This window comes from Anomaloglossus baeobatrachus, chromosome 3 (genome assembly GCF_048569485.1).
Source record: "Anomaloglossus baeobatrachus isolate aAnoBae1 chromosome 3, aAnoBae1.hap1, whole genome shotgun sequence".
NCBI classification, from domain to species: domain Eukaryota; kingdom Metazoa; phylum Chordata; class Amphibia; order Anura; family Aromobatidae; genus Anomaloglossus; species Anomaloglossus baeobatrachus.
The window spans coordinates 581,035,099-581,179,277 of NC_134355.1; the positions used below are offsets into that span (position 1 = coordinate 581,035,099).

The following is a 144,179-nucleotide window of genomic DNA, read 5'->3' on the forward strand; positions in this document are numbered from 1 at the left end:
TCTGGCACTCTTCGTGCGGTTCTCCCCTCGTAGGCCTGAACCGCCGCAGCCATCTCCAGAAGCTCCGCACGTCCCTCTCGGATCTGTTGCACGAGTCTCGCCTCCAGCCGGTCACTGAACTGGGCAAGCTCCCGATACCACCAGGCAGCGGAGCCTGGCTCTGGGTCTCTGCGTCCAGACGCCATTTCCTCTGCGCCTCCTTCTTCTAGTAGCAGGCTTCTCTCTCCCTTTCTGTCCTGACGTCTCTGAACGCCTCCGCTCTCATCACTTGCGAGGTCAGAACTCTGCAGGGGATCTCTGGGTAGCCACACCTCTTCGTGGGCGGTAACTTCTCCCAGCGCGGGCTGCTGTTGTTTTTCAGCGCGCTTTTCATGGTGGCAATATGGCGGCGCTTCCAATTTTTCAAGCGGACCGCCCAGGCACATGGTCACCTGTCTGAACAGGTCTAGTCCTTATCCTGTTCGTGACGCCAGATGTGAAGCCCCACCAGTATTGTGTCGGTGCATTACCTTCAGGGACTCCACGCAGCCGGATCTTGTCACAGGTAGGAAACCTTCTTTTAGGATTGTCGTGACGCCACTCTCAGAATTGCGGTCAGTGAGGACCGCCACTGCAGGTTAAGGGATGCCTGGGGCTGATGGTGGGTGCAGTCAGTTGTAATAGCCTCCTGAGAGTGAGGCAAGCCCCAGGGCCCTGTGTAGGTGTGTAGAACCACAAGGCGCAGAATAACTCAACACAAGCAGAATGTCTTTCAGGGGTTTTACTCACAGAAGGTGGCAGAGTGAGTAACCCGGGCGTAGCTGGGATGAACCAGGCTGGAACCAGGTGTCCTTCAGGCTGACTGATGAGGGTGACTACCGACTCGCCTTCCTTAGCCCTTTACGTTTTGGGGTAACCCCGACTTTTAGTCCCTATGGGGGTCACCCAGGGAAGTTGCTGAAGCCTCTCTCCCCTTCGTTTTGGCCCGTTTGCTTGTAGCCTGGACCAGGACACTCCGGCTGCTTGCCTCCTGTGAACTATGGGCCCTAACTGTGGCGACGTGGCTGCGGACTCTGTAGTGTGGTCTTGGGGGTATGAAGTGCCCCCTCATGCAGGTTTGGCAAGGAAAGGTGGATCTATCCCTGCACTGGGACCTGCTACCCGTTTGGGCCTGGTAACTCCCTAGCAGTCTCCTTACTTCCCACTCCGTTGCTCTCTCTTTAGCTGAAGATGGATTTCGGGTAGCACTACTAGGTGACCGTTCTCCCCCGTCGGTAGTCACTGCGCGGACGCTGTTAGACTGTCACAGCCCCAGGGGTCTGCTCCTCACGTCTGCTCTCCCTGGACTGCACACTAAACCGGCTCACTGCTCCTCCTCTCCTGTTCTTGCCTACGCCACCTAGCAACCAGGCCCTCTACCACACCCCTTGAGTGGAGATGGAGGCTTCGCCCCCTCCACTCCTCAAGTGGAGGTGAAGGCTTTGCCCCCTCCTGGGATCCCCAGGGGTCCTCTCAAAGGTACATGTGTGAGACCTGATCACTATGCGCCTGTGTAGTCACACCTCGGTCAGCCTTCTGGATTACCTGTGTTGTACTATCCCCAGCATGGGTGCAGTACTCAGTGGTGCCTGACCAGGTCAGGGGCGCCACATTCCCCCTTAGTTATCACCAGCACGTCCTCGGGCTGCAAGACAACATTTTAAAATGCATAAAACAGTAAAACATGGTAAAACATTTTAAAACCACCAGGTACCATACATCACCACCCTCCACCCACAAGTCCGTTAACCCACCCAAAACCCTCTCACGTTGGCCGCGCCTTCAGCCACTTCTGGCAGGATGTAGAGGCGGCTTTCATGGGCTGGTGGTTTCAGGGTATACCTGGCCTGGTGGAGCCGCGCCTTCAGCCTCTTCTGGCAGGATGCAGAGGCGGCCTCCACAGTTGGTGCTGACCAGGTACCCTCTTTGTGGTGGAGAGCCAGGCCCCATAAACAGGCGTGCTCTCTGGTTGCAGGTGAGCCAGGCCCCATAAACAGGCGTGCTCCCTGGTTGCAGGTGAGCCAGGCCCCATAAACAGGCGTGCTCCCTGGTTGCAGGCGAGCCAGGCCCCATAAACAGGCGTGCTCCCTGGTGGTGGTACCTCTGGGGTAACCATTTACACTGCGAGAGTTTGTGGCTATAGCCAGTTCATAGCCTTAAGGTTCATGGGTTTCTCACACTAGTTTATGTGGGCACATTTCTTAAACATTAACGTTGCAAACTTTTCAAAACTTTAACTTGCTGTACTTCTTACTTTTCTCTACATAGATTCCTCCTTACCAGGGCTTGGGCCTGTAGGGCTGCGGCACCTGTTGTTTTCTCCATCCTTGTCTTTTCCTTCTTCTTCTGTATCTGTTTCTTTTTCTGTATCTGTTTCTTTTTCTGTTGAGACCGCAGGTTCACTGTAGGGATTTCTGGGACATGGTGTAACATCCAATGCATACCATCCCCTTTCTCCTTGGTGCATGGTGAATTCCACTGAATCTCCTGTCCGTAGGTTCCTTCCTGGATGTCCTCTGGGCAAATGGGCTCTAACGTCTCTTCTGTTAACAAAGATGCCTTCCTTCATACCAGGAGCTACTATGAAGCCATATCCTGATTTCAAGCTGAAGTCTTCTACTACACCACGACAGAGTGGACCTCTGACCTGGGATTTGGCCCTTCTCAAGAACCGTTTCTCCTCCAAGTCTCTGGCCGTCACTTCACCTTTCTTCTCTGGAGATTGTTGTGCAGGGGAAGGGGAAAACTTTGTTCTGCTGCGGCGCCGTGTCTTGCGGGCTGGATTCTGCTGGGTTGCTACTTCACTGCTTACAGGCTCCCAGGTGAGGTTTCTGGACAAATCTTCCTCTTCATCCCAGCGGGAGTATGGCAACATCTCTGGCTCTGGGCATGGATCCACTGCTGATGGCTCCGGGGTCAGCTTCTCAGCCTCCTGGCCTCCTCTCCCCCTTAGTTCTTCTGAGCACTCCTGTGGTGGCAGCGCTGGGGATGGGTGTTCATCAGCTGGCCAGGGCGGTTGACTTTTTGGCGTGGATGTTGCAGGAGTCTTCCTGTGGGTGTGCGGGGGGAGCAGATACCGGTCCACCATCTCCTGTGGGAACTGGGCCTCTAGGTCAGCCTTCAGCTTCCAGTATTCGGGGTCCTCTCCCAGCAGGGACTTCCTAGCAGGGACTTCCTTGGACTGGGGAGCGGTGTCTGCTCTGGCCTTGCAGGCCGGGGTAAATGATTGCGCAGTCTTGTCTTTGTGGGCCGTGCCCTGCATGGCGGCGGCCTGGTCTTGGCGGGCCGCGCCTGGCATGGCGGCGGCCTGGATCAGCGTCGCTGTTGCAGCCTCAATCAGGGTCGCAGCTGGAGTCTTAGCGGGCATCGCTACTGTGGCCGGTTCCTGGCGGGCCGGGCAGGGCATCGCTGCGGCGGCCTGGATTGGCGTCGCAGCTGCGATGGGATCTGTGCAGGCTGGGCTGGACGTCGCTGCAGCGATCTGGGCTTGGCGGGCCGCACCTGACGTGGCTGCGGCCTGGTTCAGCACCTCACTTGCGGCGCGGACGAGCGTCGCTGCTGCGGTGGGGTCTTGGCGGGCCGGGCCTAGCATGGCGGCGGCCTGGGTCAGCGTCACACCTGCGGCGTGGATGAGGGTCGCGGCGGCAGCCGGATCTTTGAGGGCCGGGCAGGGCATCGCTGCGGCGGCCTGGGCTTGGCGGGCCGCACCTGGCGTGGCTGCGGCCTGGTTCAGCGTCGCCGCGCCGGGCGCCTCTTCAGGGACCGCGGGCGTGGCAGCAGGGGTCGGGGCACTCGCGCTGGCAAGGGCAACACTGGACTCACCCATCGGTGGCACCATCGGGGTCTGAGTCGTCGTCGCTCGGTCTGGCACTCGTCGTGCGGTTCTCCCCTCGTAGGCCTGAACCGCCGCAGCCATCTCCAGAAGCTCCGCACGTCCCTCTCGGATCTGTTGCACGAGTCTCGCCTCCAGCCGGTCACTGAACTGGGCAAGCTCCCTATACCACCAGGCAGCGGAGCCTGGCTCTGGGTCTCTGCGTCCAGACGCCATTTCCTCTGCGCCTCCTTCTTCTAGTAGCAGGCTTCTGGCTCCCTTTCTGTCCCGACGTCTCTGAACGCCTCCGCTCTCATCACTTGCGAGGTCAGAACTCTGCAGGGGATCTCTGGGTAGCCACACCTCTTCGTGGGCGGTAACTTCTCCCAGCGCGGGCTGCTGTTGTTTTTCAGCGCGCTTTTCATGGTGGCAATATGGCGGCGCTTCCAATTTTTCAAGCGGACCGCCCAGGCACATGGTCACCTGTCTGAACAGGTCTAGTCCTTATCCTGTTAGTGACACCAGATGTGAAGCCCCACCAGTATTGTGTCGGTGCATTACCTTCAGGGACTCCACGCAGCCGGATCTTGTCACAGGTAGGAAACCTTCTTTTAGGATTGTCGTGACGCCACTCTCAGAATTGCGGTCAGTGAGGACCGCCACTGCAGGTTAAGGGATGCCTGGGGCTGATGGTGGGTGCAGTCAGTTGTAATAGCCTCCTGAGAGTGAGGCAAGCCCCAGGGCCCTGTGTAGGTGTGTAGAACCACAAGGCGCAGAATAACTCAACACAAGCAGAATGTCTTTCAGGGGTTTTACTCACAGAAGGTGGCAGAGTGAGTAACCCGGGCATAGCTGGGATGAACCAGGCTGGAACCAGGTGTCCTTCAGGCTGACTGATGAGGGTGACTACCGACTCGCCTTCCTTAGCCCTTTACGTTTTGGGGTAACCCCGACTTTTAGTCCCTATGGGGGTCACCCAGGGAAGTTGCTGAAGCCTCTCTCCCCTTCGTTTTGGCCCGTTTGCTTGTAGCCTGGACCAGGACACTCCGGCTGCTTGCCTCCTGTGAACTATGGGCCCTAACTGTGGCGACGTGGCTGCGGACTCTGTAGTGTGGTCTTGGGGGTATGAAGTGCCCCCTCATGCAGGTTTGGCAAGGAAAGGTGGATCTATCCCTGCACTGGGACCTGCTACCCGTTTGGGCCTGGTAACTCCCTAGCAGTCTCCTTACTTCCCACTCCGTTGCTCTCTCTTTAGCTGAAGATGGATTTCGGGTAGCACTACTAGGTGACCGTTCTCCCCCGTCGGTAGTCACTGCGCGGACGCTGTTAGACTGTCACAGCCCCAGGGGTCTGCTCCTCACGTCTGCTCTCCCTGGACTGCACACTAAACCGGCTCACTGCTCCTCCTCTCCTGTTCTTGCCTACGCCACCTAGCAACCAGGCCCTCTACCACACCCCTTGAGTGGAGATGGAGGCTTCGCCCCCTCCACTCCTCAAGTGGAGGTGAAGGCTTTGCCCCCTCCTGGGATCTCCAGGGGTCCTCTCAAAGGTACATGTGTGAGACCTGATCACTATGCGCCTGTGTAGTCACACCTCGGTCAGCCTTCTGGATTACCTGTGTTGTACTGTCCCCAGCATGGGTGCAGTACTCAGTGGTGCCTGACCAGGTCAGGGGCGCCACATTCCCCCTTAGTTATCACCAGCACGTCCTCGGGCTGCAAGACAACATTTTAAAATGCATAAAACAGTAAAACATGGTAAAACATTTTAAAACCACCAGGTACCATACATCACCACCCTCCACCCACAAGTCCGTTAACCCACCCAAAACCCTCTCACGTTGGCCGCGCCTTCAGCCACTTCTGGCAGGATGTAGAGGCGGCTTTCATGGGCTGGTGGTTTCAGGGTATACCTGGCCTGGTGGAGCCGCGCCTTCAGCCTCTTCTGGCAGGATGCAGAGGCGGCCTCCACAGTTGGTGCTGACCAGGTACCCTCTTTGTGGTGGAGAGCCAGGCCCCATAAACAGGCGTGCTCTCTGGTTGCAGGTGAGCCAGGCCCCATAAACAGGCGTGCTCCCTGGTTGCAGGTGAGCCAGGCCCCATAAACAGGCGTGCTCCCTGGTTGCAGGCGAGCCAGGCCCCATAAACAGGCGTGCTCCCTGGTGGTGGTACCTCTGGGGTAACCATTTACACTGCGAGAGTTTGTGGCTATAGCCAGTTCATAGCCTTAAGGTTCATGGGTTTCTCACACTAGTTTATGTGGGCACATTTCTTAAACATTAACGTTGCAAACTTTTCAAAACTTTAACTTGCTGTACTTCTTACTTTTCTCTACATAGATTCCTCCTCACCAGGGCTTGGGCCTGTAGGGCTGCGGCACCTGTTGTTTTCTCCATCCTTGTCTTTTCCTTCTTCTTCTGTATCTGTTTCTTTTTCTGTATCTGTTTCTTTTTCTGTTGAGACCGCAGGTTCACTGTAGGGATTTCTGGGACATGGTGTAACATCCAATGCATACCATCCCCTTTCTCCTTGGTGCATGGTGAATTCCACTGAATCTCCTGTCCGTAGGTTCCTTCCTGGATGTCCTCTGGGCAAATGGGCTCTAACGTCTCTTCTGTTAACAAAGATGCCTTCCTTCATACCAGGAGCTACTATGAAGCCATATCCTGATTTCAAGCTGAAGTCTTCTACTACACCACGACAGAGTGGACCTCTGACCTGGGATTTGGCCCTTCTCAAGAACCGTTTCTCCTCCAAGTCTCTGGCCGTCACTTCACCTTTCTTCTCTGGAGATTGTTGTGCAGGGGAAGGGGAAAACTTTGTTCTGCTGCGGCGCCGTGTCTTGCGGGCTGGATTCTGCTGGGTTGCTACTTCACTGCTTACAGGCTCCCAGGTGAGGTTTCTGGACAAATCTTCCTCTTCATCCCAGCGGGAGTATGGCAACATCTCTGGCTCTGGGCATGGATCCACTGCTGATGGCTCCGGGGTCAGCTTCTCAGCCTCCTGGCCTCCTCTCCCCCTTAGTTCTTCTGAGCACTCCTGTGGTGGCAGCGCTGGGGATGGGTGTTCATCAGCTGGCCAGGGCGGTTGACTTTTTGGCGTGGATGTTGCAGGAGTCTTCCTGTGGGTGTGCGGGGGGAGCAGATACCGGTCCACCATCTCCTGTGGGAACTGGGCCTCTAGGTCAGTCTTCAGCTTCCAGTATTCGGGGTCCTCTCCCAGCAGGGACTTCCTAGCAGGGACTTCCTTGGACTGGGGAGCGGTGTCTGCTCTGGCCTTGCAGGCCGGGGTAAATGATTGCGCAGTCTTGTCTTTGTGGGCCGTGCCCTGCATGGCGGCGGCCTGGTCTTGGCGGGCCGCGCCTGGCATGGCGGCGGCCTGGATCAGCGTCGCTGTTGCAGCCTCAATCAGGGTCGCAGCTGGAGTCTTAGCGGGCATCGCTACTGTGGCCGGTTCCTGGCGGGCCGGGCAGGGCATCGCTGCGGCGGCCTGGATTGGCGTCGCAGCTACGATGGGATCTGTGCAGGCTGGGCTGGACGTCGCTGCAGCGATCTGGGCTTGGCGGGCCGCACCTGACGTGGCTGCGGCCTGGTTCAGCACCTCACTTGCGGCGCGGACGAGCGTCGCTGCTGCGGTGGGGTCTTGGCGGGCCGGGCCTAGCATGGCGGCGGCCTGGGTCAGCGTCACACCTGCGGCGTGGATGAGGGTCGCGGCGGCAGCCGGATCTTTGAGGGCCGGGCAGGGCATCGCTGCGGCGGCCTGGGCTTGGCGGGCCGCACCTGGCGTGGCTGCGGCCTGGTTCAGCGTCGCCGCGCCGGGCGCCTCTTCAGGGACCGCGGGCGTGGCAGCAGGGGTCGGGGCACTCGCGCTGGCAAGGGCAACACTGGACTCACCCATCGGTGGCACCATCGGGGTCTGAGTCGTCGTCGCTCGGTCTGGCACTCGTCGTGCGGTTCTCCCCTCGTAGGCCTGAACCGCCGCAGCCATCTCCAGAAGCTCCGCACGTCCCTCTCGGATCTGTTGCACGAGTCTCGCCTCCAGCCGGTCACTGAACTGGGCAAGCTCCCGATACCACCAGGCAGCGGAGCCTGGCTCTGGGTCTCTGCGTCCAGACGCCATTTCCTCTGCGCCTCCTTCTTCTAGTAGCAGGCTTCTGGCTCCCTTTCTGTCCCGACGTCTCTGAACGCCTCCGCTCTCATCACTTGCGAGGTCAGAACTCTGCAGGGGATCTCTGGGTAGCCACACCTCTTCGTGGGCGGTAACTTCTCCCAGCGCGGGCTGCTGTTGTTTTTCAGCGCGCTTTTCATGGTGGCAATATGGCGGCGCTTCCAATTTTTCAAGCGGACCGCCCAGGCACATGGTCACCTGTCTGAACAGGTCTAGTCCTTATCCTGTTCGTGACGCCAGATGTGAAGCCCCACCAGTATTGTGTCGGTGCATTACCTTCAGGGACTCCACGCAGCCGGATCTTGTCACAGGTAGGAAACCTTCTTTTAGGATTGTCGTGACGCCACTCTCAGAATTGCGGTCAGTGAGGACCGCCACTGCAGGTTAAGGGATGCCTGGGGCTGATGGTGGGTGCAGTCAGTTGTAATAGCCTCCTGAGAGTGAGGCAAGCCCCAGGGCCCTGTGTAGGTGTGTAGAACCACAAGGCGCAGAATAACTCAACACAAGCAGAATGTCTTTCAGGGGTTTTACTCACAGAAGGTGGCAGAGTGAGTAACCCGGGCGTAGCTGGGATTTACCAGGCTGGAACCAGGTGTCCTTCAGGCTGACTGATGAGGGTGACTACCGACTCGCCTTCCTTAGCCCTTTACGTTTTGGGGTAACCCCGACTTTTAGTCCCTATGGGGGTCACCCAGGGAAGTTGCTGAAGCCTCTCTCCCCTTCGTTTTGGCCCGTTTGCTTGTAGCCTGGACCAGGACACTCCGGCTGCTTGCCTCCTGTGAACTATGGGCCCTAACTGTGGCGACGTGGCTGCGGACTCTGTAGTGTGGTCTTGGGGGTATGAAGTGCCCCCTCATGCAGGTTTGGCAAGGAAAGGTGGATCTATCCCTGCACTGGGACCTGCTACCCGTTTGGGCCTGGTAACTCCCTAGCAGTCTCCTTACTTCCCACTCCGTTGCTCTCTCTTTAGCTGAAGATGGATTTCGGGTAGCACTACTAGGTGACCGTTCTCCCCCGTCGGTAGTCACTGCGCGGACGCTGTTAGACTGTCACAGCCCCAGGGGTCTGCTCCTCACGTCTGCTCTCCCTGGACTGCACACTAAACCGGCTCACTGCTCCTCCTCTCCTGTTCTTGCCTACGCCACCTAGCAACCAGGCCCTCTACCACACCCCTTGAGTGGAGATGGAGGCTTCGCCCCCTCCACTCCTCAAGTGGAGGTGAAGGCTTTGCCCCCTCCTGGGATCCCCAGGGGTCCTCTCAAAGGTACATGTGTGAGACCTGATCACTATGCGCCTGTGTAGTCACACCTCGGTCAGCCTTCTGGATTACCTGTGTTGTACTGTCCCCAGCATGGGTGCAGTACTCAGTGGTGCCTGACCAGGTCAGGGGCGCCACATGAGCACCGAGCGTACCCAAGCACAGTAATGCTCTCGTGAGTGGTGTTGGTAGGTAAAGCCTCTGAACTCTTTTTTTGGCAAATTTTGTGTTTGAAACCTCAGATTCGCTCTTCTCTAATTATGACTAGAGGTGAGAGGACCTGAGCTTTAAAATTCGGAACTCGTACCAAACACAGACTTTACAAAAACATCAAAGTTCAATTTGGAGTTCGGATACCTTACGTATGCAAACCACTCATGCAAGCATCGGGTATGTTCGGTGCTCAGCCCAGCGCGAGGTACTTGCATTGTTTGAATGGCTCACACTGGAGGTAACAACATTGTGATCGGCTGTAGTGAGCTCAAAAAAAAAAAAAATGAAAAAACCCTACCCTCTCAACTCCCCCGGAAGGTCTTTGTGTATGGCTGGCTGTTGACAGAGAACCAAACTGCCCAATCAGTGACTTCCAAAGAGGTTCTAGTCAAATTCAGGTCTGGGACAGAACGTTATCTAAAGCCCAGCTGAACTCGCAGAACACTAAATTCCACGGGTCCACTGAACTCTCATTATGACCACAATACAAACCTGAACTTCAACGATTAAAATTGTACTGGAGAGTTTTTGGCTGACAGAACGAGGTGTGATAAACCATAGTCCATCAAAGTCCTTCTTAAAGAGATTGTTCATTCTATTTGTTAGGAAATGTTTTTGAAACATGATTTTTCTTGAAGAAGGAGAGAGTGAGGGAGAGATGGAGTGCAACTGGGAGGGGAAGGGGGCTCGGGAAGGGGAAAGAACTCAACTTTTAACTACAGTCTAGTTAAACCCGAATTTCCACGGCTCTACGCATGTCGACTTGTGACTGCTGTTTTCCTTACAGACCTTACATTTGTCCTGTACATAAAAACATAAGAAACTGATGAGAGTGTTAGCAGACCTGTCCAAAACCCTCCTTTTATTGAAATACATTGCACAGTCAAAGGTGTTCTTGGATTGGAGGAGGGTGATGGACAGTTCTGCTCACACGGTCCCTCACCAGTGGCTTTTTGTAAAAGGGTTGTCTCTATTACTCGGACAACCCCTTCTCAATTACTATACTTTTATATGGAAAATAATACCAGCCTCTGATGCCTGCACCATTCCAGCGATATTGGCACCGGGTTTCCCAAATATAGTTGTTAGAAAGTGAGAGGGAAGTGGCCAATTGTTGGCTGCTTATTGGCTGCAGAATCACATGACACAACAATGTCACACGAGACCGCGCACTGACATTGCCGGATCAGCACTGGCACTGGAGGGGAGTAGGGGCTTTTTTTTCCATGGGGAGAATAGTACCATAATTTAGAGGGGGTTATCCAAGTAGTGGACAATTCCTTTAAGTGCAGTCTGTCAGTAAAGCTGCACAAATAAATGCTGCATTCAACAACCGTTAAATGACAAAAAAAATGTAAATGTTAGAATTTGATCGCTGCATTCCCCAAAAATGTTACATTTCTCAATATAATATCATTTAAAACATCAATTAAGGGCACAAAAAAGAAACCTTCATACAGCTCCAGCAATGGAAAAATAACAAGAAAATGGAAACATAATAACAACACTTTTATAACTGAGTATGCCAGATTTCTAATGCATTTCGCTTGATAAATCTTCCCCATAGTGTGGCTGCACAGAAGGACTTTTCTCCTTTTCACAGATTTGTATCTATGCCAAATACAAGATTAAGATTGGGAATTTCCCTCCTTTTCCCCATACATAATCTCTTTAGTAATATAGACCAACCCAGAAAGCCATTCACATTGGGATGGACATAAGCCAAAGAGATCAGTAGGATGTAAAATAGGAGGAGGTCTGAAATGTTGAGAAACTCATCAGGTAAACATTGCAGAGCCCAAATCTGCCCAGTCAGCTCCCCTGTGCTGGTATAAAAGGGCAGAGATAATCCCCACATCTCTCCACAAACTGAGCCCTGGCAGTGTGTGAGGAGACACTGCGGAGACAATGGCGCCTACCTTCCTGCTCACTCTGTGCCTTGGCACGCTGGGTAAGTGGCAGATAATTCCCAGAGTAACTCTATATTATATACAGAAAGTAGGAGAACTGAGAGATAAATATACCACAATTCCTCCTATAGTCATAGATTATAGAACTGTATTCTGTTCAGAACATCATTTTCGACAATTTGATTTTCAGGTTGAGAAAGCATATCTATCTATTTATCAATCTATGTATTTATCTATTTATTTATCTATCTATCGATCTATCTATCCCTCTATCCATTATCTATCTATCTATCTATCTATCTATCCCTCTATCTATCTATCCCTCTATCTATCTATCTATCGATCTATCTATGTATCTATCCATTATCTATCTATCTATCTATCCATTATCTATCTATCCCTCTATCTATCCCTCTATCTATCTATCTATCTATCTACCTATCTATCCCTCTATCTATCTATCTATCTATCTATCTATCGATCTATCTATGTATCTATCCATTATCTATCTATCTATCCATTATCTATCTATCCCTCTATCTATCCCTCTATCTATCTATCTATCTATCTGTCTCAATAGCAGCATCCCAATAGTTACAGTGAAAAATTGAACTCTTGCTATTAGGGTTCGCTCACACTAGCATGTAGATACAATGAGTACAATGCGAGAAAAAAAAAGGATTACACTTACACCAATGTTATTCAATGAAGCAGCACACATCTGCAATTTTTCTCTCATCTGTTTTTGGTATGAAGGAAAAAAATTGCAGCATAATGCGATTGGCCATGTGTATCGGACGAAAACCGCCAATGTAAGTCTATGGGTGCGAGAAAAAAAACGTATGGCACAAGGATCATAGCACTCTCATGACTGGGACATTATCATAGTACAACATTTCTGGATGCAAATCGGACTAACTGTTATACATCGGTGTGAGTGAATCCATAGAGTGATGTTTTGCCTTTTATTATCTGTCTTTTTTAGGGCCTTCACATCTACCTGTTTCCGGTACATGTGGCATATAGTTATTTCACGGATACCACACGTACCCATTATAATCTATGGTGATTTTCACATGTCCAGATTCTCATGTTCGGCCGGGTGTCCATGTGAACCACACGGAGACTTGTCATTTTTTTTTTTTTCAGCATTTTGTTCTAGAAGCACAGATGGCAAGGATCAATTACTCTTGTGCATTGGGAATCGGGGTAATATTTTTGGGGGTTAATGTCAGCTGTGAATTGTCAGCTGACATCAAGCCCAGGGGGTAGTAATGGAGAGACATCTATCAGACAACTCCAGTAATAACTAGAGATGAGCCACCACGCTAGTGTTCGAGTTCGGTTCGTCGAACTTTGGGTGTGTTCGTCGTACGTTCGTCGACCACTTTTGAACACCTTCGAACACCATTGAAAACAATGGCAGGCAAACACAAACACATACAAACATGCACAAACACGAACGCACACACACATATTATGCTCACTTTACCTTCCGTTCCATCGCCGGCCTCTTGGGACTTGGAGTTCGCTGGTACAAGATGTGTATCCGGTAACCATCGCGACTGATGCCGGAACTTCCGCTGCCAGAGCACTGACGTCAAAGGCAGGAGCTGCTTGCTTCTGATTGGCCAGCGCGCTGCCTTTGAGTAGTGTGTGACAGAGGAACTTCCTCCCTTGTCGCGATGGTTACCCGATACACATCCTGTAGCAGCGAACTCCGTGTATCGGGTAACCATCGCGACGAGGGAGAAACTTCCTCTGTCAGACGCTACTGAAAGGCAGCGCGTTGGCCAATCAGAAGAAAGTGGCTCCTGCCTTTGATGGCAGTGCTCTGGCAGCGAAAGTTCCGGCATCGGTCGCGATGTTTACCCGATACACATCTTGTACCGGCGAACTGCAAGTCCCAGGAGGCCGGCGATGGAACGGAAGGTAAGGTGAGCATAATATGTGTGTGTGCGTGTATGTTTGTGTGTATTTGTGTGTGCGTGAGTGTTTGTGTGTGTGGGTGGAATGGCACAATAGGGGACTATGATAGGACATTTAACAAGTTGTGGAACGAATTGTCAGCATTGCAATTATTTCCTATGGGAAATCTTGTTTTGCTGAATGAGTAACTTAGTTAACAAGCACAGTCCCAGAACGGATTGTTCTCGTTAACCGAGATTCCACTGTATTAACATTGAAGGACAGTATTACTGAGAAAAGCCAGTTACGCTTTTGGTGATCGACCCATTATCAAACATAACCTCGAACTGTCGAACTTGAAGCTAATTGTTCGCGTTTGTCGAACGACTCGAACATCGCCTAAAACAGGTCAAATTTGAGATTGGCGAACAGTTCGATTTGAACATCGCTCATCTCTAGTAATAACCCGGTAAGTATAAAGGTAAAAAAAACCCTCACAGACAGGAAAAAAAATACTTTATTTGAATAAAGCCTCCCTTACAATACCCCTCTTCAATCAATTTATTTAAAACAAAACAAACAAAAAACATGTAGATCCAACGTAATCCACGGTGTAGTGGTCCCACTGCAAGTGACAAATTCCGGGTTGGTGCTGACCGAGAGTGACTTCTGAAGCCTCATTCTAAGAATGAGGCTCCATAGTTTGGAGTATTGATTTGGGAGATGTCGTGCGACCACTACACAGTGGATTACATCAGATCTTTGTTTTGTTTGTTTTCTTAAATTGGTGAACGAGTGATAGTTTTATTTATTATGTTAAACCAGGCTAAACACTATTTAGCCTGGTTTAACCTAATAAATAACTAAATAATTTAAAAAAAACGGCATTAGGTCTCTACTTATTTTTATTCACCAGCCAAGGTAAGCAGACAACTGGGGGGGGGGCTGATATCCTTAGGCTGGGAAGGCTTATGGTTATTTGGCCCTTCCCAGCCTATGAATGTCAGCCCACAGTCACCCCAGAATTGGCGCATCACATTAGATGTACAAATTCTAGCCCTTCACACCAGCTCTTCCTGATTATCTTGGTGCAGTGGCAATTGGGGTAATAGGTTAATGGGGTTGATGTCAGCTGTGTATTGTCAGCTGGCATCAAGTCCATGGGTTAATAATAGATAGGTATCTATCAGACAACCCCATCACTAACTCAGTAAGTGTAAAGTTAAAAACACACATGCAGGAAAAAATAGTTTATTTGAATTAAGACTACCCCACACTATCCCTCATTCCCAACTTTTCAAATATATTAAAAAAAAATTCCCATAAAGCTCCAACAAAATCCATGATCCAAGACAAACTTCAGCAACTGGGAATAACAGTAAAGTACAGCTATTTACAGATGCCTGGTATAACAACAATACTCATTAGAGCCGCCGACTCAATGCTGCGCTCAGTGAGACATAGCAGCTCTGATTAGCATTGTCGTCATACCCTGTGTCTGTAAATATGTGTACTATATAAGTGAATAAATATTATTATTATTATTATTACTTTACTGCTATCCACAGTCACTGGAATTGCAGTTGTGAACTGTGGATTAAGCCAGAGCTTCGTGGGAACATATTTTTTTTAATAAATTGGTGATTAAGTAAAAGTGTAGGGAAGTCTTTATTCAAGTAAACTAGTGTGTGTGTGTGTGTGTGTGTGTGTGTGTGTGTGTGTGTGTGTGTGTGTCTGTGTCTGTGTGTGTGTATGTGTGTGTGTGTGTGTGTGTGTGTGTGTGTTTTTTATCTTTACACTTACTGGGTTAGTATTGGTGGTGTTTGATAGATGCCTATAGATTACTAACCCCTGAGCTTGATGCCAGCTGACAATTCACAGCTGACATCAATCCAAATTAACCTATTACCCTGATTTCCACCACACCAGATCAATCGGGAAGAGCCAGACAAAGCAACAGAATATGCGCATCTAATGTGATGTGCCAATTCTAGGGCAGCGGTGGGCTGGTGTTTTTAGACTGAGAAGGGCCAAATAACCATGGGCTTTCCCAAGCTAAGGCCAGCCAGTAGCTATCTGCTTTACCTTGACTGATTATCAAAAATGGGTGGGACTCCATTCTGTTTTTTAAATTATTTATTTATAAATAATTCATTTAAAAAAAATGGTGTGGAGTTCCCTTTATTTTTGGTAACCAGCCAAGGTAAAGCAGATATTATTAAAAATGGGGGAATTGCACACTTTTTTTTTTTTTTACATTATTTAATTTTTTCCTTATCATCAGCGACTTGGGAGTCAGAGATGCATCTAGGCATCTTCTTTGGTTACAAAAACACCAATAAGAACAAAATTAGAAAATTACCAGGTTATGCAAATAAAATATTCGATATTAGGACTTTATAACATTTTTACGACATTTCTGAGTTACATCCGTTAGTGCCATATAATATTCTCTCCCACTGCAATATCTTATTTTCTCCTCCATGATATGTAATGATGCTACGGTGAGAGGACTATTAGACATGTGTTCTCCCTAACTGTATATATACTGTGATGTTAGCTCCCACAGTGCAAATTACTTGGCCACCTTACTAAACAATGAGAGGAGCTGTCCAGAATATGAACAACATGGCTGCTTTTATATATATATATATATATATATATATATATATATATAAACAGCACCTTCCCTGCCCATAGGTTGTGTGTAATTGCAGTTAGGCTCCATTCACTTCAATGGAACTCAGATGCAATATCAGACACAACCCATAGTCAGGGGTGGCACTGTTTCTGTAAATAACGCAGCCACATTTTTCTAGTCTTGGACAACCCGAATAGGCTGCACTTTGCTCAATCCTCCTACAACAACTAATATCTTGTTGCTGAAAAACATAACATTTCAATCAACTTTTTACACTGTTTCTCCATAGCCGTATGCCTTGCTGCTCCTACAAATAACATCCGCTGGTGTGTGAAGTCTGAGCAAGAATTAAGAAAATGCAAAGACTTAAGCCGAACCTGTGCTACCGACGAGATCTCTCTGTCCTGTGTCCAGAAAGCCCATACTGATGAATGTTTCAAGGCCATTGCTGTAAGATTACGTAAAGCAATAGTTGTGAAAATTGCCACTTTTACTACTATCTTTATATATCATACTTCGATTTTAATAGAAAAACTTAAAGGGTTTTCTCACAAACAAGGTTAATTGCAAAGTTCATTTTAATCAATAGATCTTGAAAAAATAATAATTTCCACAATTGGATGTATATATTGTAAAATGTTCCGGTGCTTAGATAATCTTATATATGTGTCCATGCTATGTACTGTGTAATGGCCGTGTTTGACCATACAGGGACATGGTCTGATCATATCACATTTTCTAGGCCTGGGAAAACACAAAAGCGTATACAGATTGCAGATAATTCTTTCTTTGAGGTAAAACATTTTTTTAAAAAACAGGCAGGGAAATGTTTTACCTCACAAAAAGAATCAGCTGTGTTCCTATGAAGTGCTGTCTGTATACTCTTTTACCTTCTTCCCTGCTGTGGTATGATCAGTCCAAGTCCCTGTATGGTCAGACACGGTCATTACACAGCACATACAGTATATAAGATTATCTCAGCACAGGAACATTTTTTTTAACACATCCAATTGTGAAACTTATTATTGATTAAAATTCACTTTAATTTTAACTTTGTTCATAGGAAAACCACTTTAAGATATTTTCCATGTCTAAATAAATAAGGTTTAGTTTTTTATTTCCTATTTTCCCTTAACTTTGGTGCACATTATTCAGTAGAACAAATGTACAATGAAAACACTGTTATTAATCTCTAAGAAAACTCCTTAATGTTTAAATCTGGTGTTTATGTGAAATCTTTTCCCCTTTTATTAACTTTCCATATCACTATCTCAAGCAAAAAACAAACAAGAAATACAAAGAAAACAGATATCTTGTTATTTTCACTTTGGCCACTATAGGGTGCTTTACACGCTTTGACATCGCTAGCGATTGCTAGCGATGTTGCGAGCGATAGCACCCGCCCCCGTTGTTCGTGCGATATGTGGTGATCGCTGCCGTAGCGAACAATATCGGTACGGCAGCGTTACACGCACATACCTGTTCAGCGACGTCGCTGTTGCTGCCGAACAACCCCTCCTTCAAGGCGGAGGTGCGTTCGGCGTCACAGCGACGTCACAGCGGCCGTCCAATAGAAGAGGGGGAGAGGAGATGCCCACCTCCTGCCTTTCTCCTTTCCGGTGGACGCAGGTAGAATGATGTTCGTCGTTCCTGCGGTGTCACACACGGCGATGTCTGCTGCCGCAGGAACGACGAACAACCAGCGGCATGCACCACCAACGATATTATGAAAAGGAGCGACGTGTCAACGATTTTTGACGTTTTTGCGATCGTTGATCGTCGCTCTTTTTAGTCACGCTGCGATGTCGCTAACGTTGCCGGATGTGCGTCACGTACGCCGTGACCCCCGACGATGTATCGTTAGCGATATCGTTGTGTGTAAAGTACCCATAAGTCTAATACTAGTCTTAGTTGCTGTCCTGCATAGAAGACTTTTCAGCATCCTCATTATCATTAGTCAAGATCACTATGACAATGAACAGAATAGTTAACACATGATCCACCATTCACAACAGGTGACGTCACAGCTCACCTCCTCTATTCAATTCAAAATGACTTTTGCTCAGATCAGTGTGTCCAAATTTATTTATATAGATATTAGAGCCAGTGTATTTCTGTATCCATGTGTCTGCTGAAAAGAAAATTTGGAAGAGTCCATGGACAGTGTGAAATCTTCAAGATTTTTATATACAGTATATATAATATATATATACACATATATTTATTTACATAGTAATATAAAAAAAAATATTAACATCTGACTGTCTAAGGGGGCGGGTCGTGCAGCATCACAGTGATGTCACACGGCAGGCGGCCAATAGAACCGGAGGGGCGAAGATGAGCGGGACGTAAACATCCCGCCCACCTCCTCCTTCCGCATTGCCGATGGAGGCAAGTAAGGGGATGTTCCTCGCTCCTGCGGTGTCACACACAGCAATGTGTGCTGCCGCAGGAACTAGGAACAACATCGCTAATGAGAGGTAAACGATTTTTTGTTTTAGGACGACCTCTCCGCGGCAAACAATTTTGGCCGCTTTTGCGATATCGTTAATGATGCCGGATGTGCGTCACTAACGACGTGACCCCGACGATAAAATATTAACGATATCGTAGCGTGTAAAGCCCCCTTTACTCTTTTCTATCAATAAATTTGGCCTTGGACAACTCCTAAAGTCCCATGGCTTCCAGTACCACCTATATGCTGATGACACTCAGATCTACCTCTCTGGCCCAGATGTCACATCTTTGCTGTGCAGAATCCCGGAGTGTCTATCTGCTATATCTTCGTTCTTCTCCTCTCGCTTCCTAAAGCTCAATGTGACCAAAACTGTACTAATCATCTTTCCTCCATCTCACCTACACTCTCTACCTGATCTATCTATTACAATAAATAACATCACGCTCTCCCCAGCACCCAAAGTTCGGTGCCTCGGAGTGACCTTTGACTCTGCCTTGTCCTTCATACCACACATCCAATCCCTCACCACTTCCTGTCGTCTTCAACTCAAAAATATTTCCAGAATCCGCCCTTTCCTCAATTCTCAATCTACAAAAATGCTAGTGCAAGCTCTCATAATCTCCCGCCTCGACTACTGTAACATCCTCCTCTGTGGCCTCCCTGCTAACACGCTCACCCCTCTCCAGTCCATCCTTAATTCTGCTGCCCGAATGATCCACCTCTCTCCTCAATACCACCCCACTTCTCCTCTTTGCAAGTCCCTCCACTGGCTCCCGCTCTTCTACCGTATCCAATTCAAACTACTAACTCTGACCTACAAAGCTGTGCATAATCTGTCTCCTCCATATATCTCTGAACTAATCTCTCGCTACACTACAAAATGTAATCTCTGGTCCTCCCAAGATCTTCTTCTCTCCTCCTCTCTCATTCGCTCCTCATGCAACCACCTCCAAGACTTCTCCCAAGCATCTCCAGTCTTCTGGAATTCGCTGCCTCAACACGTCAGACTATCTGCTACACTTGCAAGCTTCAAATGGAACTTGAAAACCCACCTGTTCAGAAATGCCTATAATCTACAATTATCTCACTGCTGCCTGACCTACGTGCGGAACTGCTACCTCACCACTGTTTGGACCTTCCGCCTGACCACCATGCAGAGCTGCCGCCCAACCTACACCCCACCTATTGTCTCCTCCCCAAAATCCTATAGAATGTAAGCTCGCAAAGGCAGGGCCCTCTTCCCTCTGTACTAGTCTGTCTACTGTAACTTGTATATGTATTCTGTATGTAACCCCTTCTCATGTACGGCACCATGGAATCAATGGTGCTCTATAAATAAATAATAATAATTTTAAATTTGTCCCTTAAGGATAACCATTGTCATTGTGCCCCAATTGCATATATGTTCATTGTATAATGAAAACTGTCAGCAGACACAGCCTGACACCTAACCTGTCACAGCCTGACATCCAACCTGACACAGCCTGGTATTTAACCTGACACAGACTGACACCCAACCTAACACAGCCTGACACCTAACCTGACACAGCCTGACACCTAATCTGACACAGCCTGTCACAGCTTGACATCCAACCTGACACAGCCTGACACCTAACCTGACACAGCCTGACACCTAATCTGACACAGCCTGTCACAGCCTGACATCCAACCTGACACAGCCTGGCACCCAATCTGACAAAGTCTGACACCCAACCTGACACAGCCTGACGCCTAACCTGACACAGCCTGACATCCAACCTGACACAGCCTGGCACCTAAACAGAGACTGCACTACTATAAAAACATGTTTGCGTGGCCATTCAGAGGGTAAGAGTATATCAGTTCACATTTTTTTTATAATTTCCCATTCAGCTCAATGAAAACTAAAACAAAAACAACTTTCTTTAGATGCACAAGAACATATTTCGATTTACATACATTTTAATAATAAATATTGTCTTGTGTGAACATATACTAACAATTGGTTTTTTTTCAGGATGGATTAGCAGATGCAATCACTTTGGATAGTGGAGATATTTACAGAGCTTCTCTACATCCATATAGACTGAAGCCGATCTTAGCAGAGAACTATGGCACTGACAAAGGTACAGACTCATGGATATTTGGCTTCGCCCGACCATTAGTTAAAAGTTTGGTTTGGTACCCGGAATTGACCCAAACTTGATCCAAGACCCCGAACCCCATATGGGTTACTGGGGACCTGAACTTTGGTGCTGTAAAATGGTTGTAGTAAGTATTTTTGAGAAGTCTGTGTTCAAGTTCAAGACCCAAGACACTAGGTATCCGGTGTGAACCCTGAACTTTACCATTGGGGTTCCCTCATCCCTAGTAATAAGGCAATACAATTCGATTGTATTAAATCGGAAATTGAAGTAATAATGTTATGAACATATTCTGAAAGTGGACAAACACTTTAGATATCTATTGTCTGAATATTTATTTGGCCTACAAGTGTTCCTTTCGACCCCCTCACTGATATGTACAATAAAGCCTGCTTTACACGTTGCAATTTCACATACGATTTCGTATGTGATTTGCAACGCCCCCATCGTATGTGTGGCACATTCAATTTGTTGAACGTGCCGCATATACGAGTAACCCCCCGTCACACGTACTTACCCGTCCATACGACCTCGATGTGGGTGGCAAACGTCCACTTCCTGGAGTGGGAGGGACGTTCGGCGTCACATCGATGTCACGCGGCAGCTGGCCAATAGAACCGGAGGGGCGGAGCTGAGCGGGACGTAAACATCCCGCCCACCGCCTTCCTCCCGCATTGTGGGCCGGGAGCCGCAGGACGCTGGTAAGATCTGTTCATCGTTCCCGGGGTGTCACACACTGCGATGTGTGCTACCCCGGGTACGATGAACAATCTGACGTGCAATTCTAGAGACAGGTACGATGTGTATGCGATGAACGTTTTAACGTTCAATCGCAATCGCACGTACCTGTCACACACTGCAATGTACCTTACAATGCCGGATGTGCGTCACTTACAACGTGACCCGCTGACACATTGTAAGATATATTGCAGCATGTAAAGCAGGCTTTAGGTGCATACATGTACTCAATCATACATGAGAGGGGAGACACCTATGGTATTAGCTTATCTTCCCTTAGACTAAAAGGAATGAGCATGTCAAAATCCTATAGCGTAATATTTTTCTCCCAACCCTTGCCGTTGCCATAAAAGGGGAGAAGTCGAGACACCACCATACACAACATATGGATTTCAATCCTACCAAAATTGGCGAGTTTGGAAATGTAAAAGTCTTAATATGTTAAAAATGTATAATGCCTTTATAAATTTGAACATATGTAATTGTAGTCTTGTAAATTTTACTTTTACAGATGTGGATACATGCTATTACGCTGTGGCTCTTGTGAAAAAATCCAGTAAATTTCTGTTTAGTGAGCTTAAGGGTAAGCGGTCTTGCCACACTGGCGTTGGAAGGACAGCCGGCTACGTTGTACCTTTTGGCATACTACGTTCATTAAAACAACTGGACTGGGACGGACCAGAAGAGCAATCAATGGAGAAAGGTAAAAATTCTTCCATTGTCCAAGTTAATGAATCTGACATATGACAACCACATAAAATACTGCATTGACATCAAAATGGAATCTGAATTCATCCCATGAGACATTGTAGTGGTGAAAATATGGGTTCACCAATAGAGATGAGCTTACCTTTGGAAGTTCGGTTTACAAGGTACATTTGAACCTTCGATAAGGATCGTTTTGTGACCCTGACTTGAACTGAACCTCCATGGAAGTCAGTAATTGGGCAAATCATGGCTCCACCCACATGCAGCCAGCCATAATCAGAACACTTCCAGGGGAGGATGGGCGGGGGATTTCAAAAAAACGTTTTTGTGTGTGTGCTTATTACATCTTATCACGCTGATTTTATCCCCAGTGTGAACCATTCACACACTGCAAGTGGCTCGCATACCCGGATACCCAGCACAGCGCTGCTCACTTGAGTGGTTTACACTCGTAACTCACTCGAACTTCGAACCCGAACTCAGGTTTCTTTGGAAGTCGGTTTCCGAACTCCGAACTTCAAACCTCAGGTTCACTCATCTGTTTTCACTAGCACTAAGCACAGTACAATTCCATATTAAATTCCTGGCCAAAGAGCCAGGTGTAAGCAAACTGATATTTGGCTTCCAACAGCCTGGGAACAACATGAAAGAGACATATTGCTACTGGTTTCTAGTGTCATTGGTGCAATGTTGAAAAAAGACACAAGTCCATCAAATTAAAGCTATAGTATAAATTATCATGTTAATCTAGAAGAAGGCAAAACCCACATGAGGAAGATATTACATTAATAGCGTTCATAGCAAAAACCCCATAAGGAAGATATTGAGTTTAGGGTTAATCGCAAAATCCCCATGGAAAGATAATGAGGGGCTAATAGCATTAAGAGCAAAAACCCAATGAGGAAGATATTGGGTTAAGAGCATTAATAGTAAAATCACCATGGGAAGATAATGGGTTAATAATAGCATTAAGAGCAAAAACCCCATGAGTAAGATACTGGGTTAATAACATTAATAGCAAAACCCCCATGAGAAAGATATACGGTTAATACAGAGAAGAGTGACCATAGTTATTAAAGGGAAATGTTATTCCTCCTGACACTCTCCAGTTCTCCAGTTTTCAATCATAGAAGCATGGCTGGTGCGGCATCCTTCACCATTCAGTACATAGTGATCGGCGGCTGTAACCACATCCCAGAACAAACTGGCAGCCGGATCAGCAGTCTGGAAGTGCGTCAGCTGTCAGTCACTGCCGGGACATTGGTTATAACTGCCGCTCAGTCCTGAGTGGTGACTGAAATTGCAGCTCTACAACTGAAAGGCGGAGTCTGCAGGGAAGAATATAATTTACTAGAAATAGGCCCGATGCTATCGCATCAGCAGTGAGGTGAAATGAAGATCTGTCTATGCTTAGTGGTGGTGACAGGAGCAGTGGACATGTGTCACACAGATTGCGCTTTCCAATATATCTGTTGTATGTCATTCCTCTGCATTTGTGTATTGTATGTGTTGCGTCATTTGACCTCTTTCACCCCTGTGCACTGTCTCTTTCTTGTTGTGTGCTGTATATTGGTATCTGGTGTTGTGTTTCTTGAGCTGTGTTCACTATGTGGTGTCTCCCCTGTGGGGTGTGTGTGTGTTTACACTAAGTGGTCCCTTGTAAGCTGATTATCCACAGAATTTTTTTTGGGGCCAATTAAATGTGTTAAAGGCTGTGTGTATTTCTATTGTAAATAAACATAATGTGTGTGTGTGTTGTGTAGAGTTGAGCGCGGTTCGTGGTTCGTGGTTCTCCAGTTCGCGGCTCGAGTGATTTTTGGGCTGTTCGAGATCGAACTAGAACTCGAGCTTTTTGCTAAAAGCTCGATAGTTCTAGATACGTTCGAGAACGGTTCTAGCAGCAAAAAGCAGGGCTTTTTACAGCTACAGTGAGCAGGAGCCATCGCTGGCAGCCTGCCACAAGCTGGTAACCAAGATAAACATCGGGTATCCAAGCAAAGCGCTTTGGTTAGTAACCCGATGTTTATCTTAGTTACGTGCAGGAAGCCCACACTTTCCCGCTCAGCTCGCTCCACCCCCTCCTGCCCGCGGCATGTACACATACATACACATACACAAACACACACACACACACATCCACCCGCCCGCCCGCCCGCTCGCTCGCTCGCTCGGCTTACCTGCGGTGATGAAGTCCCGCCATCCCGACCTCAGCGCTGTCACTGTCCTCCATGGCCGCCGCTTGTCACATCACCTCTCGCTTCCGACCCGAGACTGACACTGGCGGTGACGTCACGGACCTCTCGCGATACTTGATGTGAAGGCGCCGGTCATTGACCTCAGTGACAGGGGCTGTCAGTGTGCTGGAGATCAGCGCAGGTAATGTACCTCGCTGACAGCAGCACTTGTCATGCCCTGCAGTGACCTGGGCTGACCCATTGATGTTAGCTCAGGTCACTGCACTGCTCTCCCAGCCAATGGGGAACATCCTGCTCTTCATTGACTGGGACAGTGTGCATCGTCATGGCAACCCCTTGGATTTCACCAGACCTGGATTTGTTTTTCAATCTAATAAATTGGTTAAAGAGGGAATGTTTTGGGGAGTGTTTTTTCAAATAAAAATGTGTTTGTCGTGTATTTTTTTTTTATTACTGACTGGGTTGGTGATGTCGGGTATCTGATAGACGCCTGACCTCACCAACCCCAGGGCTTGATGCCAGGTGACATTACACATCTGGTATTAACCCCAAATATTACCCCGTTTGCCACCGCACCAGGGCGCGGGATGAGCTGGGGCGAAGCACCAGGATTGGCGCATCTAATGGATGCGCCACTTCTGGGGCGGCTGCGGCCTGCTATTTTTAGGCTGGGGAGATTCCAATAACCATGGACCTCCCTAGTCTGAGAATATCAGGCCCCAGCTGTCTGCTTTACCTTGGCTGGTGATCCAATTTTGGGGGACCCCTACGTGTTTTTTTTTTTTAATTATTTATTTAATTTAAAATAACAGCGTGGGGTGCCCTCAGTTTTGGATTACCAGCCAAGGTGAGGTTGCCAGCTGTGGTCTGCAGGCTGCAGCCGTCTGCTTTACCCTAGCTGGCTACAAAACTAGGGGGAACCCTATGTCATTTTTTTTTTCATTTTTTTGGCTAAATACAAAGCTAAGCACCCCTTAGTGCCACATGAAATGTACCAAAGGGTGTTCCACTTTTTCTCCATTTTTTTCTCCACTTTCTCTCCACTTTTTCTCCACTTTTTCTCCATTTTTTTCTCCACTTATTCTCCACTTTTTCTCCTCTTATTCTCCACTTTTTCTCCACTTTTTCTCCACTTTTTCTGCTCTTATTCTCCACTTTTTCTCCACTTTTTCTCCACTTTTTCTCCATTTTTTTCTCCACTTTTTCTCCACTTTTTTCTCCACTTTTTCTCCTCTTATGCTCCACTTTTTCTCCTCTTAATCTCCACTTTTTCTCCACTTTTTCTCCACTTTTTCTCCACTTTTTTCTCCACTTTTTCTCCTCTTATGCTCCACTTTTTCTCCACTTTTTCTCCACTTTTTCTCCACTTTCTCCACTTTTTCTCCACTTTTTCTCCACTTTTTCTCCTCTTATTCTCCACTTTTTCTCCACTTTTTCTCCACTTTTTCTCCATTTTTTTCTCCACTTTTTCTCCACTTTTTTCTCCACTTTTTCTCCTCTTATGCTCCACTTTTTCTCCTCTTAATCTCCACTTTTTCTCCACTTTTTCTCCACTTTTTCTCCACTTTTTTCTCCACTTTTTCTCCTCTTATGCTCCACTTTTTCTCCACTTTTTCTCCACTTTTTCTCCACTTTTTCTCCACTTTTTCTCCACTTTTTCTCCTCTTAATCTCCACTTTTTCTCCTCTTATGCTCCACTTTTTCTCCACTTTTTCTCCACTTTTTCTCCACGTTTTCTCCACTTTTTTCTCCACTTTTTCTCCTCTTATGCTCCACTTTTTCTCCACTTTTTCTCCACTTTTTCTCCACTTTTTCTCCACGTTTTCTCCACGTTTTCTCCACTTTTTTCTCCACTTTTTCTCCTCTTATGCTCCACTTTTTCTCCACTTTTTCTCCACTTTTTCTCCTCTTAATCTCCACTTTTTCTCCACTTTTTCTCCACTTTTTCTCCACTTTTTTCTCCACTTTTTCTCCACTTTTTCTCCTCTTATGCTCCACTTTTTCTCCACTTTTTCTCCACTTTTTCTCCACTTTTTCTCCTCTTATGCTCCACTTTTTCTCCACTTTTTCTCCACTTTTTCTCCTCTTATGCTCCACTTTTTCTCCACTTTTTCTCCACTTTTTTCTCCACTTTTTCTCCTCTTATGCTCCACTTTTTCTCCACTTTTTCTCCACTTTTTCTCCACTTTTTCTCCTCTTATGCTCCACTTTTTCTCCACTTTTTCTCCACTTTTTCTCCATTTTTTTCTCCACTTATTCTCCACCTTTTCTCCTCTTATTCTCCACTTTTTCTCCACTTTTTCTCCACTTTTTCTCCTCTTATTCTCCACTTTTTCTCCACTTTTTCTCCACTTTTTCTCCATTTTTTTCTCCACTTTCTCCACTTTTTCTCCACTTTTTTCTCCACTTTTTCTCCTCTTATGCTCCACTTTTTCTCCACTTTTTCTCCACTTTTTCTCCTCTTAATCTCCACTTTTTCTCCACTTTTTCTCCACTTTTTCTCCACTTTTTCTCCACTTTTTTCTCCACTTTTTCTCCACTTTTTCTCCTCTTATGCTCCACTTTTTCTCCACTTTTTTCTCCACTTTTTCTCCTCTTATGCTCCACTTTTTCTCCACTTTTTCTCCACTTTTTCTCCTCTTATGCTCCACTTTTTCTCCACTTTTTCTCCACTTTTTTCTCCACTTTTTCTCCTCTTATGCTCCACTTTTTCTCCACTTTTTCTCCACTTTTTCTCCACTTTTTCTCCTCTTATGCTCCACTTTTTCTCCACTTTTTCTCCACTTTTTCTCCATTTTTTTCTCCACTTATTCTCCACTTTTTCTCCTCTTATTCTCCACTTTTTCTCCACTTTTTCTCCTCTTATTCTCCACTTTTTCTCCACTTTTTCTCCACTTTTTCTCCATTTTTTTCTCCACTTTCTCCACTTTTTCTCCACTTTTTTCTCCACTTTTTCTCCTCTTATGCTCCACTTTTTCTCCTCTTAATCTCCACTTTTTCTCCACTTTTTCTCCACTTTTTCTCCACTTTTTTCTCCACTTTTTCTCCTCTTATGCTCCACTTTTTCTCCACTTTTTCTCCACTTTTTCTCCTCTTAATCTCCACTTTTTCTCCTCTTATGCTCCACTTTTTCTCCACTTTTTCTCCACTTTTTCTCCACTTTTTCTCCTCTTATGCTCCACTTTTTCTCCACTTTTTCTCCTCTTAATCTCCACTTTTTCTCCTCTTATGCTCCACTTTTTCTCCACTTTTTCTCCACTTTTTCTCCTCTTATGCTCCACTTTTTCTCCACTTTTTCTCCACTTTTTCTCCTCTTATGCTCCACTTTTTCTCCACTTTTTCTCCACTTTTTTCTCCACTTTTTCTCCTCTTATGCTCCACTTTTTCTCCACTTTTTCTCCACTTTTTCTCCACTTATGCTCCACTTTTTCTCCACTTTTTCTCCACTTTTTTCTCCACTTTTTCTCCTCTTAATCTCCACTTTTTCTCCACTTTTTCTCCACTTTTTCTCCACTTTTTCTCCACTTTTTCTCCACTTTTTTCTCCACTTTTTCTCCACTTTTTCTCCTCTTATGTTCCACTTATTCTCCACTTTTTCTCCACTTTTTCTCTACTTTTTCTATGGTCGGTCTACCCATTAGCTCTGCCATGCATAGTGTAGCTCTACACCTACTGCACATGTTACTTTATGATTGACATCTCTTTCGTACCAGAGCTGTCTAAGTCTACTCTGACCCCATATTTGTCATTACTATATTGTCCTTGTACTGTATTATGACATTTGTATCATGTGTTTCATTTCTTGCTGTGTTGCAATTTTTTTGCTGCATCCCAATTGTACCTCTACATTGTTCGAGTTTATGTTATTGTTCTCTCACTCTTATGTGATACTGATTATTGTCATTTTTCATGATTACATGCAGATAAGTCCAATCTGACGAAGGCTCAGGCCGAAACGTCATTTGTAACTTGTTTTGGACAAAAACATATATGCTTATGAAAAAAAAATTTTCTTAATACGGACCAATAAAGAGTGATTTTGCATTACTATCCGTTGTGACTTACTGACTTAGTCTGGGAGATATAGAGTGCCGAGGTTACTCACTAATTTTATCTATTATTACCTCTGAGCACCTATATACCAGTGAGCAGAGCTTCCTCTACAGTAGTTCTCCTGATTAGGCATGCCCTTACCTCATGAGCAGGGCATTGCAGCTTTGGTAGCAACCATTACGACATGGACTCTGCTGCTGTGGACCCGGGGAGAGTGAGTGCAGATTCATTGCACCCACACTCCTCACATGAAGGGTCCGCACTCCTAGAAAATGGGGGATACGTTCCCTGAGTGTCTCCCCCCCATATTCTAGACGGTCCAGAGTCGTCGTGGGACCCCTTTATTTTTTTTCTTACAATAAATTGGTGAAAGAGGAAATGTTTTGGGGACTGTTTTTTCAAATAAATTTCTTTTGTCGATTTTTTGTTTTTGTTAGTACTGACAGTTTATGATGTTGGGTATCTAATAGACGCCATGACATCACAAACTGCTGGGCTTGATCTCAGGTGACTTTACAGCTAGTATCAACCCGATTTATTACCCCGTTTGCCACTGCACCAGGGCACGGGATGAGCTGGGGTGAAGCGCCAGGATTGGCGCATCTAGTGGATGCGCCACGTCTGGGGTGCCTGCGGCCTGCTATTTTTAGGCTGTGAAGGCCCAATAACTATGGACCTTCCCACCCTGAGAATACCAGACCACAGCTGTCCGCTTTACCTTGGCTGGTGATCCAATTTGGGGGGTCCCCTACTTTTATTGTGTAATTATTAATATTTATAAAATAATTATAAAAAAGAGCCTGAGGGGACCTCCACATTGGATCCCCAACCACGGTAAAGCTGCCAGCTGTGGTTTTCAGGCTACAGCCGTCTGCTTTACCCTAGCTGGCTATCAAAAATGGGGGGACCCAACGTAATTTTTTTTTTTTAACTATTTTTTAAATAGAAAAAATTAATGGGCTTCCCTGTATTTTGATTGCCAACCAAGGTAACGGCAGGCAGATGGGGGTGGCAACCCATAGCTGTCTGCTTTATCTGCGCTGAGAATCAAAAATACCGCGGAGCGCTACGTCATTTTTTTAAAGATTTATTTTTACAGCACTGTGATGTCCAGCAATCAAAATACAGGGAAGCCCATTTTATTTTTAGTTATTTAAATAAATAATTAAAAAAAATATATGTTAGCTCCCACTGCATTTTTTGTATTGCTAGCTAAGGGTAATCCAAGCAGCTACTGGCTGCTAACCCCCACTGCTTGGTGTTACCTTCACTGGCAATGGAAAATCCAGGGAAGCATTTTTTTTTTTTTTTGCCAAAAAGCTACAAAAAAAGGACGTGAGCTTCGCCATATTTTTGTATGCTAGCCAGGTATAGCAGGCAGGTGCTGGAAGAGTTGGATACAGCGCCAGAAGATGGCGCTTCTATGAAAATGCCATTTTCTGAGGTGGCTGCAGACTGCAATTCGCAGCAGTGGGGCCCAGAAAGCTCAGGCCAACCGGTGGTGCGGATTCCAATCCCAGCTGCCTAGTTGTACCTGGCTGGACACAAAAATGGGGCAAAGCCTACGTCATTTGTTTTCTAATTATTTCATGAAATTCATGAAATAATAAAAAAAGGGCTTCCCTTTATTTTTGGTTCCCAGCCGGGTACAAATAGGCAACTGGGGGTTGGGGGCAGCCGTACCTGCCTGCTGTACCTGGCTAGCATACAAAAATATGGCGAAGCCACATAATTTTTTCAGGGGGCAAAAAACTTCTGCATACAGTCCTGGATGGAGTATGCTGAGCCTTGTAGTTCTGCAGCTGCTGTCTGTCTGTATGGAGAAGAGCAGACAGCAGCTGCAGAACTACAAGGCTCAGCATACTCCATCCAGGACTGCATGCAGAAGTTTTTTGCCCACCAAAAAAATGACGTGGGCTTCGCCATATTTTTGTATGCTAGCCAGGTACAGCTGGCAGCCACGGGCTGCCTCCAACCCCCAGTTGCCTATTTGTACCCGGCTGGGAACCAAAAATATAGGGAAGCCCGTTTTTTTTAATTATTTCACTTATTTCATGAAATAATTAAAAAACAAATGACGTGGGCTTCGCCCTATTTTTGTGTCCAGCCGGGTACAACTAGGCAGCTGGGGATTGGAATCCGCAGCACAGGTTAGCCCGAGGTTTGTGGGCGCCTCTGCTGCGGATTTCAGTCCGCAGCCGTCCCAGAAAATGGCGCTCTCATAGAAGCGCCATCATCTGGCGCTGTATCCAACTCTTCCAACAGCCCTGGAGCCGGGTGGCTTGTTGGGTAATCATGAGTTAATACTGGCTTTGTTTTACCAGCCAGTATTAAGCCAGAGATTCTTAATGTCAGGCACGTTTGACCCGGCCATTAAGAATCTCCAATAAAGGGTTAAAAAAAGACACCACACAGAGAAAAAATACTTTAATAGAAATAAATACACAGACACATTAGAGACTCCATCTTTATTACCCCCTGTCACCCCTCCACGATCCTGCTCTTCTGTCTTCTTTCTTTCTAGTGTAGTAGTAGTGACGATTGTAGTGAGGGGCATCACTTGGGGCTGGGGAACCTCCATCCTAACTACAATGCTCACTACAATCGGGAAGCAGCGTGCAGCCTTCACTCCGTGAGTGATCACTGCTGGCTGCTAGCGGTAACAGCGGTAACGCTGACAGACGCGTTACCATAGCAACGGTGCTCCCGGAGCCGCGGTTAGCGGTGACGTCACCGCTAACTGCGTTGCTATGGCAACGGTGATCTCCGTTAATGACCGGCTGTGTCAGCCGGTCCCTAACGGAACGGGGAGTCGACCGTGTGCTAGAGCATGTCGCCGGTACACGGCGATACACATATGTGCACCGTGTACCGGAGAGATGCACTCGCAGGTCCTACATGACGTGTCATAGTCATGTGACCAGTCTGTAGCCAATGAGATAATAGCCACGTGACTGGTCACATGGCTATTTTGACGTCACGATAGGTCCTGCTTCTCTGCTGGCAGTGCAGGTCACCGGGAGGATTCAGCGATCATCGGATGGAATAGCGGCAGGAGACAGAGTGCAGAAGGGATCGCGAGGACCGGTAAGTGTTATGGCAATGTTTATTAACTGTTTGTGTACATTTATAATGCATTTTTATGTGTTTGTGATTGCCTCCCATTATAGCCTATACGTTCGAGTTCGGTTCGTCGAACGTTCGACGAACCGAACTCGAACGGGACCCCCGTTCGGCGAACCGGCCTCGAGCCGAACCGGGACCGGTTCGCTCATCTCTAGTGTTGTGTATATATTTTTTTTTATCTTTCTCTAACACATACAGCTCTGCAATACTCTCAGCTCTAACACACAGGCACAGGCATAGGCACAGGCGCGCACAGACACAGACACAGGCGTGCACAGACACAGGCACAGGCGTGCACAGGCACAGGTGCACACAGACACAGGCGCGCACAGACACAGACACAGGCGCGCACAGACACAGACACAGGCGCGCACAGACACAGGCACGCACAGACACAGGCATAGGCGCACACAGACACAGACAGGCGCACACAGCTCTGCTATACACTCAGCACACACACAGCACTGAACTGTCTAGAATGGAGGCTGCAGTGAGATCCTCAAAAATCCACTCCAATCTAGATGCAACCATGTGCTTACAGGACCTGTGTGATGTCACTCTCATGTGATCAGTCACATGATCAGAAGCTGTTGCTCCAGGGGACTCTGCTCTGTGTCTGCAGGACTCTGTTATGCAGGAGTATGAAGTGGAACGACGGGTGTAATGTAATATGCGGGGGTGGCGGAGCCGCGGGTGTAATGTGCGGGAGTATGAAGTGGAGCTGCAGGTGTAATGTAATGTGCGGGGGGGGCAGAGCACGGGTGTAATGTAATGTGCGGGGGTGGCGGAGCCGCGGTGTAATGTAATGTGCAGGGGTGGCGGAGCCGTGGGTGTAATGTAATGAGCGGGAGTGGCGGAGCCGCGGGTGTAATGTAATGTGCGGGGGTGGCGGAGCCGCGGGTGTAATGTGCGGGAGTATGAAGTGGAGCTGCGGATGTAATGTAATGTGCGGGGGTGGCGGAGCCGCGGGTGTTATGCAATGTGCGGGGGTGGTTGAGCCGCGGATGCAATGTAATGTGCGGGGGGCAGAGTGTGGGTGTAATGTAAGTGGGTGTAATGTAATGTGCGGGGGTGGTGGAGCTGCGGGTGACGTTTATGTCAGTTGCACAGGGGCAGTTCGAACTGCGCCTGTGCAACTGACAGTGGCACGGTGCATGATGGAATAGGAAAACAGACAAAACTGGTGATTATGTAAGTGGATTTCCATGTGGCAGCTGGGTTTTCAGTGCAGTGCCACACAGATTTAGAACACTATTCACCTGCAGATTAACCTAATATCTGCAGGTCAATAGCATTTGGGCTCATGACAAGCTCACTGCTGCCATTATCTGCACTCTCCTGAAGTTCAGCTTTGTTGTTTATACATTGGAGCCCAATCTTCTATCCAGCATTCAGTGGACTGACTAGTAACTTGTATAGAGGCAAAACTATGATCTTGCCTTGAGCATTTATGCTTTTTTCAATCTATCCCATTATATGATTTGATTTGACAGCTGCTGCCGGTCACTAAAGGTGAACTGTTATCCAGCTATACACCTATAGCTTTTCATTGACAGATTTAGCCAGTAGTTTATTATTTAGTACATTACTGTACTTTTTGTTTCCTTAGCCAAAATATGTTATCTTACATTTCTTTACGTTAAACTAAAATAGCCATTTCTTGGCCCAAGCCTCTGGCCAACCTATATTTCTCTGTGATATTAAATTATCTTCCTTTCTATTGCATTGATTACCTTGCAGAGCTCAGTATCATTTTAAAATATTTAAATTCCACTTTGCATGCTCTCAGCAAGTTAATCAATAATAAATATGTTAACAAGAAGAGGGCCCAGTACTCACCCCTGTTTTTAATATCACTGAGTTAGTTGAGTTAGTTGTTAACCTAGTTATTATTCATATGTTCCCCAAGTCCCATTCTTTTCATTTTATGTGCCCACCTTATAGGTGGTATGGTCCTGAATGCCTTTAAAGAGTCCAGATATATAACATCCACGACCTTACCACTGATATTTATACATGTGGATTATAAATACAGACACGGCATGTGATACACACAATGTATGTTACACACACGCATACACACACACACACACACACACACACACATACAGTACAGACCAAAATTTTGGACACACCTTCTCATTCAAAGAGTTTTCTTTATTTTCATGGCTCTGAAAATTGTAGATTCACATTGAAGGCATCAAAACTATGGATTAACACATGTGGAATGAAATACTTAACAAAAAAGTGTGAAACAACTGAAAATTTGCCTTATATGCTAGGTTCTTCAAAGTAGCCACCTTTTGCTTTGATTACTGCTTTGCACACTCTTGGCATTCTCTTGATGAGCTTCAAGAGGTAGTCACCGGAAATGGTTTTCACTTCACAGGTGTGTCCTGTCAGGTTTAATAAGTGGGATTTCTTGCCTTATAAATGAGGTTGGGACCATCAATTGTGTTGTGCAGAAGTCTGGTGGATACACAGCTGATTGTCCTACTGAATAGACCGTTAGAATTTGTATTATGGCAAGAAAAAAGCAGCTACGTAAAGAAAAACGAGTGGCGGTTATTACTTTAAGAAATGAAGGTCAGTCAGTCCTAAAAATTGGGAAAACTTTGAAAGTGTCCTCAAGTGCAGTGGCAAAAACCATCAAACGCTACAAAGAAATTGGCTCACATGAGGACCTCCCCAGGAAAGGAAGACAAAGAGTCACCTCTGCTGCGAAGGATAAGTTTATCCGAGTCACCAGCCTCAGAAATCGCAGGTTAACAGCAGCTCAGATTAGAGACCAGATCAATGCCACACAGAGTTCTAGCAGCAGACACATCTCTAGAACAACTGTTAAGAGGAGACTTTGTGCAGCAGGCCTTCATGGTAAAATAGCTGCTAGGAAACCACTGCTAAGGACAGGTAACAAGCAGAAGAGACTTGTTTGGGCTAAAGAACACAAGGAATGGACATTAGACCAGTGGAAATCTGTGCTTTGGTCTGATGAGTCGAAATTTGAGACAGACCTTTCTATCCAACCACCGTGTCTTTGTGTGACGCAGAAAAGGTGAACGGATGAACTCTATATGCCTGGTTCCCACCGTGAAGCATGGAGGAGGAGGTGTGATGGTGTGAGGGAGCTTTGCTGGTGACACTGTTGGGGATTTATTAAAAATTGAAGGCATACAGAACCAGCATGGCTACCACAGCATCGTGCAGCAGCATGCTATTCCATTCAGTTTGCGTTTAGTTGGACCATCATTTATTTTTCAACAGGACAATGACCCCAAATACACCTCCAGGCTGTGTAAGGGCTATTTGACTAAGAAGGAGAGTGATGGGGTGCTACGCCAGATGACCTGGCCTCCAGTCACCAGACCTGAGCCCAATCGAGATGGTTTGGAGTGATCTGGACCGCAGAGTGCAGGCAAAAGGGCCAACAAGTGCTAAGCATCTCTGGGAACTCCTTCAAGACTGTTGGAAGACCATTTCATGTGACTACCTCTTAAAGCTCATCAAGAGAATGCCAAGAGTGTGCAAAGCAGTAATCAAAGCAAAAGGTGGCTACTTTGAAGAACCTAGAATATAAGACATATTTTCCGTTGTTTCACACTTTTTTGTTAAGTATTTCATTCCACATGTGTTAATTCATAGTGTTGATGCCTTCAATGTGATTCTACAATTTTCAGAGTCATGAAAATAAAAAAAACCCTTTGAATGAGAAGGTGTGTCCAAACTTTTGGTTTGTACTGTACACATAATGCATGATGTACACACACAATGCATGATTCACACACCCAAAGCATGATGGTATTGTGCTGTTTTTCAAGGCAATGTATGTGTGTGTATGTGTTTGTATCATGCACTGTGTGTGTATCATGTATTGTGTGTGTGTGTATGCGTGCCTGTATCATTCATTGTGTGTGTCATGCATTAAATAGAAGTATTTGTGAAATGTAAAGGAAATGACACATGATTTTCTAAATATTTTAAAAATATAGATCTGAAAATACTTTATAGAACCACTTACTACTGCAAATCTTTTGGAGTATGTCTCTACCTGCTTTGCTCATCTAGAGGCTGACATTTTTGCCTATTATTCTTTCTAGCTCAGTGAGATTTGATAGGGAACATCTGTGAAGAGCAATTTTCAAGTCTTGCCACAGATTCTCAATGGGATATAGGTCTGGACTTTGAGTCATTCACACACATGAATATGCTTTGATCTAAACCATTAGATTGTAGCTCTGGCAGTATGTTTAGGGTCGATGTCCTGCTGTAAGCTGAACCTACATGTCAGTCTCAAGTCTTTTGCAACTTTCAAAAGGTTTTCCTCCAGGATTGCCCTGTATTTTGCTTCATCCATTTTCCCATCAACTCTGACCAGCTTCCCTGTCCCTGCTGAAGAAAAGCATCCCCACAGCATGATGCTGCCACTACCATGTTTGATGGTGGGGATGGTGTTTTCAGGGTAATGTGTAGTGTTAATTTTCCACTATACATAGCATTTTACATTTAGGCCCTAAATTTCTATTTTGATCTCATCTCACCAAAGCACCTTCTTCCTCATGTTATCTGTGTCCCCTATATGGCTTTTTGCAACTGGAAATGGGACTTCGTATGGCTGCTATAAAATATGGCATTTTTCTTGCCAGTCTTCCAGAAAAACTAGATTTGTGGAGTATTCAACTAGTAGTTGTCCTGTGAACAGATTCTCCCACCTGAGTTGTGGATCTCTGCAGCTCCTCCAGAGTGACCATGGGTCTTTTGGCTGCTTTCCTAATTAGTGCTTCCTTGCTTGGGATGTCAGTTTACGTGACTGATCATATCTTACTATGTTTTCAGTTGTGCTATATTCCTTCCATTTTTACATGATGGATTGAACAGTGCTCAGTGAGATATTCAGAGCTTGGGCTATTTTTTTTTTTAAAAACCTAACCCTGCTTTACTCTTCTCCACAACTATATCACTGACCTGTCTGGTGTGTTTCTTGGTTCTCATGACGCTCTTTGACCAAAATTGTTCTCAAAGCTCTGTTCACAGAACATCTGTATACTGAGAATAAATAACACACAGGTGGACTCAATTTACTATTTAGATAACGTTTGGAGGCAATTGGTCATTCAGGATTTAATTTAGAGGTATCAGACTACAGGGAGTGGAACACAATGCATCTCCCAATTCTCAGAATTATATTTTTTAAATATTGACAAATCATGTATCATTTTCTTTACAGTTCACAAATATTTGTTACTTTGTGTTGGTATGTCTCATCAAATCTCAAAATACATTTAAGTTTATGGATGTAATGTGATAAAATGTGGAAAATGTTCACGGGTATGCACACTTTTTCAAAATAATATACAGTTAGGTCCAGAAATATTTGGACAGTGACACAATTTTCGCGAGTTGGGCTCTGCATGCCACCACATTGGATTTGAAATGAAACCTCTACAACAGAATTCAAGTGCAGATTGTAACGTTTAATTTGAAGATTTGAACAAAAATATCTGATAGAAATTGTAGGAATTGTACACATTTCTTTACAAACACTCCACATTTTAGGAGGTCAAAAATAATTGGACAAATAAACCAAACCCAAACAAAATATTTTTATTTTCAATATTTTGTTGCGAATCCTTTGGAGGCAATCACTGCCTTAAGTCTGGAACCCATGGACATCACCAAACGCTGGGTTTCCTCCTTCTTAATGCTTTTCCAGGCCTTTACAGCCGCAGCCTTCAGGTCTTGCTTGTTTGTGGGTCTTTCCGTCTTAAGTCTAGATTTGAGCAAGTGAAATGCATGCTCAATTGGGTTAAGATCTGATGATTGACTTGGCCATTGCAGAATGTTCCACTTTTTTGCACTCATGAACTCCTGGGTAGCTTTGGCTGTATGCTTGGGGTCATTGTCCATCTGTACTATGAAGCGCCGTCCGATCAACTTTGTGGCATTTGGCTGAATCTGGGCTGAAAGTATATCCCGGTACACATCAGAATTCATCCGGCTACTCTTGTCTGCTGTTATGTCATCAATAAACACAAGTGACCCAGTGCCATTGAAAGCCATGCATGCCCATGCCATCACGTTGCCTCCACCATGTTTTACAGAGGATGTGGTGTGCCTTTGATCATGTGCCATTCACTTTCTTCTCCAAACTTTTTTCTTCCCATCATTCTGGTACAGGTTGATCTTTGTCTCATCTGTCCATAGAATACTTTTCCAGAACTGAGCTGGCTTCATGAGGTGTTTTTCAGCAAATTTAACTCTGGCCTGTCTATTTTTGGAATTGATGAATGGCTTGCATCTAGATGTGAACCCTTTGTATTTACTTTCATGGAGTCTTCTCTTTACTGTTGACTTAGAGACAGATACACCTACTTCACTGAGAGTGTTCTGGACTTCAGTTGATGTTGTGAACGGGTTCTTCTTCACCAAAGAAAGTATGCAGCGATCATCCACCACTGTTGTCATCCGTGGACGCCCAGGCCTTTTTGAGTTTCCAAGCTCACCAGTCAATTCCTTTTTTCTCAGAATGTACCCGACTGTTGATTTTGCTACTCCAAGCATGTCTGCTATCTCTCTGATGGATTTTTTCTTTTTTTTCAGCCTCAGGATGTTCTGCTTCACCTCAATTGAGAGTTCCTTAGACCGCATGTTGTCTGGTCACAGCAACAGCTTCCAAATGCAAAACCACACACCTGTAATCAACCCCAGACCTTTTAACTACTTCATTGATTACAGGTTAACAAGGGAGACGCCTTCAGAGTTAATTGCAGCCCTTAGAGTCCCTTGTCCAATTACTTTTGGTCCCTTTAAAAAGAGGAGGCTATGCATTACAGAGCTATGATTCCTAAACCCTTTCTCCGATTTGGATGTGAAAACTCTCATATTGCAGCTGGGAGTGTGCACTTTCAGCCCATATTATATATATAATTGTATTTCTGAACATGTTTTTGTAAAAAGCTAAAATAACAAAACTTGTGTCACTGTCCAAATATTTCTGGACCTAACTGTACACAGACATTGAATGACATACATAATGCATGACACACAAACAATGCAATGACACACTATGTATGAAATACACATACAATGAATGACACACACTCAGTGCATGACACACATACACAGACACACAATGCGTAACACACACAATAAATGACACCCAAACACATAACAATGCATCACACACAAAGTGTAGAATACTTTCTAGTCTGATTTAGCTTCTTCAGTTCTTGTAGACTCTCACATTGTACTGGACATGTGGTGACATGATGGTCACATGATATCACCAAAGGTCCTAAAGCACTCTCACCATCAGAAACTACACTGACAATGCAGAACTGCTATTATCAATATAGTTTCTGCTACAAATGCTGGGTGGCCCTAACCAAATGGGAACCCTGGGCAATTGGCCAGTTTGTCCCCCCTCCCCAACACTCCTGACTCCAAAATGCCTTAAAATATTTGGCCCAGAGGTTGTATGTACAGGCCATAGTTTCCAAGTTCATTTTTTCAATAGTGCTTGAGAAATACTGCCATACAACTGTAACGGGGGCAGGGGGCAGGGGGCAACTCAGGGGGTGTAGTCGTGGTCTCCCACCCCGGGGGCGGCAGGCTAGCCCTGGGCCCGGGCGTCACTTGTACGACAGGTGTGTTGTTGGGGCAGAGTGTGGATGGCAGGGGCACATTCATGTCAGCATTCTTTCTCAGCTCTTCAGCTCCCTTTACACACACAGGAAAGAGGCGGTTGCATACAGCAGGTAAACTAAACACCAATTTATTGTATAGAGCTTCCATTCTTTGTTTGCAGCAGGTTTACTTCAGTACGTTCCACATTACAGGTTCTTTCCTTACAAAACGGTTCCCTTTTTCCTACGGACACTTTCCTTTGCCTGCAGGGGCCAAATGTTATCCCCCTAGTAGCTGCACTCAAATCCCGGGTTTAGTCCTGCCCTATCCTAGGGGTTTGTTTAGACTATGGGACGGCTCCAGTACTCACTACCGGCTCCAGACTAGTTCCGACTTCTCCACTTCTTCTCAAGGGTTTACTCTGCTTTTCCTTGCTACGTGCGTTCCCGTCTCCACTTCTTCTGCCTCTGCACCCACTTCCACATTCTGCCCCGTCACCTCAGATTGAGCTCACTCGCATGTCACATCTGACTGCACACTACGCTGCATTCAGAGTCGAACCCCACCTAGGCTGCCCTGCCCCTCCTTCCCTGCCACTGTTACCAGGGGAACCACTACTCTACACTGGCACCTAGTGGGAACACCGTGTATTAACCAACACAACAAGTAACATTTTACCATCACTATCAACATTTGCCACCACACCATGTGGCGTCTTCAGGGGGGATTCTCTTTTCCGGCTCGGGGGTCCAACTACCCCCTTACATTCCTCCCCTCTTTAACGTCAGCCTCCTAGCGAGGTTCCGCACCTGCAAGACAACGCATAGAGAAAACAGACAAACGTTTCTTCAGCAGTATTCTTTTTCTTTCTTATCAATAAAAAAAAACATTTTAAAACTAACGTATCAAAGCACACCAGATTGGCACACAAGTCCGGTGCCCGGAGTCCCTCCAGGGAAGCTCCCGGTCTTGGCCGATCTTCTGCCCGGAGGCTCTCCTCAAGCGCTCCCGGTCTTAGATGAGCCGCGACCAACAGAAACAAAAGGGTTCTTTACTTAATAGTCGCGGGAGAAGTCCATGCATAGTCCCTGCATTCTTCTACTCCCAGGTTCAGTTCTTTTTACGTTGCTTTAACCATAAACACTCACCGGCTTCCAACAGTACCGGCTTTCGACAACAAACAGATCTTTTTCTTCCGGATGATTAACCCTCACGCTGGGTGGTATGCACACAGCCATTCAGCCCGCTGGGCCCTCACAGATTCGGAGAGGGATTGTCCAGGTAAGCGGGTTAGCCTGCGTAACGGCTCGTAACATGGCTGTGGCTCTGGTACTTCTTTCTCTGGTTCGGCCCAAACTCCGCCCCCGGCTTCACTCACCAGGTCCATGCTGTGCTGGCGACGCCTTCTGTCTCTTGCAGCGCCGCCCACATCTCCGGACCTCTGCAGCTTCTTGGGGCCGGTACCTCCCCTCTTTGGGCGGTGCACTCTGCTCACTCTGGGCTTCTTTCTCCGCCCAGGCCAGCCCAGCACTTTTCATTTAGCACCAAATTTTCGCGCCTTCAGTAAACCCATGAAGACGGCCGCCATCTTGCCGCCATTTTGTGGCCCGTACAGCACATCAGGCACCACTTGGTCATCTTCACAGTTTCTGGTCGGGGTCTCTCGCATGCGAGCTCGTTCCTGCCGACTACGCCAGTTTGTAACGGGGGCAGGGGGCAACTCAGGGGGTGTAGTCATGGTCTCCCGCCCCGGGGGTGGCAGGATAGCCCCCGGCCCAGCCGTCACTTGTACGACAGGTGTGTTGTTGGGGCAGAGTGTGGATGGCAGGGGCACATTCATGTCAGCATTCTTTCTCAGCTCTTCAGCTCCCTTTTCACACACAGGAAAGAGGCGGTTACAGACAGCAGGTAAACTAAACACCAATTTATTGTATAGAGCTTCCATTCTTTGTTTGCAGCAGGTTTACTTCAGTACGTTCCACATTACAGGTTCTTTCCTTACAAAACGGTTCCATTTTTCCTACAGACACTTTCCTTTGCCTGCAGGGGCCAAGTGTTATTCCCCTAGCAGCTGCACTCCAATCCCGGGTTTAGTCCAGCCCTATCCTAGGGGTTTGTTTAGACTATGGGACGGCTCCAGTACTCACTACCGGCTCCAGGCTAGTTCCGACTTCTCCACTTCTTCTCAAGGGTTTACTCTGCTTTTCCTTGCTACGGGCGTTCCCGTCTCTACTTCTTCTGCCTCTGCACCCACTTCCACACTCTGCCCCGTCACCTCAGACTGAGCTCACTCGCATGTCACATCTGACTGCACACTGCCCTGCATTCAGAGCCCAACCTCACCTAGGCTGCCCTGCCCCTCCATCCCTGCCACTGTTACAAGGGGAACCACTACTCTACACTGGCACCTAGTGGGAACACCGTGTATTAACCAACACAACAGGTAACATTTTACCTACCTACATTTTTATCAACATTTGCCACCACACCATGTGGCGTCTTCTCTTTTCCGGCTCAGGGGTCCGACTACCCCCTTACACAACCAGGCCTCATCAGATAATATAACTGTTATCTGATATAGACAAAGAGCAGATACCACCAATGCAGTTTTAAGTCCATAGAATGCAAAAGTCTTGTTTTCCTGGATGTTGAGCAATTTGTAAAATTAAATAGAAAAAGAGCAGTTGTTCTAAAAGGACAACTACATTAACTAAGCTCCATAGGTTTACATATTCTTTTAGATAAAATGACAAAGCACCATAAGATCACTTTTTTTCATTTGCTGTACATTACTAAAGCAATACTGTTGTATATTTTCTTATTATTCACCATTTATACAGGGTTTTCAAGTTTCTTCTCTGCCAGCTGTGCCCCAGGTGCCAAGGAAGAAAAACTGTGTAGACAGTGTATCGGTCAAGGAAAGGATAAGTGCAAGCCAAATGAACACGAGCCCTATTATGGATATGCCGGTTCTTGCAGGTGAGTCAGAAGACAATGGTGTTACCTATAATTGTGCCCCAGGATGCTTTATGATGTCCAGTTCATTGCAGTCTGGTGTAAGCTTTTAGGCTGTGTTGAGAACGAGACTACAATGGGTCTCTTAAGATCTGACCGACGAGTCCAAATTATCTGGAATGTCGTGTGTGCATGCGAGGTAGATAATAATTGAATAGACCAATTATGACTCTCTCTCTCACGACTGGCGCGAACAGCTCTACTTCTTTATTCCCAGACAAAGCTTTTATAGTAAGGGTGTAGACAAAAGTATAGTCCAATCAAGTATCGCAGGTCGGGCTCAGGACGTATAGGAATTTGCATAGTCTCTGCTGGATTGGTCAGTCCAAACTACATCTGTCTTCCATATGGCATTCATTAGCTGAGCGTTGGACAGGATGCAGCAGACATCTTCCAGTTATATGTGCTTACATATTGTTTTAAGGAAAATCACTGAATATGCAGTGTGTATATATATATATATATATATATATATATATATACATACGTGTTAGTAAAAAACAAAGGCATTCATAAATATGTGTGTTAGATTACATTAACTAAACTACACACCTAAGTCTATGAAATGGCTGAATTAAGTATTTTTGGTTACTCAATTCTTATCCTCAACAGCTGCATACTACTACAGAAGTATACCCAGAGATTTGACTAATTTCACAAGCAGTTAACTCCTCTATATCTCATTATTGAAATCTATGATCATTTGCTAGACATTTTCAAGAACAGCTGCTACTATTAACGCATAATAATAAATAAATAATAATTATAGAATCAGTGTAGGTGCATGTACAGTGGTATGCAAAATTTTGGCACCACTGGTAAATATTACTGTTATTGTGAACAGTTAAGCAAATTGAAGATAAACTGATCCCTAAGGCTAAGTTCACACATCCTGTGTTTTCAATCCGTCAGGTCCGTCAGCAACGGATCAGTCATTTTCAAGATGTCAACTGATGCAACTGATGTGTTTTTCACAGGATTCCTTTCACAGGAATCCTGTGAAAAAACCGATCAGTTGCGTCCGTTACATCCGCTGTGCGTCCGTTTTTTGACGGATCAGTCATGATCCGTCTGTGTTTGGGACAGCCCAGTGGGCGTGCCAAGCATGCTGGGCATGCTCAGTAGAGCATGACGGAATCCTGCGCAGGATTCCGTTGTAAGACGGATTACAACGGAATCCTGCACCATAGACATACATTGCAAGTGTGGCGGATGGCGACGGATTCCTGCGCGGCGCGTTAATTTTGACGGCCCGAAAAACGTTACATTCTGCGTTGCTCCCCGTTCGGCGGTCAGTCAAAAACGACGGACCGCGACGCAGCGGATGCAACGCAGGGTCATCAGTCGCAATCCGTCGCTAATATAAGTCTATGGGGAAATACAGGATTCCTGCAAAAAATTTTGCAGGGTACCGTAATTCCCCAAGGCGACGGATTGTGACTGATGCAAAACACAGGATGTGTGAACTTAGCCTAAAAAGGCATAAAGTTAAAGATGACACATTTCTTTTGTATTTTAGGCATAAAAAAAGGATTATATATATTTTCATCTTTTACATTTTAAAAAATTACAAAAAGGAAAATGGGCTGATGTAAATGTTTGAACACCCTTGGATATTTGTGTGCTCAGATAACTTTGATGAAGGTTTCGGACCTTAATTAGCCTATTAGAGTTATGGCTTGTTCCCTGGCAGATGCAGATAGAAAAGGGCCCTTGTGCAAGAACAATATATGGGTCCTTTGCAGCCCAAAAGCTCATCAAAAAGAACAAAATTCCATGTGCATTGGAGGTAGAAATGTGCCCCTGTACCTCTTGAGGCCCCTGTGTGGCTACACAGGCTGCACCAATGATATGTCCACCTTGGGCTTGTTCACTAACATCATTAGGAAAGGTCAGGTGATGCAAATTTCACAGCTTGTAAAAACCCAGCCTCCTCTAACCTTGTGCCAAAATCAGCAGTTATAGGTTCTACTTAGCAGCTGCCTAGCACTCTGAAAAGGAAAGTGGTAGCTACACACAAAGCAGGAGAAGGCTATAAAAGATAGCAAAGTGTTTCCAAGTTGCCCTTTCCTCAGTTTGAAATTTAATTAAGAGATGGCAGATAACAGGAACAGTAGAGATGAAGATAAGGTCTAGAACACCAAACAAATTGCTGTGAGAGCTGCTCTTAGGGGTGCTTCACACACAGCGAGCTCGCTGCCGAGATCGCTGCTGAGTCACGCTTTTTGTGACGCAGCAGTGACCTCATTAGCGATCTCGCTGTGTGTGACACTGAGCAGCGATCTGGCCCCTGCTGCGAGATCGCTGCTCGTTACAGCCCTGGTTCATTTTCTTCAAAGCCGCTCTCCCGCTGTGACACACAGATCGCTGTGTGTGACAGCGAGAGAGCGACAAATGAAGCGAGCAGGGAGCAGGAGCCGGCGTCTGACAGCTGAGGTAAGCTGTATCCAAGATAAACATCGGGTAACCAAGGTGGTTACCCGATATTTACCTTAGTTACCAGCCTCTGCAGCTCTCACGCTGCCTGTGCTGCCGGCTCCGGCTCTCTGCACATGTAGCTGCTGTACACATCGGGTTAATTAACCCGATGTGTACAGCAGCTAGGAGAGCAAGGAGCCAGCGCTAAGCAGTGTGCGCGGCTCCCTGCTCTCTGCACATGTAGCTGCATTACACATCGGGTTAATTAACCCGATGTGTACTGTAGCTAGGAGAGCAAGGAGCCAGCGCTCAGTGTGCGCGGCTCCCTGCTCCCTGCACACACAGCTGTGCGCTGGTAACTAATGTAAACATCGGGTAACCATACCCGATGTTTACCTTAGTTACCAGTCTCCGCAGCTTCCAGACGGCGGCTCCGTGCAAGCGCAGCGTCGCTTGCACGTCGCTGCTGGCTGGAGGCTGTTCACTGGTCGCTGGTGAGATCTGCCTGTTTGACAGCTCACCAGCGACCATGTAGCGATGCAGCAGCGATCCTGACCAGGTCAGATCGCTGGTCGGATCGCTGCTGCATCGCTAAGTGTGAAGGTACCCTTAGGAATGCTAGGAAGGCAAATCAGAAGCCCTGCAAGACTGAAAAAAATCAAAAAGATTTAGCAGACTCTGGAGTTGTGGTGCAGAAGGTTAGAGAGTAAAAAAGTGGGCTCAGCACCAATCCAATAAAAATATAAAAAAACTTTATTGGTATGCTTTAAAAATTATACCTGGAAACACACTGTACAATATGTGCCACAGGCGAAACTTTACGCATTTCGGACTTTTAATATCTAAAACCAAAAGAGTCCTTAATCATAAGTTGTGGTACATTGTTTTACTGTTCAGAGACACAAATATGGACTTCATGAAAGAGTCATCAGAAGAAAACCTCTTCTGTGTCCTCACCATAAACATCAGTGTCAGAAGTATGAATAAGAACATCTGAACAAGCCTGATGGATTTTAAAAATCAGTCCCGTGGACCGATGACAATAAAATAGAACTCTCTGGCCGCAATAATCATATGTTTGGAGAAAAAAGGCACAGAATTTCAGGAAAAGAATTTCTCACTAACCATTAAGCATGGAGGTGGATCAACCATGCTTTGGGGTTGTGTTACAGCTACTGGCATGGGGAACATTTCACAGGTAGAGGGAAGAATGCATTCAGTTAAATTTCAACAAATTATTGATGCAAACATGCCACCATCTGTAAAATAAAACCTGAACTTGAAAAGCGGATGGCTTCTGCACATAGATAATGATCCTAAACATCAAATTCCACAATAGACAACGTCCAAAGACACAAGCTGAAGGTTTTATAATGGCCCTCACAGTGCCCTAATCTGAACATCATTGAAAATCTGTGGCTAGACCTCAAAAGAGCAGTGCATGCAAGACGAGCCAGGAATCTCACAGAACTGGAAGACTTTCCCAAGGAAGAATGAATGAAAATCCCTCAAACAAAAATTGAACGACACTTGGCTGATTACGAGAAATGTTTACAAGCTTTGATACTTGCTGAAGGGGTGCTACTACGGTAGGTACTAACCATGCAGGGTGCCCAAACTTTTTGATCAGCCCATTTTCCTTTTTTGTTAATTTAAAAATGTAAAAAGATTACTTTTTTTTGCCTAAAATACAAAGGAATTGTGTAATCTTTAACTTTATGCCCTTTAGAGATCAGTTCATCTTCAACTTGTTTAACTGTTCACAATAACAGTAATTTTTACCAAAGGTTATGCCACTGCAATGAACAGTGATTAAAATCAAATTGTATATTTTCTTAATTAGTAAAACATTAACTACCAACTTGAAACCGTTAGATACCAGGGTCATAAATTGATTCTGGTCCCTCAGAAAATAAGTTACCAAGGTGTCTTGTAATACTTCAAAGGGTAATTACCATAATATCAATCATTGCTCAGTGGCTTAAAATCCTAAAATCAATAAATTTACCATATGCAATCAAATTCCAAAAGGGCTCTTAATCCGTAGTCCAGATCTCACTACCTAAAATTCTGAATGTCAGAGGCTTTTGCTTACATAGTTGCTCTTGGATACATCCTGTAGTTCTTCTATGGCAGGTCGCACATGCTCAGTGGGTACAGGCTATTCTTCTAGGAGTCTTACTATGAAGTGAGACAGTGCATGCATTGGTGCGCTATCCTCACTGCACCCGATGGATATAGGCACTGTATGCCTGCTGCCGTGAAAGATGGAACAGCTATCCTCCTCTCAATATGTGCTGATCTGCTGTGTGATATTACCAGTAGGCTCAGAAATATACGCAACTAAACTACCAATAGCTTTTGACAATTAAGGGTTTGTTCACTACTCGGACAACCCCTTTTCAATTCATATGTTTGCCTCCAATATGATAACAACACCTATATTCATCTCCAGTGCCTGCGCCTTTCCAGTGGTATTGAGACTGGCTCTCCTGGAACTCACGTGACACAACACTGCAGCCAATCAGCAATGGTCTCACTCTCTCCTCCTTTGGAAGAATCCAAGCATTCCGAGGAATTGAAAGTTGTGACTGTTCTCACTCCCTCCTGATGTCAATTATGTCTATAGGATAAAAGAGTGAAGTCAGCACTCATTGGCAGCAGGGATCGCATGACATGACAATGTTACATGAGCCCCGGGAGAGTCAGTGCTCTCACCGGTGTAACGGAACTGGATGTGAGTATAGGTGTTGTCAATTTACTGGCGGCAAACATAAGGATTGAGAATAAGCTGTCAAAGTGGTGAACAAACCCTTTAATACCATGACTATTATAATATTTATGATAATGGCCATCTCCTAGCCATAAACACAATATAAAGGAAAGCTGTCTTTGTTGCTCACAGCAACCAATCAGAGCTCAGCTTTAATTTTTTACATAGCTCTGGTGAATGAAAGCTGTGATTGATTGTTTTGGGTACCAATAAACTAGGAAAAGGACACATAGGGGAATTATAGCTAAAACATATAGAATTCTTCAAAGTAGGATTGTAAGCCCATACACAGGGTGGTCATCACAGAACAGATGGAGGAGTAGGTAATGGCTTTGCACAGGAGAGTGCACCGATCCTGGAGCAGAAGCAAGGTTTTGTGGGAAATGTAGTTTACAGTGGTCACAAGGGTAGTACTGCAGGACCGTCCACTTCACACTGAGCTGAGAAATGCAGTCAAGGGCGGACATATCATTGATACCACCTGTGTAGGGATAAGAGGGCCCATTTCCACCTCCAAATCAGGTGGAATTTTGCATCATGATGAGCTATTGGACAGCAAAGGTCGCCTATACTGTTCTTGTACGGGGCCCTTTTCTGTCTGTATGCGCCAGTGGATGCAGTTATGGATCAACATAGAAAGTGGATGTTTTTAGATTAAAAATCAACATGTGGGCCTCAATTCATCATTGCCTTCACACCTGTTTTTGTGCAGTTTTTGTGTTTTACATTTGTTTGTTTGCATCCATTCATTATTCTATTTGTGCCTTTTTTAAATTTATCTGCTCATCTGTTCTATTTTTTTCTGCTTTGTGGGCAGTTTAACAATTCTAGATGTTGATTCATCATTTTTTTCATCAATTTTTTAAAACAGTTATAAAATTTGGCACAATTTCTCTCCAGTCCAGGTGTATTTTGAGTTTGATCAATTTTGATTACATTTTTGCAATTTTGGAGGCCAAAAATCTGCAAGCCATTTTTGACTTTGCATGCGCCATTTTGATGTAATACAATAAGACAAAAAGGAAAGTGACTTAAAAAAAAAAGCAAATGAGTTATCGGGCCATAGTATTCAAATTGGTTTCTCAGGAAAATAATAATAATGTATAGCAATGTATATACTTCATATATGTATCATTCCTCATGCAGATGTTTGAAAGATGACAAGGGAGATGTGGCTTTTGTGAAGCACATTATACCAGGTAACTGATTTTTTTTTATAATGTGTTTATAATAATGTGTTTATTTATGGTTGTATATATTTAGTACCAGGAGGTTAAAAGTAACCAATCATGGTAGACGTCGCTCTAATAGAGCAGGTCCTATGGAAAGGCGAAACCACTACTGTAGATACTTTGATATAGAGGGTGTTATCTTTTGTATTTTGTGTTAAGTTTCATTTGTAGCACAAAAACAGACAAAAACGAGATATAAAATTGAGAAATGGCCAAATGCTATACCAATGATGGAGGGACCAGAAGGTGGTCCCTAATCCTCTTCCTCGCCTCGCATTCTCAGGTTAGCATTTGTAGAGGTGAGGAAGAGGAATAGGGACCACCTTCTGATCCTGACACCTCCCAACCAAATAATGGACAACTGAAGTTTATTACCACTTTCTGTAACTCATCATCTATGGTTTGTGCTATCTTTCAAAAACATTGGTCAATTTTACATATGGATGGTGACATTGGTGGACTGTCCTCTTTTACCTTCAAAAAAGGAAAATATCTTGGTGACTGACTGCTCCACAGCCATTTCATCCCTTTGAAACCCAACTCGAGGCTGCCATAGATGCAGCGGCTGTGTAGCCTTTCTGGATATTCAGAATAGTAAAACTTTCACCAGCTGTGGTATTCCAAAACAATACAGAATTAGGTCCTTCATTAACTACCTTACCAAAGAGGTTATTTATAAAGCTAGATGCTCATGCAACCTGGAGTATGTAGGGAAAACAAAGGAGAACTCAGGAGAGGAGTGGGGGAACACGAGAGATATAGCAAGTAAGAGAGATACACCATTGGTAAAACATATGAATGAGGCACATCAAGGTGACATTTCAGGACTTTGTTTTGTAGGGATTGACACTGTTTAATTCGAGAGGTGGTCCTTGGGATTGATTATTATTATTACAATGAGAATCTCACTGGATTTTCACCCTGAAGACTCAAGCACCACTAGGCCTCAATGAAATTTTGACCTTTGCTTGCTTTGTCTAAATATCTTTCTCTATCAAATCAAATCAAATAAGCTTTATTGGCAGGACCAAATACACATTAGTTTTGCAAAAGCAAGTGTACATTAGGGACTGGGACTGTGGGGATGGTGGGTGGGGACTGTAGGAAGGATGGATGGGGCACATCCAGGGTGGGGACTGTGGGGCCACATCTAGGGTGGGAGCTATGGAAGGCCATGGCTTATGATGGGGCATATCCAGGGTGGCGACTATCTTCTTCCTGTACCATCTTCCTTCCTATGATAGGGATTTTATAGGGGCACTGAGGGCTAGTTGATGAGGAGTGGGGGTGCCAGACGTAACAGTAGGGTGCAAACCCCCGATGATTGGTAGGATAAGTGTGGCGCCCCTGACCTGGTCAGGCACTACTGAGTATTGCACCCATGCTGGGGGCAGTGCAATACAGGTAATCCAGAAGGCTGACCGAGGTGTGACTACACAGGCGCATAGTAATCAGGTCTCACACATGTACCTTTGGGAGGACTCCTGAGACTTCCAGGAGGGGGCGTGGCCTCCATGTCCACTCAAGGGGGGTGGTGGAGGGCCTGGTTGCTAGATGGCGTAGGCAGGCACAAGGGGGAAAGAGAGAGAAGGAGGAGGAGGAGCAGTCTGAAGCAGAGTGTGGAGGAGTAAGGAGCATGGAAGTGGAGCTCAGACAGGAGCAGAAGTGCAGGACCCACGAGTGAGCCAGTTTAGTGTGGAGCTTAGGGAGAGCAGACGGAGGGCCCTGGAGCTGCTGCAATCTAACAGCGTACGCGCATTGACTACTGACGGTGGAGATCGGTCACCTGGTAGTGCCGCCCGAAATCCACCCATGGCTAGAGAGAGCAACGGGGTGGCAAAGTAAGGGTACTGCCAGGGAGGTATCAGGCCCGCACGGGTAACAGGTCCCAGTGCAGACATAGATTCACCTTTCTTCTGCCAAACCTGCCTGAGGGGGCACTTCAAACCCCCAAGACAACACCACAGAGTCCACAGCCACGTAGCAAAGAGAGGGCCCATAGTTCACAAGAGGCAAGTGTGGGGCCCCGAGGCTCGGTGTCGGTGCAGCGGTGCATTACCTTCAGGGACTCCACGCGGCTGGATCTCGTCACAGGTAGGAAATCCTCTATTTTGATTGTCGTGACGCCACTCTCAGAATTGCGGTCAGTGGGGACCGCCACTGCAGGTTAGGGGTGCCTGGGGCTGATAGTAGGTGCAGTCAGTTGTAATAGCCTCCTGAGAGTGAGGCATGCCCCAGGGTCCCGTGTAGGTGTGTGGAACTACAAGTCGCAGAATGACTCACACGCACAAGCAGGATGTCTTTCAGGGATTTTACTCACTGATGGTGGCAGGGTGAGTAACCCGGGCGTAGCTGGGATGAACCAGGCTGGAACCAGGTGTCCTTCAGGCTGACTTATGAGGGTGGCTACCAACTCGCCTTCCTTAGCCCGTTGTGTTTTGGGGTAACTCCTGCTTGAAGCCCTGCTGGGGTCGCCCAGGGAAGTTGCTGGTGCCTCTCTCCCCTTCTTTTTGGCCCGTTTGCTTGTAGCCTGGACCAGGTCACTCCGGCTGCTTGCCTCCTGTGAGCTATGGGCCCTCACTTTGGCTACGTGGCTGCGGACTCTGTGGTGTTGTCTTGGGGGTGTAAAGTGCCCCCTCATGCAGGTTTGGCAAAGGACAGGTGGATCTATCCCTGCACTGGGACCTGTTACCCGTTTGGGACTGGTATCTCCCTGACAGTCTCCTTACTTTCCACTCCGTTGCTCTCTCTTTAGCCGTGTGTGGATTTCGGGCAGCACTACCAGGTGACCGTTCTCCCCCGTCGGTAGTCACTGCGCGTACGTTGTCAGAATTGTGTAGAGCTACAGGGTCTGCTTCTGCCCTCCCTGAACTTTACCACTCAACTGTCTTCGGCTCACTCTTCCCTCCTCTCCTGTTCTTGCCTACGTCACCTAGCAACCAGGCTCTCTACCACACCCCTCGAGTGGAGATGGAGGCTTCGCCCCCTCCTGGGATCCCCAGGGGTCCTCTCAAAGGTAAATGTGTGAGACCTGATCACTATGCGCCTGTGTAGTCACACCTCGGTCAGCCTTCTGGATCACCTGTTTTGTACTGTCCCCAGCATGGGTGCAGTACTCAGTGGTGCCTGACCAGGTCAGGGGCGCCACATTCCCCCTTAGTTATCACCAGCACGTCCTCGGGCTGCAAGACAACATTTTAAAATGCGTAAAACAGTAAAACATGGTAAAACGTTTTAAAACCAACAGGTACCATACATCACCACCCTCCACCCACAAGTCCGTTAACCCACCCTAAACCCTCTCAGGCGGCAGGTCACCGGTTTCTTTTGGTAACCAGGTCTGGGCCATCAGCTTCCCCAGACCTTTCTTCCCATCTGCCTCTCCCGTTGGCCGCGCCTTCAGCCACTTCTGGCAGGATGTAGAGGCGGCTTTCATGGTCTGGTGGTTTCAGGGTATACCTGGCCTGGTGGAGCCGCGCCTTCAGCCACTTCTGGCAGGATGTAGAGGCGGCCTCCACAGTTGGTGCTGACCAGGTACCCTCTTTGTGGTGGAGAGCCAGGCCCCATAAACAGGCGTGCTCCCTGGTAGTGGTTGTACCTCTGGGGTAACTATAAACACTGCGAGAGTTTGTGGCTATAGACAGTTCATAGCCTATGGTCCATACACAAGGTGCAAAAGGATTTTCTCACATAAGTTCATGTGGGCACGTGCTTAAACTTGAACGTTGCAAAACTTTTCAAACTGCTGTAGTTTTCTTTACTTTTCTCTACTCCATTCCACCAGGGCTTTTGCCTATTGGGCTTTGGCACCTGACATTTTCTATGTTTCTGTCGTCTGTTTCTTTTTCTGTATCCTCATCTTCTGTTGTTGAGATAGCAGGTTTACTGTAGGGATTTCTGGGGCAGGGTGTGACATCTAGTGCGTACCATCCGCGTTCTCCTTGGTGCTTTGTAAATTCTACTGGGTCTCCTATCTGTAGGTTTCTTCCTGGATGTCCTCTAGGTAAATGTGCTCTAACATCCCTTCTGTTCACAAATATGCCCTCTTTTACACCAGGTGCTACTATAAAGCCATATCCAGACCTTAGACTGAAGTCTTCTACAACTCCTCGACAAAGTGGGCCTCTGACCTGAGATTTGGCCCTTCTCAAGGACCGCTTTTCCTCTAAGTCTCTGGCCGTGACCTCGTCCTTCTCCTCGGGAGACTGCTGTGCAGGTGGATCCCTTGTCCTGCTGCGGCGCCGTGTCCTGCGGGCTGGGTCCTGCCTGGCTGCCACCTCACCGCTTGCAGGCTCCCAGGTGAGGTATCTGGACAAATCTTCCTCAGCGGAGGATGTCGGGCCCTCTTCATCCCAGCGGGAGTACGGCAGCATCTCTGGCTCTTGGACTGGTGCTGCATCCACTGCTGATGGCTCTGGGGTCAGCTTCTCAGCTTCCTGGCCTCCCCTCCCCCTTAGTTCTTCTGGGCACTTCCCTTGTGGCAGCTCTAGGGATGGATTTTCATCAGCAGGCCAGGGCGGGGGACCCTTTGACATGAATGTTGCAGGAGTTTTCCTGTGAGTATGCGGAGGGAGCAGATACCGGTCCACCATCTCCTTTGGGAAGTGGGCCTCTAGATCAGTCTTCAGCTTCCAGTATTCGGGGTCCTCCCCCAGCAGGGACTTCCTAGCAGGGACTTCCTTGGGCTGGGGAGCGGTGTCTGTTCTGACCTGACAGGCCGGGGTAAATAATTGTACAGTCTTGTCTTGGCGGGCCGAGCCTGGCATGGCAGCGACCTGGTCTTGGTGGGCCGAGCAGGGCATCGCTGCGGCGGCCTGGATTGGCGTCGCAGCTGCGATGGGATCTGTGCGGGCCGGGCTGGGCGCTTCTGCGGCCTGGATTGGCGTCGCAGCTGCGATGGGATCTGTGCGGGCCGGGCTGGGCGCTTCTGCGGCCTGGATTGGTGTCGCAGCTGCGATGGGATCGGTGCGGGCCGGGCTGGGCGCTTCTGCGGCCTGGATTGGCGTCGCAGCTGCGATGGGATCGGTGCGGGCCGGGCTGGGCGCTTCTGCGGCCTGGATTGGCGTCGCAGCTGCAGCCGGACCTTGGCGGGCCGCACCTGCGGCGTGGAGGAGGGTCGCGGTGGCAGCCGGATCTTTGCGGGCCGGGCTGGGCATCGTTGCGGCGGCCTGGATTGGCGTCGCAGCTGCAGCCGGTCCTTGGCGGGCCGCACCTGCGGCGTGGAGGAGGGTCGCGGTGGCAGCCGGATCTTTGCGGGCCGGGCTGGGCATTGTTGCGGCGGCCTGGGCTCGGCGGGCCGCACCTGGCGTGGCTGCGGCCTGATTCAGCGTCGCCGCGCTGGGCATCTCTCCAGGGACCGCGGGCATGGCAGCAGGGGTCGGGGCACTCACGCTGACAGGGGCAACACAGGACTCACCCATTGGTAACATCATCGGGGTCTGAGTCGTCGCCGCTCGGTCTGGCACTCGTCGTGCGGTTCCCCTCTCATAGGCCTGAACCGCTGCAGCCATCTCCAGAAGCTCCGTACGTCCCTCGCTGATCTGCCATACGACCCTAGCCTCCAGTTGGTCGCAAAACTGGGCAAGTTCCCGATACCACCAGGCAGCGGAGCCTGGTTCTGGGTCTCTGCGTTCAGACGCCATTTCCTCTGCGTCTCCTTCTTCTAGTAGCAGTCTTCTGGCTCCCTTTCTTTCCCGACGTCTCTGAACGCCCCCACTCTCATCACTTGCGAGGCCAGGACCCTTCAGGGGATCTCTGGGTAGCCACACCTCTTCGTGGGCGGTAACTTCTCCCAGTGCGGGCTGCTGTTGTTTTTCAGCGCGCTTTTCATGGTGGCAATATGGCGGCGCTTCCAATTTTCCAAGCGGACCGCCCAGGCACATGGTCACCTGTCTGAACAGGTCTAGTCCTTATCCTGTTCGTGACGCCAGATGTGTGGGGCCCCGAGGCTCGGTGTCGGTGCAGCGGTGCATTACCTTCAGGGACTCCACGCGGCTGGATCTCGTCACAGGTAGGAAATCCTCTATTTTGATTGTCGTGACGCCACTCTCAGAATTGCGGTCAGTGGGGACCGCCACTGCAGGTTAGGGGTGCCTGGGGCTGATAGTAGGTGCAGTCAGTTGTAATAGCCTCCTGAGAGTGAGGCATGCCCCAGGGTCCCGTGTAGGTGTGTGGAACTACAAGTCGCAGAATGACTCACACGCACAAGCAGGATGTCTTTCAGGGATTTTACTCACTGATGGTGGCAGGGTGAGTAACCCGGGCGTAGCTGGGATGAACCAGGCTGGAACCAGGTGTCCTTCAGGCTGACTTATGAGGGTGGCTACCAACTCGCCTTCCTTAGCCCGTTGTGTTTTGGGGTAACCCCTGCTTGAAGCCCTGCTGGGGTCGCCCAGGGAAGTTGCTGGTGCCTCTCTCCCCTTCTTTTTGGCCCGTTTGCTTGTAGCCTGGACCAGGTCACTCCGGCTGCTTGCCTCCTGTGAGCTATGGGCCCTCACTTTGGCTACGTGGCTGCGGACTCTGTGGTGTTGTCTTGGGGGTGTAAAGTGCCCCCTCATGCAGGTTTGGCAAAGGACAGGTGGATCTATCCCTGCACTGGGACCTGTTACCCGTTTGGGCCTGGTATCTCCCTGACAGTCTTCTTACTTTCCACTCCGTTGCTCTCTCTTTAGCCGTGTGTGGATTTCGGGCAGCACTACCAGGTGACCGTTCTCCCCCGTTGGTAGTCACTGCGCGTACGTTGTCAGAATTGTGTAGAGCTACAGGGTCTGCTTCTGCCCTCCCTGAACTTTACCACTCAACTGTCTTCGGCTCACTCTTCCCTCCTCTCCTGTTCTTGCCTACGTCACCTAGCAACCAGGCTCTCTACCACACCCCTCGAGTGGAGATGGAGGCTTCGCCCCCTCCTGGGATCCCCAGGGGTCCTCTCAAAGGTAAATGTGTGAGACCTGATCACTATGCGCCTGTGTAGTCACACCTCGATCAGCCTTCTGGATCACCTGTTTTGTACTGTCCCCAGCATGGGTGCAGTACTCAGTGGTGCCTGACCAGGTCAGGGGCGCCACACAAGCAGCCGGAGTAACCTGGTCCACGCTACAAGCAAACGGGCCGAAATGAGGGGAGCAGCAACTTCCCTGGGTGACCCCCGTAGGGACTGCAAGTCGGGGTCATCACAAACAACAGAAGGGCTAGAGAAGGCGAGTCAGTAGCCATCCTCACAAGTCAGCCTGAAGGACACCTGGTTCCAGCCTGGTTCATCCCAGCTATGCCCGGGTTATTCACCCTGCCACCTAATGTGAGTAAAATCGCTGAAAGACTGTTTGGACTGTGCCTGAGTCATTCTGCGCCTTGTGGTTCCACACACCTACACAGGGTCCTGGGGCTTGCCTCACTCTCGGGAGGCCACTACAACTGACTGCACCCACCATCAGCCCCAGGCACCCCTTAATCTGCAGTGGCGGTCCCCACTGAGCGCAATACCGAGAGTGGCGTCACGACAATCCTAAGAAGACATCTTACCTGTGACCAGACTGTTCCATCCACGTGGAGTCCCTGAAGGTAATGCACCGACACAACAGCACCTGTGGGGCTTCACATAAGGTTAGGTTTACTTAGGGACAATTTAGTGTTTCCCCTCCCCCCCACCTTGGGTTCCTTGTCCCTCTCTCTCTTTCTTCCCCCCTTCTCTCTTCCCTTCTTCCTCCTCTATGCTCCCACCTTTCCACCACCGATGTCACCTCCATCATTGGTTAGGCTTTTGACCATTTCTCCATTTTTTATCTTATTTTTGTCTGCTTTTGTGCTACGATCACCTGCCTTAAAATACCCTCCCCCCTTTTTTGCTTCATTTGTTTAAAAAACTAAAAATATTTGTATAGAGGTCATCCAATAACTGCCCCTCTTTGTCCTTCAGAGGAATTCCATAAGGATTATGAGCTGCTGTGCACAGACGATAAAAGGGAACCAATCAGCGAGTATGCTAAATGTAACTGGGGAAGAGTACCCGCTCATGCTGTGGTGTCCACTCAAGATGAGGACAAGATTAAACTTATTACTGACTTTCTCCAACAGGCTCAGGTAACAGAACACTTGCACCAAGCACATCTTGTGTCTTTTTACGCCAGTCTCTTCTAAAGAGCTATGGAGCAATTTATAATTTATTAAATTATATTATTTGTCATTATACCTGTTCAATACATTGTTGCATCGTTCATTCAGAATTTTATATAGTCAGATATACATTTTTTTTTTAAATATGGGAAGCTATTGGTTACACATGGATGATAACTGACATGGCATTCTAGCAAAAAACATTTACGTTTAACATATGTTTTTTTTTCTTAAAAGGAATATGTCAGCAGGTTTTTGCTATGTAGTCTGACAGCAGCATGATGTAAGAACAGAGACCTTGATTCCAGAGATGTATCACTTAATTTACTGGGTGCTGCAGTTGTGATAGTCACAGTTTTCTTTGCTGCAGATCTAGCAGAGCTTGGAATGAGCCGTGTATACCCCCTCCCACACCAAAACATTCTGTGTACACTGTATATTGACAGAAAGCAGCTAATCAGTGGTGGGAGCGTGGTTGGGCTAGTAGGCATGAGACACCAAACGGTCTAGTAATAATTTCCTGTTGATTAAACACAGCCTAGTAAGTGAATCAGAGTCTATGCCACTATATCATGCCACTCTCAGATTACATAGGAAAAACCTGCTGACCGATTTGCAATAAATTGGGAACCTATGGGTGACTATGGACCATGCCACAGCCATCCAGTAAGACAACCATATTGTTAAACGCATAGAAATATTTAACATTGGAGCCAATAGGTGATAGATCAGATAAGAAAATCAAATATATAGAACATTTTTAATATGATAGCCTTCCATTGACAGATGGCCAACAGAAACCATTCATCATGGCATCAGTCGAATGTGTACATTTTTTTCTTTGCTTAACACATGGATCCAGTCATATATATCCATATAAGTAAGGTTTAGAATGGAGTTAAAGAAGGACACATGTAGTTTTGGTTGGTAGGAATCTCCATGTAATGTGGATTGTCTATTCGTCAAATTATATTGAGTAGCAAGATGTGTGGGGTGTGCCGCCCCCATGCCAACAGCCGGCGTTGCTCGGATACGGGCCTTCAGGGGTGGTGGCTCGAGGGTCTCCGGACCCGGGGGTCTCGCGGACATGCCGAATAAATGGGGGGACGTAGATGTACGGGCTAGGCCGTAGTAAGTTCGTGACGCCACCCACGTGGCGGTGGTGAGGTGGGACACCACCGCTGCTCTTATGGGGCACCCAGGGGAGATGTTGTGCAGCAAGTTGTTAACCCCTCCGTGGGTAGGGATGGTGGCCCCGGGACCCGGTGGCTTGGTGCAGGGGATGGCGACTGCAGGGGGTATTGGTTTACTCACTGTTAGTAAAACACACAAGTCTCTGGTAAACCAAGGTGATGGTGGCCGGTGCCACGGCTGGTCGCGTTCGCGTCCCCCACCCGGCTGGTGGTCTCTATCCTCTTCCTGCACTGCTTTGTGTAAGGTGGACTTTCCTAGTGTGAAACTCAGGAGTTCGCTCCCTGCTGGATGTGGCCTAAGGAGCCGTGCCCGCAGACACTCGCCCGTGGGATCTATGGGCCCTGGCGGTGACCTCTTATCCCTAATCGGTGGGCTGTTGTCTTCTATGAGGGACTTTGGGTGGGACAGGACCTCTAGTCCTGGCCTCAATCGGTTAATTAACCAGTTCCACTTAGTTCTGGTCCTGGCTTCAGGGTCCGAGTACCCCCCTTTGCGCTCCGGTTTCCGGGTCGGTTCCCCGTGTCGGTACCGGCGGGCTACAACCCTGTCCCGGTCCACCTCGGTTCCACCGAGCCGTCTTCCCGTCTCCTGCTGACGGAGACCACCGTCTGCCTCCTAGCCAGTGGCACCAGGGCTCCTACCCTGGTACCGTTCAACTTGAACTCTCCTGCTGGAGCTACACTTAGCTCCAACCCACACTCCTCTCCAAACTGAACTTCAGGCCCAACTTGACTAGACTGACTGTTTTCCCTGCCCCGGGCTGTCTGGACCCTTGGGTGGGCGTGTCCCAACTGCCTGGTCACACCCTTTGGTGTGTCTATCTTTCCCTAAGGGGGGGTGACTAGAGTTTTCTGGTTGGCTGTGTGTTTCCTAGTGAGGAATTGGTGTAGTGCGGGGGCCTAAATGTGACTACCTGATTTTGCCAGGGCGTCACAGTAGCTTATAGAGAAAAATAATGGTCAAAGGACAAGTATTGATGATCATCAGGACAAGCTAGATCAACAAATGATTTGACCTGCTGCACAGTAGCATTGCCTGCGGTTACTCTATAAACAATCGGTTCCTAGGTTTTTGCTACCCCATATGAAAGCAGTATAAAGCAGGGGCAGGACTCCTAATTAGAGATGAGCAGACCCGTGGAAGTTCAGTTCAGTGGCTGCAGCCAGACTTTAGATAAAGTTCGGTTCTGGACCCGGACTTGACCTGAACCCCAATGGAAGTCACTAATTGGGCAGTTCAGGTCTGTGCCCACATACAGCCAGCCATAAACAGATGACTTAAGGCCGCTTTTCACGCTGCGACATCGCTCAAGCGATCTTGTTAGGGTCACGGAATTTGTGACGCACATCCGGTCGCTTTAGCGATGTCTTTGTGTGTGACACCTATAAGCGATTTTGAATCGTCGCAAAAACGGCCAAAATCGCTCATCGGTGATATGCCCCCCTATTCTCGAATATCGCTGCTGCTCGGTGTACGATGTAGTTCGTCGCTCCTGCGGCAGCACACATCTCTATGTGTGACGCCGCAGGAACGAGGAATCTCACCTTACCTGCCGCCGCCCGCAATGCGGAAGGAAGGAGGTGGGCGGGATGTTACGTCCAGCTCATCTCTGCCCCTCCGCTTTGATTGGGCGGCGGTTCAGTGACGCTGCTGTGACGTCGCTGTGACGCTAAATGAACCGCCCCCTTAGAAAGGAGGCGGTTCCTGGTCACAGCAACGTCGCAGGGCAGGTATGTGCATGTGACGCTGCCGTAGCGATAATGTTCGCTACGGCAGCGATCACACGATATCGCATGTACGATGGGGGCGGGTGCTTTAGCGCTCGACATCGCTAGCAATTGCTAGCCATGTCGTAGCATGTAAAGCGGCCTTTACAGGGCTGGGTGTGAGAGGTTTATATAGTTTTTTTAGTTGGTGCACACTAAATCTGAGAACGCTGCTGTTACCCACAGTGTGAGCCAATTAATCATTGCTCGCACAGGGCCGAGCACAGCGCCACTCACACAAGTGTTTTGCATACATAAGGCAACCAAATTTTTTTTTGTGTAAAGTCTGTGTTTGGTGGGAACAGCAAACCTTGGGTTCACTCATATCTAATCCTAATTATAATGCTGGGTCACTTACTGGGAACCTTACTGTAGTTTTGATAAAACTGTTTTATCTGCCGTGCTAGGCATCTAAATGATGGACTCCTATCTATCAACTATTCATGGGTTGTGTCTATCTACCTCCACCATTGTCAGCTTTCTGTCGATCCCCCCACTATTGTCAGGTTACTGTCTATCCCCCATCATTGTCAGCTATCTATCCCCCCTTTACCATTGTCATCTTTCTGTCTATCTCCCCACCACTGCCAGCTTTCTGTCTATCCCACCACCATTGTCAGCTTTCTGTCTGTCCCCCCCACCATTGTCAGCTTTCTGTCTATCCCCTACCATTGTCTGCTCTCTGTCTATCCCCCACCACTGCCAGCTTTCTCTCTGTCCTCCCCACTATTGTGTGCTCTCTGTCTGTCCCCCCACCATTGTCAGCTTTCTGTCTATCCCCCCACCATTGTCAACTTTCTGTTTATCCCCCACCATTGTCAGCTTTCTGTCTATCCCACAAATTGTCAACTTTCTGTTTATCCCCCACCATTGTCAGCTTTCTGTCTATCCCCCACCATTGTCAGCTTTCTGTCTATCCCTCACCATTGTCAGCTTTCTGTTTATCCCCCACCATTGTCAACTTTCTGTCTATCCCTCACCATTGTCAGCTTTCTGTTTATCCCCCACCATTGTCAGCTTTCTGTTTATCCCCCCACTATTGTCAGCTTTCTGTCTATCCATCCAGTCTATCCCTCACACCATTGTCAGCTTTCTGTCTATCACCCACCATTGTCAGCTTTCTGTCTATCCCACAAATTGTCAACTTTCTGTTTATCCCCCACCATTGTCAGCTTTCTGTTTATCCCCCACCATTGTCAACTTTCTGTCTATCCCTCACCATTGTCAGCTTTCTGTTTATCCCCCACCATTGTCAACTTTCTGTCTATCCCTCACCATTGTCAGCTTTCTGTTTATCCCCCACCATTGTCAACTTTCTGTCTATCCCTCACCATTGTCAGCTTTCTGTTTATCCCCCCACCATTGTCAGCTTTCTGTCTATCCATCCAGTCTATCCCTCACACCATTGTCAGCTTTCTGTCTATCCCCCACCATTGTTCGCTTTCTGTTTATCACCCACTAGATTGTTAGCTTTCTATCTATCCCCTCACTATTGTCAACTTACTGTCTTCCCCCTTTTTCAGCTGTTGATCGTCCCCCCCCATTGTCAGCTTTCTGTCTATCCCTCACCTTTGTCAGCTTTCTGTCTATCCCTCACCTTTGTCAGCTTTCTGTCTATCCCTCACCTTTGTCAGCTTTCTGTCTATCCCTCACCTTTGTCAGCTTTCTGTCTATCCCTCACCTTTGTCAGCTTTCTGTCTATCCCTCACCTTTGTCAGCTTTCTGTTTATCTCACCCCCATCTTTGTCAACTTTCTGCATATGCACAATAAAGTCAGAAATTAATGGCGTGGGTGAAATTCTGCTAAGCTCATCATTAAGAACCCTAAAACTGTGATATTATATGAAAATAATTGTATTCAAAACTACAGCAAAAAAATAAGTAAGTGACACATAACTGGAATCAGGGTCTCTGTCCCAGGGAGGAAGGAAAATCTGATTAAAATGTACAGTGGTAATTTGTTATCTAAAAGATTGAAAAAGTTACCACGTCTATTTCTGTCTTTTTTTGTGATGAATTCAATAATAGCAGGTAGTGAGTGCATGTGGACTCCAATTATGTACATAACATACTTTATACGCTTTTATTCTATCTGAATGTAACATTTCTTTTATTTTCGGCTACTTTTAGGACAAACAAACCTGCAAACTATTTGCTTCCTCTCACGGGAGAGACCTAATGTTCAAAGACTCTGCAAAGGGCCTCCGGGTCCTGCCAAGTAAAGTTGATGCCCCCTTATACTTGGGATCAAAGCTCACCAATGCATTCAGAGCACTAGAAAAAGGTATAAATTAAAACTACTACTGAGTAAAGGGATCAGTGTGTCCTGAACCAGGAATATATACTGTAATTAAGGATAGACAAGCAAGAAGTCCTATACAATGAGCTACAATATTGGGCAATGTATGTACTCCAAGCCCAGAGGCCATGCCTTCATGAACTGGATCTGGAGAGAATTAATAATAATAATTAAATGCATTTATATAGCGCTATTAATTCCACAGCGCTTTACATAAATTGGCAACACTGTCCCCATTGGGGCTCACAATCTAGAGTCCCTATCTGTATGTCTTTGGAGTGTGGGAGGAAACCCACGCAAACATGAGGAGAACATACAAACTCCTTGCAGTGTCCTTATAGTGTCCTTGGTGGGATTTGAACCCAGGACCCCAGCGCTGCAAGACTGCAGTGCTAACCACTGAGCCACCGTGCCGCCCAATTAATTCAGAGATGTATATCCTATTTGTTTTTCGACTCAACTTTTTGACTATTTAAAGTACTTCAGCAGTACTTCAATGTCTTGCCCATTGTCTTGTGAGATTCAGAACTATAGTTATAACCAGTTGTAAGGCTATGTGCGCACTAGAGCAAAATACCCGCGGATTTACCCGCGGATTTGCCGCGGAAATTTCTTGAGAAATGTCTGCAATCTTTGTGCAGACATTTCCCATGAAATTCTATGAGAAAAAAAAAAAGCTGTGCGCACTGGTGCGGATTTTTCTCAAGAAAGTTTCTTGAGAAAAGTTTCTCGAGAAAGTTTCTTGAGAAAATGAACATGTCCATTAAATCCGCAGGTATCCCGCGGATTTCTGCAGTACAGACTGCAAAAATCCGCAGGGAACCACCCGCGGGAAAATCGCGGCAAAATCGCGGCAAATCCGCGGTAAATCCGCGGCTAATCCGCGGCAAATCCGCATGCGGTTTTGCCGCGGATTTCTTCCGGAGGTCAGCAAATCTTTCACTCCCAGAAGTTTCTCGAGAAGATTTTCTCGAGAAACTTCACATCTCTAGTGCGCACATAGCCTAAGTGTCTCTTGCTATACGTTGCAGAGTTAGAAGAACCACCACAAGACAAGATCCTCTGGTGCACACAAAGCAGAGATGAGAAAACAAAATGTGACACCTGGACGATTGCAAGTGCAGGAGCCATTGAATGTGTCGAAGCTTCCCTAGCAGAAGAATGTATTACAAAGATTTTGGTAAGTAAGCCATAATTGCTGTTTTTGTCTCATCAATCGCTTTCTATAATAAACAAGGATAGTTTCATAAATAATATATAAAGAAACTACCATATTTTTCAGATTGTAAGACACACTTTTTTCCTCCCAAAAATCTGGGAGGAAAATGAGGGGTGCTTCTTACAATCCGAATGTAGCTTACCGGGGGAGGGGTGAAGAATGGTGACAGGAGGCAGGGCGATGCTGTAGGCGCTGCAGGCTATGTGCTGCTGGGGCTATGCGGTGGGCGGTGAGGCAGGGGACATCCTGAAGATGGCGGCGGTGTTGGCTTAAAAAAATGGCACCCGGAGTCAGTGAGTGCACAAATGGAGCTCTTGGCTCAAGATCTCATTTGAGCACGCATTCGCTCCGACCCATTCATGTCCCAGCAGAGAACTTAAGGAAAATGGCACTCGGAGGTAGCGTATACGCAGATGAGATCTTGGCTTGTCATTGAGCCAATAACGCAATCAAACCGACTCCGGGCGCCATTTGTTTGAAGCTTGACACCGAATTACCGGCCAAGAATGAAGTGAATTAATACAATATCGTTAATGAAATATTATTTTATCATCAATAAACTCACAAATATACACTTTCAAACAAGAGAGCCACCTGGGGGGCACATGGTTCCAGAATATCTGCATATCATCTCCATCCTATATGTAACGTATCAACATTAAATCCAAACACAGGATAATTACACCCAGTATTTATACATAGATACTAATCTTCCGCATCAGCATATAATCTTAAAGAATGCCCAAGAGAGCAACCTTCAATTAGTCATCCAGACATACACGGCTAATCTCAATGGGCATATCACTGCTGCTGCCCAATATATCATCACCTAACCCTCTTCTATGCTTTCATCAGCACGGCATATTGAGGTGGACAGATATATAGTCCAATACCCTCTAAAAGTCACTGGTATGCTAAAGCAGATCACACGCACGGCTAAATCATTGCCATCTATTGATATATCTATTCAGCACCTGCTGATTTGTATATATGTAAAGACACAATTCAGCCACTGCGTCACCACCATCTACTGACGACTAGTCCCCATATATCACGCTGATAACGCAACAAAGGGCACTCGTTACCTATGTATACATGATAGGGCAATACAGCAGAGATATGCGTTGCAGATAAAGTATTTAAAATACACTTTTAGGGATTGAGTATTAGAATGGATACTTACATTATTGACTGATTCGTCTGGCCATGCGTCCCACCACCCCTGACGTACGTTTCGCCGCTGCTTTTTCAAAAGGGGGTGCAGCAATGATATGCCCATGGAACCATGTGCCCCCCAGGTGGCTCTCTTGTTTGAAAGTGTATATTTGTGAGTTTATTGATAATAAAATAATATTTCATTAACGATATTGTATTAATTCACTTCATTCTTGGCCGGTAATTCGGTGTCAAGCTTGTGTTTAGTCAGATTCTATAGAAGTGTATATAAGTAAGTGGACTTTGGTGATTAGCCATTTGTTTGAAGCTCGCACTCCCGACTGTTCCTGGATGTTTTCTATGCCTCACAGCGCTGCCGCCGAGCATCTGGGCCACCCACCGCAATTCCCTGCTCCACAACTGCCCCTGCCTCCACCACCACTGCCGCCCCCCTCGGTAAGACACCACCGGATAACAAGACATACCCCATTTATTTCCCCTTATTTTCTCTAAATTTGGGATGCGTCTTCTAAAACAAAAATACGGTACTTTCAACTGTACTTTTATGTGTAATTTACATTTAGCACTTTCTGTCTGATTTCTGTCAAAACGTATATGCTGTAAATGAGCTTAAATCACCACCCCGGGTTTTTTTTTATTTTTGTTTTATTTTAATCTTTGTATCCCTTTGTTAGGGATAATGTGTCGCCCAGGGATAAGGGGTACTCAGATCCCGGCCAAGGGGTCACTTTTGTAGGTGTACGGTGGCGTGACCCGGTCTGTGATCCCAGGCTCCACAGCAAAAAGGGGATTATGTACAGGGGAATTGTCCGTGATGCCACCCGTGGTGTGCGGTGAGGTAATGGAGCACCGCCGCTGCCTGTCACAGGATCCCGGGGATGGTAATGGGCAGCAAGGTGGTGATTTTCCATCCACGGGTAGGGTGTTGATGTCCCGGGACCCCGGTGATGGATTGGGGAGTAACGGGTGCAGTCCACAGCTTGGACCGGGTGGTGCAGGAGTACTCACAGTATAAAGCAATAACTGACACGAGCCCAAGAATTAACCAAGTTGCTGGTAACTGGTGCCCACGGCTGCTGTGAAGACGGGTCCCACACCCATGTGTGTAATTCGGGTGTTTTTCTCCTGCCTGGTGTCTGTGTCTGTTCCATACACAGGTCCAGACTGGGTCCCGACAGTCGGCACCGGGGGGGCCACTACCCTCTCCCGGTCCACTTCGGGTCCCACAAGCGGCTGGCCTATTCCTGAGGCCCTCACTACCACTTCTCTTAGCTCCCCCAGGAGCTGCTTCCAGACTTCTCCCCTCCAGCAGACTGACTGAAAAACTAACTTCTGCTCTCTCCAAGCTCCTCTCTCCCCCTCCCATTTTCCTGAGGAGGGGGTGAGTGGGGCCTGATTGGCTGGTGTGTTTTTGTGTGGGAAACTGCCCAAGGGAGAGTGAGTTCTGCACCATAAAGATGTATGCAGACCTCTGTGACACCCTGGTTTTGCCAGGGTGGCACAATAACATTTACAAGTGTAATGCATATAGTTACGGTCTCACCAGCAGCCATCTTTACCTGGTTTTAGGCCCACTCCAATACCCCGTGACTTCAGTTGTGGCATATCAAATCACACAGCAGTTTTTGGGTGAAGCGAAGGTCAGTTTTTCAAATCTTCTCAATGCAAATCTATGGAAATGCATAACGAGTTCTCTAGTCCGTAGTCTGATTCTCAGTCCAATCAAATTGTATTGAGACAAGTGAACTCCAGACCGGAACACATAAAGATCGGCTGGTTAGAAAAGTCGTTACGTGGTGCCGGAGCTAGGCTGAAAACAAAAGAAGACGCCAACCAGTGCAAATATAACTACAAGCATTACACTTATATATAAGATACCTAACAAAAGGTTAAAAAAAAACCCACTAGAGCGGTGATTTAAGGCTGTGTGCACACAGTGAGATTGTATCTCGCTTTTTTGTGCAGTTGTGTCACAAACCATATGCTAGCAAAGTCAATGAGAAACCTGAAGGGGAACGCACATGTTTTTTTTTCTTACAGATTTGGTGCAGAAAATAATCTGCAGCATGTCAATTCTTTCTCCATTTTTGCCTGCGTTTTCACTATTCAAAGCAGTGCAAAACACATGCAAAAAAAGCATTAAAAAATGCACGTTTTTGCGCTGTCTTTTTCCTGTCAAGACATGCCGAAATGGTGCAGAAATACTCAATGTCGCACATAGCCTTATGGGTCATATTGATACTTTGAAATCAATAATACAAGTAGCAACTTTCTGTAAGTAGACAGAATTGTATCAGGTAATTCAACAAATTTGTATTCAATCTGGAACTCTTGCTCTAGAAGAAAAACAGAGTTCTGACCTCTATAATGGTATGTGAGAACAGAATATTGTACCTGACAACTTTTGCTTTAAGAGACTCTAAAGGGTGCTTTACACGCTGCGACATCGCTAACGATATATCGTCGGGGTCACGTCGTTAGTGACGCACATCCGGCGCCGTTAGCGACATCACAGTGGGTGACACCAAGGAGCAACGATCAACGATCGCAAAAAACGTCAAAAATCGTTGACCTGTGACACGTCGCTCCTTTTCATAATATCGTTGGTGGTGCATGCCGCTGGTTGTTCGTCGTTCCTGCGGCATCACACATCGCTATGTGTGACACCACAGGAGCGACGAACATCTGCTTACCTTCGTCCACTGGCAATGAGGAAGGAAGAAGGTGGGCAGGAAATTTCGATCGCTCCTCTCCGCCCCTCTGCTTCTATTGGACGGCTGCCATGTGACGTCGCTGTGACGCCGCATGAACCGCCCCCTTAGAAAGGAGGCGGTTCGCCGGCCACAGCGACGTCGCAGGGAAGGTAAGTCCGTGTGACGGATGTAAGCGATGTTGTGCGCCACAGGCAGCGATTTGCTCTAGACGCACAACCGACAGGGGTGGGTACACTCGCTAGCGATATCGATAGCGATATTGCAGTGTGTAAAGTGCCCTTAACTTTTAAGTTTTGGGCCATTTAGGATTTGTCGAAGTATCTTGCAGTTATATGAATAAGATTTAGATTATATTGGCAGATTAGATTACAGTCAGGGCTGAAAGTGTTACAGAAAAAGAAGTATTTCTCCCAGAAAATTATTGCAATTACACATGTTTATTTCCTTTGTGAGTATTGGAACAACACAAAAAAGTAGAGAAAAAAGGAAAATTGGACATAGTTTCACACAAAGGATTTTGGATTGCAATGTAGTGCCCAGTGTCAGAAAGCTGGGATTGCATCCTAGATCATGGTCTTCTAGCAGGACAATGACCCTAAACATACTTTAAGAAGCCCCGAGAAATAGATGGAAACAAGGCGCTGGAGAGCTCCGAAGTGGAAGCAATGAGTCCGGATCTAAATCCTATTGAACACCTGTGAAGAGATCTTAAAATTGTTGTTTGGAGAAGTCACCCTTCAAATATGAGAGACCTGGAGCAGGTTACGAAAAAAAGAGTCCAAAATTCCCAATGAGGTGTGAGAAGCTTATTGATGGATATAGGAAGCGATTGATTGATTGTTACGTTGAGGGTGCCAACAATTTTGTTCAGCCCATTTTTGGAGTTTTGTGTAACATTATGTCCTATTTACCATTATTTCATGTTTTTTGTGTTGTTCCAAAACGCACAAAGGAAAGAAATAAACATGTATATGACTAAACGTGTAATTGCAATAATTCTTGGGGAGAGATACTTCATTTTCTGTAACAATTTCAAGAGTACCAATACTTTTGGCCATGACTTGCAATGGCAAGTTCAGCAATGGCCAGTCCTTTCCTCCGTCAATGAGAAATAACTATTTGAATAGATATGCAAATGGCTATGGCAGATCTGAAGCATGTGTCACTCCAGCTCTATTCTCTGCCCAGCACCACCTCCTCCTACTTATACAGTATATGCACATGTAGCTCTTTTAAAGACAAGTCCAGGAATACGATTACATATCCTTTCCATTTCCCCATTACTGAGACATTATCAATTTAATTGATATGCAAATGAGGCTGTAGATCTGAAGCCTCGGTCACTCCAGCTCTATTCCCTGCCCAGCACCACCTCCTCCTACTTGACTGATGGCTCCTTTGCTTGACGTCACACAGCATAGAGGCTGTTAGGCGGGCTTTACATGCTGTGACATTGCTAGCAATTGCTAGCGATGTCGAGCGTGATAGCACCCGCCCCCGTCGTACATGCGATATCTGGTGCTTACTGCCATAGCGAACATTATCGCTACGGCAGCTTCACACGCACATACCTGGTCGGCGACGTCACTGTGACCGCCGAACAATCCCTCCTTTAAGGGGGGGGGTGCGTTCGGCATCACAGCGATGTCACCGCGACGTCACTAAGCACCCGGCCAATAGAAGCGGAGGGGCGGAGATGAGCGGGACATAACATCCCGCCCACCTTCTCCCTTCCGCATTGCCGGTGGACGTAGGTAAGGAGATGTCTGTCGTTCCTGCAGTTTCACACACAGCGATGCGTGGTGCTGCAGGATCGACAAACAACATCGTATCTGCAGCAGTAACGACATTATAGAAATGAACGACGTGACACAGATCAGCGATTTTTTACGCTTTTGCGCTCGTTCATCGTCGCACCTAGGATTTACACATTACGATGTCGCTACCGGCGCCTGGATGTGCGTCACTAACGACGTGACCCCGACGATATATCAGTAGCGATGTCGCTATGTCGCGATGTCTTAGTAACATTAAAATTGACAAATCACCAGGCCCTGATGGCATTCACCCTCGGGTATTAAGGGAGTTAAGTAATGTGATAGACAGGCCTCTATTCCTTTTATTTAAAGACTCTATAGAAACTGGGTCTGTTCCACTGGATTGGCGGCTAGCAAATGTGGTACCAATATTCAAAAAAGGGTGCAAAAGGGAACCTGGAAACTATAGGCCGGTAAGCTTAACATCTGTTGTGGGTAAAATGTTTGAAGGGTTTTTAAGGATACTATTATGGAATGTGTAATACTTATATATATGTTCTGAGGATTTCGATAGCGTAGGGCAATGACAAACAGAGACGAGTTCTTGGTACAAGATGTTTTATAATATGTAACCACGGTAGATACACAACGGAAAACACAGCAGTACAAATATACAAAATACCTTCCCGAAACGGAGCGAATGGAATTCCCGGGGCCACGCACCGGACTCCCCCAGGGAGACCACCAGAGCGAACCCCTATACAGGGACTGTCCGGCAATCACCCCGGAAGGCCTAAATGCGCAGCAGCCGGGACACAAGGGGCAAGCGGTAAAAGTCCAGGAGTGTCCGTACGGGATGATTGTCCAGAGTGGTTACGAACCAGAGAGAACCGGGCAGAGTGCTTGACCGAAGATGGCAGACGGAATCCGGGCACAGCTTAGAGTAACCGGGTAAGGTCCAGAGTAGGTCAGTCGGTAGTCTTTAGGAGGATCCAAAGGCAATCAGGGTTAGCAGCAACAAAGCAGGAGCACACAGCAAGCAGTATACTCAGGCACTGGACTAGGCTTAGAGGCGGCCTTTTAAGCAGCTGGACAGGAAGTAGGGCAACAGAACAGTAAACTCCATGTTAACCGAGGGCAAGCTCATTCAAAAGAGAACTGGAAAACCTGGAAACCTGACATTACTCCCCCCCCAGAGACGGCCTCAGGACGGATCAGGGCCTGGCTTGTCCGGGAAACGTCGATGAAACTGCGCAATCTTCCGGGGTGCCCGAATGTTACCCACCGGTTCCCAGGAATCGTCCTCGGGGGCGTACCCCTGCCAACGTACCAGATACTGAAGCCGACGACGATGGAGCCGGGAGTCAATAATGTCCTCAACCACGAACTGCTCCTCGCCGTCGACCATCACAGGCGGAGGAGGAGGCACAACACGACCATGAAACGTATTAGGGGAAACGGGTTTGAGGAGAGACACATGAAAGACCGGGTGTACCTTTAGATGGTGTGGTAACCGTAGCCGACAGGCCACAGGGCTCACGATCCCGGTGATCTTAAACGGACCGATGAATTTTTGTCCCAGCTTCTGCGAAGGAACACCCAATCTCAGGTTTTTGGTGGATAACCATACAGAGTCCCCTACCTTGTACATGGGTGCCGGCTTCCGGTGAGTGTCTGCCGACCTCTTGTAACGCTCCTGGGCCGTAGCCACAGTGTCCTTTAGAACCTCCAGATTTTGTCGTAGTTCAGTCAATCTGTCCTCCACCGCTGGCACCGAAACCGCAACCGGTGACCTAGGCAAAACAGTCGGATGGTAACCCAGGTTAGCAAAAAAGGGCGTTACCTTAGTGGAGCTGCTCTGAGTGTTGTTATATGAGAACTCCGCCAACGGAAGCATCTTCAACCAATCGTCTTGGAGATGGCTGACATAACACCGAAGGTATTGTTCCAGGGTTTGATTCGTCCGGTTTGGCCATTTGTCTGAGGATGGTATGCAGAAGACAAACAGACATCAATCTGGAGTGCCGTACAAAACCCCTTCCAGAATCTAGACGTGAACTGCACGCCCCGGTCAGAGATGATCTCATCTGGTACCCCATGCAATCGGAATACGTTCTGGATAACCAAATCCACTGTCTCTGCGGCTGAGGGAAGACCGGTACACGGAATGAAGTGAGCAGCTTTAGTCAATCGATCCACCACCACTAAAATGGTATTGTGCCCGCCTGAGACTGGCAACTCCACAATAAAATCCATGGAGATAGACCCCCAAGGGCGAGATGGCACGGGTAACGGTTGGAGGAGTCCCGTAGGAGCCACACGAGGGACCTTGCACCGGGCACAAACCACACATGAGTGGACATAGTCCTTCACATCCTTTAAACAGGTAGGCCACCAGAAAAAACGGTTCAGAAATTCCTGCGTCTTCTGTACCCCCCTATGACCAGCCAACACGGAGTCATGGACCAACTTGAGAACCCGAAGTCTTACGGCCTCCGGGACATAAATGCGTCGCTCTCTCAACCACACACCATTCCGAAGAACAAGAGTTACATCATTCGGGGGGGCAGCAAGAAATAAGTCACCATCATAGGCCAGCTTGATGTCCTTCCACAAGTCCTGGTCCTGGATTACTCCAACGAAATTGGCATCCGATAACACGGTCTGAGACGGGGTTCCAGGCACGGAGTCCACGGCGTGGATTCGGGACAAGGCATCGGCTTTCCCATTACGTGAACCTGGACGGTATGTAACGATAAAATTGAATTGGTTAAGAAATAGGCTCCAACGGGCTTGCCGTGGAGACAGGCACCTGGCAGACTTAAGAAATTCCAGATTACGATGATCTGTGAGTACTATCACTTGCTGCGCGGCTCCCTGTAAGTGGTGTCTCCATTCCTTGAAAGCGGAAATAATCGCCAATAATTCCTTGTCCGCAATGTCATAGTTCCTTTCTGCAGGGGACAACCATCGGGAAAAGAAGGCACACGGATGCAAGAGACTCTTGTCCCCGGTTCTTTGAGAAAGAATGGCCCCTAATGCATAGTCGGAAGCGTCGACCTCCACGATAAAGGGAAGTGCGGGATTCGGATGTACTAATATTGGCGCTGAGGTAAAACATACCTTGAGACGATGGAATGCTTCCTGGGCCTGGGCGGACCACACAAACTTCTGTCCTTTCTTGGTTAACAGAGTGATGGGACGAACGATCTCTGAAAAGTTACGGATAAAGCGTCGGTAAAAGTTGGCAAAACCGACAAAGCGTTGTACCTCTTTGATGTTTCCCGGTTCCGGCCAGTCTAGAATAGCTTGTATCTTGCCAGACTCCATGTTCAGTCCCTGAGGAGAGATGACATAACCTAAGAATTGTATGTGTGAGCAGTGGAACTCGCATTTCTCCAGTTTAATGTACAGGTGGTTTTCCCTCAGACGGGTAAGTACGGTCTTGACGTGCTCCTGGTGTTCCTGTAGAGAATCAGAAAAGATTAGGATATCGTCCAGATAGATCACCATGAATTGGTCCATGATATCCCTAAAAATATCGTTAACCAGATGTTGAAATGCCGCGGGAGCGTTACAAAGTCCAAAAGGCATCACTAGGTACTCAAAATGTCCGTACCGACATCGGAACGCGGTCTTCCACTCGTCTCCGGGACGTATACGAAGCAGATTATATGCCCCACGGAGGTCTAATTTGGTGAATATTTTTGCCTGTTGGACCCTCTCCAATAGCTCAGGAATCAACGGTAACGGATACCGGTTCCGGATGGTTATCTTATTCAGTTCCCGGTAGTCAATACAGGGTCTCAGAGTCCCCTCCTTTTTCACGAAAAAGATGGGTGCCCCTGCGGGTGAGGTAGACGGACGAATAAATCCCTTGGCTAGGCTTTCATCAATATACTCCTTTAGTGCTTCTAGCTCAGGTGCCGCTAACGGATAGACATGACCAAACGGAATCTCCGCCCCTGGGAGTAGGTCTATGGGGCAATCATACGGTCTATGCGGGGGAAGCCGATCGGCTTTTCTTTTGTCGCATATATCAGCGAAGTCACGGTAAACCGGGGGTAGAACAGGTACCTGTACAGTGCCCTCCGTATTTGGTGTTACTGGAACCGGAACAGTTGGACAAATGGTCGGACCACTTTGCGGTGGGAAGGATATTTCTTTAGTCTCCCAATCGATGACTGGATTTGTAGACCGTAGCCACGGAATACCTAAAATAATCGGAAAATGAGGAGAAGAAATTATCATGAAAACAAGGGTCCCCTGCTGACCTGGCTTCATTACGCATTCGAGCGGTACTGTTTCCCGATCCACTGGTCCAGAGATTAACGGAGAGCCGTCTACCGTCTCCATGGTAACCGGTGAGGATCTTTGCTGAGTCCGGATACCGTGTTTCCTGGCAAAGGAAGAGTCCATGAAATTTCCCCCAGCCCCAGAGTCTATCATGGCAGAGGTAGGAATTAGCTGTCCCTCCCAACGGATCTGAATGGGGAGTGAGCAATGGGTATATTTCCCCTCTGAGTCCTTCGGTGAGGTAGACATTACAGTCAAGGGAAATACCGCATCCAAGTGACCACTTGCCTCAGAGATATCGGACTCTGCGTCCGTGTTGTCACACTCTGCCATGGCTGCCAATATCTTATTTGGGCGATTTGGACGTTTCGGGCAGTCGATCAAGAAATGGTCCGATTGACCGCAATAGAAACACAAACGCTCACGGAGCCGGTGTTCACGACGTTCGTTGGTCTCTCGTTTTTGCAGAGTGTCCACTTGCATAGGTACGTCCTCGGCCTCCCGTGGCGTCCTGAGAGCGGGTTCTCTGGAAGGAAACGCAATATTGTTTACACGGTTTACAGCTGCCCATTTTTCCTGTCTATGTTCCGTCAAACGGGTATCAATGCGCACACAGTGCTGGAGAAACAGTTCAAAATCCCCGGGAGATTCGGAACGGGCTAACTCGTCCTTGATGGTACCGGACAAACCCTTTCTGAAAACAGACAATAAGGCATTGTTTCCCCAGTCGGTGTCTACCACTAACCTCTTGAACTCAGTGGCGTATTCAACTACAGAACGCTTTCCCTGACGCAAGGAAAGGAGAGCCGATTCAGCGGTAGCACGGCGATTCGGATCATCAAACATTTGCGCCATTGCGTTCAGAAAGTCATCCAGGTGATTCAAACGGATGTCCCGATTCTCTATCATGGGATTAGCCCAAGCCAGTGCTCGTGAGGTTAATAACATGATGATACATAACACCTTTGACCGATCAGAACGGTAATAATCAGAATGTACATCGAAAAACAGTATACATTGGTTAACAAAGCCACGGAACTGACTACGATCACCATTGAAACGGAATGGGGGTAACCTAGGCATACCGGCAGCTGATACGGAAGTAGTGGGGACGGCTTCCTGAGCCTCCACTCTGACTTGTAAATCCTGTATAGCCGGCCCCAGTATCTGGTGATCATGGCCCAGCTGTGCCTCCACATCTCTAAGTTTATTCTGCACCGCCTCCATCTCCTGCTGCAGGGAGTTAATCATGGAGAAGAGCTGATCTACTCGTGTCTCAGTCATTGCCCCAGCGAAATCCTCTTATGGCCTGAGTATAATGTAATACTTATATATATGTTCTGAGGATTTCGATAGCGTAGGGCAATGACAAACAGAGACGAGTTCTTGGTACAAGATGTTTTATAATATGTAACCACGGTAGATACACAACGGAAAACACAGCAGTACAAATATACAAAATACCTTCCCGAAACGGAGCGAAGGGAATTCCCGGGGCCACGCACCGGACTCCCCCAGGGAGACCACCAGAGCGAACCCCTATACAGGGACTGTCCGGCAATCACCCCGGAAGGCCTAAATGCGCAGCAGCCGGGACACAAGGGGCAAGCGGTAAAAGTCCAGGAGTGTCCGTACGGGATGATTGTCCAGAGTGGTTACGAACCAGAGAGAACCGGGCAGAGTGCTTGACCGAAGATGGCAGACGGAATCCGGGTACAGCTTAGAGTAACCGGGTAAGGTCCAGAGTAGGTCAGTCGGTAGTCTTTAGGAGGATCCAAAGGCAATCAGGGTTAGCAGCAACAAAGCAGGAGCACACAGCAAGCAGTATACTCAGGCACTGGACTAGGCTTAGAGGCGGCCTTTTAAGCAGCTGGACAGGAAGTAGGGCAACAGAACAGTAAACTCCATGTTAACCGAGGGCAAGCTCATTCAAAAGAGAACTGGAAAACCTGGAAACCTGACAGAATGTCTCAATGTTAATAACTGTTTAACTCCATATCAACATGGATTTATGAAGGATCGCTCCTGTCAAACTAACCTGATCAGCTTCTATGAGGATGTAAGCTCTCACATGGACCGAGGAGAATCATTGGATGTCATTTATCTCGACTTCGGTAAAGCATTTGACACTGTCCCACATAAAAGACTGCTAAGTAAAATGAGAAAGCTTGGGCTCGGGGAAAATGTGTGTAGATGGGTAGGTAGCTGGCTTAGTGGTAGAAAACAAAGAGTGGTTATTAATGGTGCATACTCAGATTGGGCCAGGGTTACTAGTGGGGTGCCACAGGGGTCTGTATTGGGCCCCCTACTATTTAATATATTTATTAATGATCTGGTGGATGGTTTACAGAGTAAAATATCAGTATTTGCAGATGATACAAAACTATGTAAGGTAGTTAACACAAAGGAGGACAGTTTGCAACTACAGATGGATTTGAGTAAATTGGAGAATTGGGCTGAAAAATGGCAAATGAGGTTTAACACAGATAAGTGTAAGGTTATGCACATGGGAAGGAGAAACAGATGCTACGATTACTTACTAAATGGGAAACTGCTGGGGAAATCAGACATGGAAAAAGTCTTAGGCATCTTAGTGAATAAGAATCTAAATTGGAGTGCCCAGTGTCAGGCAGCAGCCACCAAAGCAAATAGGGTGATGGGATGCATTAGAAGAGGTCTGGGGGCACGAGATGAAAACATCATTCTCCCTCTGTACAAATCACTAGTCAGACCACACTTGGAGTATTGTGTGCAATTTTGGGCGCCGGTGCTGAAGAAAGACATTACTGAACTTGAAAGGGTTCAGAGGCGGGCTACTAAAATAATAAATGGAATGGGTGCATTACAATACACGGAAAGGTTATCAAAATTAGGTCTATTTACTCTAGAAAAGAGAAGACTTAGGGGAGACCTAATAAATATGTATAAATATATCAGAGGGCCATATAGAGATCTCTCCCAAGATCTGTTTGTACCAAGGACTATGACAAGAACAAGGGGGCATTCTTTTCGATTGGAGGAAAGAAAATTCCTACATCAGCATAGAAGAGGGTTCTTCACGGTCAGAGCAGTGAGGCTCTGGAATTCTCTTCCTGAGGAAGTGGTGATGGCCAACTCACTGAATGAATTTAAGAGAGGAATGGATGCATTTCTTGTTAGCAAAAGTATAGAAGGTTATAAATAGCATAATCTTACAGGTAGATAGAAGAGCGACCTAGATTATTAGAGGAATGGGGGGGGGCTGCAATACCAAGACAGGTTATTAAACTTGGGGTTAGTTAGTTAGGAAAAACAAAGGCTTAGGGGGATCTAATCACAATGTATAAATATATGAGGGGACAGTACAGAGACCTTTACAAAGATCTCTTTACACCTAGGCCTGCGACTGGAACAGGGGGCATCCGCTACGTCTTGAGGAAAGAATGTTTAATCATAATCACAGATGAGGACTCTTTACTGTACGAGCAGTGAGACTATGGAGCTCTCTGCCGTATGATGTTGTAATGAGGGATTCACTAGTAAAATTTAAGCAGAGCCTGAACGCATTTCTTGAAAAATATAATATTACCAGTTATGTATATTAGATTTTATGACAGGGTGTTGATCCAGGGAACTAGTCTGATTGCCGTATGTGGAGTCAGGAAGGAATTTTTTTCCCCATTGGAGCTTATTTGACACATTGGGGTTTTTTTGCCTTCCTCTGGATCAACATGTTAGGCTACGGGTTGAACTAGATAGACTTAGAGTCTCCCTTCAACCTTAAAACTATAAGCAACGTGTAAAGCCCGCCTTAGTCAAGCAGGAGGCGGTAGCGCAGGCATGGAATAGAGCTGGAGTGACTGAGGCTTCAGATCTACAGCCTCATTTACATATCAATTAAATTGATGTCTCAGTAATGGGGGAATGGATTGAATATGTAATCATATGGACTTATCTTTGAAAGAGCTTCATGTGCATATACTGTAACGGTTGTTGGGTGAAATCCTGCTTACAAATTCCCTTTTTGTAGTTAAATGCAGACAGGATCTGCACTTTATATGCTTTACATTGGTTTGAAGAGCAATTGCATGTGAAAATTTACATTGGTATCGTTAAAACTGGACACACAAAGTGGTTTATCTTTTCAGAAAGGTGATGCTGACGCAGCCACGCTTGATGGAGGATACCTGTATACAGCAGGGGCATGTGGACTCATTCCAGTAATGGGAGAGATCTATGACGGTAAAACATTAGGGGAAAAAAACAAAATAAAATTGTCTTTTTCAAAAAATAGAATTCTAGATCTGTTCTGAAAATACTATCCACAAAATCGAAACAAAATGGCAAATAGACTTTGCTTATACTGATAATAGCTGAGTAGACATAGGGGAAAAGCAGGAATAAATACAAGCAAAAACTGGACACTTGACCCGGTGACAGGGTCTCTTTAAATATCAGCACAGAATATAATGGGACAGGAATCAAACATGCCACACATGCGGACTAGGCAGGGTTTGGCCATACCGAGCCCTGGCTGTACTAGCCCCTTTGTTACAGGTCTTCCCAAGGGGAGGTGGGATGATTCAAGGGTTAATGTAAAAAACACCATAATGGGGGAGCGATTTTGATCTTTTTTATTGAGGCTTCTTGTAAGTCTGCCACTACACTGGGAGATCTACAAAAAAAGTAAAAAAGTAATAACCATAAGAATTTAGAAGTGCTTTCAAAAGCTTTGAGTACAAGTCTAAATACCAGTCTCAGTTTAATCTGCCACTAGACCACAGAAAGTCCACTGATTGCCATATGGGTGGGATTTTTATAAGTGGTTCTGCCACTGAATGTAGCATTCTCCCCCACACTATTTCAGAAATCACAGGTGCCAAGAACCTACCGGTAATTTATTAGTGATGGGGTATGTTCACATTTCAGTCAAAAAGTTGTTTGTACTGTAATATTGTGCAAATTATGCAAAAATAAAAAATGCTATTTCTGACCATGATGTGTGCATTCATCCATAGAGAACGTAGTAGTCATCCATTCCGTGTTTTAGCGTTTATAGTTCATTGCTAATTATCATTTCTTCTATTGTATTTCCTTGCAGCTTCTGAATGCAGAAAAAAAGGATCAACAACACCAGGTATAGGCAATTATTTACTTTTCTTTCTGTCTTTCTTTTTCTCTCTCTTCCTTTCCCTTTCTTTCAATTTCTGTCTCTCTTTTTTTTCTTTCTTTTTCTCTTTCTCTCTTTCTTTATTTTCTTTCTCTTTTTCTCTTTCTTTCGTTCTTTTTCTGTCTTTCTTACTCTTTTTCTTTATTTCTCTATTTGTGTTTTTTCCCTTTTTTTCTATTTTTCTTTTTTTTCTCTTTCTTTTTTCTCTCTTTTTCTTTCTCTCTTTCTCTTTCTTTTTTCTCTTTCTTTCTCTCTTTCTTTCTCTCTTTCTCTCTTCTTTTTCTCTCTCTCTTCTATTTCTCTCTTTCATTCTTTTTCTTTCTTTCATTTTTATTTTATTTCCATCCAATATGACATTGTACCACTCTTTTCAGAAATAATTTATACAAAGTATTATAAACCCTGCATGAACCTTTTTTTTCTGCCTGTATCTACCACTAGTGAACTTGCCATATGAAGTATATGCAGTAAGCTCCACAGCTCCCTCTTGTGGTGGCTTCAGGTCATCATGATTTTATATCTTACTTCTTTGGTGGGTTTATTCATCAAGTACTTTGCCTTAGCACATTAGCGTACAAATATTATAAAGGATGATGTATGCTACGTTTCATGCTACTCACAACTTGTGGCAAATGGCAAGCTCTGCAGAGGGCAGGGTTAATCTGGAGAGGGCATAGCTGGCATCTTTCTGATGGGTTTACTATATCTGAAAACAGAAAGTGTTGAATCTTCCCCTTATGAGCTCGTAGTTGCCATTGATCTTTTATTTTCTCTTTAGAACATCACAAAATAATCCACATTTTACACCAATTTACTTCAACTTAATACACTAATTCATTACTATATCTCCCCTACATCTATGCATGAAATGTGACTGTTTAAAAGTATTTGGAGTCAAATTTAATAAAATAGCAAAATGATATTAAAAGCAGGACATTCCCTCACTTTAGCATCTGGATGGCTCTTTGCTATATTCTGCTTTAAAGGGAATCTGTATCTGTCAGCTGTTTCTTGCTACTTCATCTGAGAGCAGCATGATGTAGGTAAAGAGACCCTGAATACAACGATGTATCACTTGCCTTGTAAAGTTGTTCTGACATAATCAGAGATTTTAGATTTAGCAATGTAGTAGAGCTGAAAAGACTGCCCCCCTCCCACACCTGGCTCTGCATGTACAAGGTCTATAGACAGTGAGCTGCTAATCTCAAGAAGGGGCGGAGTCAGACAACATGGCATGAGCCAGCTAGTCACCACAATGATAATGTTCTAGTGATATAACACTTATGTTAAGTAAACAACAGCACAGGAGGTGGCATGTGACATATCGTTGAATTTTGCGTTTTAACCCCTACTTCATGCTGTCCTCAGATTACATAGGAAAAACCTACTGACAAAATTCCCTTTAATATTACTTGAGAGAATGACATTCTTTAATATTATTACTATTTTCTATATAAGAAATTTGAAGTAATGAGAAACATTGACCTTTTCTTTCCAAAGGCTCATATTATGCTGTTGCTGTCATAAAGGCAAATGACACGAGCATCTCGTGGAATAATCTGGAAGGCAAGACATCATGTCACACGGCCGTTGGACGCAGTGCTGGATGGAACATCCCTGTTGGTCTTATAAAGAAGAAAACTGGCAATTGTGACATGTGTAAGTGTCCTGTAAAAACTTTAAAAGATTATACTCGTCATCATAAATGGTTCATATTGCTAAATGCTTTTAAAAAGCTAGAAACTTTGCAAATAATTTGTTATTTAAAACCCTGTTCAGAAGTGCAGTGGGATATTGAATGTTATTGTTCACTGCTCTTCCTAGACTACCAGTCACCTCTGCAGTCTATCAGCGATGGCTGGTCTTCTAGGCAAGTAGAGAAGCACTTTACAAGCTCTTTCCAATAGAGCTTGTAAAAGCTGCTGTGAAGCTGTTCAGATGGCTGGAGCGCACTGTTAGCTCCTGATCCCTGTCAGCTTTAGTGTCACTGTGCTCCTCCAATGCTACAGAGGCAAAGCTGTCCCATGTAGCAGCCTTGGGCTAGCAGAGCAACATTGCCGCTGGTTCACACTGTCAATCAGGTCGTGGTGCACCATCTCATGGTAAGTAGGAAGTTGGGAGGCAGATGAGCCGTGTACTCCTGTATAAGATAATGAGAAAACCTCTTTAAGGCTAGGGTCACACAACCGTAGATTCGGGTTGATTATACTAATGATTCCAATCCGAGTTTGATCCAAGTGTCAGCATAGTGTGGTCTGATTCTCATGGATGACAGAATCAGTGCACATTGTGGAGAAGATGGAAAACAAAATTTCTCCTTCTTCTCCATTGTGTGAGTCAGCAGAGACCAGACTGCACTCGGATGTCATCCAAGTACAGGCCGATGATTTACACGCACGTGAATGGTGAGTGGCATTCGATTTGAGCAGCCACTCGCAGAGGCTGCATTTGTTTCTCATGCAAAATCGGTATGAGAACAAAAAACGCTAATCAGCACTAGAAGCAAAAAATAGAAAAAAGGTCAGCTCACCCATCCATCATGGAACCGTGCAGCGGAAAGCAGCTGTGTTCACTAGAAGTAATAGGAAGAGGAAGGATCCGGCACTAGTTGCCATAAAATCTAAATTTATTGAAAAATTTAAGAAAGGGCTTCCATTCCCTAAAACCAGGAAAACGCAATAATAAGAGGAAAATCCTTTAGCAACAAACGCGTTTCGGATCTTCAAATCCTTATTCATTGTATAAATCAGGCATATAGCAGGCATACAATTAATAAGGATTTGAAGATCCGAAACGCGTTTGTTTGTTGCTAAAGGATTTTCCTCCTATTATTGCGTTTTCCTGGTTATGGAAAGGAAGCCCTTTGTTAAATTTTTCAATAAATTTGCATTTCATGGAAACTAGTGCCGGATCCTTCCTCTTCCTGCTAATCAGCACTGCCCTATTACATATCATTGGTCCTAGTGCTATCCGATAAAACATCAAATAGCACTAGTCCAATACATGCGGTGGTGTGAACGAGCCCTTACAATCAACAGAACCTAGATTTTCGGTAAACAGTAGAATGATGAGCTTTACCAAAAAGCTCTATCTTGGTCTTATCTGTCCACAAGACTCTTTCCCAGAAATATTTTGACATACTCACTTACATTTTGGCAAACTGCAGTCTAGCTTTATTATCTCTTTGTGTCAGCAGTGGGGTCCTCCCGCCATAGCATTTAATTTCATTCAAATGTCAACAGATAGTTTGCGCTGACACTGATGCACCGTGAGCCTGCAGCACAGCTTGAATTTCTTTGGAGCTTCACTGGGGCTGCTTAGTCACCATCCAGACTATCCTGTGTTGCAACCTTTCATCAAATTTTCTATGCCATACACATCCAGGGAGATTAGCTATGGTGCCATGGGATGTAAACTTCTTTATTATGTTGCGCACCATATACAAAGTAACATCAAGATCTCTGGAGATAGACTTGTAACCATGAGATTGTTGATATTTTTCAATAATTTTAGTTCTCAAGTGTTCAGACAGTTCTCTTCTCTTTCTGTTCTCCATGCTTAATGTGGCTGTAATACTATTGTATGTACTGAGGATTTCGATTGCGTTAGGGCAATGACAACCAGAGACGAGTTCTTGGTGCAAATATGTTTATAATATGTAACCAACAAGATGTACATAAACGGAACAAAACACAGTAGAACATAAAACACAGGAAATACCTTCCAGGATCGGAGCGGAGGGGAATTCCCGGGACCACGCACCGGACTCCCCCAGGGAGACCACCAAGAGCGAACCCCTATACAGGAACTGTCTGGCAATCACCCCAGAAGGCCTAAATGCGCAGCAGCCGGGACACAAAGGGCAATAGGTATAGTCCAAAAATGTCCGTACGGGATGATAGTCCAAAGTGGTAACGAACCGGAAGGAACTGGGCAGAAGTGCTGAGCAAAGACGGCAGACGGAGTCCGGGCACAGCTTGGTGAGACCAGGTGAAGTCCAGAGTCGGTGTCGGTTGTCTTTCAGGAGGATCCAAATGTCAATCAGGAACCAAGAGCAGCAAAGCAAGAGTACACAGCAAGCAGTATACTCAGGCACTGGACTAAGCTTAGGGGCGGCCTTTTTTTTTAAATCAGATCTTTTTTTATTAAATCATTAGGGATCAATACAGAGAGTATTTCACTTTTCATATAACAGATAACAATAAACAGATAAACACATGTGATTTAGAAATCAGGTTCTTTCTCTGCATATATGTAAATATAATAATAGAGTTCTCAAATCATAGTTATATTATATAGCTTGAGCCTACAAACCTCGTGGCTCTACAAATAAACAAAACTTAAATTATGCAATAATGCCTCAGACTAACAGGAACACCTCCTCCATCAGCCGTGTCGCTCCACATCATATTGCTATACTCTCCCGCCCCTCCCTCTCCGTGCAGTCATCCATGAAACCATTCCAGTCCTCTCTCACCTCCTCATTCAAAGTCCATTTCGCCACAGAAAAAACTAGTTTTAATTCCCTTCCTCACACACGCCATCACTGCAGGCACAACAGTAACCGGTCCAGCATTGCATCCTGAACCAGTGCACTAGAGGGTAGGCCCGGCACCTCCATCCATGGCCGCCAAATGCTGTAAAACTTTTTCAATGTTTTTCTTTTTAAATAAACTCCCCTTTCCAATCTTATGACGTTATTTAATTTGTTTTTGAGCTCTGGTAATGTTGGTGGTAGAGGGTCTAACCAGTGATATGCAAGTAGCTTTCTTGCTTGGTACAGGATACGTGCTATTCCCAGGACTGTTGGAGAATCCGGATCCACTTCTCCTTCCCATAGACTCAACAGGCACAGGCGGGGCGACGGTGGTATTGTGATATGATATATTTGACCTATAAGTCCCAGGGTTTGGTTCCAGAAATCACCAATGTGTCCACACTCCCACATAACATGCATCAAATGGGCATCATCCTGTCCACACCTAACACACTGTGTGTTTGGTCTGAGTCCCATCTTAAATAGTAGACTGGGAGTTTTATATACCCTGTGGATGAGATATATTTGAGACAGCTTTTGGCACTCCGATACCGCCAGTTTAGGAACTTGTTCCAATATATCAGACCACTGGCCTTCCGTCAGGGGACCGACGTCTCGTTCCCATTTGCTTTTAACAAGCAATGGATGTGTTTCCAGATGGGCAGGTAGTAATTTTTTATATAGTTCCGAAATAAGACCCTTAGAGGACTCAGATGTAAGCAGCCTATGTAATGTTTGATTATGTGTCACTGTGACCGGGTTTGTCCTCCCCTGTCTTTCCAGTGCGTGTCTCAGCTGCAAATACTGATAAAAGAAGACATGCGGAAGGTGAAACTCCGTTCTCAGTTGTTCAAAGCTTTTAAGAGTATTATTTTGTAGTACTTGTGACACTAAATGGATCCCTTTATCCTCCCATCCTCTGAACCCTACTAATTTTTTAATTTCTGGCAAGTCGGGGTTCTGCCACAGTGGCCAGAGTTCTGTAGGTCCGCTTATCCCCAAAAGAGACTTACCCCTGTCCCACACCCGGAATATCATAGCCAGTGTGGGATATTGTGCCCCATTTATCTGTCTTTGTCCCATATCCAACCGGCAACCTGGGTACTTCCATACTGATCCCTCTCTCACTATATCACCACTGGTATCATACCCTCCTTCTTTGCCCCAACCCCTCAGATGTTGCATCTGGGAGGCTATATAGTATATATATGGGTTTGGTACCGCCAGTCCTCCCTCCTCCTTTCCCCGCTGTAGCACTTCCAGTCGAATCCTAGCTTGCTTTTTCTTCCAAATAAGTTCCCGGAATATTGTATTAATTTTTACAAAAAATTCCCTACATATCCACACTGGAGAATTATGTATAAGGTATAGTAATTGTGGCATCATTACCATTTTAATTAAATTGGATCTGCCGACATTTGATAGCGGCAAACGGCACCAGGTATGCACTTTTGCTCTGAATCGCTGTAACAGGGGTTCCAGATTTAGGGCCTGGAAATCCTTCGGGATTGGGCTGACAATTACTCCCAGATATTTAAACTCCCGGACCACAGGAACTGGAATCTGTAAGTCCGAAAAGTCCCCCGGAAGGGGGTCCAACGGCATTAAAGCCGACTTGGACCAGTTGATTAGTAGACCAGACCTCTGTCCAAATTCCCGAATGATATTCATTGCCGGCAAAATCGAGGAACGTACCCTGTCTAAATATAAGAGTAGATCGTCTGCGTATAATGATATCTTTTGTTCCACGGCTCCACACCGAAATCCCTCTACCTCCCTGGATTTCCTTATTGCCACTGCCAACGGCTCCACTGCAGTCGCGAATAGCAAGGGTGAAAGCGGGCACCCTTGTCTAGTACCTCTTCCAAGAGGAAAAGACTCGGAGACCCTGCCATTAACCCTAACCTTTGCCACCGGTGAGTCATATAGCAGTTTTACCCAATTTATGAATCTATGTCCAAAGCCCATTTTCCGAAGTACAGCCCACATATATTCCCATTCAAGGCTAACGAACGCCTTAGCGGCGTCTAATGACAAAATTGCCCTTTCCCCCGGTACCTCAGAACTATGTTGAATTCCCAAATATAATTTCCTGAGATTCATAGATGTGGCTCTGCATGGAATGAATCCTGTCTGATCACTCTGCACTATAGATGAGATGACTCGGGACATCCTATTGGCGAGCACCTTGGCCAGCAATTTAATGTCTGTTTGTAGGAGAGAGATTGGGCGATACGAATCCGGGATCTCTGGATCTTTTCCAGGTTTTAATATTAAGACTATTAAGGCTTCCCTCATAGAGGGCGGGAGGACCCTCTGCCTTTCAGCCTCTTCAAATACCTTAAGAAGTTTGGGTAGCAGTAAGGGTGCATACGCTTTATAAAACTCTCCAGGCAGGCCATCCGTTCCCGGAGCTTTTTCATTTTGTGTCTGGCCAAGCGCTTCCTCCAGTTCTTCCAATGAGATGTCCCGGTCCAGCAATTCCCTGTTTACATCACTCAGTGAAGGAAGAGAGAGAGCATCCAAATACTGCTCAATCTCAGTCTCCGTGAGGTCACAGTCTGATGTGTATAGCCGCATATAATAGCTCTTTATTTCTCTTATTATATCCTCGCTTTCTGTTACAAAGTCACCTGATTCCGTCTTTAACCTATTTATATAAGAAGATCCTTCCTGTGCTCTAATGACTGTGGCCAGTAGGTGCCCCACGCCCTCCCCCGCCATAAAATAATTTTGTTTAAGGAAATAGCGTTTATTTTCTGCCACCGACATGAGATTTTCTTTGAGTGACATCTGTGCCTTCTCTAGAGTGTCTTTAGTTTCTACTGTCGGGTTGAGCACCACCGCAGCCTCCGCATCAGATACCTCCTGAATCAGACTCTGGGTGTAACATTTGGTTTGATTTTTGCGTATGCATATTTCTCTAATATATATGCCCCTTACCACAGCTTTCATAGAGTCCCAAACTATGTGTGGCGGTGCAGAGCACTCATTAATATGGAAGTATTCTAGAATGTTATCATGTAAAGATCCCCCAATAAGCTGGATCCAGAAGGGATTAAGTTTCCAGATAGGCCTGGGCAGAGTGACGGGGTTTCCCCATGCAAGCGTAACATGTAATGGTGAGTGATCAGATACGCTTCTAGGTAGGTAGGCCACCTTTTGTGTATATGAGGCCATAAGTGCGTTTCCAATAGCCAGGTCTATCCGTGACATGGTGTGGTGGGAGCTAGAGTAACAGGAGAATTGTTTGGTTGTGGGGTGTTGGGCACGCCAAAGATCTACAAAACCCAGCTCCGTTAGCATTCTAGCAAATGAAGTCGGGGCGGCGTTCTCCGATATGTTTCCCGAGTGTAACTTATCTAGATAGGGATGTAAGTAATTATTAAAATCCCCTATCAAAAGCGTCGGCACAGATGGAAGGGAATCTAAAATAGACAATATCCTTTTTACCGGTTCAACTGAATATGGTGGAGGGATATATATTGCAACCAGAATAAATTGTATACCATACAGCGTGCAAAGCAAACAGACAAATCTGCCCCCGGGTCAATCACTGATTTGGTACATGAGAACGGGATGGATCTGTGCACCAACACACTCACACCCCGTGCATGGGTCGAGTATGTGGAATGATATTCATGCGCGATCCATCCCTTCCTCAGCCAATGAACATTATCCCTGACCATGTGGGTCTCGGAGAGACATAAAATAGCCGGTAAAAGTTTCTGTAGGTGAGTAAATATAGCACATCTTTTGTTCGCATCTCCGAGCCCTCTAACATTCCACGCTACGATATTTAAAGATGTCGCCATAAGCGTAGACTAAGATATGATCCGGACGGATACTTCATACCAGGAGGAGAGAGGCGTTCTCCACCGATTCTCAAAAACATTAGGTTGAGCGACACGACTGAGGCACACCACACTTCCCAAACAGATTGCATCATACAACAATAAACAAAAAAAACAAGGAGAGAGATAGGGCTCCGCACACCAGTGCGCAGTGCCCCTGCCCTCAAAATCAAGTGTATCTTACACATTTCTCCCAAATAGAGAGAATCAGGGCTAAAAACACGCCCCAAGTCCATGCAGGGAGGGGGGGTCCACAACTCGCTAGTGCAGCGGGTGTCCACAATGAACCGGCCGTCTCCCAACCTGGATCCTAGATGAATTTAACTGTAATGAGCTCACCAGCATAGCGTCCCAAACAAAAACAACGCCTGGCGGCAGAAAGGGAAATCTCAAGTATTCTTCCTCCTCAGGGATCTCTCATTGATATCCAGCCAAGACAATGCCGCCCCAGCCGTATCAAAAAAATGAGTCTCTCCGTTCGCAACAATCCGTAGCTTAGCAGGGTACATCATGGAGTATGGCACTTGCAGGTTGCGCAGTCGTTTTTTTATCTCAATAAATTGCGCTCTTTTACGTTGCACTTCCATGGAGAAATCAGGAAATATTGATATCTTCCTCCCATCAATTGCAAGTTCTTTGATATCTCTGGCTCTGCGCAGGATAGTGTCCCTATCTTTATAGTGCAGTAGTTTAATCAGAATAGGACGTGGGGGTGCTCCCGGCTGTGGGGCACGCGCAGGGACCCTGTGCGCCCTTTCAATGGTGAAGAAAGGGGACAGTATGTCTTTTCCCATGGTGTCTTTAAGCCATTTTTCAAAGAAATTCAGTGGGTCATTGCCCTCCATCCTCTCTGGGACCCCGACCAGTCGCAAATTACTTCTGCGGGAGCGATTTTCCAAATCATCCACCTTGTTTAGCAGTGTGGAGATATTTTGTGTGGCCTTTCCCAGCTCTCGTGACATTGGGGGCAATTTATCCTCTGTTGTACTCACTCTTTCCTCCAGCTCACCAATTCTGACAGTCACCCCTTGCAGCTCACGTTTAATACAGGCCATATCTGAGGTGACAGTTCCCATCTGGCTGCTTAGAGTGGCCAATGTGGTATTGCAAGAGTTAATTGCTGCCAGAATGTCTCTCAGTATGGCCTCAGTGAAAACAGGTGTTGTTTGCTCCACATCTCCCCCTCCTCCCTCTGCCAGCACAGGCCTGTGTGTCTGCATACCTTGTGCTGCTGAACATGCAGGGCCCAGGGTACTCACAGTCTCACTGTCGGGTATGTTTTCTCCCTGCTCCAGGGCCCGTTCAGCGCTGCCATCGGGTGCCTCGTTGCAGGTAGGCTCTGTGCCAGGGGCCACTCTGGCAAACCGCTCCAACCTGCTTGCTACTCCCACTGCTCCAGCTCGGGATGGTGTGGATGCCGGCGGCGCCATATTGGATTCTTCAGAGGCACGCTCCTGCGCGTCTCTGTCCCTTTTATTGCTGCTGCGGGTCGGCATATCCTGGCTGTGCTCGCTTCCCTGGGTGTTATAAGTTGTGTTGCAGCCCTCCAGGGTCGGTAGTGCCTGTCAGCAAGGCCGGTGTGCAGGATAATTCAGGATCCAGGCAGGAGCTCACCCAGGCTGCTTCCTCTCTACATGAGGTCCAGGCCACGCCCCCAGGGGCGGCCTTTTAAACAGATGGACAGGAAGTAGGGCAACAGAACAGCAAGCTCCATGTTAACAAAGGGCAAGCTCTTTCAAAAGAAAACTGGAAAACCCGGAGTGGCATAAACAGATACACAATGCAAAGATTGAGTCAACTTCTCTCGCTTTTGTCTGGTTTCAGGTGTGATTTTCATATTGCCCTCACCTGTTGCTTGCCACGGTGACTTTAAATGAACATCACATGCTTGAAATGAAACAAAGTTGTTTACTCACAATTTTGTAAAGGTGCCAACAATTTTACCCGACCCAATTTTGGTGTTGGTGTGAAATTATGTCCAATTTCCCTTTTTTTCTCTGATGTTTTGTGTTGTTCCAATACACAGGAAGGAAACAAGCATGTACGGTATATGACAAAAAGTGTAATTGCAATAACTTTCTAGGAGGAATACTTATTTTTTTGGATTAATTTCAAGGGTGCCATTACTTTCCGCCATGATTGTACATTATGTGTATATATACATACATATACAGACACAAATACACATATCTGCATAGCACACATCACATAACTATACTCTGTAACACACTCATATTCATTTGTAAATACCAACATTTACACAATGTGACAATGTGTCAGCAGATTTGGCGACTATAAGCTACGGCCACCACCACTGAGCTCTTATATACAGCATTCCAGAATACTGTATATAAAAGCCCAGGCTGCGCTGTATAACATAAAAAACACTTTATAATACTCATCTAGAGAGCGGTTTGGTCCAATGGATGGACGCCTTCTCTCTGTGGTGATCGCTGTCCTCCTTCTTCTGAGGCCCGTGTGCATGACGCGTCCTAAATCATCCACACAGGCCGGCATTGTGGTCTTGAGCAGGCACACTTTGATCTGCCCTGTTTAGGGCAGATCAAAGTACTGTAATGGGCAGGCATGAGGAAAGATTACAAACCGCCCGCACATGTGCACTACAATGCTTTGATCTCTCCTGAGCAGAGAGAACTGTGTCTTGCCAGGACCACAGTGCCGCCCTGTGTGGATGACGTTGGACATGTCATCCATACTGGGCTGGGTAGAAGGAAGATTGAGATTGTAGCAGAGAGGAGGCGCCGGACCGGAGAGCAGCGACACCCATCGGACCGGACCACCCCCTAGGTGAGCATAATAAAGGTGTTTTTTACATTATACAGCGTGGCTTGGGCTCTTATATACAGTATTCTGGAATGCTGTATATAAGAGCTCACTGGTGGTGGCCGCAGCTTCTAGTGACCAAGTCCGGTGACAGGCTCCCTTTAAGTTTGCCTAAAGGTTGCCAATAAAAAGGGTTCACCTCATCATCTAACCCTTTCATATAGAAGTAAGGAAGTTTCTTTTCATTTATATTCATGCCTCATTATTTTATGAAAGACCATGTTAGTGGACCAAGAATGGAGCTGTAACATGTATGCAACATCAGCACAAGCAAAGTAATATTAAAGCAAAAAGAGAACATGAAGGCTAAAAAGTGACCTTACAACCTCTGGATCAGTCTACAAAGGTGGATGTGACTTTGGTAGGATCACCTATGAGTAAATAACAAAATACTGTGTACGCTGTCAGTTAAAATTAACAGGCCTCTCTGTGATGAGGCTCAAAGGTCGTGATTTCTTGTGGACTTTCAGACCTTATCCTCTGATAAGATGAGTAGATGAGATCCGTGTAACTAAATAAGTGGTCTATATGAAAAAACAATGCTATACTGTGGACGTTACCAGTATATATTCTACTATCTGTAGTGATTGACAGAACATATTTGAACTCTGTTTATGTTGTTCTACATTTACAGCAACTTTCTTTAAGGAGAGCTGTGCCCCTGGTGCTGATGTTAATTCTAACCTCTGCAAACTGTGCGTTGGTGACCCACAGAAACCTCTGGATAGCAAAAAGTGTTCCGCAAATAACAAGGAATTGTACTATGGCTATCAAGGAGCATGCAGGTAAGAATCATAAATGGGGAAGAGAAGTGTGACTCCCTTGGACTAGTCAGGTCGTCACAGGGTACTGCACACTCTTTATTCTTAAGGCCCTGTCACACACAGAGATAAATCTGTGGTAAATCTGTGGTAAATCTGTGGTAAATCTGTGGTAGATCTGTGGTAGATCTGTGGTAGATCTGTGGTAGATCTGTGGTAGATCTGTGGTAGATCTGTGGTTGCAGTGAAATTGTGGACAATCAGTGCCAGGTTTGTGGCTGTGTACAAATGGAACAATATGTCCATGATTTCACTGCAACCACAGATCTGCCAAAGAGTTATCTCTGTGTGTGACAGGGCCTTTAGTGCAGGACTCAACCCCTCTTTGTTCCAGGTTCCCAACCTGCAGCACTGCCTCCATCAGCATTCAAAAATCCCAATCACACCTTGCACCACACCCTGTCAGGCACACCAGTGGGCTGCTAAGCTGGAATAGGGCCGCCCACTTAGGGGTCAGGCAGGGAGGTGGGAGGTGACAAGTGAGTTGAGTGGTAGCCCTCGAGCAGTGAGGAGCTAGGAGGGAACGTGTAGCTCCCAGGGAGGAGAAGATTGGGTTGCAGACGGTGGTCTGGACTCGGAGGAGTCGGAGACCCGGTCACGGGATATTGGGACTGGGTACCTGTACTTAGCGTTGGAGGACGATCGGTAGCTCAAGTACAATAGCTGGTCTGGGACCGAAAGCATGTCGGGATACTGGACCCTAGGTCAGGCAGAGGCTTTAATCAACCCGGCAATTACCCTGCGGAGGATAGGGCCTTTATGGACTGTCCCCACGAAGCTCAGAGATCGGGGGCACTAGCGCAACGAGGGGGATAGGGCTTTCCAACCAAAGCAGCCCACTGAAATCCCAAGCGTGAGCTCCTGAAAGCACAGCTTCCTTCTGAGTGAGAACTGGATCATCCCCCTACTCCCAGCAAGCCTGCGCTCCCCTGCAATCCATCCCACCATCCAGAGTCCCAGGGCCTTCCCTACCTGCGGAGGGTAACATCATCTGGCTGTCCCCATTCCATCACCCTGGGTACTCGAAACGGCAGCGGCGGTACTCCCTATTACAGCACACCACGAGTGGCGTCACGAACTATCTAATCTCCTGTAAATAATCCCCCATCACATTTTAGAGTGACCCCGAGCCCCTGGGTCCGGAGACCCTCGAGCCACGAGTAGCGACACCCGGATCCGAGCGGTTCGACCGCTGCTGGGGCGGTACAGAAGCAGCAGCTCTCATACCCCGGTGTCCTAGCTGAGAGCTTGTCCGACATGTTTCGCCATTGCTGGCTTCATCAGGGAATAAGGCTTCAACCATTGTAGCCTTAAGGGGGCTTTACACGCAATGACATTGCTAGCGAGATTTCGTGACGCACATCCGGCCTCGTTAGCAACATTGTTGCGTGTGAAACGCACGAACGACCGTTAATGATCAAAATTACTAACCTAATTGTTGATCCTTGACACGTCGTTCTAATTCAAAATGTCATTGCTGTTGCAGGACGCAGGTTGTTCGTCGTTCCTGCGGCAGCACACATCGCTATGTCTGACACCGCAGGAATGAGGAACATCACCGTACCTGCGGCCGCCCGCAATGAGGAAGGAAGAAGGTGGGCGGGATGTTCGGCCCGCTCGTCTCCACCCCTCCTTTTCTATTGGGCGGCCACTTAGTGATGCCGCTGTGACGCCGAACGAACCGCCCCCTTAGAATGGAGGCGGTTCGCCGGCCACAGTGACGTCGCTAGGCAGGTAAGTACGTGTGACGGGTGTTAGGGATGTTGTGCGCCACGGGCAGCGATTTATCCGTGACGCACAACTGACAGGGGCAGGTGCTTTCACCAGCGACATCGCTAGCGATGTCGCTGTGTGTAAAGTGGCCTTTAGACCCTGATGAAGCCAGCAATGGCAAAACAGGCAGGCAGGCAGGCTCTCAGTTAGGAATTTTTAATTTAGCAGATCTTGGGGTAGGAAATGTTTATGGCTATATAGGAAAGGCATTATATCAGTTGGTCCTTGGCCAATTGTGCTGCCTATGTTAGGAAGTGATTTCATTAATATCCTATACATCTCTGTTCTTTTAATCTTAACTTTTATTAATCAAATAATTGTCTATGTTTTAATCATCTTGAACTAGGGTATCTGTAGTTGCTCCTAGAAGCAATTTGTGTTTATAGTTAATTTATACTTACGCTGATTGGGGAATTTTTTTCGGTGTTTTTTTGGTTGTATTAACCTATCTGACTTCACAAGTAAGACATGTTAAATGATGATTTTCTTATATTTCACATATTGTAAAAATGTTTAAATCCCAGTATAAAGTTATACTGCAAGAAAAATCCCTCATATGTTTTTTCTCCTACTCTAAAGATGCCTAGTTGAGAAAGGAGATGTTGCATTTGTGAAACACACAACTCTATTTGAGGTCCTTAATGGTAAGTGAGAAACCCTACCTATATATACACATTTTTCATATTTCAATGTATGTACTCCCTTTTGTCAGCACAATAATGATTGACTGACCACTTAAAGGAAATCTGTCAGCATGTTTTTGTTATGCAATCTGAGAACAGCGTGATGTATGTTTTAATGTAAACATTTCAGTGATTTGTCTCTTTTCAGGCTGCATATGATTGTTTACTTGCGATGATTGTTTTAGCACCAGGGCCTTATCATTGTTTGGACTACATCAGCATGTGAGACCTAGTCCAACCATGCCTCCTCCCGTGATAAGCAAGTCACCATCTACAGACAATGTACATAGAGAGCCTGATGTGGGCAGGGTTAGCTTTCTCAGCTCTTCTTCATGTTACATCTAATAACTGGTTGTGTTACAACTCGTGCAGCCAGTAAACTAATTGATATATCCATGGAATCAAGGTTTCTTTTCCTACATTATGCTGCTCTCAAACAAGAAAAATAGCAAAATAGCAAAAAGAGGACTAAATATCCTCCACAATTTAGAATACTCACAGCAGGATAAAGCAGTGGTGAACTGCTCAGGCCAAAAAAAACTAATGCACTAACAGGGTGCAGCGAAACCCCCAATAGATGGAGATATCACAGGTGCAAGAGGAGCAAATCACTCACACTACTCCAGAATATGGGGGGGTGATCGCTGGATAGTAAAATTGCACACTAGAGCTTGCATAGGGCTCCGTTTACACTTACAGGTGCATAGTAACCCAGTCAGCAGCCTATTACATGCCCATACTATTCGATCAGGCGGGCTGCCCGGTACTAGTGTGCACCATATAGGGACGGAGTCTCCAATATGCAAGTCCAAACATTAAGGGGCCTGGCATTTTATACAGGGTGCAGCCAGGCCCCTGTAAAAGCCAGCCATTTGCTCCTCTTGCACCTGTGATACCTCCATCTATTGGGGGTTTTGCTGTACCCTGTTAGTGCATTAGTTTTTCTTGGCCTGAGCAGTTCACCACTGCTTTATCCTGCTGTGAGTATGCTCTCGAATAAGGTAGCAAAAACCTGTTGACAGAGGTGTCTCATTAGAAAAGACTTCTTTTAACTGGCATCACATTTAGAAGAATGTTGTGTCTTACAATTTAAAAAACAAAAAAACAAAAATTGTGGGATGTTTCTGCTGTATACTGTATATATTTTTTATACTGTGTGAAGCTCAAAGCTAATTTTAGCACCAATTAACAACAAGCAAGCCCATATTACATTTCAAAAGTACTTTATTAATAGATAAAAATCAATAAACACATAAAAAACAAATGGACCACCCAAATTATGGTATTGATATGGGGAGCCTGCACTCACACAGCAAATATCACAATATACAATGATAAACAATAATTTAGATTCAATTCCATCCAGTTCATATAAGTAATACATAGCAGAGAAAAATGCTGCCTGTTATAATTTTATATATAATTAAAGTTATTTATCCATATGTATAGAAGGAATAATAAATAGTACAAAGCAGCAATATATTACCGACAGGCAGCTGATTCAATGCTAAGAGTGGTGCGGCAGCCCTAAACACTGACGCACATTTCGCAACAGGCGTGCTTCGTCCAGGAGTGATCATGCTATGTATTACTTATATGAACTGGATGGAATTTAATCTAAATTATTGTTTACCATTGTATATTGTGATATTTGAGTGCAGGCTCCCCATATTAATACCATCCGTTAATTGGGGTGGTCCATTTGGTTTTTTTATGTGTTTATTGATTTTTATCTATTAATAAAGTACTTTTGAAATTTAATATGGGCTTGCTTGTTGTTAATCGGTGCTGATATTATTTATGCATATGGACTTCCATACACGTTGTGGTATTGGTATTAATGAAAGCTCATTTTAGTCTAATACATCGAATGAAGAGATATGGTAAATAATTTCAGATCATCCTTAATAGACTAAACATATTAACTTGAATGTTCTATCATACATTAAACCGTTAAAGCAAGTTCCTGTAAGATATGAGCTTCCAACACCCCCCCCCCCCAAAGTCTAAATCAAAAGAACATGGCTAGCACTCCTTGACATCTTAAAGAGAATCTGTCACCGTCAAAATGCCGTCCACTCTTCAGACACCATGTTATACAGCAGGAGGAGCTCTGTAGATTGGTTAATAGTTTTGTGAGTAACGATTCAGTATATTCTGTGTTTTCGGTATTTTAACCTCTGCTCTTTCTGAGATTTTCGGTCCAGTGGGCAGTCCTATCAGTGATTGACAGCTATCTCTGTGTACATTCTTGTACAGAAATAGCTGTCACTTAGTGATAGGACCGCCCACTGGACTGAAAATGCCTGAAATATATATATATACACACACACACACGCTGTATATATATATATATATATATATATATATATATATATATATATATATATAATCTCAATTTACTCAGCTCCCCTTGCCCTATACAATTGTGCCTTCAGATTAGAGTGTATCTTCATGATGACAAGTTCAAGGGAACCTGTCACCAGTTTTTAAGCCTATGAACAAATGCCACAATCTTTTACTGCTCCCATGCTATATTCCACAAACGTGTTTATCAGCCGTATACCCGCAAAATACCACTTGATATGACCCGCCCTGTATGTAAATGAGGGTGGTCCGGTCGGATGGGCATCCTCGCTGCGCCATCTGACCCTCCTTTCTGCTCCTAATCACATCCTCCTGCTTTGGCCGATGTGGATGACACTTCCTGCGTCCTCCACATAGTGAACCAAGATCTTGCACATGCGTAACAATCCCACAGGCCTGCACAGGCACACTCTACTCTGCCCTGCTGCGTGCCAGTCTCTTTTTCAGCTTTCGATTCCAACAATGACCTTTAGTTACATGATGTGGTGTCACAAAGGTCCCAAAGCAGTGTTATTATCAGTATATAAATGCTGAGGCTCCTAGGAGAATCGGGGCTCTATAAAATTGTATAGTTTGCTCTCCCTTCTCCTAATGCCAGTCCTGAATACCAGCCTGTCTCCTGTTAAGTTCTTTTAGACTCCTGAAATGAAGAGACCTTTGGTCACATGACTGTGAAGTCATCAAAGGTCCTTAAACAATCTTAATTTAGGAATAGAACTGCTGGGCTCCCTAAGAGAGTGGGGGCCCTGAGAAATTGCGTAGTTTGACTCTCCCCAACGCCTGCCCTAACTAACTAGGGCTTATTTTTGGAGTAAGGCTTATATTTCTAGCATATTACAAAAATCCTGTAAAATTATAATAGAATAGGTCTTATTTTTGCGGAAACACGGTTTCACAATACCAGTTCCAATCAAGTAAGAGGGAAAAAAGCTGAAGGATGGAAACAGTGAACACAGGAATGTAAACATGCATTACTGCTTAAAAAAAGACATGAAAAAAATATTTTTGAAAAGTCGGGGGATATAACACCCTTGGGACTAGTCACCACACTCATTAGCATAAGATAAAAGAGCTTTAGAAATACTTTTTCTAAATATCTTGTTATCTATGCTAGTGTATACAGGGACAGTTAAGGCCCCTTTACACACTGCAACATCGCTAGCGATATCGTTGTAACGTCACCGGTTTTGTGACGTAATAGTGACCTCCCCAGTGACATTGCAGTGTGACACGCATCAGCGACCTGGCCCCCGCTGTGAGGTTGCTGAAAGCTACAAATCTTTCAGGACCATTTTTTGGTCCTTTGTTTCTCGCTGCGCAGCATGTATCGGTGTGTTTCACACAGTTACAACGACATCGTTAGCGACTTACAACCCAGCGTGCTATAGCGTCCCCTGCTGTGTGACACGTCCCCAACGACCAGCAAGGTCTTTCTTCAGGTCTGTATCGCTGCTGCGTCGTGCCTGTTAGACAGCTCACCAGCAACTTCCAGTGATCCCGGCCAGGTCGGAATCGCTGGTGGGATCGCTAGAAAGTCTCAGTGTGTAAAGGGGACTTTAGGCAGGGATTAGCAATATACACCCAGAACTGCTCATGCTCCTAGGTGTATATTGCGCCTGACAGGTTCACTTTAAAGGGACGTCACGAAGCAATACCTTTTTTTGTTATTTTGACCATTTCTCATTTTCAGAAAATAAATACAAAATTTATTGCTTGGAAATTCAGAGACACGTTGTCAGTAGTTTATAGAATAAAAAAAATCCATTTTACTCAAAAATATACCTATAAAAAGAAAAATCAGAAAAACCTGACAATTTTGCAGTGGTCTCTTAATTTTTGCCAGAGCTGTATATTCACCTAATGCAGTATAAAAGACACTTTATGGCTGAATCAGAACTAGAACTCAAGTGTAAAATGGCTTTCTCAGTTTTCATTACTCGCTAGTGATGGATGTTTATTTCTATATGCAATTGTCTAATGAGCAGGATTCCTTTCCAGATAATCCTGCATGGCTAAACAATATGAAGGAAGATGATTTCCGTCTACTGTGCCCAGATGGTGCAGTCAAACTCCTGTCTCAATACAAAGACTGTAACCTTGCCGAGGTTCCAGCTCATGCTGTTGCTACCACGCCTAGCAGAAAAGAAGTGGTTGTAAGGATTCTTAAAGATCAGATGGTAAGATAAAAGTCTAAGGCGGGATTTGCACGTTGCGACATCGCAAGCCGATGCTGCGTTGTCGCACGCGATATTCCCCGCCCCCGTCGCAGCAGCGATATCTTGTGATTCCTGGTGTAGCGAACATTATCGCTACGCCAGCTTCACATGCACTCACCTGTCCTGCAACGTCGCTCTGGCCGGCGTCCCGCCTCCTTCCTAACGGGGCAGGTCGTACAACATCAGAGCGACGTCACACGGCCAATCAAAGCGGAGGGGCGGAGATGAGCAGGATGTAAACATCCCGCCCACCTCCTTCCTTCCGTATACCCGGCGGCGGCAGGTAAGGTGATGTTCCTCGCTCCTGCGGCTTCATACACAGCGATGTGTGCTGCCGCAGGAACGAGGAACAACATCGTACCTGTCGCGGCAGCGTAATTTTGAAAAAGTCGGAGCCTACACCGATGATACGATTACGACGCTTTTGCGCTCGTTAATCATATCATCTAGGATTTACACACTACGATGTCGAAAGTGACCCCGGATGTGCGTCACTTTCGATTTGACCCCACCGACATCGCACGTGCGATGTTGCAACGTGCAAAGCCGCCCTAAGGGTATATGCACACGGCATAATTTAGACTCCAATGTACCCACTTATTTTTTTATACATTTATTATTATTCTTTATTATTATAGCACCATTTATTCCATGGTGCTTTACATGTGGAAAGGGGTACACATAATAGGGACAAGTACAATAATCATAATCACAAATTTATCTCACACCATGAGTAAATATACACAAACAACAAAACACAAAAATGGACTCAATGAAGCCACATTAAGAGCCTCTTCAAACATGGAGTTGCTATGGATTTCTTCGTATCATCTGTCTATGTTGGAGCAAAAGGATCTAAATGCACCCTAAACCAAATCTGTCCGCTACCTATCAATGGAGGTATAACGTACGTTACACGTAACGTGCCACAAGCACCGTCTTTGAGAGACATATGCTGCCACATGTACAGCTGAGCATCAGAATGGCGATTGTGACTTAAGGGGGCTTTACATGCTACGATATCGTTAATGTTTTATCGTCGGGGTAACTTTGTTAGTGACGCACATCCGGCGTCATTAACGATATCACAGCGTGTGACACTTACCAGCGACCTTAAGAAACCTCAAAAATGGTGAAAATTGTTCACCATGGAGAGATCGTCCTAAAACCAAAAATCGGTAATGGTTGATTATCGATGTTTTTCGTCGCTCCTGCGGCAGCACACATCGCTATGTGTGACACCGCAGGAGCAAGGAACGTCTCCTTACCTGCCACCGGCCGCAATGCGGAAGGAAGGAGGTGGGCGGGATGTTTACGTACTGCTCATCTCCGCCCCTCCGCTTTGATTGGCCGGTCGCTTAGTGACGTCGCGGTGACGTCGCTGTGATGCCTTGAGGGAGAGATTGTTCGGCAGTCACAGCGCCGCCGCCGACCAGGTAAGTGCGTGTGACGCTGCCGTAGCGATAATGTTCGCTGCAGCAGCGATCACACAAAATCGCATGCACGACGGGGGCAGGTGCTTTTGCGTATGATATCGCTAGCAATTGCTATCAATATCGTAGCGTGTAAAGCCCGCTTAAAACTCCTGATGAACCCCAATATATTAGTGGGGGGAAATGCGTCGAATTTTGTCTGGACTCTTTGCGGATTATGTCTATGGAAAGTTTGATCACTACCAATGAAAACAATTTGTAGAGGCTGCCGTGAATATATCTAAGATAAGTGACTATTATGAATTATTGTCTATTAGTATAATCTGCCTGAATCTAATTTAGTGAGGGAGATTAGGGGCAACTTCCAAGGGATAGCTGCCGTAAAGCACCACTTGAACCTTAGGGTGCGTGTAACGAAAGTTATATCTCCATTGATAGGTAGCGGACAGATTTGTTTTAGGGTGCATTTAGATCTTTTTGCCCCAACATAGACAGATGATACTAAGAAATCCATAGCAATCCATGTTTGAAGAGGCTCTTAATGTGGCTTCATTGAGTCCATTTTTGTGTTTTGTTGTTTGTGTGTATTTACTCAGGGTGTGGGATACATTTTTGAATTTAAGGTAGATCTGCTGGGAAAAATATTGATATACTGCCTTAAAAAATAATTTCTGTTTGTTTTGACAAGTACAATAATCATAATCAAAACAATGCACAGACTGATACGGGAGGAGAGAGGACCCTGCCTGCAAAGGTTCATAGTATACAGGGAAGGGGTGAGCATATGTGGCTCCCTGGACAAGCCAGGTCGTCACAGAACTACACCAACACACCCCACACCCCGGTTAGGCACACCGAAGTCAGACACAAAAATCCTTGTTGCCTTCCTCCAGAGGCTGATGTCCACACCAGGGGGTGGGCCAGGCGGTTGGCCCCGCCCACCGAGGAGTTCACAGTCCTGCAGGCGGGAAAAGGAGTCAGTTGAGTTTAGTTTTGAAGAAGAGGAGTGAGGTAGTGGAGAGGAGACTGACCGCGTCCGGGTGTGTGGCCCGGACGGTACAGCAAGGTTGGCAGACGGTGGTGACCGTCTGCAGGAGAGGCTGATTGGAGCGAACCGTAAAGACCGTGGACGGGCGGTGGCCCGGCGGTACCGGATCGGAGAGCAAAGAGAAGCCAGCACCATCCGGCAGGGCTTACGGACCCCGACCAGGCTAGGAGTCGCCGTAAAACCGGTCAAATCCGTTAGCGAAGGGAACCTCCGGGGTTTCCCAGCAGTCAAGACCCGATTGAAGGCAACAGCTCACACCGTAAAGGGAAACACAGTCACCGCCAAGGCTACAGTTCCCAGGGCCAGACCCTGCGGGCAAAAGGGGCTTCTTCAGCACCCATCCAAGCTGGGGAGCGGGTTACCGGTGGGAACCCATTGGAACCGTAAACACAACATAGGTGCAGGGAAAGGCAGTCACCATCAACCTACCGGGAGGAGAACAACCGCAGCCGCCTGTGGGACCCGTCCATCCAGCCGTTTGTTTGACCAGAGACTCTCTGTGAATTACTGGCTGAGTGAGTACCACTGTGCCGTGCGGCACAGCGCTGCCCCCGCGACCCTGCACCTCACCAGGCCCCGTAACCCGCCTGCCATCCATCCCTACCCCTTCACCGGGCCCCGGGACAACCAACCCCCCTACCCACGGAGGGGAGAACCAACATCCAAGCTGCTCCCTGTCACCGTTCCCGGGATCCCCGTCCAGAGCAGCGGTGGTGTCACAACCTCACCACAACCATGGGTGGCGTCACGGACAATATCCCTAAACCCAAACCACCCCTTTCACTCACGGGCGAGGAACGCCGCTCGAGTCCCCGGGATCCGGCCCACCGCTCGAGCCACCACCGAGCAGCAGCAGCAGCCGGACCCGAGCAGTGGGTGAGCGCAGCGTCCCCTCCTCCGCCCGTGACACATACAGTAGGTGAGGATGGAGATGGTCATGCCATAGCAGACTGAGGGTTACAGCAGGTTGTAGGCTTGGCGGAAGAGGTGGGTCTTCAGGTTCCTTTTGAAACTTGTCAAGGTAGGTGAGAGTCTGATATGCTGGGGTAGAACGTTCCAGAGTATGGGGGAGGTGCGGAAGAAGTCTTGTATGCAGTTGTGAGAAGAGGAGATGCGAGAGGAGTAGAAAAGGAGATCTTGTGAGGATCGGATGTTACGTGCAGGTAAGTACTGAGAGATTAGGTCACAGATGTAGGGAGGAGACAGGTTGTGGATGGCTTTGTATGTCATGGTTAGGGTATTGAATTGGATTCATTGGCCAATTGGAAGCCAGTGAAGGAATTTGCAGAGAGGAGAGGTCGGGATGGACAACAGGTGGATTAGTCGGGCAGCATAGTTTAGAATAGATTATAGGGGTGTGAGACTGTTAGAAGGGAGGCCACAGAGCAGAAAGTTGCAATAGTCCAGCTGGGAGTTAGTAAGGGCATGCACTAGAGTTTTTGCAGCTTCTTGAATACTTCAGGAAAATGTTACCAGTTTTTCTCTTAAAGCATCTTTATTACATTTTTCCGACATCTTTGCAGTGGCTTTGCCATCAGTGTTTTTCTGCAAATTATATTTATTAATACTAGTGAACCCCATCCAAGCCAAAGCCTCCAGAAGAATGGTTGGGTGACTTATTTTAGGAAACCTGAAGCAGTTGAAAGAAGTTCAAAAAGACTTAAAATATATACAGAAAGTTGTTTTTACATTGTCTGGAAAGTCACATGCACTAAGGAGGATTTCCAATAGAAAAAAGTCACTCTTTATCTTTTCTTAGAATTGTACTTTGCTCCACACCACGCAAACAATATGATCTCCTTCTGATGCCAAAATTCTACATACAGCTCAGTGCATTTCTTAATAGTCATTGCAGTCATCATTATTCCACATTTTCCTTAATTTTTTTATTAATTTTATACTAAAATGTTATATATTATTCCCACTGGCGAACTCGCAATCCAAATTCCACCACATTCAAATAGGGGGACATGTAAAATTCACCCAGGGAATGCCCTTTGTTAGGTTTAAAGAACCAATAGACCACTATGGTGTCTGTTTTTATTATGCCTTGTCGTCATTAGTGATAAGTATGCACTACCAGCACTACTATGCTCAGGTGCTTGGTACTCGTAACCAGCAGTTGATGTTCGGATGACCGAGACTCGAGAACCAGAGTATTATAGAAGTCAATAGGTAACAAGCATTTTTGTTTCTTCCAGAAAAATCCTTAAGTTCCCCATTGACTTCTATTATACTTAGGTACTCAAGTTGCACCCATCCGAACATCAACTGCTGGTTACAAGTACCAAGCACCTAATAATGGTAGTGCTTAGTGATGAGCGAGTACGCTTGTCGCTACTCGGTACTCGCACGAGTATCACTGTACTCGGGCTACTCGGCGGGTACCGAGTAATTTCGCGATACTCGTGCTGTACTCGTGGTCTTCATCCCTGCATGTTGGCGCTCTTTTGAGAGCCAGCTCTCATGCAGGGATTGGCTGGCAGACCACTGCAATGCCACAGCCCCGTTAGTTGTGGAATTGCAGTGATTGGCCGGCCCGCACAGCGTGACCGAGCCTTTATACCGGCAGGCGCGCTGTGCTCTGCACACAGCCATCTCATATTCCCTGCTTTCCCCGCCCACAGGCGCCTATGATTGGTTGCAGTGAGTGACAGGTGTCTCACTGCAACCAATCACAGCAGCCGGTGGGCGTGTGTATACTGTGCAGTGAAATAAATAATTAAATAATTAAAGAAACCGGCGTGCGGTCCCCCTCAATTTTAATACCAGCCAGATAAAGCCATACGGCTGAAGGCTGGTATTCTCAGGATGGGGAGCCCCACGTTATGGGGAGCCCCCCAGCCTAACAATATCAGTCAGCAGCCGCCCAGAATTGCCGCATACATTAGATGCGACAGTTCTGGGGCTGTACCCGGCTCTTCCCAATTTGCCCTGATGCGTTGGCAAATCGGGGTAATAAGGAGGTAATGGCAGCCCATAGCTGCCACTAAATCCTAGATTAATCATGTCAGGCGTCTCCCCGAGAAACCTTCCATGATTAATCTGTAAATTACAGTAAATAAACACACACACACGAAAAATCCTTTATTAGAAATAAAAAAACACAAACCAATTCCCTCGTAACCAATTTAATAAGCCCCAAAAAGCCCTCCATGTCCGGCGTAATCCACGGACCTCCAGCGTCGCTTCCAGCTCTGCTGCATGCAGGTGACAGGAGCTGCAGAATACACAGCCGCTTCTGTCAGCTCCACGCAGCAACTGAGGTGAGTAGCGCGATCAGCTGCTGTCAGTCAGGTAACTCACGGCCACCGCTGGATCCATTGGTTACGAGGGAATTGGTTTGTGTTTTTTATTTCTAATAAAGGATTTTTCGGGTGTGTGTGTTTATTTACTGTAATTTACAGATTAATCATGGAAGGTTTCTCGGGGAGACGCCTGACATGATTAATCTAGGACTTATTGGCAGCTATGGGCTGCCAATAGCTCCTTATTACCCCGATTTGCCAACGCACCAGGGCAAATCGGGAAGAGCCGGGTACAGTCCCAGAACTGTTGCATCTAATGTATGCGGCAATTCTGGGCGGCTGCTGACTGATATTGTTAGGCTGGGGGGCTCCCCATAACGTGGGGCTCCCCATCCTGAGAATACCAGCCTTCAGCCATATGGCTTTATCTGGCTGGTATTAAAATTGGGGGGACCGCACGCCGTTTTTTTAAATTATTTCATTATTTATTTCACTGCACAGTATACACACGCCCACCGGCTGCTGTGATTGGGTGCAATGAGACACCTGTCACTCAGCGTGGGGGTGTGTCTCACTCAAAACCAATCATAGGCGCCGAAAAGCAGGAAAGCAGGGAATACGAGATTGTTTAATGAGCGGCCGGCTTTTTCAAAAGAGGAAAAGCCGCCGGAGTTTAGTGAACAGCTGTGCAGCGACGCGGCAGTGATCAGGGAACGGTAAGTATGAGAGAGGGAGGAGAATGACCGACAGATTGTGAGAGGGGGACAGACAAGACAGAGAGAGACCGACAGACAGACAGAGAGACCGACCGACGGACTGAGCGAGATAGAATGAAAAAAAAAAATGACCGACATCGCTAGTAAAAAGCACAAAACGTGCGTTTTGGATATCGGAGTGCCACACAATGTTTTCACGTAAAATCTTTCATGTGATCTCAAAAAGTAACATACACCAGCTCTATCTCACTATTGGGTATGTGCCCTTAACATTTCCGCCATGAAAATTCATTTTGGTGTCATTTTGGAAGGTTTTCTGGTGAGTCCGTAAAAATGGCGTAAAACTCGGACAAAATTGTTCACAGCTGTGACTTTTGAGTGATAAATGCTTCAAGGGGTCTTCCCCATGCTGTTGCCATGTCATTTGAGCACTCTTCTAAGACTTTTGTGACATTTTTAGGGTTTCTTCATGCTGCCGGGGGTCATTTCATAAAAATACTCGGGTCTCCCATAGGATAACATTGGGCTCGGTGCTCGGGCCGAGTACATGAGTATCTTGGGATGCTCGGCCCGAGCCTCGAGCACCCAAGCTTTTTGGTACTCGCTCATCACTAGTAGTGCTCACTCATCACTAATTGTCATGCATACAGTGTGATTACATTTCTGCACTGGAAAGGTTTCCAGCATGCGACCTAATACTGCTCGTGTGAACGTGGCTTTAGAAGGTATGGACAGTTTACACAAGTTTCAGGTTCCATGTATAGGTCGTCATTTTCAGATTGTCTGCAGTTCTTCTTAGTGGAACTCACCAGCTTCTTAGGCATATTCTATAGGCTTGAGTTTGGGTCAGGAAATCCGCAGCCGGTTCATAAATCACAGACTGTACACGGAATGTGAAACTCAGCTATATGAAAGTAACAGAAATATATATATATATATATATATATATATATATATATATATATATATATATATATTTATACAGTGAGCAAAATTCAATTATGAGACCCCTTTTAACTATTACAGTAGAGCGCCAGGGTATCTTGTTTTTATGAGGCTTTGTTTACGTCATATATTTCCACCATTTTCTGTTGGGTGATGGGTACTTTTATTAATTTGTCAAATCTACTACAATTAGCCTCCTTGCTCTACTGTATATATCCATAAAAGTTTTAATCTGCTTTGACATCTTCATTTCAGCGTCAATTTGGAAAGAATGAGGACAAATCTGCGCAATCGTTCTATATGTTTGATTCTGAGGGACGCAAAGACCAACTTTTCAAGGATTCTACAGAATGCTTACGTGAAATTAACGTGGCGCACATGAACGACTTCCTCGGAAAACAGTACACCGACGCCGTCTCTGAATGTTCACAATCAGGTACGTAACCTAGCTTCCTTTTCACATTCATGATTTTTTCCTTTAGCATCTCAGATTTTTAGATTTTATATTTCTAGATTAACCAACGTCAATGTAGTCTTGGGAAAAGCAATTTTTTTCCTTTTCGATCAGTAGTGGTCAACCAAAAATATACCCTAAGGATCCACTAATTTCAACATAGCTTGAACATCCAATTTAGTATTACCTTCATATATTTAAAAAAATAAAATCAAAATTTAGGCAACCACAAGATCACATTCATAAAAAAACAATAAATAGATATATGAAAGAAATATGACACCTCTTTTGGGGACCAGAGAATCAGAGATCCTCACAGGGTCCCAGCAGAAGACACTTCTTATGACTTTACCTTCCTCTGTGAATAACCAGGCAAGTGAGGGTCACACATGGACCCATGGACAGTTGAGAATGACTGTTTAATGACATTTTAGACAATTAAGAAGGAAAATTATTAACTTGTCCTTTGTTTCTTTTCCCCCCCCACACAGAACTGCTGAAAGCCTGTACCTTCCATACCTGCAAGTTTTAAATAGTCCAGAAGGATTGTCATCAATATGTCTTCATTTATCTCCTTATTCTTTTCCATAAAAAAAGGAATATTCCACATTCATAAACTTGCCAAACTTCTTTCATCTTTCAATAAATAGATTGAGATTTTCTTTTACAAATTGTTTTTTCATCCTTCAATCACCATCTTAACCATACAGTGTAATCACCTCAACCCACATATTTCTAGGAAATAGAAATTAAGGGCTCAATTCATCAAAGCATTTGCACATACATTTTATGACTTTTCAAAGCTTTTTATGCAACGATTCTGTAAAATGTTATGATTTATGGCATGCTCATGCCATTTCTTCCCATTTTTATCAAGGTGGATGAGGGCGCGGCAACCGTGTCATCAAAATAATGTTGAGTGCCAGTGTTCCTTACATCACAAATCTTGCTCTAGTGATCAACTGGAGTAAGATTTTTGGCAAGCCACACTTGGAGGTGCGCATCACTTGTCAGAAACTCCTAATTCATTAAGAGGGGACAGGATTGCCTGACTTCAGCATGCCCAGTCATCAAGACTGGTAAGAACATTGCATCGCCATTATTGATGAATTGGAGACTATTTGATAACAAAAATCTATAATAGATAAATGAACATGCTGTATTAACATTTTCAGCTTCATAGTGTCATACAACTTGGATTGTGTGTATGTTATAGTGAAATTCTGGGCTATAATATTATTCAGTTAAGAGTACAGATGAGCAAGCCTGAAGTTTGGTGTTTGTATAGAACACAGACTTTACAAAAAAACATAGCTCAGGTTCGGAGTTCAGATGCTTTTATGTATGCTAACCACTCGCTCCAGCATTGCTGTTCTCAGCACCCTCTCCACCCTCTATTGATTGCCTTCAGCCTCCTTCTTCCAGCGAGCACCGTCCGGATTCTCCTCTAAGAATTTCCCCTGTGTTGGTGAGCTGAATTACACTGTTTTCGAGCCGCTTGCAGTGTTTGAATGGTGCACACTAGGGGTAACAACAATGTAGTGTGCACCCAAAAAAAAAAAAACATCCAGCCACCCCCGGAAGTGATCTGTTTATGGCTGGCTCCAGGTCAGGTCAAGTCCAGATCCCAAACCGAACTTTATCTAAAGTCCGGCTGAACCCGCCGAACCGAACTTCCATGGCTTCGCTCATCTCTAGTTAAGGTATTTTACTATGGTGCTTCAAATGAGAATAAAAGACAATAAAGGCTCTGTTTACCTTTACAACCATTACTCTAATTAATTTAGCAAAAGTAGCATTTTTGATAAATAATTGTTCTGGTTTAAAGGAATCCATTAGCATGTTTTTGTCATGGAATCTGAAAGCACTATGATGTAGGGGCAGAGACGTGTATTTAAAAACTAATTACATTCTACACACACACATATATCTAATATATAAAGCTGAATGTGTGTATGTGTGTGTGTGTCTGTGTGTGTGTGTCTGTGTATGTGTGTGTGTGTCTGTGTATGTGTGTGTGTATATGTGTGTGTGTGTGTATGTGTGTATGTCCGGGATTGGCATCCGCACCGTCGCAGCTACAGCCACAAAATTTTGCACACTCACACGTCTGGACCCCAAGAGCGTCATAGGCTATGTTGTGAGGTGAAATTTTAACCCCCTGCGTTCCAATTTACCAATCAATTTTGCCCTATCTACATAATGGGGAAAAAGTGAAATGAAAAGTGTATCCGCATCGTCGCATTTACAATCACGAAATTTTGCACAGACACCTCATGTGACCCAGGGAACGTCGGAGAATATGTTTTGACAGGAAAATGTAACCCCGCGCTTTACAGTTACTCTCCAAAAAACATGCCTCCATTAAAGTAAATGGAGCCTGGAACTACAGGTTATTAGTAGGAGCTGTGATTGGTTGCTATAGGAACAAAAGACATTCATAGTATAAGAAGCTTATATGTGAGGTAATAAGATGTCGGTGGGGAGACGGATAGAGAGAGACAGAGAGACAGACAGGGAAAGAGACAGACAGAGACAAACGGTGAAAGAGACAGAGACAGACGGGGAAAGAGACAGACCTGGAAAGAGACAAACCTGGAAAGAGACAGACATAGACAGACGGTGAAAGAGACAAACAGAGACAGACGGTGAAAGAGACAGACAGAGACAGATGGGGAAAGAGACAGACAGAGACAGATGGGGAAAGAGACAGACAGAGACAGACCTGGAAAGAGACAGACCTGGAAAGAGACAGATGGGGAAAGATACAGACAGACATGTAGACAGGGACAGGGACAGGCAGACAGGGAAGGAGGAGGCAGCCAGAGAGACAGACAAAGATAGATGGGGAAAGACACAGGCCTTGATAGAGACAGATGGGGAATTTTGCACACTCACACTTCTGGACCCCGAGAGCGTCATAGGCTATGTTTCGAGGAGAAATTTTAACCCCGCTCTTTACAGTTATTCGCCAAAAAACCTGCCTCCATTAAAGCGAATTGAGCTGGGAGCCACAGTGCAGTCAGAAGTTAAGAAGAATGCGCAGCCACGCCCTTATATGGAATGTTGTCGTGTCACAATGCAGCCAGGGAAAGAGGCAGACACAGACAGGGAAAGAGGCAGACACAGACAGGGTAAGAAACAGACATAGACAGGGTAAGAGACAGACACAAAGAGACAGACAGGGAAAGAGAGGGAAAGAGAGAGACAGGTTAAGAGACAGACACAGACAGGTAAAGAGACATACACAGACAAAGAGACAGAGACAGACACAGAGAAACAGACAGACAGGGAAAGAGAGAGACAGGTAAAGAGACAGACAAAGAGACAGATACAGGGAAAGAGACAGACAGGGAAAGAGAGGGAAAGAGACAGATAGGGAAAGAGACAGACAGGGAAAGTGATAGACAAAGAGAGAGAGAGAGAGAGACATAGAGATATATACAGAGGGGGAGACAGACAGAGAATGGGAGAGAAACAGAGAGACAGTTACTACCCCAGGCGTTAATACATTCTATTTATACATTCTATCCTGGGAATGTTAATACATTCTATTTTGTTAACAACAGTTATTAGCCCGGGCGAATGTATGTATGTATGTATGTATGTATGTATGTATGTGTGTGTGTCCGGGATTGGCATCTGCATCGTCGCAGCTACAGTCACAACATTTTGCACACTCACACTTCTGGACCCCGAGAGCGTCATAGGCTATGTTTTGAGGGGAAATTTTAACCCCACGCTTTACAGTTATTCGCCAAAAAACCTGCCTCCATTAAAGCGAATGGAGCTGGGAGCCACACTGCAGCCAGAACTTCAGAAGAATGCGCAGCCACGCCCTTATATGGAATGTTGGCGTGTCACAATGCAGCCAGGGAAAGAGACAGACACAGACAGGGAAAGAGGCAGACACAGACAGGGTAAGAAACAGATCTAGACAGGGTAACAGACAGACACAAAGAGACAGACAAAGAGACAGACTGACAGGGAAAGAGACAGGCAGGGAAAGAGAGGGAAAGAGACAAACAGGGTAAGAGACAGACACAGACAGGTAAAGAGACAGACACAGGGAAACAGACAGACAGGGAAAGAGAGGGAAAGAGACAGACAGGGAAAGATACAGACAGGGAAAGTGACAGAGATAGATAGACAAGGAAAGAGATAGATAGACAGACAGACAGGGAAAGCGATTGAGACAGACAGAGAAACAGACAGAGACAGTCAGAGACAGACAGGGAAAGAGACAGACAGACAAAGATAGAGAGACAGAGAGATTTATACAGAGGGGGAGACAGACAGAGAATTGGAGAGAAACAGAGAGACAGTTACTATCCCGGGCGTTAAATTTATTCTATTTATATATTCTATTCCCGGGAATGTTAATACATTCTATTTTATTAACAGCAGTTATTAACCCGGGCGAAGCCGGGTAGTACAGCTAGTATATATATATATATATATATATATATATATATATATAAAAAAAAAGGAGGGGAGCCAGCACTGCTTATGAATGGCATGCAACAATGAAGAAATAAAAAGTGTAATATTCACAAATTCATTCCTACTGTAACAATTCAATGAGATTTTTTGCAAATGATTGATCAATGATTTGAGCCCCCCTGCCCCGTCACGGCAAATCTCTATAGGGGGGGTCCCTAACGCTTTATTATAAATTATTATGTACCATAAGGTCTCATAAAATGAGCAGGACCATATGAAAACACCACTTACCCGAGACATGTCTTAACCGCTCCCATGCTGCTAGGACTGATAACCGCGAATAAAGGCAGCCCAGGTGCCAGTGTGTGTGGCAGAACCACACACACCAGCACAATGTCAGGACTGGCCCTCACAGTGCCAGACCAGCAAACATGGATGAGGGCGGAACAAGGTTCAGGCAGGTGGTGTTTAAATAATGATGCCTTGGAACAGGAGGCGGTGGCTGTGTGTGAACAAGCACCAAACTGAATTTTGATGGCGACAGAAGGAATTTGCAAACCACACTGGGCGTGCACGGCATGGTGGAGGTCAACCACCTGACCAGTAAAAGAAAAAAGGAGGGGAGCCAGCACTGCTTATGAATGGCATGTAACAATGAAGAAATAAAAAGTGTAATATTCACAAATTCATTCCTACTGTAATAATTCAATGAGATTTTTTGCAAATGATTGATCAATGATTTGAGCCCCCCTGCCCCGTCACGGCAAATCTCTATAGGGGGGTCCCTAACGCTATATTATAAATTATTATGTACCATAAGGTCTCATATAATGAGCAGCGTCAAGCGTGGTGGTGGCAACATCATGCTGTGGGGCTGTTTCTCAGCCAAGGGGCCTGGCCATCTGGTCCGCATCCATGGGAAGATGGATAGCACGGGCTACCTGGAGATTTTGGCCAAGAACCTCCGCTCCTCCATCAAGGATCTTAAGATGGGTCGTCATTTCATCTTCCAACAAGACAACGACCCAAAGCACACAGCCAAGAAAACCAAGGCCTGGTTCAAGAGGGAAAAAATCAAGGTGTTGCAGTGGCCTAGTCAGTCTCCTGACCTTAACCCAATTGAAAACTTGTGGAAGGAGCTCAAGATTAAAGTCCACATGAGACACCCAAAGAACCTAGATAACTTGGAGAAGATCTGCATGGAGGAGTGGGCCAAGATAACTCCAGACACCTGTGCCGGTCTGATCAGGTCTTATAAAAGACGATTATTAGCTGTAATTGCAAACAAGGGTTTTTCCACAAAATATTAAACCTAGGAGTTGAATAATAATTGACCCACACTTTTATGTTGAAAATGTATTAAAATTTAACTGAGCAACATAACTTGTTGGTTTGTAAGATTTATGCATCTGTTAATAAATCCTGCTCTTGTTTGAAGTTTGCAGGCTCTAACTTATTTGCATCTTATCAAACCTGCTAAATCTGCAGGGGGTTGAATACTACTTGTAGGCACTGTATATATATATATATATATATAGCTAATATATAAAGCTGAATGTGTGTACGTATGTGTGTATGTGTGTATGTCCGGGATTGGTATCTGCACCGTTGCAGCTACAGCCACAAAATTTTGCACACTCACACGTCTGGACCCCAAGAGCGTCATAGGCTATGTTGTGAGGTGAAATTTTAACCCCCTGTGTTCCAATTTACCAATCAATTTTGCCCTATCTACATAATGGGGAAAAAGTGAAATGAAAAGTGTATCCGCATCGTCGTATTTACAATCACGAAATTTTGCACAGACACCTCATGTGACCCAGGGAACGTCGGAGAATATGTTTTGATAGGAAAATGTAACCCCGCACTTTACAGTTACTCTCCAAAAAACATGCCTCCATTAAAGTAATTGGAGCCTGGAACTACAGGTTATTAGTAGGAGCTGTGATTGGTTGCTATAGGAACAAAAGACATTCATAGTATAAGAAGCTTATATGTGAGGTAATAAGATGTCGGTGGGGAGATGGATAGAGAGAGACAGAGAGACAGACAGGGAAAGAGACAGACAGAGACAAACGGTGAAAGAGACAGACAGAGACAGACGGGGAAAGAGACAGACCTGTAAAGAGACAAACCTGGAAAGAGAGAGACAGAGACAGACGGTGAAAGAGACAAACAGAGATACGGTGAAAGAGACAGACAGAGACAGATGGGGAAAGAGACAGACAGAGACAGATGGGGAAAGAGACAGACAGAGACAGACCTGGAAAGAGACAGATGGGGAAAGATACAGACAGACATGTAGACAGGAACAGGGACAGGCAGACAGGGAAGGAGGAGGCAGCCAGAGAGACAGACAAAGATAGATGGGGAAAGACACAGGCCTTGATAGAGACAGATGGGGAAAGAGACAGAGAAATAGAGACAGACAAGGAAAGAGACAGACAGAGATAGGCAGACAGGGAAAGAGACAGACAGGAAAAGAGACAGACGGGGAAAGAGACAGATGGGGAAAGAGACAGATGGGGAAAGAGACAGACGGGGAAAGAGACAGACCTGGGAAACAGGCAGACCTAGAAAGAGACAGATGGGGAAAGAAACAGAGAGATCGAGACTGACAAAAAAAGAGACAGACAGAGACAGGCAGACGAGGAAAGAGACAGACGGGGAGAGACACAGACAAAGATAGATGGGGAAAGACACAGGCCTTGATAGAGACAGATGGGGAAAGAAACAGAGAAATAGAGACAGACAAGGAAAGAGACAGACAAAGATAGGCAGACAGGGAAAGAGACAGACAGGAAAAGAGACAGATGGGGAGAGAGATAGACCTGGAAAGAGACAGACGGACTGTCTTGCTAAATTCTACTAAAAAGGGGGCTGAAAGCCCATACTTACGAAGCGCTCACTGATATCCTAATCAGGCACGAATACTAAGATTCTTTATAGCAAGATACTATTTATTTTAATAGCACATGAATAGTCAATGGTACATATAGGCATTAGCATAGAATCTTATACAATAACAGAAATATGCATCAACATTACCGTTTGTTGTAGCAATCCTTTCACATCGGAGGGACTCGATTTAATGATAAGGAAACAACATGGCATCTTGCATCACAGGAGCAGTGCGTACACTTCAATGTCCTGGAAGGTTTCCCTAACATTAAGCGAGTCCGGTGTATTTTTATAGGAAAACTTTGTAGGTTGTGTTTAAATGGTCACCAGCATGTGACAGCTGAGTCATGTTCATGTAACTTGACCACAAACTGCTGTGGGCACCAGCAGCTTCCTGCACATTTACTTGTACATCCTGCCAGTTGACAACTGACCGACCACAGTTGACCATAGTTTTAATGAAATATTGCAATGAGCCGTAAATTTTATATGCAAGCTTCCTTACACCTGTCTTTAAGCCAACCACAATTTTCCGGTAAGTGGAACTGTAAATGTTACTTCCTCATTATCTTTAGATCTGTTTGACATCTATTCTTTGGTCATCATAGTGAAATTGGTTATCCAGAGGACATCTCTTTGATACTGAATTATTGATAGGTCAAATAATATCTGGGAGCACTCCTATCTTTTGAATTATGATCCCTATCTAAATCACATTCAGTCTTCAGTCATATCACATTGGTATCACACGGGCACATTATTTGGCCAATTTAGTTAAATCTGTGTGGAATATCTGTGGTGTTGAAATATATGGGCGGGATGTTACGTCTCGCTCATCTCCGCCCCTCCGCTATGATTGGCCAGCTGCTTAGTGACGTCACGGTGACATCACTGTGATGGCGAACATCCCTCCCCCTTGAGGGAGGGATTGTTCGGCAGTCACAGCGACGCCGCCGACCAGGTAAGTACGTGTGACGCTGCCATAGCGATAATGTTCGCAGCAGCGATCACACGAAATCGCATGCACGACGGGGGCGGGTGCTTTTGCGTATGATATCGCTAGCAATTGCTAGCAATATCGTAGCGTGTAAAGCCTGCTTAAGAGTACTATGCCTTTAAACAATAGGGATAGCAAAGAGAGGTAGAGACGGGTTTTTCATATGCCGCGCCAATGATCACCGATCAGTCTTAAAAGAAAGGTTTTTAAATAAAAAATATCCCCTCACCATCATTAAAAAAGCCTATCAGGAAAATAGATGTCTCAAACAAACGGACTTAATCACCCATAAAAAAGATTGTAGTTTTGAGAAGAAAATTAGTCTAAATAAGAATTTTTCTTCTCATTTCCTTACTACTTTTAGTAGTGATGGGGATTTAATTAAAGGTATATTACGGAAGCATTGGACGACACTCCATAATGACCCATAACTAAAAGAGGTGTTACCTGTCTATCCTGGGATCACGTACCGGAGGGCCTCTAGCCTTAAGAATCATTTGGCCCCTAGTAGGCTCAGGGACAATTTCAGTTCTATAACCACCAATAAACCGATGGGAGCCTACAAATGCTGTGTGAAAAATTGTTTGTGCTGCAAAGCAATACAACATGAGAGGGTCAGTTTTGGCTTCGCCCCGGGTGGGATGGAATTCTTGATAAAAGGACACCTTACCTGCCAATCAGATTTCGTTATCTATTTAATAGAATGCGACTGTGATAAACGTTATGCTGGTAGGACCACCCAGGCACTACACAACAGATTCAACTCCCATAGACAAATATTAAGGTGGGTTTTATGCTCCATGGTTTACCTCGACATGTAACCCTATGTCATGATAAGAACATCAAACTAAGAGTTACCCCAATTGAACATATACCCTCACATACATCTAACCGTATTGAGGTTCTCAATAGAAAGGAAACCTATTGGATATATAAACTCAATACCCTAAAACCTCGGGGCCTCAACGAGGTTACTGATTTATTTCACTAATCACTCTCCTTCATGTTGCCCGGTTATGTGTTTTTTAATTCCGCATTGTTACTATTTCTTATATATCTAATATCCCTTTTAGTATGGTTTTATTATATGGTATATTATTCTTAGTGTTTTTATAATGGGGTTCTATGTCTATTTATTGTTGTCTAAATTGCCAGGTTTATATTTTTATGCTTTTAATTTTAGATGTAATTTATTCATGTTTTGAGTGCTTTCTGGATAATCTCCCCGTCATTTTTACCTTACAAGTTTTTACTCTTCTTTGTATCTGCACTCATTGAGACACTCTTGTTTTATTACTTTTATATAGTCCTTTCCTTGAGGCTGCACGCTCTCCTTGTTTTTTTGTCACCCACTTCTTTTGTGTTATATCATTATTACCCGATTTTCTGAACCCACTGCCCTATAGTGGTGGTATTATCTCCTTAGTACTCCTGTTGTCTGGATACACTATTATGGGTGTTCGGATCTGGATATAAGAGTTCTACGGACACTGGTCCATCTACAGCTCTCCTCTTTTACACATAAGGGTACTAATACAATGGACGTATCTTTCAGTGGCATGTTTTGCACTTTGATTGTTTCTGCTTTTTATGGCTGTTTCTATATTATTTCTTTTTTTGCGTAGCTCATTTCCTTACACATATGCTAAGTATTTCTACTACTAATAGGCATGCTATCTACTCTGTCTTACTCTGAACTCTCGTTCATTTTCTGTGACTAACGCATGCGCTATCTTGCTTTTTCCCACGGTCCTGAACTTACTTCACCCCGCCGACTCAGTATCTGTTCCCTGCGCAGGCGCTGTTCTGTTTTTTCCCACGCTCATGAACTCCTTTGAACTCTTCTATTATGATAGGGTCGTGAGCCTTTTTTTCGGTATTCTGCATTTCCCCTTGCATTTACAATCTATTTTTTTCTTTTTCTTTGCACTAATGGATTGAAAAAGCTTTTCTTCTTTTTTCTTGTATTCACATCCTGAAACACCACACGCGCTGTTGGTGTTGGGGTCTTATGCTCTCACTTACCTGAATCTTGTTCACTTGACAGGTGTTGCGGATGTAGTGAGGTGAGTTCTAGACTCATTCCGTTATCTGTTAGACCCGTTTTTTTTGTACGTGTGCGGTACGTATTTGCACGTACCGGAGACACGGAGACACGGAGACCCATGTTATTCAATGGTAGATGGCACAAACACGTAAAATAACACGGAACGTGTGTCCATGTGGTAAGTACGTGTGTGCGCTTTTCTACACGGACGACATGTCCGTTTTTGGCCGGCAGCACGCAGGCACGGACCCGCTTTAGTCTATGGGTCCATGCCTGCACGGACCGCACACGAAGTATGTCCGCGTTCAGCACGTATCGTCCGTGTCTGTTTTTCATCACAAAATCTGAAACACTTGTTACCAATCTATCAGGTCAATTGATGGCTATTAATTCTGGCGCCAAACTTACATTTCCTGTCTCATTTGCACGCCAGACAGCAGCTGGGCACCTGTCCTCTCACTGCAGGGGAACTTTGTGCACAGAGAACAATACAGGTACTGAGCATGGCGCCCAGAATCAATACAGAGAGGCTGATTGGAGAAGTAGAGAGGCATCCAGAGCTGTGGGACACATGTGTTGATGGCTACCATGACAGGTTAATGGTGGAACGAGCATGGATGTCTGTGGCAGAGCTAGTCTACCCTAGGAATGGATGGTCTCAATGTACCCCTGGAAGGAAAAATAGATATGGTGAGTACAGATATATACATTGCTTCGGTCTTTACCTACATGTGCTCATTCTGTAGGCAGATTAAAGCGGGCTTTACACGCTACGACATCGCTAATGCGGAGTCGTTGGGGTCACGGAATTCGTGACGCACATCCGGCCGCATTAGCGATGCCGTTGCGTGTGACACCGATAAGCGATTTTGCATCGTTGCAAAAACGTACAAAATCGCTAATCGGCGACACGGGGGTCCATTCTCAAATCTCGTTACTGCAGCAGTAACGAGATTGTTCCTCGTTCCTGCGGCAGCACACATCGCTGCGTGTGACGCCGCAGGAACGAGGAAGCTCCCCTTACCTGCCTCCCGGCCGCTATGCGGAAGGAAGGAGGTGGGCGGGATGTTACGTCCCGCTCATCTCCGCCCCTCCGCTGCTATTGGGCGGCGGTTCAGTGACGTTTCAGTGACGTCGCTGTGACGCCGCACGGACCGCCCCCTTAGAAAGGAGGCGGTTCGCCGGTCACAGCGACGTCGCCGAACAGGTAAGTATGTGTGACGGCTGTGGGCAATGTTGTGTGGCACGGGCAGCGATATGCCCGTGTCGCGCAACAGATGGGGGCGGCTACCCACACTAGCGATATCGGGACCGATATCGCAGTGTGTAAAGTAGCCTTAAATCCATATTTGTATAGTTTTTTTTGCATGTATTAACGGGCCTGACTCATTTTGAGCTACACTGGAGACTCACAAACTGGAGAGTGCAGTTTTTTGGCCTTTTGAACTATTCATTGCAGTTTTCTAGTAATGTCAGCATGTGTATATGTGGCCTGCAAAGCATTTTATGCATGTACAAAAGGCATTTCAGGGTGGTTAAGCCACTATTACCGTATTTTTCGGACTGTAAGACGCACCTGACCATAAGACGCACCCTGGTTTTAGAGGAGGAAAATAGGAAAATAAAATTTTAACCAAAAAATATGCTCATGACACACTGTTATGGGGCGAGGATCTGCTGCTGACACTGTTATAGGGGTTATGTCCCCAAATTCTCTACTAAGGTACCCCATTCTGGTAAGGATCCTCCTGCCTTGTATATGATCCTGCTCATATACCCCCATCCTGCTCATAATATACCCCCCATCCATCCTGCTCATAATATACCCCCCATACATCCTGCTCATAATATACCCCCCATCCATCCTGCTCATGATATACCCCCATCCATCCTGCTCATGATATACCCCCATCCATCCTGCTCATGATATACCCCCATCCATCCTGCTCATGATATAACCCCATCCATCCTGCTCATGATATACCCCCGTCCATCCTGCTCATGCTATACCCCCGTCCATCCTGCTCATGATATACCCCATCCATCCTGCTCATGATATAACCCCATTCATCCTGCTCATGATATACCCCCATCCATCCTGCTCATGTTATACCCCCATCCATCCTGCTCATGATATACCCCCCATCCATCCTGCTCATGATATACCCCCATCCATCCTGCTCATGATATACCCCCCATCCATCCTGCTCATGATATACCCCCCATCCATCCTGCTCATGATATACCCCCCATCCATCCTGCTCATGTTATACCCCCATCCATCCTGCTCATGATATACCCCCATCCATCCTGCTCATGATAAACCCCCATCCATCCTGCTCATGATATAACCCCATCCATCCTGCTCATGATATACCCCCATCCATCCTGCTCATGTTATACCCCCATCCATCCTGCTCATGATATTCCCCCATCCATCCTGCTCATGATAAACCCCCATCCTGGTATATGGCCTGTGGCACAGAAAAAAAAAATAAACGTTTATACTCACCTTTCCTCACTCCCTGAAGCACCGATCTCTGTCTCAGCTGCAGCGCTGCTGTGTGGAGCCGTCACCGTGTGTGGAGCCGTCACCGTCTGCAGCATCGCGAATCGATGTCTTCCTGTCTGTGCCGGTCAGCTGAGCTGGTGGACACTAGCGGCGCGCACAGCGATGACGTCATCGCTGTGCGCGACGCTAGTGTCCAGATCAGATGACCGGCACAGACAGGAAGACATCGCGCGATGCTGCAGGGGGACGGCTCCACATGCGGTGACGGGTGAGTGTACTGATTCACTGCTCCCCGCGCTGATAATGATGCACGGGGGGGGCAGTGAATACAGCCGCACATGATCACTCCAGGCTGTAGTTGCCAGGAGTGATCACGGCCGGCTGTTAATTATGCGCGCACCCCCCCGAGGATGGGCGTGCATATGTAATGAGCGGGCCCACGTGGTCACGGCAGGCGCTGCTGCAGCCTGCTCGTGCCCCCGATGGCCCGCTCCACCGCAGCACCCACATTCCCGGCCGCAGCCCTATAGTCAGACCATAAGACGCACCCCCCACTTTCTCCCAACATTTGGGGGGAAGAAGTGCGTCTTATGGTCCGAAAAATACGGTAAACATGTTAGAAATATATTTGTGTTTTCAATTTTGTGCTTTTTCTATTGTAAATGTGCTGTGAAATGTCTACACATTTTGAGTTGTATTTTTATGTTTGGTTTATTATGCATGTCCCTTGGTGTCACCATGTCTGGAATGGTAACAGTAATGTGTAGTGTATAATGGTAAATCTTTGAGGAACATATGGCACTTCATGGGTTTATAGACATTTTGTTTCTCATGGCTTACTGAAGGTTTTTTTTTATTTTTGTAAGTAAAAAAGGAGATAAATGATTATACAGTGGTTTAATCTTTTTACTGGAGATCTTGTTTACTTTGTCATGCTTATTGTGTTATTATGGCACTATATGAGTGTCATGGGTAGAGTTGAGCGCGGTTCGCGGTTCGTGGTTCTCCAGTTCGCGGTTCGAGTGATTTTGGGGGCTGTTCTAGATCGAACTAGAACTCGAGCTTTTTGCTAAGGCTCAATAGATCTAGTTACGTTTGAGAACGGTTCTAGCAGCAAAAAGCCAAGCTAATTCCTAGCTGGCTTTCCTCTGTAATAGTGTAAGTCACTCTGTGACTCACACTATTATGAAATTTCAGCGTATAGTGTGCGGGAACAGCGCATTCAGATCACTGCTGCTGGGATAATGGCGATCGCCATTTTTTAATTTTTCCTTGTCTTCCTTCCCTAAGCGCGCGCGTGTAGTGGGGCGGGCCAGCATGTCAGCCAATCCCAGACACACACACAGCTAAGTGGACTTTTAGCCAGAGAAGCAACGGCATGTGTGATAGGATGTCCATGTCACATGTCCCTGCATTATAAATACGGGCATCTGCCCGTCTGGACGCCATTATCTGCCTTCTGCGTCTGGGTGTCAGTCACCGCTGGCGTAGCTCCTGTCTCCGATACTGCTGTGTACGCTCTATACACAGCGCTATACAGAATAGGGATAGAAGTTTCTTTCAGCTCTTGTAAGGGCTAATTACAGCAGGCTCAGAGCCATAGGTGACAGTCAGGTCCGTGGAAACAGATTTTAACAGCTACACAAGATAACAGCGTCTGTGTAGCTAAGGTCAGGGACTTCCTCGCTGCATTTCCCCATTAGGAGGGATATAAAGTCAGGCTTCCTTTCCTCTACCCAGACCCACAACCCTGCCACTGTACCCTCCTGCCCTTTGCACACTCAAGCTCATTGTTACTAAGCCATTATACTAGCAAACACTGAGGAAACTTAGTGGCATCCTAAAAGTGGCTGTTGGACTTCATTAGTGTCCCACTGGTGCAAAGATATTTGCAGAACCTCTGCATTGCACACTCAAACTCATTGTTACTAAGCCATTATACTAGCAAACACTGAGTAAACGTAGTGGCATCCTAAAAGTGGCTGTTGGACTTCCATTAGTGTCCCACTAGTGCAAATCTATTTGCAGCACTTCTGCAATGCACACTCAAACTCATTGTTACTAAGCCATTATACTAGCAAACACTGAGTAAACTTAATGGCATCCAAAAAGTGGCTGTTGTACTCTATTTGTGCCCCACTGGTGCCAAGCTATTTCTAGCACCTCTGCATGACACCACCCTGCTCTGTTTTTAATAAGCTATAATAATAGCAAAAAATGCTGCCAGTTAGTGGCATCCAAAAAGTGGCTGTTGTCATGCATTTCTGCCCCAATGGTGCCAAGCTATTTCTAGCACCTCTGCATTACACCCTCCTGCTCTGTTTTTAATAAGCTATAATAATAGCAAAAAATGCTGCAAGTTAGTGGCATACAAAAAGTGGATGTTGTACTCCATTTGTGCCCCAATGGTGCCAAGCTATTTCTAGCACCTCTGCATTACACCCTCCTGCTCTGTTTTTAATAAGCTATAATAATAGCAAAAAATGCTGCAATTTAGTGGCATACCAAAAGTGGCCGTTGTAGTCCATTTGTGCCCCAATGGTGCCAAGCTATTTCCAGCACCTCTGCATTACACCCTCCTGCTCTGTTTTTAATAAGCTATAATAGCAAAAAATGCTGCCTGTTAGTGGCATCCAAAAAGTGGCTGTTGTACTCCATTTGTGCCCCACTGGTGCCAAGCTATTTCTAGCACCTCTGCATTACACCCTCCTGCTCTGTTTTTAATAAGCTATAATAATAGCAAAAAATGCTGCAATTTAGTGGCATACCAAAAGTGGCTGTTGTACTCCATTTCTGCCCCAATGGTGCCAAGCTATTTCCAGCACCTCTGCATTACACCCTCCTGCTGTTTTTAATAAGCTATAATAATAGCAAAAAATGCTGCCAGTTAGTGGCATTCAAAAAGTGACTGTAGTACTCCATTTGTGCCCCAATGGTGCCAAGCTATTTCCAGCACCTCTGCATTATACCCTCCTGCTCTGTTTTTAATAAGCTATAATAATAGCAAAAAATGCTGCCAGTTAGTGGCATCCAAAAAGTGGCTGTTGTACTCCATTTGTGCCCCAATGGTGCCAAGCTATTTCCAGCACCTCTGCATTACACCCTCCTGCTCTGTTTTTAATAAGCTATAATAATAGCAAAAAATGCTGCAAGTTAGTGGCATACAAAAAGTGGCTGTTGTCATGCATTTCTGCCCCAATGGTGCCAAGCTATTTCCAGCACCTCTGCATTACACCCTCCTGCTCTGTTTTTAATAAGCTATAATAATAGCAAAAAATGCTGCAATTTAGTGGCATACCAAAAGTGTCTGTTGTACTCCATTTCTGTCCCAATGGTGCCAAGCTATTTCCTGCACCTCTGCATTACACCCTCCTGCTCTGTTTTTAATAAGCTATAATAATAGCAACAAATGCTGCCAGTTAGTGGCATCCAAAAAGTGGCTGTTGTACTCCATTTGTGCCCCACTGGTGCCAAGCTATTTCTAGTACCTCTGCATTACACCCTCATGCACATTTTGCAATGATATTTTTATAGCAAACTCAGGGAATTCCTTGCTGCATTTCATCATTAGGAGGGATAGAAAGTGAGGCTTCCTTTACTGTCCTGGCACACACAGAACACGGCCACTGTACCCACCTGCCCACTTTTGCCACGCTATTTAATTTGCCCAAAGAGCTGACACTTTTTCTGCCATCCTAAAATTGTCTGGAATACTAAGTTAGTGTTCCTATGCTGCCAAGCAAGGTACAACACATGTGCATTCTACAGTCCTTTCCATTTCTGGAATGCAATTATTAACTGCAGGTAGTCCAGCCAATCTGTTACGAAGGTGCAGGCGTGGATATAATGTTGCCTTCATCCAATGGTGGTTCTCTCAATGTCTGACAGCTCAACAATACCATCTGTTTCCACTTCCAAAACAAGTGACGACCGGCTAATCACACTCCCGCTTACGGGTAAAGGGGTGGAAGTTCATCATGAAAAAGCATGTGTGACTGCTGTCCCCACAGTCACAGAGGATGAAGAGCATGCAGATGCACTTGATGGAGCAGGTGGTAGTTGCACAGCCCCGCTAGGCCGCATTGTAGCACAGTGAAATTCCCTTTGCGACTTATGCTTCATTTTAAGTCTTGTATTTGGTGGGATCCACAGTATGCAGCAAAACCACGCAACATGAAAAGCACTGTTTGCAGTTGGGTTCATAAATGATTCTTTCACTTTCCCAAAACAAACAATAAGAACCATGCATTAAATTGAAATAATAGAACAATCTATTCAGTTGCCTTCTGCTTGCTAAGCCCTCTGCGTAGCAGCAGTAATTGTGTGTTTGTGTGTGTGTGCGAAGACAACTTACTAGTCGCGCATCACAAGAGCTTCACAGTTATCTACCTAAACATAGACAAAACACATCACCCACCCTGAATACCCTTGTTAGCTGAAGCCTCACAGATAAGGCAGATGATAACAGTGTGAATGCAAACCACACAGCTCTGCAACACAGTCATGTAAATCTTGAAAAGCAACATTCAATGCAAACATGTGTTGCTGTCCCTCTATGATTTAAACTGTACGTGACAATTTGACAGTGCAGAGGCAGCAAGTGTGATTGTCTATATAGTCGTCCTACCCAGAACAGATATGTGTTTTCATAATAAAACAAAGTGTTGCGTGCACGCATTACTGTCTGGGCACAGCCTACCGTATCAGGGTAATGTGATGTCCAGTTGCCATAAATACAGACTTTACCCTCCTATCATGGTTAACAGTATAGACAGCACCGGAAGAATGTTGGTCTGTGGCACAGGATGCTGCTCACTGGCGTTACGTTACTCCTCACCAAACTCCAAAATGACTCCCCTCACAATTGAACGAAGTGTTTCCGCGGTTGCTCCTTCCTGTGTGCCGATTTACCCCAGCCGCAGCCTAACTCCAGTGTTTCGCCAACTGAGTATGCTCTGCCTGACTGTGTCATTCCTGAGGCAAAGTCTTCATTTTGGGCTACAGCACATGCTCGTTTGGACTGTGCCTGAGTCATTCTGCGACCTGCTGCTCAACACACTTACACAGGGCCCTGGGGCTTGACTCACTCTCGGGAGGCCACTAAAACTAACTGCAGCCAACATCAGCCCCAGGTGTCCCCTTACACTGCAGTGGCGGTCCCCACTGACCGCAATACCGAGAGTGGCGTCACGAAAACACATATAAAGAGGCAACCTAAGTGTGACCAGACTCTTCCTCCACGTGGAGTCCCTGAAGGTAATGCACCAACACAACACCTGTGGGGCTTCACACTTACTGAGAAAAGCCTCTTTACACAGGTACTTGCACTCCGTGCCGGGTCTAAGTCCTGTGTTATGCCTAGACAGCATGCTTAAGCGGATAGTCTTTTTTTCAGAACCTGTATTTCATGCTACTGAGCATGCTCAGGCACTTACTGCATCAGAGGCTAGGTCGGGTAATGAACTCTTTGACCCTGCCCCTGATGTGGTTGATGATTTGGCCAGGCCACTCCCAACAGGTTTGCAGAGGGCCGCCCCTATGACTTGTCACCTCATTGTTGTTGGTCAGACGATGACTGTTGAGGTGTTTTGGTTGTGGCAGCCATGAGGTCATCATTCAAGTGGCGGTTCAAAATAGGACGCTAGTTATGCCACTCATGACGTGTCACTCTGCTTTTGTCTCCAGGAGGTGCATTGTGGTCCACCCTGGTTTCGGGCAGACCCAGGTTATAAAAGGGGCTGGAGCCAAGAAGAAGGTGCCCAGTCTTCTATTATGCTCCGAAATAGCACACCTCCATGTGTTGAACCCATTGCGGCTTTAGGCCAGAGTAAGACAGGGATAGGTCATCGATGCAGGCCGCCACCACAGTTGGTAACGCAGAACGTTTAAGAAAAGCTCCTGTCCTACCAGTTCTACTAGCGCAGCCCAGTGGCATAAACAGGCCTGCTGCTGCTGATGCGCCTGCTGTCCACAGGTGTGTCCCTTACGCACACGGACAGCGTAACCAATGGCCCCTGTGTTGTTAACAGGGAGTTCCGGGGCTGGGTGGTCTTGTGGACCCTGTCACGCTATCAGGGCTCCCAGTCTCCAGATCCGAGCGGCGTCTATCTCAGTTCAGGCTACTATTTCTTTGAGAGTCAACCTGCTCTGTATCCTCCACCTAACCTTCCAGTTGCCAACCTCTCCTTTTCCATCTGTGAGCACGGTGGACACCGAATGGCGATTGGGATATCTACCTTTCTCTTTCTTATCTTCTTAATATTTTTTATATAGCGGTAACATAGTATATACCACCTTATCCAAATCTGCCAGTCCCACCATACCAGATGTTGTTTCTTCAGCAAATGTTAATGTTGCTTAACCACCAAACCCACGGACACAAACTTTTTTACCCTTTCCAACACACCTGTTCCCCTTTCCACCAGCATCTGTCCTTTTTCAACTCAGTTTGTATATGACAAAAAATGCAACTCTGCAGAGACACCGTACTCAACGCCGTCTCAGCACAGCAGCCAGCCCTCGGTCCCTCAGATGTGGACAAGTAAGACCATTTCCTCCTATCGATGAAAAAGCGTTGAGATTCACTCTGTGCACCACTGGTGTTTAGTGGAGAAGCAGATGTAAGATTGCGTAACACCTTCTGCTGATACTCCTGCATACGTGCGTCCCTTTCTATGGCAGGAGCTATTTCGCAAAAATTTGTGTTGTACCGGGGATCTAACAGTGTGGCAACCCAGTAGTCAGCATGACTTGGAATTCGTACAATCCAAGGGTCATGTTGTAGGTAGTGCAGCAAGAAGGCGTTCATGTGTCTTGAGAATCCAGCAGGACCAAGTCCTTGGTGTGTTGGTGGCGGAGAGGTGAGAATCGTGCCTCCTTCCTCTGTCCTCTCCCCACAACCTCGCACATCCAAAATGTGAGCAAGCTCTCACTAATCTGCTGAGTCTTCCATGCCCATCGCCAGTTCGTCCTCCATTTCGTCCTGGGCTCCTGCACCTTCCTCAACTGTTTTGGTGATACTTTGCTCCCTTGATAATCCCTCTCCCCCACCGTACCATGGCTGCCACCAAGGTGCCGCTGACCGTCTGGACCTTGTAGATCTTGTTATCCCTTCCGCATATGACTCCTCCAGTACTTCCTCCATTCCTCTTGGACCAACACCTAACTCCGAATAATACTTACAGTGTGCTCCATCATGTAGATGACCAAAATTGTCACGCTGAGAATGTCATCGCCAGTGTTAAACATCTGCGTCGACATTTGTAAACTGTGTAGAACGGTGCATATGTCCTTGATCTGACACCACTCCAGCAGCGTGATCTGCACCACCTCTGGATCAAGTTAGCCCAGGGTATACGTCATAACGTATTTCAGCTGGGCTCTGCGGTGCTGCCACAGACGCTGCAACATGTGCAGATTAAAATTCCTGCATGTCGGAACATCGCATTTCTGACGTTTAACTGCCAGACCTTAAGACTTCAGGAGCGATGAAAGTTGTTGAGCTACTGGGTGCGAACGATGGAAGTGAGCACATAGTGAGCGTGCCCGCTGTACAAGGCCATGTAGGCCGGGATATTGTTTTAAAAATTGCTGGAGAATCAGATTAAACACGTGAGCCATACAAGTCACGTGTGTCACATTGGCCTGACGAAGGCACGCTGTCATGTTTGCATCATTGCCGCACATGGCTGTTAAGTCACTACTGTAGTCCGCTACATCAATTTGTACTCCTGTCGCAAGGTGACAACGTGTTCCTTTCGTGCATAGTGCTGATGATGGGAGAGGAGTTGACGCCAGCGGCGCAGGTGGACGCAGGTTATGCTCACCCACTGGGATGAGTTACCTTGACATATGCGGAACCAATGGCTGAATGCAGGCGGTGGGTATCTCACAGATGAAGTACCACCATTCAGCTACAACCAATGGGAAGATACAACACCCTTTTTTAGGCCCCTCCTGTCTGAAGACCACTGCCAGACATTGCTATGAACCTCTGGTTACTGTTACCCCCAGTTTAGTTTTATGAGTTTGTGTGCTTGTTACCTGACTACTTTTCCTGCTTGCTGTTTAGGTACCTCGTTAGCCGATTTGCATTTCACATCTGCTTGTTTTCTGATTAAGTCCTGTCCCTCCCATTCTGTTCCTCTTCCTCAATTAATGTTTTGACCCTGCATGATTACTATTCTCTGGAACTGCAGCCTTCCACAGGTATTGATCAACTTGGGCCCTGTGTCATTCAACATCACTGTATAGGGATTAAAGGGTTTCAGGGTTCTGGGGGTGCAGCTTGGTGAGTGGGTTCCCTCTAGCCTATCCTTTACAGCCTGGCTGAGAGTGTCGATCCAGGCAGGCGTTACACCGTGCCCTTGACAGAAGGACATGTAGGCCGGGATAGTGTTTTAAAAATTTCTGGAGATTCGGATTCAACACGTGAGCCATACAAGGCACATGTGTCACATAGCCCTGAAGAAGGGCCGCAGACTGTTTAGCATCATTGTCGCACCCGGCATTCCCTGGCTGCTGGTTGAGTGGAGACAACCATTGATGAAACACGGTCTCACTCTACAGAGCTAACCGTCCACAACTCCTCAGCGGTGTCTCACATTTCCCCAACATTTCAAAGTAAACATTTGACCGCCTGATGACCTTGAGCTCTGCTGCCAGCATAGTAAGGAGGTGTGTGGGATTCCTTGGGCGCAGTTACAAGGAAGGGTGGCCTGACCACACAGGGTTTGGGCTGAGGTGCAGGAACAACACGAGGTTGATGAGGCAGAAGCAGTGGAGGAACTTGTACATACAGAGGAAGGATAGAAACACACAACTCTTGGGGACGGAAAGACTTGTACAGCAGACACTTCTCCCTCTATCACCATAGTTACCCAGTGCCCAGTCAGCGACAGGTAACGCCCCTGTCCATGCTTACTGTTCCAAGTATTTGTGGTGAAATGCACCCTGTCACACACAGAGTTTCTCAAGGAAGCGGTGATGTTGTGTGCGACCTGCTGTGTTAGCGCGGGCACCCCTTTCTTGGAGAAGGAGTGGCAAATGGCCATCGGCTCTTGGGGCACTGCAAAGGGCATAAGGTCTCGAAAATCCTCGGTGACAAAAGGGTGTAAAGGCAGCTTTTCTGTAGCCAACAAGTTTGAGATGCTGAAACTAAACCTCTTAGGCATGTCATGCACTTCGAAAATCATGTAAAAAACAGCGAGGAGACTCCAACCACAGTCTCCCTCGTTGCCACTAATTGGACCACACACACCCCACTTGACTGGCATCAGTTGATGCCCCTTTTCAAAATGAAAAAGATGCTTTGCATGAAGCACTCTCAAAAATACGCATGCCTTTCGCCTCCCCTGGATGACCCAGGGGAAGAAAAGTCCTCTGAGAGCCATGACTTGTTCATTTTGTTTTTTTTAGAAACACAGCGAGGGGACTCCAACCACAGTCTCCCTCGTTTCCACTAATTGGGCCACACACACACCCCACTTGACTGGCATCAGTTGATCCCCCTTTTCAAAATAAAAAAGATGCTTTGCATGAAGCACTCTCAAAAATACGCGTGCCTTTCGCCTCCCCTGGATGACCGAGGGGAAGTAAAGTCCTCTGAGAGCCATGTCCACATTATCAGTGGACAGACGCGTGTGCTTATCTGCCAGCAGACCCCCAGCAGCACTGAAGACAGGTTCCGAGAGAATGCTGGCTGCAGGACACAACAAGATCCCCAAGGCGAACGTGGTGAGCTCAGGCAATTTATCCAGATTGGAAGCCTAAAATGAGCAGGGCTCAAGTTGCACAGTAATGGCATCAATGTTTCCTTGCATATACTCATATATCTGTGTCTCCTCCTCTTTTTCCTTGTCCAGCTCTTTTGTTTTCGCATAAGTGTATGTCCTTGTCACTTTCCCATGTGTTTGTGTTGTGTTGTGAGTTGTTGTCACCTTTTGGACACCTTTGAGGGTGTTTTCTAGGTGTTTTTATGTGTTTGTGATTGCCTCCCATTGTTTCCTATGTGGTTCGAGTGGTTTGCCGAACCGAACTCGAACGAGACCTCCGTTCGGCGAACCGAACTCGAGCCGAACCACGGCCGGTTCGCTCATCTCTAGTCATGGGTTGTTGTTTTCATACACATGGATGTGTGTTCCAATTTATTTAAATTGCTGCAATACAAGAATAATGTTTTATTTTTTTATCGTTCAATTGTTATAATTTGTGACCTTATTATACAATTTTTTGTTTTTAAACAGTGGATCTTGTGAAACGGCGATGGCGCTCAGCCCGTGACCAGTTCAGAAGAGAATATAACCCAGTGACAACCACAGCTGCCGCAGCCAAAAAGAAAAGATATGTCCATTATGAAAGACTCAGATTCCTCATGCCCATTATAGAAGTACCAAAGTAAGTTTAAACCATTACATCACATGGCGGTTTTTTTTTAAATGCACACATTAATTGTTTTTTTTTTCTTTCTTCAAAGTACAGAGGATAATCTAGAAGATAGTGAGGAAGCCCAGTCAGCAGTATTAACAGCGACCTCTGCTTCTGAGATGGAGCCTACCTCATATCAACCACCAACAATCCCCAACACTAGCCAGCCAGACGCAGAAGAAATGTCCTTTGATTTGGGTTTAGGAACAAGTCAATCCACTAATGTAATTCCAGGCCAGTCTACAGGGCAACAAAGTGGCCCTTCACCAGTTCTTGCAGAGAGTAGTCCACAGCAACATGCAGGCACACAGCCAAGAATATCAACTAATACCATGCGCACAGTAGCCCAATCTATCCGTGGTCGCAGACATAGGAGTTATGAAGATTTACGTTCCCTGCCAGATATCATTGATACCAGAATAATACACATGATGAATTCACTGATACCAGAGAGTGATGGAGAGATATTTTGCCGCTCCCTTTCTCCCTCTCTTGCATTGGTTCATGCTGATAGGCAGGACAGATTGAGGGCGTCCTTAATAACACTAATATCTGCTACCCAACGTGAGCCAGAACCCATATATTGTTTTGAAGTGATAGAGCAATGGAGAGCCAATCCACGTGGCCCACACACAAACACAACTCAACAAACTGTGGAAAGCCAAACAGATGAACATTTCTCTAATTTTCAACTAAATCCTGTAGTGCAACAAACACATATACAGTGTCCATCTTCTTCTATGGTAACTGATGTACAAATTAGGCCAACAATTGTCCCACACCAAACAGGTACATTAATGACACAAAGGCCATCTCAACAGCCATCATTTTTCCCACAAGTACCCCAACAGACACCAATGCAAACCTCTTTTAACTATCCTAGTATTGTTAGTAATGTTCATAGACTACCTCAAATGTTTCAAAACCAACATCCTACCATGTTCCTAATAATCCACAACAACAGTACTTTCAACATCAGACTTACCCAACTAACTTCACATACACACATACTCAGCCTCTTCCAACACATCAATATGTACCACCTACACTTGGTCTTCCATCTGCTCAAACAACTGCATCATTATTTGTTCCAAGTACAACAACTGTTACTAGTGGAAACTGATCAGTCACTCACTACAACATCTAGTGTTGTTATCAAGCAAAAAACAGAATGGGAGTGTTAAAGGGCCATACATCATACTGAGAAGAAATGTGAAGACTCCTTGTAATAAGAGTAATAATAAATTTATTCCAAGATTACAACAACAAGGAGACAACATTGCAATTGATGAAAAAAGTGCATAGGTGCAGGAAAAATGGTTCCAGAAAAAGTTCCCAAACCATGGGCCCCTGCCATAATAGATACAAGTCACTGGGTCAGCAGTTAAAGTTCAATTCATTATAAATACATAAATATATTGCCGCTTACCCATCAGAGAAAAAGTGCAACAATGCTGGGCAAATGCCCAGGCAGGGGACCAGTGCAGGAGAAGGAAGCCCCAACGCGTTTCGCTGCGTTAGCTTCTTCGGGGGGCAGTGCACTTTTTCTCTGATGGGTAAGCTGCAATATATTTATGTATTTATAATGAATTGAACTTTAACTGCTGACCCAGTGACTTGTATCTATTATGGCAGGGGCCCATGGTTTGGGAACTTTTTCTGGAACCATTTTTCCTGTACCTATGCACTTTTTTCATCAATTGCAATGTTGTCTCCTTGTTGTTGTAATCTTGGAATAAATTTATTATTACTCTTATTACAAGGAGTCTTCACATTTTTTCTCAGTATGATGTATGGCCCTTTAACGCTCCCATTCTGTTTTTTGCTTGATATGTACTTTTGGAGTGGCCTAAAAAAATCTATATTTACTCCATCTGTTACCCTGAAATTCTGTATTAACATCTACTGTTGTGCAGCAAACATATTCTGTAGGTGTCAATGCAATGGAGACTACACAGGAAAGCATCACTAGCTTAGAGGATTTAGTTGTCATAATGTGATATTGTATGTATTATTTTACATTTTGGTATGTTTTCTAGGGTATTGCTGGTCGTAAAACATTTCAAAATGTAACACATTACTTACTCTATATGCATGGGGTCATATTTGTGTTTTCCTTTCCAAAGATTCAATAGAAATTACTCTATCACTTCAAAAACATTACCTGCCTGTTAGAATGTTGCCTTGCTCTGGACATGTTGTTTGGACCATCCATTAGAAAAAACTGGGTTTAGGGAAAAAATGCATGCACATAAACTACTACACTAACATTCATACACCTTTATTATTAAAAATCCAGCCACTATGCAGTATCTGCATATGGTCTGGTCCCATACTTGTATTCCAATAGTGTCAAACAAATTATGTTTGCGTGACATTATTGCATAATAAAGTATGGTGTTTTGTATGGGCTAATGTCCCTGACAAAATTCTGTAAAAAAATAATAGAATACAGGGTGTTTTGCAAAAGATAACAGACATACATAGGTTCAATAAAAAATATGGACTAATTTTTTCAAATCCAGTTTGCCATATTTTTATTAGTCATGTACATTCAGTATTACTGTTACTTGCAAAACAAAAATTCCTGATTTTATAGCAATAAAGTTAAATCACAATAGCTTATTGGGACCACAAACACAACCAACCAACAAAAAAAGCCAAAAATTATACCTATGTATGGTCATTTTCTCTTTTGTATTACATATGTGTTTGTGATTATGTAACCAACTGATAAAAAACTATAACAATGTCAAATTTATACATGACTATGGCAATTTAAACTAAAATAGTCTTTAAACTGATTCCTCACTTGTAGACCAGAAGTGGACACATTGGTTCTAACACTACTATTCTCTACAAATTGTGCATTTAAAGCTGGCAACTCCTCAATGTCTTCGTCATTGCTTTCATGTAATCTACAGTAATTATGTAACACTACTGTAGCTTTAATGACAGCCTTGACGGTGGTTGGTTGGAGTTGGAAGGTGGTTTGATAAATGCGCCATATTGAGGCCAAAATGCCAAAGGCACGTTCAACATAGCAACGTGCTTTTGCCATTTTGCTATTAAATAGGGCTTTTGATCTGTCCAGCCCCCTTCTGGGATATGGACGCATCAAATGCCTTGACAATGCAAACCCCTGATCTGCAACCATGACAAAAGGAACAATAGGGCCATTATTACCAGGCAATGGTCTTGGTGCAGGCAAACTTAAACTATCAGACATTAATCGTCTTGCTAAACGTGAGCTTCTGAAAATGCGTGCATCTGAGGCACTGCCATAGGCCCCAATAAAAAGCAGTAGTTTGTATCTACCATGGCTAAAATAACTACAGAAAAAACTTATGATAATTAAAATATCTTGATGCAGAGTTAGGTGGTTTCTTCACTCTAATGTGTTTCCGTCAATGGCACCAATACAATTAGGGAAAGCTGTTTTCTCCAAAAATTCTTCTGAAATGTGCATCCATTCCTGTGTTGAAGGCAGCTGCATGACATGATGCCTAAGGGTCTCCCAAAGCACAATACAGGTATGCAGGATAATCTTGCCAATTGTGGACCTTCCCAATAAGAATTTGAAATGTAGACTGCTGATGGATTGCCCAGTTGCAAGGTAACTGAAATAGAAAAAAAACATGACATTACTTTGACTATTCATGAAAGTTGTTTTTCAAAAGTAATATTTGTGTCATCCAATAACTGGCGAGATACTGTGTATGACTATTATTTTATTGCCTTTGTTGGAAAAACATATGTGTTGATATTTACTTTCCATATTGGAAAAATAATTACTTTTCTGTTTAATAAACATGATTGTTTGATTTATGACTCTTGTTTCTTTAATTTTGGTAGAGATAGAATGTAGATGTGAGCACTCAGATCATATTTTAATATTACAATGAGGTTATGTGATCTATATAAATTTTCAGCAAAACAAATAACCTAAATTTAAAATTACATAATTTCTACAAAATGATGCCTTTGAGATTTAACATGTATTTCAAAATAACAGATAAAGCATGAGTATACATGACAACACCTAACGTAAAGTCACCAACAGTCGTTCCTCAGGGGAGATGCTGAGGCGCATACAGGTGTCCTGATGCTTTAAACGATGGTACACAAGGCCAAGGATGTTGTCAAATGAATTCATGGTGAGATGGCAGTAGGCTTGGAATTTTGGTGGAAATTTCCGCATTTCGCCATAGAGAATATTAAAATGCCCATGTGTTTTCCTGAGCTTCACAAGGGGGTGAATCCACATCCTTCTCTCCAGTGGTGGCTCTTCTTCAATCATATGTCGCCTAACCCCAAATCTCCTAGATATCAACCAGAGCAAATAAATGGTTGCTTCATTGGAGAGAGACATTTTGGAGTGTGTATAATGTGAGAATGAGCTCAGAAGCCATGTTTTAAAAGGTTTTTAAGCAAACTAACCAAATTGGGTAGTTAATTGACCAATTTAACACACCAGGAGCACATTTAGAAGGGCTAACAAGGTTATTTGTGTGAAAATACGGATCTGAAAAAACGGACGGCACACGGACTGCACACGTACGTATTTTATGTCAATACGGACATTCCACACGCACATGGATCACATACGCCATCACACGGATGCCATACGTACCGGAGAAACGCCCCTAAAAAACAGAACACAGACCCGAAAAACGGACCGTAAGACATGTACGTTTTTTTGCGGAAGTGTGTTTTAGGCCTTACACATATATTTATTTTTTTACATTTATAAAGACACGTTTGTTGTTTTTTTTCTATTTTACTAATTTTATTGTTTGTCAATGTTGTATTTTAATCTTGTCTGTTACAATTTATCGGATTTTATTCATTGTTTTTAAAGATGCATGCATTGCGTCACATTGGGCTGTAATGCACCCTTTCCCGCCCATTTTTTTCATTAAGGGGCGGTTGTTTGACGTCATCATTGTTGTATATATATCGTTTCTGTCACTATTACAGTAGATTTGATGTTTTCTTGTGCCTGACGGTCCTGAGGAAGGGAGCTGAGCCTCCAGAAATGCGTCGACCTGTGCAAAATAAAGATACATTAATTCCATCTTTCTAACCAGTGATCATTGGCGCGGCAAATGAAAAACCCGCATCTACCTCTCTCTGCTAACCTCCGCTTGGGTTGCTGCTGCCGTGATCAGGATTTTCATGCTTTTGCAGTAGTTGTGACTTTCACAACTCCATCTGGTGAGTAGTACTGCTCATTGATCGCACCCTATATATATTGGGGTAAGACCCTATTGCGCTTTTTCTCCACAGCTTCTTCACCTTTAAACAATATAGGACAGCCCATATGATGAGGTCATGGCTTTGGAAGCTTCTGATAGGATTATTGGTAACATCTAAATTAATTATAGACACATCTGTGGATGTACTGTAATGCACACCTGAAACACACTGCTTATTTCTGTAGCATCATGGGAAAGTCAAAGGAAATCAGCCAAGATCTCAGGATGGGAATTGTGGACTTGCACAAGTCTGGTTCATCCTTGAATGCAATTTTCAGATACCTGAAGGTGCCTCATTCGTCTGTACAAACAATTACATGCAAGTAGAAACAAGATGGGAATGTCCAGCCATCATACCACTCAGGAAGGAGATGGGTTCTGTGTAACAGGGAAGAACGTGCTTTGGTCAGACATGTGCATATCAACCAAAGAACAAAAGCAGAAGACCTTGTGAAGATGGTGGCAGAAGCTGGTAATATTGTGTCATTATCCCCAGTGCAACGAGTTTTGTATCAACATGAGTTGAAAGGTTACTCTTCCAGGAATAAGCCATTACTCCAAAAGAAACATAGATGAGCCACATTAATGTTTGTTCCTGTGTGCATTTGCAAAGACCTTAATTTGTGGAGACATGTCCTGTGGTCTGACAAAACTAAAATTGAACCCTTTTGGCCATAATGATCATTGTTATGTTTGGAGGAAAAAGGGATGAGCTTTGAAGCTTAAGAACAATATCCCAACTGTGAAACACGGTGGTGGCAGCTTCATGTTGTGGGGTTGTTTTGAAGAAGAAAAATATGTAACAATACAGAAGCAACATCTCAAGACATCAGCCAGGAACTTTAAGCTTGGGCGGAAATGGGTCTTCCAAATGGACAATGACCGGAAGCATACTGCCAAACTGATTTCAAAGTGGCTTAAGGATAACAAAGTCAATGTTTTTGAGTGTCCATCACAAAGCCCTTATCTAAATCCTATTGAAAGTGAATGGGCTAAGTTAAAAAGGCAGTAAAAAAGGCAGGTGGGAGCAAAGCGAGCTACAAACATGGTTCAGTTACACCAGTTCTGTCAAGAAGAATGGGCCCAAATTCCTACCAACTATTGTGATAAGCTTGTGGAAAGATATCCAAAATGTTTTTAAGTAATACAGTGTAAGGCTATGTGCGCACGTTGCGTACAGTCACTGCAGAATTTTCTGCAGCGATCTGAAGAGCACACGTGCGCTTCAAATCGCTGCAGAAAATGTCCGTAGTGGAAAAAAAAAACAGATTCCATGCGCTTTGCCTGCAGCTCCTGCCATAGACAGAGCAGGGGCTGCCGGCAAAGCAAACAGAAGAAGTGACATGTCACTTCTTAGAACGCGCGCTTCTGGCAGCAGCCGAAGCGCTGCGCTCTAAAACGCCACGTGCGCATGGCCCCTGCACAATCTCCATAGATTATGCAGGGGACGCAGGGCGCATGCAGTTACGCAGCAAAGCGCAGCGTAACTGCATGTATTTACGCAACGTGCGCACATAGCCTAAGGGCAATGGTGCCAAATACTAATGAAATGTATGTAAACTTTTGACTTTCGAAAAATTAATAAAAATGTCTTTAAACATTCTCTTTCATTATTCTGGCATTTGTCAAATATAAATCACTTTGGTAATCCTAATTGCCTTGAAACAGGAAAGGTTTATTCTGATTTAATGTCAGATAGTGAGAAAAACATGCAGATGCGTCTTTTTAGATGGTGTATGTAAACTTCTGATTTCAACTGTATTTAAAATTTACAGTGGGGAAAATAAGTATTTGAAGCACTGCCGATTTCGCAAGTTTTCCAATGTACAAAGAATGGAGAAGTCTCTGTTTTTTATCTTAGGTACACTTGAACTGTGAGGATACGCTCACATGAGAGTATGACTTGGACAAGTGCAATGTGAAAATCTTGCATTGCACTCGAACAAATGTGTCGCCCCAGGAATGCTGAGCCTCTTCAGGGACGCCACAGAGCTTATTTGATTTATTTGATATGGCAACAGGTAATGTCAGTTTTGTTTTATGTGTCGTGACGCCACTCACGGCTTGCGGTCAGGGATGTGGATGACCGCCGCTGCAGGTTTTATGAGCGTCTGGGGCTGATGGAGTCTGCAACCAGGTGATGTAGCCTCCCATGAGTGAGGCAGGCCCCAGGAGCTCGGGTGAGAAGAGTAACAGGTCCGGAATAACACAGGCTGAGTCCAAAAGTCTTTTTAACTGGTTTTTACTCACTTTGACGTTGCTGTGAGCTGACCCGGGCATCGCTGTGATGAACCAGGTAGGACCAGGGGCTCATTCGGGCCAGTCTGAGGGTGACAAGTTAGCTCGCCTTCCTAACACTTCTGTGTTCGGATAACCCCCTGACTTGAAGTACCATGGGGGTCTATCCAGGGAGTCGCAACTGTCTTTTCTCCCCTGTGTTTGGCCCGTTTGCTGGCAGCGTGGACAGGGTGAGATGGCTTCAAGTTCTGTCTCCTTATGGGTCCCTGCATTGCTGCTGAGGCTCGAACTCTGTGTGGTTGGTGAGGTACTTGTAGTTTCCATCACCGGCAGGTTTAGCAGATAGTTAAACTGGAGTCTGCTCTAGGGACCTGTTCCCCGTACGTGCCTAGTCACCCCGGACACTTCTCTCTGACTGACCAGGTGACCATTCTCCCACCACAACTGTCACTACACCGCGCAGGGTCTGACTAGTGTGAGCGCGTGTATTCCCTAGCGACCGCCGTTCACCACTACCAGACTGGCTCGCTCCACTCTTTTCCTGACAACCTCTGCACTTTAGCTCTCAGCCTCTCCACTGCACCCCTTGATGAGATTTGAAAACTAGCCCCCTCTGGAGACTACCCAAGGGTCCCCTCTAAAGGTGTGGGAGAACTGGTTGCTATGTATCTGTGCGTACACACCTCGTTCTGGCCCTTAGGATTACCTGGAAGTACTGTCCCAGCATGGGTGCAATACTCAGTGGTGCCTGACCGGGTCAGGGGCGCCACACAAACATTATTCAATGAGGGATAGCAAATGGTCAGCTTTATTCTCATCCAGATTCTGGATGAGCAAAAAGTTGCAGCATGATGTGATTGTTAGCAAGAGACATGTCACTTGCACCCATACAAGTCTATGGGTGCGAGTGAAACATCAGACTGCACTTGGATGACATCCGAGTGCAGTGCGATATTCGCATCAGCTGACAATGGAGGAAATGGGGAGAATAATCCCTCCCACTCCTCTGCAGCTCCCGCCCCCTCCTCCACAGCTGTGATCCAAATGCTGGCAGCACTGCGAGAACTGAGGATCATTTGCATCGGATGCCATACAATCGTGTAAATCCAGCCTGATAGACAGAATCCCCAAAATTCCAGAAAATCCCATTGTATGATTTTTAAATAATTAATTTTAATGCATGAAATAGCATTTTGATCACCTACCAACCAGCAAAAATTCTGGCTCTCAGAGACCTTTTATTTTGTCTTTATGACGCCCTCCTACTCTGCACTCATTATCAGTATTAATTGTACCTGTTCAAACTCGTTACCTGTTAAAAGACACCTGTTCACACACTCTATCACACTCCAACTTCTCCACCATGGCCAAGATTAACGAGCTGTCTAAGGAAACCAGGGACAAAATTGTAGACATGCAGAAAGCTGGGATGGGCTACAGGTTAATAGGCAAGAAAGATCTTTAGAAGATGTGTATGGATGAGTTTCCCTAAAATCCCTCTGCAGTGTGTGCAAACCTGGCCAAGACCTACAGGAAACATGTGACATCTATAATTGCAAACAAAGTGTTCTGTATCAAATATTAAGTTCTGTTTTTCTATTGTATCAAATACTTATTTCATGGAATAAAATGCAAATTAATTACTTAAAAATCATGCAATGTGATTTTCTGGATTTTTTTTGGATTCTGTTTGTCAGTTCAAGTGTACCTACAATAAAAATTACAGACCTCTCCATTTTTCGTAGCTGGGAATACTGCAAAATCGGCAGTGTATCAAATAACTATTTTCCCCACTGCATACAAATTCCAAAGTGGTACATTATTTTTTCATTATTAGAACACAAATGTGACGCCCTGGCAAACCCAGGTTGTCACAGAGACTGCACGAAGCTTCCAGGTGCAGGACTCTATCCTCCTTGGCATACCAACAAAACCCCACACACAGGTACATACACCAGCCACAAAAGGCCGCTTTACAGCTGCGTAACTGAACCACCGTCCAATAGAAGTGGAGGGGCGGAGATGAGCCGGACGTAACATCCCGCCCACCTCCTTCCTTCCGCATAGCGGCCGGGACGCAGGTAAGGAGATGTTCCTCGTTCCTGCGGTGTCACACGGAGCGATGTGTGCTGCCGCAGGAATGAGGAACAACCTCGTTACTGCTGCAGTAACGATTTTTGAGAATGGACCCCCCATGTCACCGATGAGCGATTTTGCACGTTTTTGCAACGATGCAAAATCGCTCATAGGTGTCACACGCAATGGCATCGCTAATGCGGCCGGATGTGCGTCACCAATTCCGTGACCCCAACGAGTTCGCATTAGCGATGTCGTAGCGTGTAAAGCCCCCTAAAGCCTAGTAACCCCCCCAGGACAATAGGGACACACCAGTGGGTGGGGCTAGGCAGATGGTGACGCCCACCTAGGGGTCCTGAGGTGTCAGGGAATGGAAAATGTCAGTAGAGTGGAGGAAGTTGAGCAGATTAGTCTGGACAGTGGAAGTGAGAGGAGTGAAGTGGTAGTCGGGGGTTGTAGCTCCTGGACTACCGGACTACCTGAGCTGACTAGGTGGCAGATGGCAGAGCAGGGCCACAGGCGACGGAGATCCGGTCGCGGGAGACCTTAAGTGGACCGGGGCAGGGTTGTAGCCCGGCGGTGCCGACAGAGGGAATCCGGTCCGGAGGCCGTGCACAGTCGGGGTACCTGGACCCCAGGTCTAGGACAGCTTTAATCACCTTTCCGATTAGCCAGCAGGGGACAAGGTTCAAGATCTTCTCCCATGAGTAGCCCAGATAGAGCGAGACGGAAGCCCAATGCGGAGCATAGGGTGTCTGTAAGTGCCTGGAAAAATCCCAAGGGTCTGATCTCGCAGGCCACAGCTCCCACAGCAAAGACACCGGGAGTGGACTTTTCACGTTCCATGCGGACTAGTCAACACACAAGACACAACATTAGAGTGCAGGAGGAAGGGCCCCTGTTCTTCTCAACGGTGTGCGGGACCCGAGCGCACCCCTCCGGAGGCTACCGGTATCCGACACTTGGTTTACTACTCTGTGTGAATTATTCAACAATAGTGAGTACACTGGTACCATCCGGTCCAGCCTGCAGACGGTGACCCAGCACTCTACACCACTTATACCTGGGCCCAGGGACAACACCTCCCCTACCCGTGGAGGGGATACCATCCTGCTGCCCCGCTCCATCACCCCCGGGCGCCCCATACCAAGGCAGTGGCTGTGTCACCAACCATCACCGCAACCCACGGGTGGCGTCACTGACAAGCTCTCCCCTATAAAATAATCCCTTTATATTGTTGTGGGCGACGGGCTGCTGCAAGAGCCCCGGATCCGGCTGCCACTCGAGCCACAGCCACGATCCCGGATCCGAGCGTCTCAAGTAGCTCCCCACTGGCCATGGCTGGTGCTCCCACCCGAGACACAAACAAGCAGAGTAATTTGAATATACTCCAAGTATGCATTGAAAAATATTAGTAAGGCCTCTTTCACATGTACGTGCCTCCGGTACGTGTTTGGCAGTTTTCTCACGTACCGGAGACACGTACACACGTAGACCTATGTATTCCTATGGTTTTGGTCACACGTAAGTATTTTCGCACGGAATGTGTGTCCGTTCTGTACTTACGTGTGTCCGTGTGTTTCTCACGGCAACATGTCCGTTTTCTCTCCGGCATCACGGGTGTCACACGGAACGCAAACGTGTCACACATAATGCAAACGGACCACACAGATGTGTTCCGTGTGACTCGCACCGGAGAAAAGACATGTGTCTGTGAGAAAAAAAAACAATACTTTACTCACCTTCTCCAGCTCTGCAGTCTCTGCCGCTGCTGTCACTTGCTGTCGACCGCCGCTCATTATGCTCATTGACTATTCACTTCACTGCGGCCGGAAGCAGCAGCAGCGGGGAGTCGGCAGGACCGGAGAGCGAAGATCAGCACCACGGACAGCGACGCCAGGGACAGATGAGTAGAAAGTTTCCGTTCTCCGTGTGTTATCACGGATAACACACGGAGAACACACGTAGCCCATAAACACAGCTCACGGAGGGCAAAATGCACCTCTGACACGTCCGTGAAAAACGTGCGTGGTTTTTCACGAATGTGTGAAAGAGCCCTAAATTTGTATTAGTTCCCAACATGGTGGATTTTGATGCAGTATCATTAAAAGGAGCCAAATGTGATTCATGATGATAACTCCGTGTCACCGCCAGTGAGACGTATTTTGAGGGCGGAGTTAATATAACACACTTCCAGTCCGGTGATAACTGCCACTAGATTTACAATCCCCCATTGAGCCAAGATAGCTGGGCATAGGCACTGGAGAGGCTCCTTCCCTTCTCACATCAATGTAACACCCTATCTAGAAGCGGCCATTTATTTTCTCTCTTGGCGTCTTTTTGCCTACACGCTGGCGTTTAGCTCCCTTAAACTATAGTCTCTCCCTTGTGTTCTTCTCTCTCTACATATGCTATTGCTCCTTAACGCTGCTGAAAATATCAGCCTGATCATCATGACTGCCATTTGACTCCTTTTAATGTTGCACCAAAATCCACCATGCTGGATACTAATACAGATTCATTAATATTTATTAATATACAGTACTTGGAGTATATACAAATTACCCTGCCAGTTTGTAGTATAATAATGTAAAAATATACAACTTAACAATCTGTAAATATTGTATATACATTTTATGTCCAATGCCCTCCGTGACTCCTCTGTGCCATCCAACTATTGTTTATCCAAGTTGCGCACATGCCATGAACTGTTTCTCTACGCCTTGGAGGTGCTGGCCTTCCCTGCCTCTAGCATTTTATTAGAGCAGTGCCACCGGGAGCATAATAGCTGATAGGCGCATCCACCTGTCAACTAACAATGCTGACAGGCTGACTCTTATCAAAATGAAAAAGGTCTGGATTGGCCAAGAGTTCCTAATTACACCAGATGACAGCAGTTGGCCAACTCAAATGTTCCTTTTTTAAGTTGTATTCCCATGCACCTCTACCAACCCAAAAGAATGGTATACGGTTCATGATTTCTTCTTTATCTTGTCCTCCTCCACCACATCAGCAGGGTCATCACACGTTCCTCCTCCACCATATCAGCAGGGTCATCAATCGTCCTTTGCGCCAAAATTTTAGAGGGTCATTAGGTGGCCCCTGCTTCAAATTTTAAGAGGGCAAACAGGGAACCCTAACTCTAAATCTTTGCAGAGTATGTATGATGCCCTCCTTCATAAATTTTTCAGAATGTGTATGAGGCCTACCTCTACAATTCTCTTACATATATACATATACACACCAGAGATAAATGTTTTGTAGCCTTTTCACTTAGTGCATAGGCTTTACCAGTCTAAAGCGGGCTTTACACGCTACGACATCACTAGCATTTGCTGGAGATGTCAAGTGCGATAGCACCCGCCCCAGTCGAACGGCCGATTTGTGGTGATCGCTGCCGTAGCAAATATTATTGCTACGGCAACGTCACACGCACATACCTGCTCTGAGACGTCGCTCTGGCCGGCAATCCACCTCCTTTCTAAGGGAGCGGGTCGTGCGGCGTCACAGCGACGTCACACGGCAGCCGTCCAATAGAAGCAGAGGGGCAGAGATGAGCGGGACGTAAACATCCTGCCCACCTCCTTCCTTCTGCATTGCCGGTGGAGGCAGGTAAGGAGATGTTCGTCGGTCCTACGGTGTCACATATAGCGATGTGTGCTGCCGCAGGAACGTCAAACAACATCGATAATAAGCCGAAAACAATTTTTTATTTCAGGACGACCTCTCCGCGGCAAACGATTTTGCCTTCTTTTGCGATCGTTTAAGATCGCTCTTAAGTGTTACACGCTGTGATCTTGTTAATGATGACGGATGTGTGTCACAAACAACGTGACCCCGACAATAATTCATTAACGATATTGTAGCGTGTAAAGCCCGCTTAAGTGTCCCACTTCTTAAAAATTGGAATAAAATGTTTTCTGATGGCCCTCCTCTATGTGTCTTCCAGGATGTATTGCAGTCCCTCCTTCTATTTTTGGCAACACTTGCACTTAGTTCATAGGTTTTGAGTCTAGGAGTCCCACTACTTAATAATTTTAACATAATTTGTATGAGGCTCGTCTTTATTTCTAATACAGGGTATATCAGAGTTCCTCTTCCTTCTATTTTTTCAATTTTGCATTGTCCGTATAGGACAGTGATGGCGAACCTATGGCACGCGGGGCAAACATGGAGAGCACGGGGCAAACATGGAGAGCACGGGGCATACATGGAGAGCACGGTGCATACATGGAGAGCACGGGGCATACATGGAGAGCACGGGGCAAACATGGAGAGCACGGGGCAAACATGGAAAGCACGGGGCATGCATGGAGAGCACGGAGCATACATGGAGAGCACGGGGCATACAAACAGAGCACGGGGCAAACATGGAGAGCACGGGGCATACAGAGCACGGGGCAAACATGGAGAGCACGGGGCATACAGAGCACGGGGCATACAGAGTACGGGGCATACATGGCTGCAAGGATGGAGGAAACGTGCAAAGATGGAGAGAAACCTGCAAAGATGGGGAAACATGCAAGGATGGGGGGAAACATGGCTGCAAGGATAGGGGAAAGCATGCCAGGATGGGGTACATTTAGCAGGAAGGGGTACATTTACCAGGATGGGGGATACACTTACCAGCATGGGGGAAACATGAAAGGATGGGGGGAAACATGCCAGGATGAGGAAAAATGCGTGCAACGTGCAAAGATGGAGAGAAACCTGCAAAGATGGGGAAACATGCAAGGATGGGGGGAAACATGGCTGCAAGGATGGGGGAAAGCATGCCAGGATGGGGTACATTTAGCAGGAAGGGGTACATTTACCAGGATGGGGGATACACTTACCAGGATGGGGGAAACATGAAAGGATGGGGGGAAACATGCCAGGATGAGGAAAAATGCGTGCAACGTGCAAAGATGGAGAGAAACCTGCAAAGATGGGGAAACATGCAAGGATGGGGGGAAACATGGCTGCAAGGATGGGGGGAAGCATGCTAGGATAGGGAACATTTAGCAGGAAGGGTGACCTTTATCAGGATGGGGGAACATGCCAGGATGGGGTACATTTACAATGATGGGGTACATTTACAATGATGGGGTACATTTACCAGGATGGGGTAAATTTACTAGGATGGGGTACATTTACCAGAATGGAGGACATTTACCAGGATGGGGCCATGATGGGGACAAATATACCAGAATGTAGGAAATATATATCAGGATGGGGGACATGTTTACCAGGAAGTTGCCCAGGAAGGGGGACAGAACTACACAATGAAAGGGGAGGGGAGCAACCCGTACGTCTTTATGGGATTTCAGGATGTTCAGACTTTGCAATGTAGATGTGGATTACAGGGTGAAATCTCTGTCTAATATGCTGCAATTTTTTCCAGAAAGATCAATCCAACTGCTGTGTCCGGAAAGGACAGGGGCTCAGCTTCAATGTGTGGTAAGCATGAGTGTGATGCCCCCTGCTGAAGAGAAGACAGCAAAAGTAAGGTTAAAATCAATTATTTACATAATAGGATTGGTTGGCACTTCGGAAAAAAAAATGGGCTTAGGGCTACAGTTTGGGCACTCGGCCTGTAAAAGGTTCGCCATGACTGGTATAGGCTTTGTGAGTTTCAGAGACTCTACTAAATAAATTAATCCCTTCCTGACATTGGACGTACTGTGTACATCGTGCTAGTTGGGGACTTCCCACCCTTGACCATACCCAGTACGTCCTGGCAATTGCGGGGGCGGTGGAGACTCGGCTTACCTGATAGCCAAGCTCTGGCTCTCATTGCCAAGGAGGGTCCGCACCCTCCATGTCTGTTTAGCTCTCTAAATGCCACAATTGATATCACTGCATCTCCTGCCAGGAGATGCAGATTTGGTGCAGAGATTTCTGCCACAAAATACTCAACATGTGCACATAGCTTAATCCATTAATCTGCCACTGAGTTCAATGAGTTCACTGAGCTCACTGCATCTCCTGGCAGAAAAATGTGCCAAAAATATGTCAGAACTGCATCGTGTTTTTGGTGCATTTTTTGCCAGGAGATGCAGTGAACTCACCTCAGCTGAGTTTATTGAGTTCACCTGCGGTGAGGTAAATGAATTCATTGAGTTCACCTGAGGTCAGTTTACCTGAGGGAACAGCTGGGGTACCGTGGAAACCCCAGCTGTGACCTAAGATTAACTCATTGAACTCAATGCCGGATTACCAGATTAAGAGATATGCACATTTTGGAGTATTTAGTTACAGACATTTTTTAATCAAATCTGCATCTCCTGTCATAAAA

The 144,179-nt window shown here is 45.9% G+C and overlaps 1 protein-coding gene across 1 annotated transcript; it reads left to right on the forward strand.

Annotated features, from left to right (window-relative positions):
• Positions 1 to 11,278: 11,278 nt before the first annotated feature.
• Positions 11,279 to 105,676, forward strand: LOC142296893 (serotransferrin-A-like). Its single transcript, XM_075340996.1, has 17 exons — positions 11,279 to 11,417; positions 16,215 to 16,375; positions 20,380 to 20,488; positions 21,756 to 21,947; positions 41,790 to 41,928; positions 48,302 to 48,354; positions 56,300 to 56,463; positions 61,587 to 61,740; positions 62,787 to 62,935; positions 77,045 to 77,138; positions 77,998 to 78,033; positions 79,567 to 79,725; positions 89,936 to 90,086; positions 92,475 to 92,539; positions 96,944 to 97,122; positions 104,807 to 104,987; positions 105,497 to 105,676. The coding sequence occupies exons 1-17, from the start codon at positions 11,375 to 11,377 to the stop codon at positions 105,535 to 105,537; spliced, it is 2,070 nt and encodes a 689-aa protein (XP_075197111.1). The 5' UTR covers positions 11,279 to 11,374; the 3' UTR covers positions 105,538 to 105,676.
• Positions 105,677 to 144,179: the final 38,503 nt, after the last annotated feature.

Coding starts and splice junctions, on each gene's coding strand:
- LOC142296893 (XM_075340996.1), top strand. CDS start 11,375: ATGGCGCCTACCTTCCTGCTCACTCTGTGCCTTGGCACGCTGG. Junction 78,034..79,566: donor AAAAGGATCAACAACACCAG/GTATAGGCAATT, acceptor TTCTTTCCAAAG/GCTCATATTATGCTGTTGCT. Junction 97,123..104,806: donor GGATTCTTAAAGATCAGATG/GTAAGATAAAAG, acceptor TCTTCATTTCAG/CGTCAATTTGGAAAGAATGA.